Genomic DNA, 122,221 nt, shown 5'->3' with positions numbered 1-122,221 from the left:
ACCTCCGGAACAAATTAAGTACTTAACCCAAGGTATCACTGTATATAACATTAAAGTCTTATGTTGCATGTAACTGATCTGTAAAAAGGACTCTTGTAATATGAAAACAAAGACAATGTATGTGCTTTTGTAACCCAAGAAAATCTTTAATAAAAGCAATAAACAAAATCAAAAAGAAAGAAAGAAAAGAGCGGGCGGGAAACAGCAACATAGAGGATCTATAAACATTAAAGAAAATACAATACATTCATTCATCAGCTTTATTTGAGTGGCAGCTTAGAGGTTCAGGTGAGCAGGGGGGCCAATTTGAATAAAATATTGGGGGGCTGTTAAGTCCAAGCTGGCATAATGAATTGCATGATGCAGCACATGCAAACTATTTGAATGGCAATGTCCATCAACTTTGGGAGTTCTCGGCCCCCTCAAAGATTTTTTTTTTGGGGGGGGCAAAGGGACCTCGGCCCCTAGGAGTTGGCTCCTATGAAAGTGAGCCTGGAGCAAGGATGATAATGAATGAAGCGTAAACATTGGCAGCATTAAGATAAATTCAACAGTGTAAATAAGTTTTGATGGATGTAATAATGGAATACTGAATGGTTTGGTTTATATAAAATATGCAGGGATTTAGGTTATGCAAAATGAACCATGGAAAGGAGGAAGTCAAGGATATTTTAAGATTAGATGTGTTTGCGCGAGTGTGAACGTGAAGAGAAGGGAGCTGGCCCCCGTTTTAAGAAGGATTTCCTTTGTCTTTTTTCAGAAGCCCAAAGCCGGGCTGCCGGGGCTTCTCCTCTCCGCAGCCTGAGCGCCTTCTCGCGCCGCCTTAAAGTTGGAGGCAGCGGCCAGCTGACTTGGCCGGGGACTCCGCCCGCCCCCGCTCGGCTCGCGAATGGCAATTCTTCCCGGGCAGCCCGCCTGAGAAGGGGAGGAGAAAGACCTCAAAAGAAAAAGAGAGACACGGAGACGCAGTGCATGCGTGTGCGCGCGGCTCGCAAAGCGGAGATCTGCGCGCCACCGGAGGATCCCTGTGCGCTCCAAGACGGCGCTGCAACTGTAAGTAGGGCGACTTTGGAGAGGAAGGAGGCGCGCGGGGGCGCACGGGGCTTCCTTACTGAGGTTTGGGTTGGGTTGGGTTAGGGGTGGTTCGTTCGCAAGAAGCTGGGACGGGAAGGAAATAAGGAAGCGCATCGCCCGGTCCCTTAAAAATAACTTGAGAGGAAGGAATGCAAAAACGAAACACTAATTCTGCGAATTATTTTTGCAACAGCTGGTCAGATTGCGATTGGCACGGGCTAGAGGAGATGTTTGGGTCACCTGGGCAGTTGCAAACGGGATAGGCTCTCATGCCTTGGGTATTACGGAGCTTTGATTTGTTGTGCTTATTTGCGTGGGTCAAGGATGGGGGGTGGGGGGTGAGGTTGCATGTTATTTACCTCTCTAGGGACCAGAGAAAAGTAAGGAGCCTGTCATTATGGAGCTAATAATCATCGATTTGTAGAGTTGGGAGGGACCACGAAGTCATCTATTGCAACCTCCCTTTACTTCAGGAATCTTTTGCCCAACGTGGGGGTCGAACCCACGATCCTGAGTCTCATGCGCTAACCACTGAGCTATCCCAGGTGCACCCCAGCACGTGATGCTGTTCTCACGTGCTTTCGTGGGGATGGCGATCAAGCGCGCAAAGTATCCACAGCCTCCCTTTCTACGCGAGGGCAAGCCTCTGTAGGGTGGCCTCAGCTTCTCCGCCTGCAAAATGGGAAGAAGCGATTCGATTAAAAGCCGCCCTTAACTGATGAGAGGCAAGCGCACGCATGCCTTGGGCTGAAGCAACTGCTGAGCAGGGAGACTTCAGGCCAGGAGGCAAAAGGTTTCGCAACGGCCACGGAGATGTTTTAGAAAAGGAGCTGGCAGTTTCTTCATTCGCTCTGCGCAGCTTCCTAATGCAAAAGGAGGAGGGGGGGCGGGGGAAGCCAGGATTTTTGAGCGTGAAATTGAAAATATGCCTAGTGCGGAGAGAGCATTTCTGTCACTGAGACTGCAACTCGGCACACACCAAGAGGAAGTTAACCCCGAGGAATACGTGCTAATATTGTTTGATATCTGCATCTGCTTCCTCTAGCATCCACATAATTTGTATATTGCTTGCGTGTTCTTTCCCTCAGTTTATCTGGTGACCCTGATGTTCACATTCCAAGCGTGACTTCATTCTCCTTTGATAAAAAACAGCATGCAATCTAATATTAATATTTGCATTTCTAGGTGCTGCAGGAAAGACTCAGGAATAGTGTGCAAAAGAGTTTTAATGCCTGAGATCTCTGAGTGGAACGTAGATTTTCAAAAGTGTTTTCAGTGCAGGGCTAAACCCAAGCCAAGATGTGCAGCCTTATAACCTAAGGAGCCCTAGTCTCTGTGGCAGGCCCATCTGAAATAATTGTGCATTTTAAATTTATTTATTTTAATTTTGACTTTACTCCACCTGTCCTCCCTGACCTACGTTGTTCCTTCCTCCACCCACTTTTTTCCTCACAACAACCCTGTGAGGTAAGTTAGGCTGAGAGAAAAAGAGATTGGCTCAAGGTCACTCCAAGTGGGCTGTTTCATAGCTGAGTGAGGATTTGAAACCAGGCCTTCCTGATTCTAGTCAGACAGTCTAACCCAGGGATTGGGAGCAGGTAGATCTTCTGATCTTTAGGCATTTGGCAGTAGATCAGCAAGGGTTTCCCACTCCTATTAATTTAATACAGTGGTACCTTGGGTTACAGACTCTTCAGGTTACAGACGCTTCAGGTTACAGACTCTGCTAACCCAGAAATAGTACCTTGGGTTAAGAACTTTGATTCAGGATGAGAACAGAAATTGCACGGCGGCAGCAGAAGGCCCCATTAGCTAAAGTGGTACCTCAGGTTAAGAACGGACCTCCAGAACGAATTAAGTTCTTAACCCGAGGTACCACTGTAATACCAAGCGAAATGGCAAGTGAAAACAAAAACCTGTGACTTAGCCTTGTGCTAATTGCTTGTCAACCTTTCTGTACCTCTCCTTACTGCAATTTTATGAATGTAAGTTGGTTTGCATTTGACCAATTCTTTTGGCACTTCCACTGGCCTGTTGGGGAGTTTGGTTCTCAAATCCCTGATCTGTTGCAACTCTGTAGTCAATTCGTACTAATACACACAGGTTATTTTGCTGTATGCCTTCTGGCATGCGTAGGCAAACTCGGCCCTCCAGATGTTTTGAGACTACAATTCCCATCACCCCCGAACACTGGTCCTCTTAGCTATGGATGATGGGAGTTGTAGTCCCAAAACAGTTGGAGGGTCAAGTTTGCCTATGCCTGCCTTCTGGGATACAGTAGAGGAGTGGCTCCGCCCCCCCTTTTGCAGCTGGCTCTGATTGGTAGTTTAAGCAGAAATGCAAACATAGCCCGAAAACCTGCCCACCCTGCTCTAACCACAGCACCACATTGGCATAAGTAGCGCCTCTAAGCTAGTTGCACATTTAAAGGCACAGATGCTGCCAATTCATAGAGTGATGCTGGGATAATGAACAGATTCAACAACTGCATCCTTAACTCAGGGATGGGAAAAGACATCCTTGGACCACAGCTTCCATCATTCAAGACCATTGGCTGTGTTTGCTGGGGCCAGCTAAGAACATCTGGAGGGCCACAGGTTCGCTACTCCAGGGCTGCGGGTGGCGCTGTGGTCTAAACCACTGAGGCTCTTGGGTTTGTCGATCGGAAGGTCGGTGGTTTGAATCCCCGCGATGGAGTGAGCTCCCATTGCTCGGCCCTAGCTTCTGCCAACCTAGCAGTTTGAAAGCACACCAGTGCAAGTAGATAAATAGGTAGTGCTGTAGTGGGGAAGGTAAACGGCATTTCTGTGCGCTCTGGTTTCCGTCACGGTGTTCTGTTGTACCAGAAGCTGTTTAGTCCTGCTGGCCACATGACCCGGAAAGCTGTCTGTGGACAAACACTGGATCCCTCGGCCTGAAAGTGAGATGAGCGCCGCAACCCCATAGTCACCTTTGACTGGACTTAACCGTCCAGGAGTCCTTTACCCTTATCTTTTTTAAAAAGCTCCAGTTTACTTTTTCTGTTTTACACCGTTAATAAAACCTCTCTTTGGTGTGCTTGAGACTAACTTATAAATGAAAAGGAGAAGGCTGTGGTCTTTGGTAGTCTTGCTTCTTTACTTCTAACAGTTGTTGTTGGCATAGTATTAATGACATCCTGCAGATGCCCTGGGGCATTTTGTTCTCCTTTGATGTCATCGTCTGTCTCAAGAGACAATGCAGTGCACCTCTGGGAGTGAAGTCAAACCAAAGTGACCTCTCCAGGGCGCAAGCCTGGGCACTGTGTGTGGAGGTCCTGGGCTGCGCCCTCACTGATGTGGTTCAAAATAAAGCAAAGCAAGACATATGAACAGCAGCTAAATCAATTAGATCAGGCTTCCTCAACCTTGACCCTCCAGATGTTTTGGGCCTACAACTCCCATGATCCCTAGCTAGCAGGACCAGTGGTCAGGGATGCTGGGAATTGTAGTCTGAAAAAACGTCTGGAGGGCCGAGGTTGAGGAAGCCTGAATTAGAAGGTGTGGAAGGATATGAAAGACCTTGAAAGGATTTGAAAGACCTACACTGGCTCCCAGTACGTTTCCGAGCACAATTCAAAGTGTTGGTGCAGACCTTTAAAGCCCTAAACGGCCTCGGTCCAGTATACCTGAAGGAGCGTCTCCACCTCCATTGTTCTGTCCAGACACTGAGGTCCAGCGCCGAGGGTCTTCTGGCGGTTCCCTCACTGCGAGAAGCCAAGTTACAGGGAACCAGGCAGAGGGCCTTCTCGGTAGTGGCACCCGCCCTGTGTAACGCCCTCCCACCAGATGTCAAAGAGAAAAATAACTACCAAACTTTTAGAAGACATCTGAAGGCAGCCCTGTTTAGGGAAGCTTTTAATGTTTAATAGGTTATTGTATTTTAGTTGTTGGAAGCTGCTCAGAGTGGCTGGGGAAACCCAGCCAGATGGGCGGAGTATAAATAATAATTAATAATAATAATAATAATAATAATAATAATAATAATAATAATAATGTAGCACAACTAAGAGTAAAAAGGAACCCATGGAGGTGCGGGGAAGTCAAACAATGTAGAAGGATAATGAAGAATATTGTGACATGGATGTACTCATTTATTGTAAAAGCATAAAAAAGGGATATTTGGCACTAGTTTGGTTGCAGGAGTTGCCAGAAGTAGGCATACAAGGCGCTATCCAACTGTTTTAGGGACTCCACTCCAGATCTGCTAGCATTTTCTTCTCCCAAAGATACCCCACAAGGCAGCGGAGATTTAGGATTAGAGTTTTCCTTCTCCCAGATGGGCTACCTTCCAAGGTGGATAAGCCCCATCTGCCCCTCATTTCCCGCTACAACATGTGCTGAAACCACCTTCTTGACCGTTGGACCAACTCTTGGTCTCGTCCGCTCAGTCTGCTGCAGCCTGTCTTTGCACACAGGGGAAGTTCCTAACTCACCAAGAGCTTGAGACCCATTGGCTACCATCACCTGGTTTAGCCGACCAATCAAAGCCGTTCCAGGGATGTGGCCGCTGTCACATGCTGGCAGCTTCCAGGAGCCACAGGTGAGATCTGAGTGCATGGTGGGGACCAAAGGTGGTCAAAATCCCCCAATAGATGGACTACCCCACCCTTTGCACCCCATTTTGTTCTCCAAGTACAGACAAAAACTGCTTTATTTAAAGTAGTGCTGACAGCCACTAGCTTAGATTGTTATAAACAAAATATTGGGCAAGTTCATGTAAGACTTGGTCTGTCAAGAGGTATTAGTCATGGGGGCTAAAGAGAATTTGTGTTCAAAGCAGATTTTAGGGGCAAGTAACAGTTGAAGGTTGTTACCTTGATGCTTTGCTTGTGGCCGTCTTAGAGGTAAAACGGTGCTAGACTAGATTGACTGGTTCTGATTCAGCAGAGATCCTGTATGGCAGGTTGTCCGGACTTGTCTTGAACTTCTGAAACCTAACTGTTGTCCACTTCTGCCCTGAGAGTTGGTTTAGGGTGAGGGTGAATAAATTATTTTTAAAATGATTTTAAAAAAATTAAAAAAATCAGATTTTAAAAAATTTAAATCAGATTTTTTTTAACTTAAATTGGATTTTTAAAATAAAATGCTTTTGGAGGAAAAATCTGCCTAAATTTCGTTTTCTATTTAAATTACATTATAGTCCAGAGGCTATTCATCAGGAAATAAGTTTTTCATGTGTGCTAAAACTCAGTCTACATTTTTTGTTTTTGTTTAACCACATTAGTTAACAAACATGGATACGTATGCTAAAATGTTACTGTTTTAGTTAAATAAATTGTTTAAATTGTTCTTCAGGGAATGATCATTTTTCTCCTTCCAATAAGGTGCAGCAGAAAAGTTGTCCAAATATAAACAGTTAACTTATTAAACCCCACCATAATTTCATAATCATCTCTCTATGTATTTCTAAGAGTATAATCAAATCAGTAATTTTTGATATAACTGTAAAAACTACCCTGAAAATTTATTATTCCAGAAATGACACCTTCATCTGGTTGTAAATATTAAGATTATACCAGCAAGAAAGAGTCTTTCTGTAAAAAAATAACGATTTAAATCAAGTCTTACTGACTAGCGTTTTAAATCGTGTTTTAAATCAATTCGATTTAAATCAAATCCACCCTGTTTAGGGCACAGAATTCTTTTAAACAAGTGCAACCAAAACTGCATACCTGATAGACGAAGTGGCGGATCAAGTGAAATTGCTTTTGAGGCAGAATCGTGTATTGAATAGGTGAGGGTCCACTTGAGGAGATTACCTAGATCTCATTCTTAGATGGACTAGAGGCTTTTTCTGGAAGAATTCTTGGGACTGTGCATGGGGGTGTGGAAGCATATCCAGAACACTAAGTGGTTTAACAGCTATTCCCTCTTCCCATGGGATTGTGGGAATTGTAGTTCTGTGAAGGGGAGGTCCTGGGTACAAAAGCAGCATCTCATGTCTTCGTAGAAATCAGTGGGTGAGAGCCACAAATTGCTTAAACCTCTTCTTTGCTCCCCCAAGGAATCTTGTTTAAGTACTGTACATCATTGTGCTGGCATAGCTTTATTGCCTGGTACAAAATGCAGCCTTAGGACTATTATTTATATTTATTTAACGAGATCCGGAGGGTGGCAACGCGAGAACGGGGCCTTCTCTGCAGTGGCTCCCCGTCTGTGGAATGCTTTCCCCAGGGAAGTTTGCCTGACGCCTTCATTATACACCTTTAGGCGGCAGGCGAAAACTTTCCTTTTTAACCAGGCCTTTGGCTGATCTGATTTACATCCTATGCCCCTTTAAAATGTTTTTTTTTTTTGGGGGGGGTGCTATTGGGTTGTTGTTTTTATTTTATTAGGTATTTTGTGGTTTTATATCTTTATTTTATTCTGTGAACCACCCTGATACCTTTGGGTATAGGGTGGTATATAAATTCAATTAATAATAATAATAATAATAATAATAATAATAATAATAATAATAATAATTAATTACATTTATAGAATCATAGAATTGCAGAATTGCAAGGGCTCACAAGGGTCGACTAGTTCAACTCCCTGCAATGCAGGAATCTTTTGAACCCACAACTCTAATATCACATTTATCATCTTCTAATAATAATAATAAATTTTATTTATACCCCGCCCTCCCCAGCCAAGACTGGGCTCAGGGTGGCTAACAACCGATATAAAAACAAATTGATTGAAATTGTTGTTGTTGTTTAGTCGTTTAGTCGTGTCCGACTCTTCGTGACCCCATGGACCAGAGCACGCCAGGCACTCCTGTCTTCCACTGCCTCCCGCAGTTTGGTCAAACTCATGCTGGTAGCTTCGAGAACACTGTCCCACCATCTCGTCCTCTGTCGTCCCCTTCTCCTTGTGCCCTCCATATTTCCCAACATCAGGGTCTTTTCCAGGGAGTCTTCTCTTCTCATGAGGTGGCCAAAGTATTGGAGCCTCAGCTTCACGATCTGTCCTTCCAGTGAGCACTCAGGGCTGATTTCCTTCAGAATGGAGAGGTTTGATTTTCTTGCAGTCCATGGGACTCTCAAGAGTCTCCTCCAGCACCAGAATTCAGAAGCATCAATTCTTCGGCGATCAGCCTTCTTTATGGCCCAGCTCTCACTTCCATAGATCACTGCAGTGGTACCTCGGGTTACATCAAAACATTAAAATGCAGCCTCGTTTCAATGGAAACTCAAATCAAAACCTTTTTTGGGGATGAAAACATCAGGTCTTCACCAAGGCTAAGGATCTCACTAAGGATCTCAATGTGGTGTGGCGGTTGACAAGGTGCCCCATGATATTCTTGTAAAGAAGCTGGTAAAATGCGGTCTTGACTATGCTACCACTCAGTGGATTTGTAACTGGCTGACTGACCGAACCCAAAGGGTGCTCATCAATGGTTCCTCTTCATCCTGGAGAAGAGTGACTAGTGGGGTGCCACAGGGTTCTGTCTTGGGCCCGGTCTTATTCAACATCTTTATCAACGACTTGGATGATGGACTCAAGGGCATCCTGATCAAATTTGCAGATGACACCAAACTGGGAGGGGTGGCTAACACCCCAGAGGACAGGGTCACACTTCAAAACGACCTTGACAGATTAGAGAACTGGGCAAAAACAAACAAGATGAATTTTAACAGGGAGAAATGTAAAGTATTGCACTTGGGCAAAAAAAAAAATGAGTTGGCACAAATACAAGATGGGGGACACCTGGCTTGAGAGCAGTACATGTGAAAAGGATCTAGGAGTCTTGGTTGACCACAAACTTGACATGAGCCAACAGTGTGACGTGGCAGCTAAAAAAGCCAATGCAATTCTGGGCTGCATCAATAGGAGTATAGCATCTAGATCAAGGGAAGTAATAGTGCCACTGTATTCTGCTCTGGTCAGACCTCACCTGGAGTACTGTGTCCAGTTCTGGGCACCACAATTCAAGAAGGACACTGACAAACTGGAACGTGTCCAGAGGAGGGCAACCAAAATGGTCAAAGGCATGGAAATGATGCCTTATGAGGAACGGCTAAGGGAGCTGGGCATGTTTAGCCTGGAGAAGAGGAGGTTAAGGGGTGATATGATAGCCATGTTCAAATATATAAAAGGATGTCACATAGAGGAGGGAGAAAGGTTGTTTTCTGCTGCTCCAGAGAAGCGGACACGGAGCAATGGATCCAAACTACAAGAAAGAAGATTCCACCTAAACATTAGGAAGAACTTCCTGACAGTAAGAGCTGTTCGACAGTGGAATTTGCTGCCAAGGAGTGTGGTGGAGTCTCCTACTTTGGAGGTCTTTAAGCAGAGGCTTGACAACCATATGTCAGGAGTGCTCTGATGGTGTTTCCTGCTTGGCAGGGGGTTGGACTCGATGGCCCTTGTGGTCTCTTCCAACTCTATGATTCTATGATTCTATGGTTCTATGGTGTACAAGTTCATCTTCAGAACAGCTTTGTGAGGTAGGTTAGGCTAAGAGATGCTGACTGGCTCAAGGTCACCCAGTGGGTGGGGATTCAAAGACTGCTCTCCCAGGATTTTGCTCTCCCAGACTAAGTTGCACATGCTATGTTAGACCTGCAGTTTGCAGCCATGCCTGTTTTTTTTAAATTACTTTAATTAATTAGAGGAAGAGGAGGCGGGTTGTCATTGGACCACCACCAGCATGCAGGGGACAGAGGTGTAAGCCTCAAACCCGTTTGAGGGGGTGGAATTTTGTCCTGGATGTGTTGGAATGGGATAAACCACCTCTTCTGCCAGTCTCTATGGTCCCAATGATCGTTGGCTCCAGTGCCTGTAATTAAATAAAGTAAAACACAGATGTTTCTGCTTACTGCACAAATTAAAGTTAGCACCTCGTTTGGCCTTTAGCGTCAGCTGTTCAGCAATGTTCAATTTATGTGGGTCAGTAATAATCTTATCCCCCCTCCTGCCCCAACCCCATCTCATCTCTTTTGAGGACATCACAGCAGTTCAGCAGCGGAGTGGACTAGACAAAACAAAACATTATAATATTTAACATGCATTTCGCTTCATTCAATAAGATGGTCTTCATTAAAATTGACAGACTCAATGGGTCGGGGGTACTTTTTTTAAAAAAAGTCATCTACATTGTGTTGATCTGTAAAAAAGGAATATTGATAACTACATTTTTTAAAAAAGCTTCCTTTCAGTGGCCTGATTCAGCTCTTTCACCACTGACGTGAAACAGTTTATTGTGAAATATGAAGAGAAGCAGCAGGATGATTCGATGAAGAAAGAGTCTTACAAAATTTCCTGCTTCGTAAATTATTTGTGAGGGAGAGAAAGACAGCAGCTGCTGATGGCTTCTCAAAGATACCTTTGTAGTTTAAAGCAAGCTCACAAGTTAGGTGGGAATTATGTTCCTCAGATCACCCCTAAACATAGCTGTCAACGTTTTCCTTTTCTTAAGGGAAATTCCCTTATTCCGAATAGGATTCCTCGCAAGAAAAGGGAAAAGTTGGCAGCTACGCGCCTAAAGCCCAAATGGTGTATAGTAAAAACACATTGGATGCAGTGGGGTGTGGGATTACCGAAGTTTCTTTTCTTGGAAGCCTGCCCCTTTCTATTTATTTTCTTCTTCTTCTCCTTCTTCTCCTTCGCATATAAAGCTGAATGTGCACAAGTTAAAATCACAAAAGTTGCAAACTAAAGCAGTGCTTCTAAAAAAAATTGAACTGCCTCCACCAGGTTGCACTGCCTTCTGGAATTGCCTCCTAAGACTCTGATGAAATTGGGAGAGCACTACAGTCAAACCTCGGTTGTCAAACTTCATCCGTCCCGGAAGTCCATTTGGCTTCCAAAATGTTTGACAAACCGAGGCACAGCTTCTGATTGGCTGCAGGAGCTTCCTGCACTGAAGCGGAAGCTGCGTCCGGCACCCAAGCGGCTAGCAACGCTGCTGGTTGGGGTTTGACTGTACTTTACAGTGGTACCTCAGGTTACAGACACTTCAGGTTACATATGCTTCAGGTTACAGACTCCAGTAACCCAGAAATAGTACCTCGGGTTAAGAACTTTGCTTTGGGATGAGAACAGAAATTGCACAGCAGTGGCGTGGCGGCAGGGGGAGGCCCCATTAGCTAAAGTGATACCTCAGGTTAAGAACAGTTTCAGGTTAAGAACGGACCTCTGGAACGAATTAAGTTTTTAACCCGAGGTACCACTGTATTACAGAATCAAACTGCTTCAGCAGTCATTCCTCCTCTAGGAATTGCAGTTTTTGGTGTGTGTTGGGATCGCTAATACAGTGGTACCTCGGGTTAAGTACTTAATTCGTTCCGGAGCTCCATACTTAACCTGAAACTGTTCTTAACCTGAAGCACCACTTTAGCTAATGGGGCCTCCTACTGCCGCCGCACCGCCAGAGCACAATTTCTGTTCTCATCCTGAAGCAAAGTTCTTAACCTGAAGCACTATTTCTGGGTTAGCGGAGTCTGTAACCTGAAGCGTATATAACCCGAGGTACCACTGTACAGGCTTCCTCAACCTCGACCCTCCAGATGTTTTTGGCCTACAACTCCCATGATCCCTAGCTAGCAGGATCAATGGTCAGGGATGATGGGAATTGTAGTCTGGAGGGCCAGTTCTTTCTCCCAGAGGAATTGCCCCATAGTTTTAGAAACTAGGCATTAAAGAAGAGATGTCTTTTTTAAAAAATAAAATAAAATCTCCAACTCATGGAGTTCTTAAATTTCTAAAGAAATGTTGTACAGTGGTACCTCGGGTTAAGTACTTAATTTGTTCCGGAGGTCCGTACTTAACCTGAAACTGTTCTTAATCTGAAGCACCACTTTAGCTAATGGGGCCTCCCGCTGCTGCTGCGCCGTCGGAGCACGATTTCTGTTCTCATCCTGAAGCAAAGTTCTTAACCCGAGGTACTATTTCTGGGTTAGCGGAGTATGTAACCTGAAGTGTATATAACCCTGAAGCGTATGTAACCCGAGGTACCACTGTAAAAGGAAAAATAGCCCACCTATCATTCATCTCCTGTCATACTGCTGCCAGGTCAAAATAAAAAAATTCCTTCCAGTAGCACCTTAAAGACCAACTAAGTTAGTTCTTGGTATGAGCTTTCGTGTGCATGCACACTTCTTCAGATACACTGAAACAGAAGTTGCCAGATCCTTCTATATAGTGAAGGATCTGGCAACTTCTGTTTCAGTGTATCTGAAGAAGTGTGCATGCACACGAAAGCTCATATCACTATATAGAAGGATCTGGCAACTTCTGTTTCAGTGTATCTGAAGAAGTGTGCATGCACACGAAAGCTCATACCAAGAACTAACTTAGTTGGTCTTTAAGGTGCTACTGGAAGGAATTTTTTTATTTTGACTATGGCAGACCAACACGGCTACCTATCTACTACTGCTGCCAGGTGATTGACACGTGGACAGGACCACCTGCCTGTCAAAGATGGCCAGTGTGGGTAGCAGTAAAACCCTGCCCATCAGCCGATGGGTGAGAGACCAGTCCTGCTTTCTCCAGAAACAGAGTTTTGTGTGGGGAGCAAGTGTGCACAGCAGAACCAAGCAGGACTGAACCCTCTGACCCTCAGGTGATGTCATCTGGTTGATAGGTAGTTAAAAAAAATGGCTGCAAGGACCAAGCTGGAAACTTGGGCAGGCCAAGGTTAGCATGTGGACTGAGGATTCCTAGCCTTTGAAATGCATTCCACTTCATTCTGCAAATTCCTCTACATTTAAACGGCCAGACTAGATCCTTTTGGAGTACAGAACTTTGTTTTAGCTTTGCCTATGCTGTGCTAAAATTTTATTTAAAATGACTAGTATCGGTCTATGCCTGGCACAGATACTGAGTGCTTATTATCTAAAAAATAACACTTGAAAAAATTGAGTCTTTTATTTATCTCAGTCGCTATCAAAAGCAGAACATACCTGTCAGCCAGGTATGTGGTGCAATCCTTTACACGTTTACTCAGAAATAAGTCTTGCTGCGTACAGTGGTGCTTATTTCCAGGTAAGTGTGTATAAAATTCCAGCCTAAGAGTTTCTGGAAATGCCCTTGTCAATTGGCACTGTGCCACAAGGTACCCCTGGTAAGCAAAATAAATAAACTGTTGTGTTCATGTGATGCCAACCTCAGCTCTTACTATGTAAGGAAAAGGATAAGTACCAGTCTGTATTAAGGAGTAGCAGCTGATTTGATCTTTAGTAATAAACTGCGGAATGATCGCTTTGTAGTAGCCCTAGGTTACAACAACGTGTTTCAACAAAGCTGCCTCATCTTCCTTCACATATCTTATTATTACTCTTCTTTTATTATTTTCCTGCTCAATTGATTCTATTTTTATCCAGATGCGCTGTGCCAATAAGGAATGAAAAGCATCTGTTTAAGAGGCAGGGGTCTGGTATGCCAGTTCACTCGTGAAAGATCCTATTGAAAGCTTTATTTATTTTTAGACAATCGTAGAGGTAAAAATGTTCTATAAATACCAGGTACAAGATAATTCCCCATCTCCAGACTAAGATATAGTTGGTTCCCCTCTCTGTCCCTCTCTAGCTATTGTTGCACTCCAATGCCCATCATCCCTAGCTAGCAAGACCAGTGGTCAGGGATGATGAGAATTGTAGTTTGACAACAGCAGTTGGAGACCCAAGTTTGAGAAACGTGACTCTACAGCCATTTACAAACTCACAAAGTTACCATGCAGGTGAGAGTCCTAGCTCCATGCTGTTGCATCACCAGTTCAGACCCATTCCAACTCTTTGAAGGAGACTTATATGCAGAATTTATCATGCAAAAGGCTGGGATGGATGAATCCCTAGCCGGAATTAAAATTGCTGGAAGAAATATCAACAACCTCAGATATGCAGATGACACAACATTGGTGGCAGAAAGTGAGGAAGAATTAAAGAACCTCTTAATGAGAGTGAAAGAGGAGAGTGCAAAATATGGTTTGAAGCTCAACATCAAAAAAACGAAGATCATGGCCACTGGTCCCATCACCTCCTGGCAAATAGAAGGGGAAGAAATGGAGGCAGTGAGAGATTTTACTTTCTTGGGCTCCATGATCACTGCAGATGGTGACAGCCATGAAATTAAAAGACGCCTGCTTCTTAGGAGAAAAGCAATGACAAACCTAGACAGCATCCTACAAAGCAGAGACATCACCTTGCCAACAAAGGTCCGTATAGTTAAAGCTATGGTTTTCCCAGTAGTGATGTATGGAAGTGAGAGCTGGACCATAAAGAACGCTGATCGCCGAAGAATTGATGCTTTTGAATTATGGTGCTGGAGGAGACTCTTGAGAGTCCCATGGACTGCAAGAAGAGCAAACCTATCCATTCTTAAGGAAATCAGCCCGGAGTGCTCACTGGAAGGACAGATCATGAAGCTGAGGCTCCAATACTTTGGCCACCTCATGAGAAGAGAAGACTCCCTGGAAAAGACCCTGATGTTGGGAAAGATGGAGGGCACAAGGAGAAGGGGACGACAGGACGAGATGGTGGGACAGTGTTCTCGAAGCTACCAGCATGAGTTTGACCAAACTGCAGGAGGCAGTAGAAGACAGGAGTGCCTGGCATGCTCTGGTCCATGGGGTCATGAAGAGTCGGACACGACTAAACGACTAAACAACAACAACAACATGGGACGCGGAGAACTGTTTTTTATCCGTGGAGGCTACCCACACATTTTGGAAACTTGATACTTAATTTTTTAAAAGGTTCTAAAATGTGCACAGAATCAGCATGTTTAGAAAAGACACCCCAAGTCACACAGTTGCCTTTTGTGAATGGATAAGACAACTGCGCTGGGCCTTGGTGGGGCGGCAGAGCTAAATGCATCCTCGCTGCACCCCTTGCATAATAATTTTGCCGGAGAGTGAATGCCTGATGCAGCCAAATCTTGGGAGAGAAATGTGAGGTGCAAGTACTGTACAGAGTCCTCATTTCTCACAGGAAGTTGCCTCATACCAAGTTGGGTCATTTGGTCACTAGCTCCGTAACATGTGCACTATTTTAACAGCGACTCTCCCAAGATTTCGGATGAAGCTTTCCCCAGCCCTATTTGGTGATCTCAGGGGTTGAACTTGGAGTCTTTGGTGTTCAAACCGTGTGCTTTGCTCCTGTGCTGTATCTCTTCTCATTGGGGCCATGTTGACACAGTTAAGATAATTTCGTGGTGAATTCTACAGGTGAAACTCGAAAAATTAGAATACCGTGGAAAAGTTCATTTATTTCAGTAATTCAACTTAAAAGGTGAAACTAATATATGAGATAGACTCATGACATGCAAAGCGAGATATGTCAAGCCTTTATTTGTTATAATTGTGATGATCATGGAGTACAGCTAATGAAAACCCCAAATTAACAATCTCAGAAAATTAGAATATTAAATGAAATCAACACCAACACCAGCTGATGACATGGCTCCCCAAATCTCTTTTCTGATGAGAGCAGCTTTTGCATCTCATTTGGAAACCAAGGACCCAGAGTCTGGAGGAAGAATGGGGAGGCAAACAATGCCAGATGCTTGAAGTCCAGTGTGAGGTTTCCACAGTCTGTGTTGATTTGGGAAGCCATGTCATCAGCTGGTGTTGGTCCACTGTGCTTCATTAAGTCCAGGGTCAACGCAGCCATCTACCAGGAGATCTTGGAGCACTTCATGCTTCCTTCCGCAGACGAGCTTCATGGGGATGCTGACTTCATTTTACAGCAGGCCTTTGCTGATTTCATTTAATATTCTAATTTTCTGAGATTGTTAATTTGGGGTTTTCATCAGCTGTACTCCATGATCATCACAATTATAACAAATAAAGGCTTGACATATCTCGCCTTACATGTCATGAGTCTATCTCATATATTAGTTTCACCTTTTAAGTTGAATTACTGAAATAAATGAACTTTTCCACGATATTCTAATTTTTCGAGTTTCACCTGTATGTTACATTATGGAGAGCCTGAGAAACTCAAGTTCTAGACAGGCTGAAACTTTTTGACATAGTTCCACTTTCCTAACTGGTTTGGTTATGACGACTAGCTTTATGTTGGAGACTTCTCTTTTTCTGAAGCATTGATTAGCTGCAGTTTAAAGGCATCCGGATACAGGAGTATGAACATGAGGCTCATGCATGCTCAAGGTTTTGTTTGAATTGCTGTCTTCTGAGGCAGGGATGAGGAAATGCACACGTGAACCAGATCTGCCTCGCATTTTACGCTGGCTGCTTTGTTTCCCAAAACAACATTTTTTTTTCTATGGAGGAGATTCATTTGCCTCTTCACGGCAGGGGTAGCTAACCTTTTGCTCCCCAGATGTTGCTAGACTACAACTCCTATCATCCTTGACCATTGGGCATAATGGCTGGGGCTCATGGGAGTTGAAGTCCAGCAGTATATAGAGGGCCACAGGTTAGTCACCCCTGTTTCAAGCAGAAAAAGCTTATCGTACTTGTTTTGAAAACGTTGCACCCTTTGATACATTTTTTTAAATAATAATTTTTATTAAGCTTTCCATTTAACAATCCAATCATATCATATTGATTATTCCAAATTATACCAATACGTATCATAAAGTCCAAATATTTTGCCAAATTATAAATTTTTGTTGGGGGTTCCCATGCTTCGAGTTCAGTAGGGTCCGATCATCTCAAATTTCTGCTGCTTTTAGTGTTCGCCAGTCCCATCTTTCAATCTTCTTGTTACCCTTTTTCTTCTTAATAGCCTCTGAGCTGTTTCCACAGGCGAGTTAAAGTAAGCAATATTATGCTTCTGTGTGAACTTTGTAAGGCTCTCCTTTTTTTTTTTAAAGCTGGTAAGTCTTTTATTTGCAATAAATCCTCACACGCTGATCCAAAAGTCCTCCTTGAGTGGCAGACGCCATATTTCTCAGTTCTGATGAAATAAAATCTAGGCGTTTGCTCAGAGCCAGTGTGGTGTAGTGGTTAAGAGCGGTAGTCACGTAATCTGGGTAACCGGGTTCGCGTCTCCGCTCCTCCACATGCAGCTGCTGGGTGACCTTGGGCCAGTCACACTTCTTTGAAGTCTCTCAGCCCCACTCACCTCACAGAGTGTTTGTTGTGGGGGAGGAAGGGAAAGGAGATTGTTAGCCGCTTTGAGACTCCTGAAGGGGAGTGAAAGGCGGGATATCAAATCCAAACTCTTCTTCTTCTTCTTCTTAATTTTCCCAGACAAGCCTTTGATACATTTTAAGGTGCCAATACTCTTTGGTCCTTCTTTGTGAAGTTGGTTGCGTGTACAAAATATATTTAGGTGTTTTCAGAGAGATGGATCTTGCAAGAAAAGAGGAAACACAATTCGACATATCCCTCGGTGTGCTAGGGAATGGTATATTTGGCTTGGATTTGTGTTCAGATTTTAATTATGGGCTGATGCACAGATTTTATGGAGATAAACTTGGGTTTGCTACTTCAAGTGCTTGGATTTCTAACGACTTTTTATTGCTGCTGTTGAGTTATTTCTCGCTGCCGTTTTAACATTAGATTGTGTGGGATATTTTACAGGGTTTCATCTTCATTGCTAGCTGCCTTGAGCTCTCTGAAAGCAAGGCTGGGTTTAAGTGTTTTAAATAAGTATGTTGTTCTCTGACTTAGACCAGATCCATTGAAACCGGTGGTTTCAGTTGGTCATGATTAACTTTAATCCATTGGTTTATTTTGTGTATGACTTGGGTGGACTCTGCCCATAATATAAAAACATCTGCTCATCTGAGAGCTGTAGCTACTGCAAGGAGACTAATGTTACATTGTGCTCGTCTGTTTTTTCTTTTTGTTGGATATGTTAAGTTTAGCCCTTTGTTCTTTGTTTGCAAATATTTGCATCCATAGACAAAAGAAGTATATGGGACGCGGGTGGTGCTGTGGGTTAAACCACAGAGCCTAGGACTTGCTGATCAGAAGGTCGGCAGTTCGAATCCCTGTGACGGGGTGAGCTCCCGTTGCTCGGTCCCTGCTCCTGCCAACCTAGCAGTTCGAAAGCATGTCAAAGTTCAAGTAGATAAATAGGTACCGCTCCGGCGGGAAGGTAAACGGCATTTCCGTGCGCTGCTCTGATTCGCCAGAAGCAGCTTAGTCATGCTGGCCACATGACCCTGAAGCTGTACGCCGGCTCCCTTGGCCAATAAAGCGAGATGAGCGCTGCAACCCCAGAGTCGGCCACGACTGGACCTAATGGTCAGGGGTCCCTTTACCTTTACCTTACAAAAGAAGTAGCTCAAATGTATCACTGTAGCTCCATTTCCCAGAGCCAGAACTCTGGAGGTTTCGTCCAAGTTGTTGATTCCTTATGGAATCGGCAAAATAAATTACAGGTGGTGACCATTTTAGGCGTGTCCAATTGACGTGTGATCGCCAATGCGCGGGTCCTTTTGGACTTGGAAGAAGGCAGATCAGGGACGGAATGGGGTGGGGCAGAACAGAATAACAGGGTGTGGTTGGTCACTGCCTGTATTCAGACTATAAATATGGACACATTTATAGGCTGGCATGAAAAATGTACAATTTTTTTGGATTTTTTTAAAATAAATTTATTTATTTGGTTTTTCAGATTAAAATTTTACAGTCATATATCAAACATAGATCATAAAAACAAAATTCCAAGGAATCACCTGGACTTCCATCCTCCCCTTTGTTGGTCCTATTTATTACTCATTTCCTCCTGCATCTTTTATGATGATCCAAATCTTTTACATCTCCATTATATCTAAATTTCACTATTAAACTACAAGTGATATTCCAATCCTACTAACGAGTCACTAAAAAGAAATGAAACTGGTACAGCCAACACTGTGATATATCTTGCATTGAAGAGCACATGAGGGGGTTGTATAGGCCTATCTTTCACTACCACATGTGCCTCAGAAAAGCCCCACTGGCCAGCATATTCAAGGGCCATGTTCAGAGGCCCTATGCATATCCATTTGTGTGTGTGTAACACAGTTACTGAATGAGTGCCTGTGATGACTGTGGGGGTTGTGTGTACCTGTGAATAGCACTCAAGAGAGTTCTAGTTTGGCTTCCTCTCTGTGGCATGAGGGCAGCTGGGCCAGTCTCTAGCATACAATTTTATCGTAATCAGCACCACAAAACTGCACACTCCTTTCTCCATTATGGTATAGAATAATTTTACAGTGGTACCTTGGTTGTTGAACTGCTAGATAGGCGAAGCATAACATCTTGCAATCAGATGTAAGCTTTTTACCTGCTCAGGTTTAGTGCAGTTCTCGCTTTCATTTTTTCAAACATTTGCGCAATAACCTCAAATATTTATCAAATATCTACCTCAGAAATCAAATACCTTGTTTCATAAGTTGACTTCCCACCCTCATTTCCACAGTGTTTTTATCCAAACCTTTTCTAGTGCATTAAATCTTTATCTATTACAAAAAAATTATCTATTGCAATTATGTTGTCATTCTCCTTCTGCTGCTTTTATCTCAAATCCTGCCTGTGATTTCATCTGGCTGTAATATTTTTTAATTAGTTCATCATTTTGATCTCTTAATTTCAGGTTTGCCATTACTTTCAAAAGCCACTCTTCCTTTGTTGGAACCTACTCACCTTTATTTCTGTGCATATAATATTCTAGCAGTTAGGTTTAGTGCAGTTCTTTACCTATCTCTTATTGCATTTTAAGACATGCTTAATTATTCACATTTCAACATGGTGGTTGCCTAATTGGTTTCTTAGCCAACAAGTTAGGCAGGTCTTAGCTGAACCCAAATACCTTGAGCAGAACAAAATTTCAAGCTGCTCTGCATCTTAAAGCATCTGAAGAAACCTTCTCAGACATTCTTGTTTCCAGCACATATTTTTAGGTGGATAAACGAGGTGTATAAATGCCAGCAATCTCTATTTTCCAAGTTTTTCAAAAATTGGCAGGTATTGTGTGTTTAAACGTGCCAGGGATCTAAGTGTCTCTGTGTAAAAGGTGCATATTGAGTTGCATTGTAAGATTTTGCCTAGGGTGCCAAAATACTACCAGTTGCCCCTGGGAATTTAATAACAGGTCTGGGCCCATGCCAAGGGCTGGAATTTATTGCCCTGTGGCTCCTCAGTTCCTGTTGCTGCAGTCAGTAATAAACACTACATAGTGCTGATGGTAGAAGCAGCCAAGAGCAAGTTGAAGCCAGCACTGCCGTTTTTCTTGGGAGATTTTTGCAGCAGCAATAAGCCCTTGTTAGCTTCCTCTGTGGGTTAAACCACAGAGCCTAGGACTTGCTGATCAGAAGTTCGGCGGTTCGAATCCCCATGACGGGGTGAGCTCCCGTTGCTCAGTCTCTGATCCTGCCAACCTAGCAGTTCGAAAGCACCTCAAAGTGCAAGTCGATAAATAGGTACCGCTCCAGCAGGAAGGTAAACGGCGTTTCCGTGCGCTGCTCTGGTTCGCCAGAAGCGGCTTAGTCATGCTGGCCACATGACCCGGAAGCTGTACGCCGGCTCCCTTGGCTAATAGAGTGAGATGAGTGCCGCAACCCCAGAGTCGGTCACGACTGGACCTAATGGTCAGGGGTCCCTTTACCTTTACCTAGCTTCCTCTTCTAACTGAAGAATGAAAAAGTGAATGCTGGATTGCTCATCATTTGCCAGATTTAAAGGTGGCGGCCTTATTCTAGCTGTCTGTTATAACAACCCAGCCCCTTGTAAGCTGCAATAGCTGGGGCTCTTCTCATCCCAGAGCTATGTGTCATTCTTGGATTACACAATTTATGGACCATTTCCCTACAAAACGTAACCATGATTCAGCCTTGAGGTCAAAGCTTGTGTCTGTCAGGTAGGGTGGGGGAAGCCCCCCGTCACCATTTGTAGTAGATTTCCCTGCAGATGTGATTCCTAGCACGATGTGATTTTGGAAGAGGAGTCAGCAAGTCAGCCTTTTACAGGTTTTAAAAACAAGGCAGCAGATAAACTTCCACATGTTACTGATTTCTTCCGGTTCTCTTTTTGCGGGGGAGGAAAGCGAGAGGAATCAAGTTTTTACGTGTTTGGTGAAGTTAACTGTTGCGGACTTTGAGGAAACAGAATGCTGTCGTTTGTAGAGCAGAGAGGCAAAAGTGAAATTAGCATTAACAAAACGTTGGGCCAAAGCCTGAATTTTAGCGTTTTTGATTTGTCCTGTGTGATAAGAATTTTAAAGTCTTAGATATATAATAAATGTTCATAAATGTACCAACCAAGCACGTACATAGATCAGCACAGGAAGACCGACGTGAAACCATTTTTGATTCCCAAACTGACCAAATATTTTCTCTGCAAGGTCAAAGGAAAATGGAAAAGCCTCCCCATTGTCTTTTCCTTCACAAATCCTGCCGTAAGGGTATGTCTGTCTGTGTTTGAATAGGGTGAGCCTGTGACCTGGCTCAGGAACTAAGTATTTATCATTACAAAAGACTGGCCAGGCTCCCCAGGGTATCCAATCAAGTGAGCATTAACAGGTAACCTGTCAGACGAGATAAACAACAAACTCAGATTTCTGCTGTAGACCGCCTTTTCTGTGATGTAGGTATGATGTATCTGGGGGGTGGCGGTCTTTGGTTACACCCCTTCTATGATGTATGTATGATGTATGGAGGGGTGCTCTGGAGCTCCAGGGCAGGGAATTTAAAATGTCTATATAAGGCCTTGCGCACCGTTGTTTGAGGTCCTCCTCCTTTCCTGTGTGTGAGGGGAGCTCCCTGTTGCAACAGATCAATAAAGATCAGGCTTACTAGCTGCTTTGCTTCTCAATATTCTCCGGTTGGCCTCTGTTATTTTCTCCTAAGGGCTCTATACGGACTCTGTACAGGCTCTTGGATACCCCATAAGGGAAAAAGGGCAGATTGATTTTGTTTACAACACCTGTCCCGAGGATAAGCATGCAGATGTGATGATATGTGAACCTGGAAGAGAAAAAGGCCGAGACGCAAATCGCTGTGCAAGTTGCGTCCAAGTTGTGAAATGTTTTGCTCCCTCCCAACCCCCTTGAACTGCCAACTCCAGTGTTGTATCATAAACTGATTTTGGAAAGCCCTGAAATAGTTTCAAAACAGTTTGCCCTGTGGCTGTGGGGAGCTGCTGTCTTAGAATCATCGGATTTAAAGCCCTAATCCACCCAGAGGAAGCAATAATAGCAGTTGATTACGTTATATTCAACATCTTATTCAACATCTTTATCAACGACTTGGATGATGGACTCAAGGGCATCCTGATCAAATTTGCAGATGACACCAAACTGGGAGGGGTGGCTAACACCCCAGAGGACAGGATCACACTTCAAAACGACCTTGACAGATTAGAGAACTGGGCAAAAACAAACAAGATGAACTTTAACAGGGAGAAATGTAAAGTATTGCACTTGGGCAAAAATAATGAGAGACACAAATACAAGATAGGGGACACCTGGCTTGAGAGCAGTACATGTGAAAAGGATCTAGGAGTCTTGGTTGACCACAAACTTGACATGAGCCAACAGTGTGACGCGGCAGCTAAAAAAGCCAATGCAATTCTGGGCTGCATCAATAGGAGTATAGCATCTAGATCAAGGGAAGTAATAGTGCCACTGTATTCTGCTCTGGTCAGACCTCACCTGGAGTACTGTGTCCAGTTCTGGGCACCACAGTTCAAGAAGGACACTGACAAACTGGAACGTGTCCAGAGGAGGGCAACCAAAACGGTCAAAGGCCTGGAAACAATGCCTTATGAGGAACAGCTAAGGGAGCTGGGCATGTTTAGCCTGGAGAAGAGGAGGTTAAGGGGTGATATGATAGCCATGTTCAAATATATAAAAGGATGTCACATTGAGGAGGGAGAAAGGTTGTTTTCTGCTGCTCCAGAGAAGCGGACACGGAGCAATGGATCCAAACTACAAGAAAGAAGATTCCACCTAAACATTAGGAAGAACTTCCTGACAGTAAGAGCTGTTCGACAGTGGAATTTGCTGCCAAGGAGTGTGGTGGAGTCTCCTACTTTGGAGGTCTTTAAGCAGAGGCTTGACAACCATATGTCAGGAGTGCTCTGATGGTGTTTCCTGCTTGGCAGGGGGTTGGACTCGATGGCCCTTGTGGTCTCTTCCAACTCTACGATTCTATGATTCTATGATTCTATATGCATCATTTTGTTGTCCAGATTTAACATAGGTACCCCTCTCAAGTATCTTTGGGAAGACTTCATCTTTCTTTCTTTCTTTCTTTCTTTCTTTCTTTCTTTCTTTCTTTCTTTCTTTCTTTCTTTCTTTCTTTCTTTCTCTCTCTCTCTCTCTCTCTCTCTCTCTCTCTCTCTTCTCTTCTCTTCTCTTCTCTTCTCTTCTCTTCTCTTCTCAGAAGCGATGCTCTACTTTCCTGTAGGACTTTTGGATACTCTGGGCTTACAGGCATTTGTGAAGCAGTAAAGGTAAAGGGACCCCTGACCATTAGGTCCAGTCATGACCAACTCTGGGGTTGCGGCGCTCATCTCGCTTTATTGGCCGGCGTACAGCTTCCGGGTCATGTGGCCAGCATGACTAAGCTGCTTCTGGCGAACCAGAGCTGCGCATGGAAACACTGTTTACTTTCCCGCCGGAGCGGTACCTATTTATCTACTTGCACTTTGACGTGCTTTCGAACTGCTAGGTTGGCAGGAGCAGGGACCGAGCAACCGGAGCTCACCCCGTCGCAGGGATTCAAACCGCCGACCTTCTGGTAGCAGGACTTATATTGCTATTGGGAAGCAGTCGTAGGTCTTAAGAAGAGCTTTGCAGAATCACACCAAAGGGCCGCCCAGCGGTTCTCAGCCTGTGGGTCCCCAGATGATGTTGGACTACAACTCCCATCACCCCTGAGCTCTGGCCTTGCTAGCTAGGGATGATGGGAGTTGTAGTCCAACAACATCTGGGGACCCACAGGTTGAGAACCGCAATGTGCTGTTCTCACAGTGGCCAGCCAAATGATTTGTCTTAGCTTAACATGGGCCATTGTGGAAGGGATGGAAAGTATGCTTCCTAGTTAATTTAGAATTGTAGAGTTGGCAGTGATCCCAAGGGTCATCTAGACCAACCCCCTGGAATGCAGGAATCTCTGCTAAAGCATCCATAACAGATGGCCAAGAAACATATACCCAAATAACTTCTTGGGTATGGGGAACTAGGTGCACAGATCTTGGTTTCCTAGCTGGAATCACACACTGTTCCATTGCTGTAGTCAATAGGCTTGCTTATGTGTCATTTCTGTGTAGAAAAATGGAAGAAATGTTCTGAAAGCCAATTTGGACTGATCGCCACGCTACACCGGAAGGTGCAGAAACCTTTCCCAGCCTGGAGGTGGCATTCACTTCTGGCCAGCCTGCCAGGGACAGAGGCAGAATTAGTTGGAGCAATTTACACAAATCTCCCCTTTCATACACGAGGCTAGTTTTTGTGCACGCTCGCATGCCCTGCTCTATTATCGATGAAGCGGTTTGTACATTTTTTCAATTTATTTTAAAAATGTAACTTTAAGACGACATTCCTAAACGCTGGATTGAAGTGTTCTGGAGCTGAAATGAAGTGTTTGTGCAAAATAGATTAAACGCTGGCCAAGAAAGCTAAATCCCGATTGTAAAGCAGTTCATGAATTGTGTGAGCTGCTAGCTCCATCCAGTGGTCCAAACAAAATGGCTGCCACAGGTTGCCTGCCTGTACCCGTGCAATTCTAGTAGGTTTTCTGTCCAAATTGTGCAGAGATGCTTGCCATCCTTTCCTTCGCTCTTGGCGCTGTTACTTTGCCCTTCCTTACAAAAGCGATTCAAGGATTTCTTCACTGATTAGTTAGGTTAGTTTGTGCCCATTGCTGACTCCAAAGCATACATTACTTGGACCAAAAAACCCCCTACTGTTCCGATTCATTCAATCTTAAATTTGATGTATGGCATTGTGTGGTAATGCAGATTCTAAAATACAAAGAAATACAGTACATCCTATGCCCTTTTAAAATGTGTTTTTTTGGGGGTGGCGTGGTAGTGCTGTGGTCTAAACCACTGAGCCTAGGGCTTGCTGATCAGAAGCTCAGCAGTTCGAATCACCGCGACGGGGTGAGCTCCCGTTGCTCGGTCCCTGGTCTTGCCAACCCAGCAGTTCGAAAGCACGTCAAAGTGCAAGTAGATAAATAGGTACCGCTCCAGCAGGAAGGTAAACAGCGTTTCCGTGTGCTGCTCTGGTTCGCCAGAAGCGGCTTAGTCATGCTGGCCACATGACCCAGAAACTGTACATCGGCTCCCTCGGCCGATAAAGCGAGATGAGCGCCGCAACCCCAGAATCGTCTGCGACTGGACCTGTCAGGGGTCCCTTTACCTTTATTGGGTTGGAGTTTTTATTTTTATGATGTATTTTGTGGTTTTATATCTTGATTTTATTCTGTGAACCGCCCTGAGACCCCCTTGGGTATAGGGCATTATATAAATTCAATAAGTAAATAAAATAAATATTATCCAACCAGGAAGTGAAGACGTTCCAAGGACACGTTTCCAGCTAAGCAAAAAACACTTGGGGTGCGGAGCAGAGCTGGTGAGAGGATGTAGCTAGGGAGAGGGTGTGGCTTGGGGACAGTTTCAGGGGCCAGGTTGAGGGGTCTGGAGGGCCACCCCTGAGGTTTCCCATCACTGCCATAGAGTGGCCATATGCAAAGGGAGGCAGGGATTACATGCCTTCAGGAGCTCTGTAGAAAGAAAGAATTCTGGCAAGTTCTGCTTGTGTTCATGTGGAGGTTAGAAAAACTGCAGCAGCCAGAAATTCCCTGTCCGTTACTTACTTTCTTACTTACTTACATGCCTTTTTTCCACAGTTCAAACCATACTCAAGGCTGCTTGCAAGATGAAATGAATGCATAACCAAAGTACAGTGGTACCTCGGTTCTTGAACTCAATCCACTCTGAAAGTCCGTTCGACTTCCAAATTGTTCAAAAACCAAGGCACGGCTTCTGATTGGCTGATTGGCCCCAGAAACAATGCCGACAGCTGAAACGGATGTTTGGCTTCCGAAAAACGTTTGCGAACTGGGACACTTCTGGGTTTGCGGCATCTGGGAACCGATTTGTTCATCAGCTAAGCCGTTTGGGAACCAAGGTACCACTGTAGTCATAAACAATATGTAATAAACGAAAATCTGCCCTTATTCTCTTATGGGGGACACAAGAGCCCTTATAGAGTCTTTTGCAGGTTCTCCATCGGTCGGAGAAAGTAACAGAGAATATTGAGAAGCAAAGCAGCTAGTAAGCCTGATCTTTATTGAACTGTTGCAACAGGGTGCCCCCTTCACACGCAGGAGAGAGGAGGAGGACCCCAAACCAAGGTGTGCCCACCCTTATATAGACATTTTAAATTGTCCGCTCTGGAGTCCAAAACCACCCCCAGAAACATCATACATACATCACAGAAGGGGTGTAGCTCAAGACCACCCCCCAGACACAACATACCTACACCACAGAAAGGGCGGTCTACAACAGAAATCTGAGTGTGTTTACCTCCTGCCTGGCAGGTTACCTGTTAATGCTCACTTGACTGGATACCCTGGGGAGCCTGGCCAGTCTTCTGTAATGATAAATACTTAGTTCCTGAGCCAGGTCACAGGCTCACCCTATTCATACACAGACATACCCTTAAGACAGGATTTGTGAATGAAAAGACAATGGGGAGGCTTTTCCATTTTCCTTCAACCTTGCAGAGAAAACATTTGGTCAGTTTGGGAGTCAATGGTTTCAGGGCTGTTTTCCTGTGCTGCTTCAGACATGTGGTTTATATATTTATGTACGTGTTTGCTTGGTACATTTATGAACATTTATTATATATAAGAGCTTATTTTTTTTATTTCTTTTTTTTTAAATCATATTTATTAGAGTTTCCAAAAAGTACAGAGAAAAAAGAAAAAGAAAGATAATACAATACACTTAAAGCCTTACTTTCATTGCCAACTTTCTGGGACTCCCCCATCCCCCTCCCAGCTGTATTCCCCTTTCATTAATTTGGTTCTACAAGCTCTCATTCCCAGTTTAAAAACTTAATTTGTTTAACCCAATATTCAATTTTAATTTAAACAATCCCTCATTATTAACAGAAAGAAAAAAAAAGAAAAGATTTTCCCCCAAGGTCCGCCCCAATTTCCTTCCACGAATTCCCTTTTTTAATAAACACGTCCAGTCAAAATAAAATGATATACAAAAAGTTATATAAAGATATAAAAGATATAAGATATAAAAAGATTCAAAAGATAGTTACACAGCCTTTGGATTCCAGATCTCTCCCCCCCTTCCCTGGTTTGAATTCCCCATATCCCTCAGTCTATCTATTGTCAGCCTGGAAATCTCAAGTCCATAGCCAGATTTTTCCCCAGTTCCACCTTGCCGGTTTTTTTTTTAAATTTATTTATTTTAGATATTTAACTTCAAACATCCAGTCTAAAAGAGGCCCCAAAGGGCTTTTAATTTCCTTGGTCTTTGACGCTCCCCCATTGTTCTTTCCATGTCGTAATCAGTCCTTTGTTCTTTTTTCTCACTTTCTCAGGTTTTTTGTCCTGTTCCGCTGTCAAAACGTTCTAATTCAGAAATTTGGTGCCTCTACAGAGGTTATTGTTGTTCAGGAACAAAAACTTACGTCCAGTCCCTTCCTTTCTTCAATAGAGAATTCTATTGTCTCCTTTAATATAAACACCTCTGTAGACGAAATACTGTTTCAGTTTTGCAGCTTTCCCAGGAGATAACAAGTCCTGTGCAATTCCAGGAGTATTTTTCCACTTACGACCATTCTTGTAATATCCCGAAACCCCTCTAGGGGGATTGTAGTAACTTTGTTTCCTCTGATCCAAAAGTCAAATTGTTGTTCCTTATTTTCAACAGTTTATATCCAAATTGTAACAAATTATAACAAAATTAACCAGCAAAGTCCTCATGACAAAGTCCTCTTTATATTCTCCAACTTTGACAGCTACTTTGACAGCTGTCAAAGTCTCCGTCTCTTTCTCCACCAGGCTCTTCCCGTAGCGCCCCGGTTCCCGGGGGGGGGGGGGTTACATTTTCCTTCTCACCCTCCGCTCTTCTCCTCCAGCACAGTTCTTGTAGTTTCCCATCGTGGAATTTATACGATTCTCTCTCGACCTTAGTTGCCCAGTCCTTGTTTTAGAATGTATACAATAGGGGGGGGGGACTGACTTCCTTTTTGGATCACCCCCGCTCGTACCGAATCCGAAAAAAAATTCTTTTTTTCTCCTTTTAAACCCGGTTTCCGAATTACTCACGGGTTGTTGTTGATAGTCCGAATTTCCAATAGAAGAAGTCAGCGCTCTCCGTCGAATGGCATGCGGCTTCGCTCGGCAGGGAAAGCAGAGGACTCACAGCACCACGCCACTCCCCGGCACCCGATCCGTAGCCTTTAAAAAGGCTACTTCACGAGTCGGGAGGGCGCTAACGGTGCCAGCCGAGTCACCCATGTCCACGGACTCCGTGTCCGTGGTTTTTAAGGGTCCCCGCGTCGCCGGCGCGGTAGGACCCAGCCCCTGCCGAGCAGACTCCCTCCGGAGCTCGGAGGGAGTCCGCCATTCAGCGATGGCGCCAACCCAGAAGTCCTTAATTATTTTTTTTTTTAAGACAGGCTTTGTGACAGGATTTGTGAAGGAAAAGACAATGGGGAGGCTTTTCCATTTTCCTTCAACCTTGCAGAGAAATCATTTGGTCAGTTTGGGAGTCAAAATGGTTTCAGGGCTGTTTTCCTGTGCTGCTTCAGACATGTGGTTTATATATTTATGTACGTGTTTGCTTGGTACATTTATGAACATTTATTATATATAAGAGCTTAATTTTTTTATTTCAAATAAATGAAACATTAAACAAAAATACAAAACCAAACTGAACAATTGCCACATATATCACAACAAAATCTAAAATAAAGATACAACAAACCACCTGCAGCAACAACCCTCACCCACCAACAACTCCCCCCTCCCCATTGTGTCACTTTGCTTTGTCATTAGTGTCTCCCGGGAAGGGAGTTTAAGAAAGCAAAGAAGGACGTGGCTGGCATATCTAGTCAGGGAATCTATTTCATAGAGTGACCAAGGTTGGATAAATTTGGGGAAAGCACTTTAAAACCTTTAAAAGTACTTAATTGTGCAATACCCTATGCAGCAGAATGTGAGAAAGCTGGGTTTATTATCGAACCTCTTCAAGAGTTATCAGTTAGTCATTAGCTGTGGCTGCATGAGCCAGTCGGACTGGTTTGATTGCATTCCCAAAGGATGATGAAGACAAGTAGCCTTTAAGGATCATTGGAGTTCATTTTTAAAGAAGACTTTCAACAGGACTGGACAACTTCTGGCCCACCAAGCCAACTGCAGCCCACCAGTTGTATTTTGTGGTGTGTTAGGTGTTTGGTACTCCCATTTTGTTGGTCCAAGGTAAAGGAATAGGTATATCATGAGAATTCCTGGATGCCAAGATCCAGGGTTGATGCAAGCACTCTTTAGTGAGAGAATTTCAGCAGAGATTTAAAATCACAAGAGATACAGAAAAGTAAAGTGTGGAAATATAAGCTGTTAGACGTTTAAACTATACCATTCAGTGGTCCTTCCAAAATTTCCCAGTCCCCCAGCATACAAAAAGACCGTGTTTGGTGAGTTAAAAATGGTTTACTTACAAAGGTCTCCAAAGGTCAGTTTCATGTGCGACAGAAAAGTTGCGCAGCAGTAAAACTTAGGTTAGTTACAAAGTGGTGAAAGTTCCTAAATTTCTGGTATAGCAACTCAAGAGTGGCTTGTGGTTGCCATATGGTCTGAGCTGGAGCAACCAGCTCAAATCTCTTTATATGTTCAGCTTCTCAGGTAGATCGAGGGTGAACAAAGGCTTGATTATTTAGTCCCTCCCAAGGTGAGGGGAAGTGGACATTTCTAAGCCTGACAGTACATTTCTAAGCCTGACAGTACAGTTTACTCTATGGTATTAACCCCTCCATGCATTGGTTAGAGTTAAGCATGTTGATTATATGAAGCTGTTTATCCAACACATTTAACTGCTGAGGAGGTAAGCGTGGAAGGAGATATTCCCTAAGATAGTCAGAACCCAGGGAGATGAGAGCTTTAAGACTGAAAGCAGTACTTGGCCTGGAAACACTGGTAACCAGTGCTTATTTTTCAGAATACAGAAGATACGGGTACAATATGCTGACTCTAACCTGCCAATAGGCGAGGATTTTGTGCTAGCAGGACTTTCCCAACAATTTTCAAAGGCATTCTTATGTTGAGCACAGAGCTGTGCTGCAACCTAGAAAATTTGTTTGTTTGTTTATATTATTACATGTAAAGCTCACCTGTACTCCAATTTGCTAGGCTGAGGGGCAGTTACTGGCTCACCATCACTGTGTCTCTCTCTCCCCCCATGTAACTTTTTGTTTGTTTGTACAAATCAGTTTCATTTGTTGAGACATTAGGAAGAATAGGGGGAAAGAGGTGGGGGGGGGGAAGATGATTGGGGGGGTCGGGTGGTGATGTTTCTATTTTATTTAATATATGTGGGGTTTTGTGTCAGCGTTGCTTGTGCAAGTTCTCTGCTGTTCACTTGTGTTCCTTTGGTGGTGAGAGAGGTTGGGGTTGGTCTAGGGTGTGGCTGTTCATTTGTGGTTGGCTGTGGTGGTCTTTGTTTTCATGTCTGAGTGGGGTGGGCGGGTGTTTTGGATCAGGTTAGGCATATTGATTTGTTTGCTGTTGGTGGCTTTTTGTCATTGTCTTGTTGGGGCTGTGTATGTGATAAAGGGGAGCCATACCAGGGTGAAGGCATCTTCTTCTATTTGTCCCAGTGTCAGTTTCAGTTTACAGTGGTACCTCGGGTTAAGTAATTAATTCGTTCCAGAGATCTGTTCTTAACCTGAAATTGTTCTTAACCTGAAGCACCACTTTAGCTAATGGGGCCTCCTCCTGCTGCTGCGCCGCCGGAGCACGATTTCTGTTCTCATCCTGAAGCAAAGTTCTTAACCTGAAGCACTATTTCTGGGTTAGCGGAGTCTGTAACCTGAAGCGTATGTAACCTGAAGCATATGTAACCCGAGGTACCACTGTATTGGTTACCGTATTTTTCGCCCTATACGGCGCACTGGCCCATAGGGCGCACCTCGTTTTTTTGGGGGGGGGAATATATATATATATATATATATATATATATATATATATATACACACACACACACACACATATATATATATATTCCCCCCCAGCCACGGGGCTGGGGAGGGGGAAGCTCAAGCTTCCCCCGACCCCAGCCCCCAGAACAGGCTCCTATCCGCAAGTCTATCCCGCGGGCTCGCAAGGCTTGTGGACATCTGCGTGAAGCACGGGGCGCCCTCCAGAGCGCACCCCGTGCTTCGGGCTGCAGGCTGCTATCCGCAAGCCTTGCGAGCCCGGTGGAAACTCCTGCCGGGCTCGCAAGGCTTGTGGACATCTGCGCAAAGCACGGGGCGCCCTCCAGAGCGCGCCCCGTGCTTCGGGCTGCAGGCTGCTATCCGCAAGCCTTGCGAGCCTGCGGGAACTCCCGCCAGGTTCGCAAGGCTTGCGGATAGCTTCCTGAAGCCTGGAGAGCGAGAGGGGTCGGTGCCTCTCCAGGCTTCAGCGAAAGCCTGCATTCGCCCCATAGGATGCACACACATTTCCCCTTCATTTTTGGAGGGGAAAAAGTGCGTCCTATAGGGCGAAGAATACAGTAATTTTTTTAGTAAGGCTGTTTCCCATACTATTTGGTACAGCATGAACAATGTTGGCCGAGTTTCTGTTTACCTGAAGCAGCTGTAGCTGGCACAGGTAGCCCAGGCTATAATAGGAGCAGTGTGGAACCCAGCAGTTGAAGCCATCAACCTGAATTTTACAGGTGAGTGTAACCCCCACCCATTACCAGTCATATCGCCTGCCAACGGGTCTACTGAGTAAAGTTCAATCCAGATAAATCAAAACTGATAGGAAAGCACTCATTAGACCAGTTGGCTGGGGATATGTCTAGTCTGGGTGGAGTCACACGCCCTTGTATGGTTCACCCATATCCAGTTCCAAGATTTCAGCTTGTTCTTGAGAAGATGCCAGCAAATTGCAATAATACTTCATAATAAATGACTACTATAAAGGGCATAGCCTTTGTTACTTTCCTTTTCCATTTATTTAAGGAACAGACATTTAGAGCCACCTAATGGAAATGACACAAGCTTATTTTTTTAAAATTGTGGACTCTGACCAAAGGTATCACATCATACTTCAATAAAAGCAAATATACAACTTCAAAGTAATGCCATTGTTGAGTCACAATGAACGGAAGTTCTGAATGGTGCCTGACGTACAGAGCCCTTTCTTCCATTGTTGAGTTTTACTGCTATGAGAAAAGTATTTAACCTTCTTGTGGCTAATTATCGCTGACTTAACACCTTTGAACTGCAGAGTTTTACAACTTTTGTTTTCATTCTCATGGCAACCCTGTGAGATAAGTCACTGGGAGAGGTCAATCCTAGGTGGAAATTTGAACTTGGAGCCTGCACCACATACTATACTGTACAGCCCATTGGTTCTGCACAATTGAATAAAGTCATCCAGTGTCTGTTAATTGTCATTTAGTTTGGTCTCCCGAGGTGACAATGTAGAAGTGTGAAACATATGATTAGCCAGTTCTTTAAGAATCATAGAATCATAGAGTTGGAAGAGACCACAAGGGCCATCGAGTCCAACCCCCTGCCAAGCAGGAAACACCATCAGAGCACTCCTGACATATGGTTGTCAAGCCTCTGCTTAAAGACCTCCAAAGTAGGAGACTCCACCACACTCCTTGGCAGCAAATTCCACTGTCAAACAGCTCTTACTGTCAGGAAGTTCTTCCTAATGTTTCTTGTTGTTTGGATTCATTGCTCCGTGTCCGCTTCTCTGGAGCAGCAGAAAACAACCTTTCTCCCTCCTCTATATGACATCCTTTTATATATTTGAACATGGCTATCATATCACCCCTTAACCTCCTCTTCTCTAGACTAAACATGCCCAGCTCCCTTAGCCGTTCCTCATAAGGCATCGTTTCCAGGCCTTTGACCATTTTGGTTGCCCTCCTCTGGACACGTTCCAGTTTGTCAGTATCCTTCTTGAACTGTGGTGCCCAGAACTGGACACAGTACTCCAGGTGAGGTCTGACCAGAGCAGAATACAGTGGCACTATTATTTCCCTTGATCTAGATGCTATACTCCTATTGATGCAGCCCAGAATTGCATTGGCTTTTTTAGCTGCCGCGTCACACTGTTGGCTCATGTCAAGTTTGTGGTCAACCAAGACTCCTAGATCCTTTTCACATGTACTGCTCTCAAGCCAGGTGTCACCCATCGTATATTTGTGCCTCTCATTTTTTTTGCCCAAGTGCAAGAATTCATTGTGATTGTGTAGTTCTTTCAAAACACCCTTATAGGGGGTGGCATACAGGGGATGAATAGCTCAGTTGGTAGAGCGTGAGACTTTTAATCTCAAGGTTGTGGGTTCGAGCCCCATGTCGGGCAAAAGGTTCCAGCATTGCAGGGGGTTGGACTAGATAACCCTTATGGGCCATTCCAACTAAACAATTCTATGATTCTAGGGAGGTCTGTATACAGTGGTACCTCAGATTAAGAACTTAATTCGTTCCGGAGGTCCGTTCTTAACCTGAAACTGTTCTTAACCTGAGGTACTACTTTAGCTAATGGGGCCTCCCGCTGCCGCCGCGCCGCCAGAGCACGATTTCTGTTCTCATCCTGAAGCAAAGTTCTTAACCCGAGGTAATATTTCTGGGTTAGTGGAGTCTGTAACCTGAAGCGTATGTAACCTGAAGTGTATGTAACCTGAGATACCACTGTATTTTATACAGCTTGCCTAATGCTTTTTCTCAGCTTTATGAGTGAAACTATGGGAAACTTTTTTAGCATGTTGTAACAGCACAATCCTGGGCATGTTTACTTGGAGCGAAGTTCTTCAGTGTTCAGTGGCACTTGTGTATCAGCTGTAATTAAATATTGGTAGCGCTATCAGAATCTAGGTAAAATGACTGGGATGTGATATATGATATGATATGATATGTGGGGCACAGCACCTGGGAATGTGTGTAGAAATGGCATAATATAAATATAATGGTCTGTTTTGTATATCTCTTGATATTTCCTGAAATGTATGTTTGCACAATTTTGCATCTCGCCTTACTGCTTACATGGAAGATGTCTCCTTGTTTCCCCTTAATCTTTCCATTATTGTTTTGAGAGATGACTCTTCGCAACACCTCTGAACAAAGCATTTGCTGTTCAGACACCAGGAAGTAAAGCTGCATACATGGTGTACCACTACAATTTGGTTTTGCTATAACAATAAAAGTTTCAGAAGTATGGAAATACCAAAGCTACGTCAACAATTGGCATGGGGTTGTCCTAAGAACACAAGAAGATGCCCTCTGTGGGTTAGACTAGGGTTTTTGGAAAGGAAAATTTAGAACTGCCCAGTGGTTATAATTCATGTGCAAAGTGTGTGATGATACAACACCTACGGATTTTCCTTGTGTGCATATACGGTGGTACCTTGGTTCCTGAACGGCTTAGTTGTCAAACAAATCGGCTCCCGAATGCCGCAGACCCAGAAGTAAGTGTTCTGGTTTGAGAATGTTTTTCAGAAGCTGAACGTCCGACGCAGCTTTCGCTTGAGTGCAGGAAGCTCCTGCATCCAATCGGAAGCCGTGCCTTGGTTTTCGAACTGTTTCGGGAGTCGAACGGACTCCTGGAACAGATTAAGTTTGAGAACCAAGGTACCACTGTACATGCTATCTTGCTTAGAGTTGCATTCCATGATCATTTAGAAGCCTACAAAGAGTGGGAGGAAATCCTCAAAAATGGGTCTGTGTGTCTCTGTGGGCTCTAGAACAAGCCTGACTTTCGGTGGGTAAGAAGTGCTTCCAGATTCAATATAAAGAGGGATCTTGAGAGAGTCGAGAACTCATAATCCCTTAATGCCTCTTTGAGATCAATACATGGTGGACTTTTGTTGCAGTGATAAGTCTAGAGCTCCATTTTTATTTTTGAAGCTCAAATTCAATAATTTTATGCTGTGGTGATACTTTCAGACATAAATGTTTCATGTAGCTTTGCCCCTGAAAGATTCCTCTTAAAAATGCCATGTTGGAGATTTCTGACAATGCCGTCCTTATCATGACATCTCAGGAAAAGGCGGTCCGTGTTCTACAGTACAATTATTTGCTTCATATTATAAATATTGGTGAATGCTCTGTGGAGAATAGCAGTGGAGTCTGTGGGGAGTGGCTCTGGCAGGGAGAAGGAAATATGGATTTGCTTGTTTAGGGTCTTCTTCCACATTGTTCCCAACAGCTTTTTTGCATCACTTAATACAATATTTGCATGGCTTGAATTATGGAACTGTCCAAGTGTTCTTTTTGAACTGCTCATAAATATGGCCGGCACATCACCATAGTTGCTGACATCACCATATGATTTCAGGCTTCCTCAGCCTGAAAGCGAGCTGAGCACCACAACCCCATAGTTGCCTTTGACTGGACGTAACCGTCCAGGGGTCCTTTACCTTTACCTTTTACACATAGATCTGTCACTGCTGTTGGAGATACAGTAGTTGGCTACAGGCCCCACTGGACAATGAAAACCTTGCAATAGTTAGCTCAGTTAATTCTGAAAGACAAGTTAGGAATATTTTTAAATATATAAGCGAAATACTTGCAGGTATAGTGACTACCTTTGAAAAACGGACAGCTGTATTTTCTGCATTTTATTCAGAGTAAGCCCCAATCAAATACAGTGGTACCTCAGGTTAAGTACTTACCGTATTTTTCGCCCCATAAGACGCACTTTTTCCCCTCCAAAAATGAAGGGGAAATGTGCCTGCGTCTTATGGGGCGAATGCAGGCTTTCGCTGAAGCCTGGAGAGCGAGGGGGGTCGGTGCGCACCGACCCCTCTCGCTCTCCAGGCTTCAGGAAGCTCTGCGCAACCCTCGGGAGACCGGCTCCGAGGGTTGCGCAGAGCTGCCTGCGGTCCTGGGACCAGCGCAGCTCTGCCCGGCCACCGGGAGCCGGGGGAGAAGCTCCGCCCCGCTCCCGGTGGCCGTGCAGAGCTGCCTGCGGTCCTGGGACCAGCGCAGCTCTGCGCAGCCATCCGGAGCGGGGCGCTAAGCTCCACCCCGCTCCTGGTGGCCGTGCAGAGCTGCCTGCGGTCCTGGGACCAGCGCAGCTCTGCCCGGCCACCGGGAGCCGGGGGAGAAGCTCGGCCCCGCTCCCGGTGGCCGTGCAGAGCTGCCTGCGGTCCTGGGACCAGCGCAGCTCTGCGCCACCATCCCGAGCGGGGCGCTAAGTCCCGCCCCGCTCTGGATGGCGGCACAGAGCTGCCTGCCGTCCGGGACTGCAGGCAGGTCTACGCCGCCATCCCGAGCGGGGCGCTAAGTCCCGCCCCGCTCGGGATGGCGGCACAGAGCTGCCTGCCGTCTCGGGACTGCAGGCAGGTCTGCGCCGCCATCCGGAGCGGGGCGCCAAGTCCCGCCCCGCTCGGGATGGCGGCACAGAGCTGCCTGCCCTCCCGGGACTGGTGCACTTCTCCCCATCGCCAGCCCCACAAGCTCGGGGGACAGCGGGGAGGCAGAGCGTGCCTTCCCACTGTTCCCCGACCTGGTTCTTCCAGCCCCGCACCTGGGGGGGGGGGAAATAAATTTTTTTTTCTTTATTTCCCCCCCAAAAAACTAGGTGCGTCTTATGGGCCGGAGCGTCTTATGGGGCGCAAAATACGGTAATTCGTTCCGGAGGTCCGTTCTTAACCTGAAACTGTTCTTAACCTGAAGCACCACTTTAGCTAATGGGGCCTCCTGCTGCTGCCGCACCGCCGGAGCACGATTTCTGTTCTCATCCTGAAGCAAAGTTCTTAACCCAAGGTACTGTTTCTGGGTTAGCGGAGTCTGTAACCTGAAGCGTATGTAACCTGAAGCGTATGTAACTTGAGGTACCACTGTACACTAGGGCTTCCTTCCTTCCCGTTATGCCTGCTTAATTTTACATGTGGAACTCCATAAATTTGAGGCACTGGAAAGAAATGCTGGAAGGCTCTTTCCACCTTAGTTGAACTGAACTTTGCAAAGCCCCCTCTCAACGAAGAGAGAAAAATGAGGTGCTGGAACACAAACTTGTGGATCGAGGGCCCGACCCCGCGATGTGAAATAAATACACAAGGACACGTGTTATAAGGTTAATGGGCATGGAAAAGCCACAACTTTATTGATTACAGCAGTGAAAAGGTATTGACTTAGGCTTTGGATGACTATAGGTGGTGGGTTTATTCAACAGTAGGTGGAGCCTGTTGATGCTCATCCAACTATAGGCTCACCCCCTGATGTCACCGAGGGTCGTGCCATGGCCTCCCGCCAAGCAGGCATCGGACGGAATACACGACCGCCAGATTCCTTTAACGGAATAACCCACGGTAGATAGCATAGGCGATGGCCACACCTAGCCCTTGACACAGCACGACACATGAATCCAGTGCCTAACCTACCCACCAATACCACAAAAGTTGTGACGATTGCTACGAGGTAGGCGAAAAAACCAAAAAGGCCTAATGCCCAAATGGAAAAATTCCTACCAGGCCCCCCAGACAACCAGGGCGACCAACCTAAGGTCCATAGCAAGGCCAAAAACCTATACCCTGAGCTAAATGGGAGTGGAGGGTGGGTGACTCGCTGAGGGACAACGACGAATGAGAAGGAGGCGGAGCTGGCGCCACAGCATTAAGCTGTTACACACGCCCCCCGGAGGCACCTAGTTGGCTGCCTCCGGTGGGCGTGGGTGCCAGCCAGGTAGGGGGGAGGGGGCTAATGCCCCCTACCAGGGGCGGAGCTCGGTCTCCCGCCCACAACCACTCCCCTCTCTTCCAGGGAGGAGAGTCTCTGCCACCGGGACTTTTAAACTAGCAGCCTGAAAGATGGCAGGTTAAGGTTTGAGCCTGTTAGGCCAAACAATTGTTTTTGCTTGTCTTCCCTTAAAGCCAGCAGGAAGTTGGTTTGGCACAAGAGAGGGTTTGTTTTTGGTGGTGGCGCATTAGGGGCACGGTATTATGTCTGGAGATTGGCTGCAGAAATAAAAAGAGTTAAAACTTTTTTCTGGCTTTTTAAATTATACAGCCCTTAGAAGACTGTGTGAGTCCAGTGTGAAAAGAACATTACATCAGCAGCGGATAACATCATCCACCGCCTGTTTCAGGCAGTTACCGAAACCAAAATGTCTTCTACAGATCCTTTTCAGCAAATTATGGTGAGTTGATTAGACTTTCTATTTCCAGTGCTCAGGATAAACTGCGGCTAATAACAATGGCATTAACTACCACAAATTATTTTAACGAGGCTTGCAATTTCAGGGATTGTGTGTATAAGCATTATGCACTGTAAGTTTGGGCAAGCCAGGAAAAATGTGAAAAAAAACTTGACGTGAAAATATTTTAAGTGCACTGAGTAAGGAAAAAAATATTCCAGCTGGCTTCAATTCATGTATTTCTGAAGATAAGGGGATATAAACTCTGTAAAAAAACAACTGTAAACGCGAAAGCTGATATGTTTAGTAAGATAAATTCTGTACTAGCGTGTAACTAGGTAACTAAAACTTTAATTACAGATTAAGCTCATTAGTTGAGGGGCTGAAAATAAGCAAAGACTTCAGGATTCTGGTTTGCTGTTCGCTTTTCAAGAAGACAGTTCCCCCTCTGACAAATTACGGAAACTAGATGTGGAAGGCTTGTATTGAAAACTTGCGAATGACCTTCCTTCAAGCAAGAAGAACTAAAGGCAGAGAAAGTTAAAGGAGCTCAACCGCAAGAAATAGTTGATTTCAAGTTTTAGAGGTGTAAAATTTGTTGAATCGTTGAAGCCGTGGAAAAATACCTGTGCCTCAACCATGGGCGTAGCCAGGAGATTTGTTAGGGAGGGGGCAGGCCTTTTGCTAGCTATGTTTTTTATTAATTTAGGGTGGGGGCAATTGCCCCTGCCTTGCCCCCCCTTTGGCTATGCCCATGGCATCAACATGGGGGTGGGGGGGGGGAGGATGACATTTTGGGGAAAAACCAAAATATCCACTAAACTTACTTATGAACCCTGCACCATAGCTGTCAACTTGAAAATAAGGGACCAGCAGCCTCGAAAATAAGGGATCAGCAGCCAAAATAAGGGATTTTGCTTAGCTTATACAGAAATCTGGCACTGATGGAGCCAGGCTGCTTTTGCTGTGACTGTGTTTTGCAGGGGGTTGGACTAGATGATCCTAAGGGTCTACAACTCCCACCAAAGAAGAGGGGCAGACAAAACCAATGAACGACGTCGAGATGGCAAAGCTTACAGGCAGAATTAGAAACCAGGAAGAGGACCTCTTTCATAAAGAATGGGGAAAGTTTATAATTTAGTTGAAAAGCTATTGTAAAGAGTAACATACATTGGTAGGATTGACAGAAAACTTGTAGTAAAAATTTGAACTATGGATGGACAAATGGTTTATAAAAATAGAGTTATGAAAGGGATGCAGAGGGGGAAATCATTACATTAAGATGCTGCACTGGTTGGAGGGGATGCTAAGCAGCACGTCGGGGCTGCCGTCGTCCTGGCGCGAGGAGTTCCATCGGCCCTTCCCCACCCGAGAGAGGGGGGGAGGGAGAGAGACTCTCGCCCACGCCGCCCGTGAGCCCAGCATGAGGTGGTTGCGGCGCCGCGGCAGCCGCTGAAGCGCCGCCCTTCTGCGTCCCTCCCCATCCCCTCCTCTTCCTCCTCCCTCGGGCAGCCTCCTCAGCCGCTGCTGCCGCCTCCGGCTTCCCCTCACAGTGTGGCGGAGGTCTCACAAGAGAGGGGCTGCCTGCCCGCCCGCTGCCACCTGTCTCCTCATGACGCGCCCCTGAGGGGGAAAAGGGAGAGACGGAGATGCGGCAGCTCGTGCGCTCTCTCTCTCTCATGGCGCAGGACACCGAGCCGCTGCTTCCCTCCCGAGCCGGGCGAGCATGAAACCCGGGAAATTTAAGGGACATCATCAATAAGGGACAGCAGCGGGACATGGCACTGGGATAAGGGAGTTTCCCGCCAAATAAGGGAGGGTTGACCGCTATGCCCTGCACCCATTTTACTGTTTTAACTACTTAAGTGGGTTATTTTATTACTTGTTTGGAATATAAAATTGTACTGCTTGGTATACAGTGGTACCTCGGGTTAAGTACTTAATTCGTTCCAGAGGTCCGTTCTTAACTTGAAACTGTTCTTAACCTGAAGCACCACTTTGGCTAATGGGGCCTCCTGCTGCTGCTGTGCCGCCGGAGCACGAATTCTGTTCTTATCCTGAAGCAAAGTTCTTAACCTGAAGCACTATTTCTGGGTTAGCAGAGTCTGTAACCTGAAGCATATGTAACCCGAGGTACCACTGTACAGGCAAAATCGCACAAAGCCAGAACACCCCCACAATGACCACATCCAGTTCTGAGTGGGACTTGCTCCCCTCATGCAAGGTGGGTAGCTTTTTAAGCCCCCTTTGCCTTGCTTAGCGGCTCTGGGAAGGTCATGCGAGGCCTCTGGAGAACCTCTCACAAGATCTTACAAGATTGCAGAAATCTTGTGAAATCTTGCAGGAGGTTCTGCAGAGGCGTCACATTATATTCCCAGAGCCCTGTAAGCTAGACAGGGGCTTTAAAATGTTCTTTATGCAGCAAGAAAACACGTCAAAGAAAGAGCTTTTTTCCTGGAAAATGTCTCTTCCCCACCCCCTAATTTTTCTGGGGCCTTTACAACTCTATATCGTTCAGACGTCATTTTACAGACTTGATCAGGAAACACCGCTTAAGATTGTGAGGGATTCCAACTGAGTAAATTGGTCAAAAACCAGTCGGCATAATTAGAAACTTAGCGGACAAACCTTGAGTATCTAAGACTCTCCCTCTGTCCTTTACTCAATGGGCTGAACAAGAGTAGTGCAAATCAACTATCGCTTATGGATTATTAATTTTTAGTTAAGGCAAAATGGTTCAGTTTGAGTTCTGTTTGCTTCGGTTCAAATCATTATGGGCAAATACATTTTAATTTTTTTACTGTGAAAATTAGTAATTGCGCCCTTAAATTCAGGTGTACTTTTGCTGAAATTAACACGTGGGTTGTTATTCTCCCGAAAACTGTATGAAAATATTAGCTGTAGTATATCCAGATTCTCTGGAAATAGCTGGTAGCAGGAAAAGAAAGCAGCGTCTGTTCAGAGGTAGCTGCCAGATTATTCATCATAATGCTAAACTACTGGGGTGCTAAAAATACTTTTCTGGGCTTCCTTGAAGTGATCCTTTATCATCTCTGTGGCTTTGGGTTTCCCTCCACATACAGTCACATCCTTTTCAGTGAGTCTGCTGCAAAGAGGCTGTAAAAGCGCGTATTTCACCACTCTATGGCTTTACCAATGGCAGTCTAATGTGCGCATGTTTGTTTGTGAGGAATGAAGGGCGAACATGATCATATTAGGGGTTTATCCAGTTGCAGGTTGTCACGTAGTAGTAATCCTGCGCAATGGCTTGCATCTTTTCTGTAAGAGGATGAGGTTAGCTACTCCTGCCACCTCCTGGATGAAAAGTGTCACTTGGAATATTTGAATATCTGAAAGTTTTACAGTGTGCTCAAACACTTCCAACGACTTCCAGGTCCAGCACTGTCTACTGTGCTGCAGAAGCAGCTTATTGTTTTATTTTCTTTTTAAGTATTCTTTCAATCGAGTGGTAAATAAATGTTGTGAGATGAAACAAATAAGCAAATGACTGATGTCAGGTAGCCAGAGTCAGGATAAAGGGTAAAGTTAAAGGGACCCCTGACCATTAGGTCCAGTCGCAGGTGACTCTGGGGTTGCAGCGCTAATCTCGCTTTACTGGCCGAGGGAGCCGGCGTACAGCTTCCGGGTCATGTGGCAAGCATGACTAAGCTGCTTCTGGTGAACCACAGCAGTGCACGGAAACGCCGTTTACCTTCCCACCGGAGTGGTACCTATTTATCTACTTGCACTTTGATGTGCTTTCAGACTGCTAGGTTGGCAGGAGCAGGGACCGAGCAATGGGAGCTCACCCCGGCGTGGGGATTCAAACTGCCGACCTTCTATTGGCAAGCCCTAGGCTCTGTGGTTTAGACCACAGCGCCGCCCGCGTCAGAATACCAAACATATAATACAAAACAGCTGAAGCTTTACATGGTAACAATAACCAACTACTATGAAGTACAGTCCTGGTCACCACCGTCAAATAGCATTAAAAGGCAGAAATTTCAGTGAGTTCTGTTTTCGTTCTGGTCCCTCGCAGCTACTTAGGCCTGCATTTTGCTCCAAATAAAGCAAACCTCTGCAATTGTTTTAGAAATTGTCACACGTCTGATTTAGAGCTGGGGCATAAGAAGAATAGGAATCCTTTTTTTAAAAAACCAGCCATCTTATTATCTGCATGCAAAGGACTGATTTTACTACTACAGTTCATGTTTTGTTAGCCCCAAAATAGAAAACGAGCAAAGTCCCAACTAAAGAAGAACGGCAACTTAGATGGTTGGAATATGCACAGCTTGCGGACCTCACATATAGAATAAGAGAACAAGAAGAACATATGTTTAGAGAAGATTGGAAAAGGTTTATGGAATATATGGAGGAAAATTGTGTATATCTGAAAACGTGGGCAGCCTTAAGATGAATTCAACAGTGTAAATAAGTTTTGATGGATGTTATAATGGAATACTGAATGGTTTAGTTTATATAAAATATGCAGGGATTTATGTTGTGCAAAATGAACCATGGAAAGAGAGAAAGGGAAGTCGCTGATATTTTGAGGATGTTTAAGTGAATATTCTAAAATGTAAAACAGAAATTTAATAAAAATTATAACAAAAAAAGATGATTTTACCAATACCACCAATCCATCAGTTTAGCTGATAAATCAGCTCCTTTTGGCTCCTCCAAGCCTCAGCTGTCACCTATTAGCAACTGTTCCAATTGGCTGGAGTGAAGGGGAGAGAGAACTTTCGGGCCACTCAATTGGCTGCCTTGAGAGACCAGTTCTGATTGGCTCCCCTTCTCCCTGCCTGTTTCCATTCAAACTGCTCACTATTAAAAACAAATGTAAGAATTGGTTTGCTTGTCATCTTCTTCCTTCTCCAGACCTTTTCCCTTTTGTGTTTTGTCTTTTAGGATGTGAGCCTGCAGTCAGGGATGTCTTAACTGTTACTGTCTAAGGAACACTGGGAACCTTTTTGGTTCTAAAGCAAAGCTTTTAAAAGTTTTAAAATACATAAATAAATGTAACCACTCTTATGCAAATATTTTTTTTACAATGGTAGGTTTTCCTCATTCTTTCTGTGTATGCAGATGGGTGAGGCATAGTCTCCAAATCCATACACCGTATTTTTCGCTCTATAGGACACACCTGACCATAGGACGCACCTTGTTTTAGAGGGGGAGAACAAGGAAAAAAAAAAAATACGGAGCCCCTTCCATTTCTCCTCTCGCTTTGCTGAAGGGGCGCTGCACAGCTCTCCCTCTCTGCTGAAGCCAGGAGAGTCTTGCTCTCCCGGCTTCAGCAAAAGGAACCGAGCCTGGAGAGCAAGAGGGGTTGGTGCGCACCGACCCCACTCGCTCTCCCGGCTTCAGCGAAAGCAACGCGAAAGCAGCGAAAGGAGGGCTCCCTCTGTGCTTCAGAGGCTTCGCGTTGCTATCGCTGAAGCCAAGGAGCCTGCATTCTCTCCATAGGACGCACACACATTTCCCCTTCATTTTTGGAGGGGAAAAAGTGCGTCCTATAGAGCGAAAAATACGGTAGGTTAGTGTGAGTAGAGAACCAGGATGGTGTATGGGTAAATGAATGCAGGCTGGAAGAAAATGATGTTGTTTATGCACACTCAAACACTCCCTTTTCCTTTTGTGCAACAACTGCTATCTGGAAAGACTGGGGAGAAGCTATTTTCAGTTCCAGAGTAATGTTGAGGTCTCTGAGTTTATCCTCTCTGAGTTTAATTATGCAGTATAGCTGGAAGAAAATTGACAGTTACCATTCAGCAGAACCTGTATTTATCTAAATCTTATTTGCAACAGAAGCATAGGCCTGCAGGACACATGCCACCTTTTATGCTCACTGTAGGGGTAAATGGTTGCATTTTCCTCTGCCTAACCCTGGCATAAATATGTGTGTGTGTTGGGTGTTTGTGTGTGATAGGATTGTGCTCTAACTCTGTATTTTTTAAAAAAAAGTTTTTGAGTTCCTAAGACAATAAACAGGAGGAACAGAAGTAAATATTTATAGTAGACCAAAAGAATAAGCTTAAGATAAACAGGCTGAGAAAAAGGAAGCCTGTGCAGGAGGAAAAGTGATATGATTAAAATGAGAAGTAGAATGTTCATGGAAGGTTTGGATGACATATAAACATAGAAAGCTTATTCTGAGTGAGATGATTGATCCATGTTGCGTTCTTCTACTGAGCTATAGCCCTTCCTCTCATGAGTACACACCAGTCAGGAAGCTAGGCAAGAACTTTGAATCTTGAAGTCTTCCTGAAGTTTAGATTGAGTGATGATCTTCTATTGTTGTCAGTTGAGTGAAGTCTTGAGTACAAAAGACTTCATAGATGAACTTGACTTCTCCATTTGATGAGTGAATGTTTTCAGAAGCAGGGAGAAGTAGTCATCAGCGTCTCTTACACATTCCCATGTTTGGCCTCAACAGAATACATTCTGGATGATTTGTATTACCTTTGTACGGTACCTGAAGTATGCAATGTCTTTTCTTCATCAAATTTAATATATAAATGTCTCCTCTGGTAGTTCACACTGAATTCTGCCCATTATAGAAATGTTTATAGCTTCTGTTAGCTTGGTAATCTGACGTAGCAACACTTTCCAATGAGTTCCTTCTTTAGGATTTGAATGAGTGTTGTGATTTCTCACCCTATTAGCAGTTCTGTTGAGCTATAGTCAGCAGCTATTGATTGTATTGAGTTGTCACTTAAAATAGCAATATGTGGGCAATTGTCTCTGCCTTACAGTTTGTGCTTAGTGAGGGCTAGTAAGAATGGCTGAAATTCTACTGCCATAAGCTGGGTTGCATGGTTGGTCCAAGCTCTTCTGAAAAGCCGAAGTAATCAAATATATTCTTCAGTTGTGCAACAATGCTATGGCAGGTAATGTCAGGCAAGGGGAGTATCAGTACTTGAATAGTACGTAATCCACAAAAACCCAATAGTGCTGAGCTCCCAGGTGCTAGCCTTTTCCAAAATTTATTGGTAAGGTGCAGTGATGAATGGTTCCTTTTCTTCTGATGTGTCAGCAAAATGGTTTCTATCTTAATCATTGAAAAACAAGCAAACATCGGACCAAAGGCCCATCTACACAGGGTCAACCAGATCGCCTCTGTTATCTACTGTTTAACACTGTCACAGAACTCTCAGCAGTTAGTGAGACAGGACTTGCCCTCACAGAGGCCATTTTGGTTCTCCCTCAGCAAGACTTGTGCTTATATGTGCTTGGTAGTTCCACCTTCTACAATGCTTCCCACCAGTTCTTCCAGAACGGGCGTTAAGTTAACTGGCCTATAGTTTCCAGGATCCCCCCTACCCCGGATCCCTTTTTAATAATTGGTGTTACATTGGCTGCCTTTCCCTGACAAATGACTGAGTAGTTTCTCTAGGCTTTTGAGCAATTTGATAGAAGTACAGTGGTGCCTCGCAAAACGAAATTAATCCGTTCCGCGAGTGTCTTCGTCTAGCGGTTTTTTCGTCTTGCGAAGCAACCCTATTAGCGGCTTAGCGCTATTAGCGGTTTAGCGGCTATTAAAGGCTTAGCGGATTAGCGGCTAAAAGGCTATTAGCGGCTTAGCGTCTTAGAAAAACGGGGGGGGGGAGCGGAAAAAAATCTCAAGACTTGCAAGACATTTTCATCTTGCGAAGCAAGCCCATAGGGAACTTCGTCCTGCGAAGCAACTCAAAAACAGAAAACCCTTTCGTCTAGCGGGTTTTCCGTCTTGCGAGGCATTCGTCTTGCGGGGCACCACTGTAGGGCCCTCTCATAAACCACATTCTTCTTGGGAGTTGTGTCACAACAGTCTCGCCTTACAGCTGTGCTTTTGGCCCTCTGCTCTTCTCTCCTGTTGGTCTTCAATATAAGGATAATAATCATAATAATAATGGCCTACCTTGGAAATTAGTTATAAGGAATGTATGTGAAGTGTTCTGAATGGTCTATAAAGTGCTATTCGTGCATGCTAAGTAATTATTATACTTAATATATGCAAGTATATAACTACCATAAGTGTTTCTGAGGAGAGCCCAAAGAGAAGGGAGCACATAACCACCAGTGCCTGAAGGAGCCCATCGGTGGCCTGAGCAGACAGTTGGAGAAACCCCACCCGCCATTTTCCCCAGGGCCATTCAAGACCTGGGTGCCGTGAGGGAAAGCAGACGCCAGGGAGCTAGTGTCATAAGCCGCTGAAGGCTGTCTTGAGAAAAATCTGTACCTTTTTTTGCTTGTGTTAATGCTTCGCATTGTAAACTGCCCTTGTTTGCCTTTGGTGCAGAAAGGGAATATATAAGTGCTATTAATAACCAATTAATAAGTAATTGGGAGGGACGCGGGTGGCACTGTGGTCTAAACCCCCGCAACGGGTTTGAATCCCCGCAACGGGGTGAGCTCCTGTTGCTCAGTCCCTGCTCCTGCCAACCTAGCAGTTCGAAAGCACCTCAAAGTGCAAGTAGATAAATAGGTACCCCTCCGGCGGGAAGGTAAACGGCGTTTCTGTGTGCTGCTCTGGTTCGCCAGAAGCAGCTTAGTCATGCCAGCCACATGACCCGGAAGCTGTACGCCGGCTCCCTCGGCCAATAAAGTGAGATGAGTGCCGCAACCCCAGAGTCGGTCACGACTGGACCTAATGGTCAGGGGTCCCTTTACCTTTAATAAGTAATTATTTTATCCTTAGTTCTCTCTATCCCTGTGCAAAGAAGGAAACGTGCTTTTGTGAAGGGAGCTGTTGAAACAAAGCTTTCCCCCTTTCTTAAACGTCTCCTTAAGCTTCCTTGCTGCTCCCAAGGAAGTAGAAGGAAAATGCGGGTGCGGACATGATGCATTCAGTTTCAGCACCATGACTTAGCGTTCCTGTCACGGACACTGTGGGAACGGTCAGGGTGAAACCTGGGCTTTTCCAGTAGGCCTAGAAAGCTTTGGTTGGCTTTACTAGGGAACACTCTATCAATAGAGGTTTGGGAGGAATTATCCCTCCCTTCTTTGAAACTTTTTGTTTTGTTTTGCAACGCATATTGTTTAGACAGGCCTTTGAGGTATGAGTCTTCTCTTTTTAACCAAACAGTATTTATTGATCTGTTTAAAGATGTTTTCATGAATGAATGGTTTTCACTGTTATACTCACATGCTGTTTGTTTGTTTTGGGAAGTTTTTCTCCTGTACTTCCTCCCCAAGGATACATTTGAACAAAAGTGCTGATTATATAAAGGGAAGCAAGATCAGTGTGCCTTCCCTAAGGAAGCTTGCTGGCACCTTGTTAGCCATGCAGTACCAGCCGGTTAGAAGCAAAGGACCCTAACCCCACCAGATATTTTTCGCTTCTGTTGATGGCATGAAGGAAGAAGAAGAACAAACTTTCGCTCCATGAAACGGGAGTGGGGACCTTTTTCAGCCTTGAAGTTGTGTTCCCTCATGTTCCCACCTTGTTCTGGGTGGACTCTTGAGGGTCAGATACAAAGGCCTGGGGGCCTGTATTTGGCCTGAGGTCTCCCACCCCTGTTATAAAAGGTTCTCTGCCTACTTCCTGGAGTGGATCCTTATTTGCCACAGGCAACTAAGCTAGTTAGTAAACTAATATTCTGGCAATAATGTCAAGTTAACCCTGCCATTGTATTGTTAAAACCCAAGCCTTGTTTATGGTGTTTGAGGTGCGTCAGCTGGGCAGATACTGTCGGAAAACAGGAATTCCTAAGCAGCATTTCTTTTAAATTATTTGTTTTTTACCCTCATTATGTTTTCCTCTTATCAACCAGCTCCCCACCCCAATAAATCTGTTCCTGGACTAGCTGTTGAAAGGACAATAAAGTTGAGTGACCTGAGTACAGTGGTACCTCAGGTTAAGTACTTAATTCGTTCCGGAGGTCCGTACTTAACCTGAAACTGTTCTTAACCTGAAGCACCACTTTAGCTAATGGGGCCTCCTGCTGCCGCCTCGATGCCGGAGCACAATTTCTGTTCTTATCCTGAAGCAAAGTTCTTAACCTGAAGTAATATTTCTGGGTTAGTGGAGTCTGTAACCTGAAGCGTATGTAACCCGAGGTACCCCTGTACGTTGGGGACAGCTACTCCATAAATGTGTAGGGTCTCCCAATTGCAGACTCAGTATGGTCCTACACAGTGCCGGGTTTACGTATAAGCTAACAAGCTATAGCTTAGGGCCCCACTCTCTTGGGGCCCCAAAAAAAATTTAAAGAGGAAAAAAACTGGATGTACCTTTCCAAAATATAACATAAAAAACAAATAAAATAAAACCTATATACAGCAACAGTGTTTTGTGTTGTGTAGGCTCCTATGATGTAAGTAATGGGCCCCACCTGATAGCCTGCTCCCTAAAATATCACTTGTAATTATTTCACTATTAATAAACTTCTTAATTGTATTTCACTATTAATATACAGTACTTCTTAATTGTATTTCAGTTCAACAATTACTTTGATAAAATACATATTTTGTTATGTGCAAATGGCTTTAGATACCTATTAGGTACTGTCAGGGAACTGCCATCGGAAGGAAGGGAGGTGGAAGGGCTCACACAGGTTGGGAGAGACTCAGCAGCTGAAGAGGGAACCAGCAGGGGGAGAGGAGGTGAGCTGAGGGAAAGTGAGCAAGAGGGATGGCTCAGAGACACTTCCAGCGAAAACAGTGGGGAGGTTTCAGGACCTCCTGTAGGGATCCTCGCCGGAAACTGTCACGTAGAGAGTCCAGAAGACGTGTTTCCGTTAAGGAGCTTTTATGTTGGAAGCGATTCCGAAAGCAACCACTGTCGGAATCTGCTAGCGACTGACGGAGCCATGTTTAAGGGGCTCCGTTACAGACAGAGGTTTGCAAGCTTGATCAAACTCTGAGGGACTTGGATTTTACGCACAAGCAGCTCATCGTCCCATCACAGGTACATACCGTATTTTTCGCACCATAACACTCACTTTTTTCCTCCTAGAAAGTAAGGGGAACTGTCTGTGCGTGTTATAGAGGAAATGCCTACGGGTGGCATGCCTACGGATTTTCCTCCTCTAAAAACTACGTGCGTGTTATGGTCGGGTGCGTGTTATAGAGTGAAAAATACGGTAAATTACCATATACTGTAGCATATATTCAACACAAAACAGCGGCAATTTGTTGTTGACAAAGGACAGCTGGACATATAAAGGGCCCCATTACCTTCAGTAGCTTAATCAAACTTAAATCCGGCCCTGGTCCTACAAAATTGCAGAATATATCTTGCCAGGGTCCAAGGAGGAACCTGGGGCTATTAGAAAGGAACCTGGTTGTTAAAGAACGCCGATGGCACAATACTGAACTTCACCCTCAGCTAAAACTCATAGTTGGGCTGATACAAGAATGCAACTCACTGTGTCAAAAGCCACTGAGAGAGGAGACCTGGAAGAGGCAGCAGAAGTCAATTGCCCTTCCAGCCAATTTCCCTTCCAGCTGATGTCAAAAGCTGCCTTGATTGCGCAGCCAAACTGGAAGGTGATCTGGGGTAAAGCAGAGAGTCTGGCCTAACAGGTTAGGGCAAAACGTTGGGGTACTACATCACAGAACACAGTGTTACTGGTGGCGTCAATAAAGCTGCCTGTCTTGATAGGAAAGGACATTTGCATGGTCCTGGCAAGCTGTTGTGTGGCTTAGCATGGCGTTTGAGCCAGGCCAGTGTGGAAAGGATCCTGTGAAGTTAGAAAGTTGGAAAACAACTGCTCTAGTATATGTAAGTATCCTGAATGTAAACCCATTTCCACATGCACATAGGCATACGGTATGCCTTCTGCAATATAGTATTTAGGTATAATTGTACCTTTCCCGTAGGAGGGAATTACAAGCACAGGGTGAAGTTAAAGGCATCTATAAAACAACTTTTGGCTTCCTCAGCCCCTGCTGTGTTTTTTGATGACTAACGAAATGTCTGTGCAAGACCAGTGCTTGGAGGGGAGGAGTGTTGAATTCATTGACGCTAAAAATTAAAAACACAAAGGTGTGGTGGCGAGGGGAACGAGCAGTTGTGTAGGAGTAGTTCTAGTCGGTTACGCTCAATGTAGTCTCAATGTTCAGTAAAGCTGAAGACTTCTGATTCAGGATGCTGTGTCTTCCAGTGGGTGCTTCATTTGCTTTTGGGAAAACAAACTTGGGGAGTGTCTTAGACAAGTTGAAAATGGGTTGGAGAGGGTTGTTTGATTTATGCGCTCTGTGGCCTTTCGTTTCCTTCCTAACATCAGCTGTTGTTTTGGCACGCAGGTGGAACACCAGTATTCGCACATCTTTACCGTGACGATTAAGCAAGCCAAGAATGTCACCAAAGGGTCTTTTGGCGACATGCGTAAGTATCACTTCAGCTTTGTTCCTATCGCTCTGTGGGGTATTTTGGTGTGTGCATGCGCTCCAAGTTACACATGCTGGGTTCTTCCCGTATGAGAGGGGTCTAATCTTAAACTAGCTATTTTTATCTGGCTTTTAAATTGTAATCAGCCAGTTAGAATCAATGACTAAGGTAATGCGGGTTCCTTAAACAGCATTTTTGTTGACTGTATTATTTTTTTAAAAATGATAGGCTTACTTGTTATTTTACACTTCCCAGTACAGTGGTATCTCGGGTTAAGAACTTAATTCATTCTGGAGGCCTGTACTTAACTTGAAACTGTTCTTAACCTGAAGCACCACTTTAGCTAATGGGGCCTCCTGCTGCCGTTGCGCCGCCGCTGCACGATTTCTGTTCTCATCCTGAAGCAAAGTTCTTAACCCGAGGTACTATTTCTAGGTTAGCAGAGTCTGTAACCTGAAGCGTATGTAACCTGAAGCGTATGTAACCCGAGGTACCACTGTAGCAGCAAAGTCAATGAGTGTGTTTGCTGCCTTTACTCTTCTTAGACTGACTTAGAATTCAGCAATTCACTTACTGAAACTTGGAGGTTAGCTGCGGTCAAGAAAGGGGTGTGTGCAAAAGTTTTGCTGAGTCCTTATGGCAAAACAGAAAGTAAAGCCAAAAGTGTGCTTTTTGTTTGAAAGGCAATCTAGTATGAGCATTTAGAATAGGAGTGACCACTGCTCTTCCTCTCGGATGTTTCAGGCTACAATTCCCATCACCCCTGAGTATTGGCCATACTGGCTTGGACTGGTGACAGTTGTGGCCCACGACATCTGCTATATGCCCCCTTTAGAAATTAATGTGTGATCATTTAATGTATCAATGTGCTCTTTCCTATGCATTCTCAGCCTTGCTCAACAATACCAGGGGCTATTACAAAAGAAATAGAGAGATGCTGAAATTTTGAAATTTTGGCACATGTTGCTTAACTTTACTACAGTACTGATGAATTTTCAAATTAGTTGCATGCATAGGAAACGGGGTGGGTAGGCAGAGTTATATCCCATCCAGAACCCTGTGCGTGTTAGTTTCTGATCTATTTTTCCTTCCTTCCCTGCATATATGAATATATGTTTTTTTGGAATTGGCAGAGCCAGAGGTTTATGCAATACTTGTGGGTTTCGGTGGCAAATGCTGTCTCATATTCCTTCGAATGAAACTAATTGCTTGTGAGTGGTAACATATTCATATGGCACAAAGCACTGTGGGGTAGTCTCACGTGGTGAGAGAGTCTCTTGCCCCACAGATTGCACAGAGGGGCAAGTTTGTTTCTCATATTGGTAGCTGATAATCTCGGGACTTTATTGATGATTGTGAAGGAGGCCAGTGATACTGTTCCAAGGAAGTGTTGAGGGCAACCTTTGATGGCACATTTTGCAGAAAACCTTTCTGCAAAGAGAAAAAAGTAGTCATCTAAAATCCTTGACTGAGAGTTGCCATTGCGTCTTGGCTACCTGCTGAATTGAAGTTGCTGCTCACCTACAAATATTTGCAGATGTAATTGGAGTCTCAGCAACCTCAAAAGCTGGATTAGTAAATTTTGTGCAAGATGATAACTACGATGAAAAGTGATATCTTTATAAGTCCTGTAGGTACTTATAAAGGTAAGAAACTGGGGTGGGTATGTTTGATAGCTTCTCCCTGGCAACTCTTTTGCCTTGACTGGTTACTGGTATCACCTGCTGGTGATGGGATGTGGGTGGTGCTGTGGGTTAAACCACAGAGCCTATGACTTGCAGATTAGAAGGTTGGCAGTTCGAATCCCCGTGACAAGGTGAGCTCCCGTTGCTCTGTCCTAGCTCCTGCCAACCTAGCAGTTGGAAGGCACACCAGTGCAAGTAGATAAATAGGTACCGCTGTGGCGGGAAGGTAAATGGCATTTCTGTGAGCTCTGGTTTCTGACATGGTGTTCTGTTGCACCAGAAGCAGTTTAGTCGTGCTGGCCACATGACCAGCAAAGCTGTCTGTGGACAAACGCTGGCTCCTTCAGTCTGAAAGCAAGATGAGTGCTGCAACCCCATAGTTGTCTTTGACTGGACTTAACCGTCCAGGGTTCTTTTATCATTACCATTACCTATCACCTGCTGGAAGTGATGCAGGTGGTGCTGTGGTCTAAACCACAGAGCCTAGGGCTTGCCGATCGGAAGGTCGGCAGTTTGAATCCCCGTGACGGGGTGAGCTCCCGTTGTTTGGTCCCAGCTCCTGCCCACCTAACAGTTTGAAAGCACGTCAGTGCAAGTAGATAAATAGGTACCGCTCCGGCGGGAAGGTAAACAGTGTTTCCGTGTGCTGCTCTGGTTTTGTCATGCTGGCCATGTGACCCGGAAGCTGTCTGCAGACAAGCGCTGGTTCCCTCGGCCTATAGAGTGAGATGAGCGCCGCAACCCCAGAGTCGTCTGCGACTGGACCTAATGGTCAGGGGTACCTTTACTTTTACCTTTATCACCTGTTGGAAAACCCTGGGAAGAATAATAATAATAATAATAATTTTTTATTTATACCCCGCCCTCCCCAGCCAAGGCCGGGCTCAGAGCGGCTTACAAGCAATAATAAAAACAAGATGAGTGATTACAACTTAAAAACAAAAATAAAATACATTAAAATAATGGAACATTAAAATATTAAAATGGAGCCTCATTGCAGGAGAAGGAAAAGAAAAAAGAAAAAGGGGGGCGGAGGGAATCAAATTGGCTCCAATCCAAAGGCCAGGCGGAACAACTCTGTCTTACAGGCCCTGCGGAAAGAGATCAGATCCTGCAGGGCCCTGGTCTCATGAGACAGAGCGTTCCACCAAGTTGGGGCCAGTGCTGAAAAGGCCCTGGCTCTGGTTGAAGCCAATCTAACTTCCTTAGGGCCTGGGACCACTAGGGTGTTGTTATTTATGGACCTTGAGGCTCTCCATGGGGCATACCAGGCGAGGCGGTCCCGTAGGTACGAGGGTCCTAGGCCGTGAAGAAGGAGGTGGAGAATGCTGGAAACATTTGGCCTGTCTCAGGGCTCCTTGTTCTCTAGCCTTGTATACTACCAAGGCCTGTTGGACTGCCCTGACAGGGTGACCTCAGACTGTGGACATTTTTGGGTCACTGCTTTTGCCATTTTGGAGAAAATGGTTCACTCTTGAGTGGGAAACAGGAATGGCAGACTGTGTCAGGTGTGTATTTCCAACTCAGCGAGAGGGGGAGTCCTGAGGGGGCCGACACTTGGTTGAGATCATAGTTGTGGTTACACACTTGAATAACTGGAAAGCCATTAATTCCCCCGTTGCCTGGGGGATTCCAGCCATGTCAGAGTCCGGCCAGCCAATCCACTGGCCGGAGGGGCGTGGCCGGGACCATTTAAGCGGAGGCGCGAGTCGGAGGGCTTCCTCTTTGGCTCGCTTCCTTAATCACTCGCCCTCCCTCCCTATTTTGCAGGTTTAGGCACTGGCTTTGCTATGGACCTTGGTTGGTCGCCGTTGAGGGGCCTGGCAGGAATTTTTACACTTGGCAAATTGGCACTGGCCATTTGGTTTTCGCCTACCACGTAGCAATCCTCACAACTTTGTTAGGGGTGGGGGTGGGGAGGTGTGGCCATCACCTGCCCCTCCAAGCTTAAGGATATTCCGTTAAAGGAATCCGGGGGTGTTGATCATTTCCAAAGCCCGGGTTGGGGTCTAGGGCCATGACACGACCCCGACGGGAACACCAGGGGGAGCTTGAGTTGGTCTGCGTTGACAGGGCTCCCCCTTCCAGTTGTTTACCCTTACCAGACTTCCTGCGCATCGGTCAGGAGTCAGATATAGTTGGGTCCATTCAGTGCCTAAGCCAATACCACTCACATTCTGCAATCAATAAAGCTGTGGCCAAATATGCCCAGTAACATTAACCTAATATCCGTGTCTTTGTGTGCGTTATTTCTCAACGAGGGGGTGGCTTCGGGGTCTTGACACGCAACTCCTGCAGCCAAGCTGGTGCCAAACACGTTGCTCTATTTCACTCCTGGAGGCAACATTCCATTGTCTATCGAGACAGATGAATACCAACAACAACTACTGTTGTGAAATGGTCTGCCTGCTAAAATATGCATTGACATTCTACCAGCTTCTCAAATGAGCATTCCTTTGATCTCCTGACCTGAACCTCCTGCTTTAATTGCCATATTAGCAATTATGATTTTTGAGCTCTTTTGATAGGCTTGTTTTATTGGATGTTTAGCTTAATGTTTTGATGGACTTGTTTTATTGCGTATTTTAATTATGTGTGTGTGTGTGTGTGTGTGTGTGTGTGTGTGTGTATATATATATATATATATATATATATAGGTAATTGGTTTTATACTTCTAAATCACTTAGAAGACATGTTGGCAATTAAGTGGCATATTAATTAAATAACACCTGTTATTAAAAGGCCAGTGTGGCTGTGCCCTAAGGAAGGTTCTGGCTGGGAAAGAAAAGGCTGGAGCAGATCTGGAGCCAAGGGAGCCAGGTTTCTTCTTCCTCTGGCAGTGGAGATGCAGGGAGGTCCTCCATGTTGGGTTTCCCCAGCTTTCAGACGGCAGCTGTTATCTTTGCACAATTTTGCACATACATGCTGCCCCTGGAGTTGAACTCTTTCATAAGAGGTGACTGCACAGTAGGTGGCACTATGGTCTAAACCACTGAGCCTCTTGGGCTTGCTGATCAGAAGGTCGGCAGTTAGAATCCCTGCTATGTAGTGAGCTCCCGTTGCTCTGTCCCAGCTCCTGCCAACCTAGCAGTTTGAAAGCACGCCAGTGCAAGTAGATAAATAGGTACCACTGTGGCGGGAAGGTAAACGGCACTTCCATGTGCTCTGGTTTCCATCACGGTGTGTGTCCCGTTGTGCCAGAAGCGGTTCAGTCATGCTAGCCACATGACCCGGAAAGCTGTCTGTGGACAAATGCCGGCTCCCTCGGCCTGAAAGCGAGATGAGCGCCACAACCCCATATTCGCCTTTGACTGGACGTAACCGTCCAGGGGTCCTTTACCTTTACTGTACTTGTTTCACGTATTTTATTGATGTTATGTGCTACTGTAGGAGCAAGGTGAGGGCTCTGAGCAAGCAAAATATTTGACATTAAGTCTACTCTTTCCGTGCCAGCCTGCTCTGGCCCTTTCACTGGCAATGGTGATCAGTCAACACTGCATTCTGTGCTTCAAATCCTGTTAGAGCAAGGCCATTGTGGGAGGTGTATTGAAGATGCACCAATGTAAGGACTTCTGCCAAATTTTAGCTCTCCCTAGCCAGCACCTCTTGGGCACAGGGCTGTGTCCTTAACTCGATTTGTTGTCTTACGTGCAAAATAGCATCTGTTCAGCCCAGGGTTTCATATGTCTGTGCAGAACAAACACACAAACAGAAGTGCAGTTGGTGAAGAGTCTGTTGAGTGCAATTAGCTGTTTGATTTACCTCCATGTTTTTGAAGAGTCTGTTACTGATTCCTGCGTGTCTTTGTTTTATTTCAGTGGACACTCCTGACCCCTATGTGGAACTGTTCATCCCAACAGCCCCAGATAGCAGAAAGAGAACGACACACATCAACAACAATGTGAACCCCGAGTGGAATGAAACCTTTGAAATAATTTTAGACCCCAAGCAGGAAAATGTTTTGGAGGTACCAGCACACATTATATTGGCTCCGGGGGTCATATGTGCAGGGCTGCTTATATCTTTCGCTGGTTTGTTCCAAAGATATTTAAACTTACCTCAGGAAGACTGTAGTATTCAGAATAATTTATACAAGTTTGCATTCTTTTAAGTCTATCCATCTTTTTTTGCTGAATTTGCAAAATGGTGTCCGGAAGCATGGTTTGACAGAGGGAGGAAGAATGTAGCATTGGCAATGTGTTTGCAGAATCCTCAAGCTTCCAGTCCACAGTGTTCTAGGTATGAATTTCCTGAGTTTACAAGGACATTGCTACAGGCTGGGGAGTTCAGCAAAAAGTGAGCAAAAATATTACTAGACTAAGGCATTTCCTACAGAGACAGTACACCTGTTTGTAGTGTAGTGAGTGATGCTGTGGTCTAAAGCACAGAGCCTCTTGGGCTTGCTGATCAGAAGGTTGGCAGTTCAAATCCCTGCGGCTGGGTGAGCTCCCGTTGCTCTGTCCCAGCTCCTGCCAACTTAGTCCGGAAGCACACCAGTGCAAGTAGATAAATAGGTACCACTGTGGCGGGAAGGTAAACGGCACTTCCCTGTGCTCTGGTTTCCATCACGGTGTCCCGTTGCGCCAGAAGCAGTTCAGGCATGCTGGCCACATGACCCGGAAAGCTGTCTGTGGACAAACACCGGCTCCCTCGCCCTGAAAGCGAAATGAGCGCCGCAACCCCATAGTCGCTTTTGGCAGAACTTAACCACCCAGGAGTCCTTTACCTTTTTACATCAGGTTACAGGTGAGAGCTCACATAATGGAACTCTTCCCCCAAAAGATAGCTTTGTGTGGGAAATGGATATATCAAGCTATGCTTGAACTGTTCCCATTTACATTGAGTTTTCTATGGTCAGGGAGTTAATTTGTTTGGAGTAACATGTGAATCCCCACTGGCAGTCTGAAGTGATATAGCCCAGCCAGGAGTCGCCCACCTCGGTGAGATCTGTCTCACTCAGTATGAGAAGAGAGAGCAATCTGTGGGCTTCTTGAGAGGTTTGGAGAAGTGAAGGTCATCGACCTCGTTCCCCATTTGTAGAATGGCTTTAATGGCGGGGTAAATAAGATAAGGAAATTTTGTGAGGTAAAGCTTTTTTTTTATAATGCTTTTTATTGACATTTTCCAAAAAAGGCAAAAAAACCCAAAATAAAACACTCTTTACAATCATTCTTAATGTCATCTTATTTACATTGCGCTAAATGTAAAACTTCCTTCCTTTCCAGTCGCGGTTTTCTTGGTATGCATCTTCTCTTACAGTTTCTTCTATTTTTCTATACACCTCACAAGAATTATGTTAATCCTGCTATAGTTCTTAGATTTCTACAGTTAGTTTCTATATACGTTACAAATTTACTCCATTCTTCTACAAACTTTGACCCTTTTTGGTGTCGGGTCTTATATGTCATTTTCGCTAATTCCGTATATTCAAAAACTTTTTTCCTGCCATTCCATAACTGTTGGGATCTCTGATGACTTCCATTTTTGTGCTACAAGAATCCTAGCTGCCACCACGGCATATGGAAGTAGCTTGTGATCATCCTTTTTTATTTCATCCCCTATTATCCCTAATAAGAATGCCTCCAGTTTTTTTGGAAAGGTATACCTGAAAAGTTTCTTTAACTCATTATATGTGAGGCAAAGCTTTCATATCTCAACAGAACTGAGCCTTTGACTTTTTTAAAAAAATGCTGCAACTGGAACAAACAAAACGAGTAAAGAAATGAGCAACTCTGAGAACATAATTGAGTGTGGTTCTCTTCACTCAACACTGTGTAACCACATCCATTCACCACATTATCTAGGACATTATGAGTAGTAGCAAGGGGCCTGCAGAAGGTCTACTTGTGTGCTTCTGATAGAAGGAAATCCAATACTCTCATGCATGGTATATGTGTGCTGAGCTTAAATGAGTATATCTGTTCCAAACTGGGGCTTTCATTCCAGCAACATCCTCTTTTACTACTCTTTATGCTGTTCTTAGTACGCATTATGTGAACTTCCCTTATTCTCGGAGGCAGAAAAAAAATATACCGAAAGGAATTTTCTTAAGGGGCTAGCTAGTTCGCTCATTTCTGTTGCTATGACTATGGTGAACTGAAATAATTTCCCACTGGGCAGCTTTAAAAAGGAACATTTAGGAACCTTCTTTTATTGTAATAGATTTAATAATTTAAATTGACATGCTCAGCTGCTTATGGAAACACATGATGAAAAATCTGAAAGCTAACACTAAAGAACCAATAATGTTGTGTAGGCTGGATAAGAGTGTTTATCTGACAGTAATGCAGTGCCATTTGCAAAAATGCTTTCCCTCTACTATCTACTATCACATTTCTATAATCTACACATTATAAAATTTAGTTTGTAATTCGGTGCTTAGAAATGTATCATTGTGGAGGCCTACCCTTCTCTGCTTAAATTCTATTTTTCAAGCAAATTTGTTAACCAATGTTGTTAGTTTGACAACTGAAAGAATGACACCCATGAACTAGCTAGTGGTGGGGGAAATGCAAAGCTGGTGAAATTTGAAATAAGGATTCAAAAAGATGGAAACACTCCATTCTGAGCTGGGCCCAAACCCTTCTGAATTTGGTCTAGCTGGAAATGGGCTTTGCCAGCCATTCCTACTGGTCTCATTTTCTCCCCAGCCCTATTCCCAAGCAAATAAACCTGGCCTTTGAGAAGAAGAGGGGGAAATCTAACAGCTAGAAGAGCTTAAAACTGGCAGGCAAAACCTTGTCCACCACTCTGTAGTTGGAAATGATATTTCTGAGCATACTTACCAGAGTTCATGAAATTCAAAGATTCCTTTACCTCTTGAATTTAATTGCCATTTACTTTCTCCTGCCTCAGGTATATGGGGCCAGGCTGAAGTGGAGATTAAGTGTCCGCTTCAGCTGGTGTTAACTACAAAATAATAACACAAAAATTGCAAAATTATATGGTCGTCAGGGTAATGTATATGTCTGGCGTTTCCTTTTACATTCCCCTGCCTTTGGGGCCACTTACTGATGATCTCCATTCTACACTGTGAGAATGAGCAAAGGGGGGAAAAGTAAAGAAATGGCTATAGATCAACATCTTTATGATGTTGGAATGTCATATTCTGTGCAACTGTTGGCACACATCTGCGAGTTAATTATTTTAATAGCTGCAGCACCAAGTACAGTGGTACCTTGGTAGCTGAACGGCTTAGTTGTCAAACAAATTGGCTCCCAAACTCGGAAGTGAGTGTTCCAGTTTGCGAACGTTTTTTGGAAGCCGAACGTCGGACACGGCTTCCGATTGAGTGCAGGAAGCCTTGGTTTTCAAACCATTTCGGGAGTCGAATGGACTCCTGGAACGGATTAAATTTGAGAACCAAGGTACCACTGTAGTGAGTTGTATGCAGGAATGGACTATTACAGATAAGATTCACATATCACCTCAGAATAAAACACTGTTTCAAGGGAATCAATTCCCACAAGTCTCAATTCATACACTGAATACCCAACTGATTAAAAATCATATCATAATATTGCATTTTTGAACTGGCCCCCAGATGCCTGTCTTGATCTCAGAATACTTTCCATGCCTCATTCTAGTATGTGGCTGCTCTGACATTAGAATAGTATGTGTCTTTGGGCAAATTTTGCCCACTATTTCAAAATGTTTTTGTCTACTGATGGTGACTCTTCATTAAGCATATTTCTGCCAGGTTTTAATATTTTATTTTCCTCATTCATGCTCTGTTTGTTGTGTACTAATGTACACAAATGCTTGAATTTTCCTTTTTCCTGCTTAATTTCTGATTTTTTTCTACATTAGTATTTTTAAATAACCCATCATGGCTTAGGAACGAGGTGGGCAAATTTGCAGCTGTCCTAGACTCCTGGCAAGATATATTGAAAAATAGGTGGTTGGTGCATTATCAGAGTCTGCCCATTCATACTGAGGAACAGGAAGCTACCCTGAAACCAGATATCTATACTAGTGGTCTAGATAGAGAACGGGACCAAAAAATGTACATCAGAAATGGCAGTAGAGAAAGGCGATTGGATGACAAAAGAAGAAGAACATGCTTAGATATATCAAGTTTGGTCCCCCTGTGCAATTGCTTTGCCATATCTGACAAAGGTGTACTAATAATTGCTTGGCAAATATGTTGCCTTTAATGAATGTCATCATAAAGGCAAATAGGTGGTTTTTTAAAATTAAAAAAATAATGTTTATCTTTTGCAGGTCACTCTTATGGATGCAAATTATGTGATGGATGAGACAATTGGTACAGCAACGTTCCCCATATCTTCTTTGAAAGTGGGAGAGAAGAAAGAGGTCTCACTCATCATCAATAAAGTAGGTTTCAAAATGCCACTGGTAGAATATCCGTTCCATTGATGTCAGTGGCAAAGCTGGCATTGTGCAGTATTATGGAGGGCTAAGAGTGTCTCTAGTCATTAAAGTATTTCAAATCTGCTCCGCACCTGAAGGCCCCAGTGTGGAAGTCCATGAGCTTCAAAATCAAACTTTTGAGTAGGACTAACAGCAGCCTACTGTAAAATGAATTAAATGCAAAATGCAAGTTAAAAGACAGCAGTAGAACCCAAAACATATAAATACATTGATTCAATGAGTGTATAGAAGCAGTTCTTTTATATAATGTATCCCATGTAGCCATGTCAAACGGTGATATCCTTTTTTAATCATGGTGGAATTTAGTATGACGTGAAGGATGCTATAAAGCCAAGGCCCTTTCAAACAATAGTAACTTGGCTTACAAGGCTGTTGTGATTTACTTGTATAATGAGACAATGTTATTAACTGTGCTGATCACAGGAAAAGAGCATGATGTGCATTTAAAAAATGATTAAAACTAGATCCTTATTGCCGTTGGATTAGCTTGGTAATGCTTTCCCAGGAGAGAAAGAGCTTGGGGAAATGGCAAGGCAATTGCAACACTTTTTACACTATTAGTAATATTACCATTTTCCTTGGTGAAGACTTTATTTCCCACCCATCTGTGTGTGTGTGTGTGTGTATATGTGTGTGTGTGTGTGTGTGTGTGTGTGTGTATATATATATATATATATATATATATATATATATATATAAACATTAAAACGTCAGTCATTGAAAAAAATCCCTAAACAGGGCTGCCTTCAGATGTCTTCTAAACGTCAGATAGTTGTTAATTTCTTTGACAACTGATTGGGGGGGGGTGACAACCACAGGGCGGGTGCCGCTACCAAGAAGGCCCTCTGCCCGTTTCCCTGTAACCTCACTTCTCGCAGTGCGGGAACCCCCAGAAGGCCCTCGGCACTTGACCTCAGTGTTTGGGCTGAATGATGGGGGTGGAGACGCTCCCTCAGGTATACTGGGCCGAGGCCATTTAGGGCTTCAAATGTCAGCACCAACACTTTGAATTGTGCTCGGAAACGTACTCAGAGCCAGTGAAGATCCTTTATATATATAGTCCCGGTGGCCACTTCCAGTCACCAGTCTAGCTGCCACATTCTGGATTAGTTGTATTTTCCAAGTCATCTTCAATGGTAGCCCCACATAGAGCGCATTGCAGTAGTCCAAGCGGGAGATATCTAGAGCATGCACCACTCCTGCGAGACAGTCTGCGGGCAGGTAGGGTCTCAGCCTGTGTACCAGACGGAGCTGGTAGGCAGCTGCCCTGGACACAGAATTGACCTGCGCCTCCATGGACAGCTGTGAGTCCAAAATGGCTCCTAGGCTGTGCACCTGGTCCTTCAGGGGCACAATTGCCCCATTCAGGACCAGGGAATCCCCCATAGCCCCCTGCCCCCTGTCCCCCCAAAACAGTACTTCTGTCTTATCAGGATTCAGCCTCAGTCTGTTAGCCGCCATCCTAATAACCACCACTGAGAAGGTTGATATGGGGGAAGGCACACTTCTAAAATGTCCGTGGAAGAGAGAAGGGCGATATTTATTTTTATGATCGGCACTATCAATATATATGGTGCTTTCAGGAGCTGGGCAGACCAAAAGAAGAAAAAAGACTTTATTTTTGCCACCCAGGGAGAAACAATTGACCTGGAGCCAGGCTGCTTGTTTGGCTCACCACTTGGCAAAGAGAGCTGGAGGGGAATCTAAGTTAAGCACACAGGAAGGGAGGATCTGTCGGCTGGCTTTTCATTTGTGGTTTGCCTCTAATTATGTCTCCTTAGTGCTAAATATTTTTAAGGAGTTGGGAGCAGGTGGAGCTGGGGAAAATTATCCACAAAGGGAAGAGGGCTGTGGACGAAGTCGGTCCAAGACACTTGGCTGCCCGAGGCGGAAGAAGTCAACCTTTTCTTCTGTAAACTGCCTAGGGGGTGTCTTGTTTAAAGGCACCAAACAAGCAATGACCCAACAAAAGCAGAGAAGGTGGTCCAAGTTAAGGTGGTGCTGTATTTACAGTAGTAAATGGATACAGTGGTGCCTTGGTTCTCAAACGCTTTGGTACAGTGGTGCCCCGCAAGATGAATGCCTCACAAGACGGAAAACTCGCTAGACGAAAGAGTTTTCCGTTTTGGAGGTGCTTCGCAAAACGAATTTCCTATGGGCTTGCTTCGCAAGACGAAAATGTCTTGCGAGTTCCTGCTGGTTTTTTCCCTTCCCCCCCCTTTTTCTAAGCCGCTAAGCCGCTTATCAGCTGATCTGATCAGCAGATAAGCCTCTAAAAGCCGCTAAAAAGCCGCTAATAGTGCTAATCCGCTAATCCTTCAATGGGCTTGCTTCGCAAGACGAAAAAACCGCTAGACGAAGAGAATCACAGAACGGATTCTTTTCGTCTTGCGAGGCACCACTGTCTTCCAAACAGCTTGGAACCCAAACACTGCAAACCCGGAAGTGTTCTGGTTTGCGAACTTTTTCAGGAGCTGAACGTGCTCCGTTTTGAGTGTCACGCTTCCGATTTGAGTGCCACACGTCCGTTTTGAGTGTTACGCTGAGGTTTGTCTGTTTTTGCAATTCATTTTGCATTTTTGTTTTCGCGGCTCTTTTTGTTTTGTTTTTGTGACTGTGTGGAACCCAGTTCAGCTACTGGTGGATTGATTATGCGACTGCAGTACACTGTTTATTGCTTTCGTTTTATGGACCGATGGTCTCGTTAGATAGTAAAATTCATGTTAAATTGCTGTTTTAGGGGTTGTTTTTAAAAGTCAGGAACGGATTAATCCGTTTTGCATTCCTTTATATGGGAAAGCGCACCTTGGTTTTGGAACACTTTGGTTTTGGAACGGACTTCCGGAACAGATTACATTTGAGAACCAAGGTACCACTGGATAGTGAAAGTAAGGTGAATTGAGGGTATTTTGCAGCAGCTTAGGATTAAAGCAGTGTCCTGAAAGTTGTAAGGCCGCTACACCAGGTGATGGTTTCAGGAACAGGTGACAGGAAAGGTTAGCAGTACAAAGCCACCAGGGCGGGAAAGATGAAGAGCAGTAGGGAGTTCAGTGCTGTACACGCACACCAATGGAAGCGTGACATGCACTGCCACCCCTTTTCTCTAGCCACTCCTGCATTGTCATTATTATTATTATTATTATTATTATTATTATTATTATTATTATTAATTATTATTATTTTTTATTATTATTATTATTATTATTATTATTATTATTATTATTATTATTATTTATTATTATTATTTATACTCCTCTCATCTGCTGGGGTTTTCCCAGCCACTCTGGGTGGCTTTCAACAGAATATTAATAACATGACAAAACATCAAACCTTAAAAACTTCCCTAAACAGGACTGCCTTCAGATGCCTTCTAAAAGTCAGATAGTTGTTTATTTACTTGGCATCTGATGGGAGGGCGTTCCACAGGGCAGGTGCCACTACTGAGAAGGCCCTCTGCCTGGTTCCCTGTAACTTCGCTTCTCGCAGTGCGGGAACTGCCAGAAGGCCCTTGGAGCTGGACCTCAGTGTCCAGGCTGAACGATGGGGGTGAAGTAACCTACAAGCTTTGGTCTGTTTCTTTAAACTTGCTGGAATTCTGTCTAGCCATTGTGAGAAACAGGACCTTTGGGTCTGATCCTATGAGGGTTTTATTTTTAATCTTACTTAGTAGCCCTCTTAAGTTCTGTACTTTCTGAAAGTTTCTGCCATTCCATAGCTTAATTAATTGCATCGTTGAGTAAACTACATTTTTTTGTTGTGGGTTATCATTTAACTGCAAAGAAAAACCATGAGCATTCCACACAAGAATCTGATCCTATTGTAACTTGTCTTGTTTAGGTCATTACCGTTACTTTGGAGGTATCTCTTGAAGTTTGGTAAGTCATCTTGATGCAACAAAAACATAAATTTAGAGATTTCAGAAGCAGTGTGGTTTTGAGAGTAGGTTTTGGTTGTTGTTGCCTTGCTATGTTTTGTAAATTTAAGTGTGAAGCTGTAAAATTAACTGTGTAGAGCTGTTAGAATAACTTAGCATTGAAAATATCAGGTAGGAAGTTCGTATTATCCAGCAAGCCCCATTAATCTTCAGGGGAGGCATTTGAACATGTGCTTAATTATCCCACTTATTTAAACTGGTGGGATTCAAATGTACCATACTAGATTCTAAGCAATATTTGCAATATTCTAAAAATGTTGCAGATTTTGGGTACCTAAAACTAGAAAGCCTGGAAATCTGCTAGACTATAACCTTTCTGCAGAACACAGAATATGACTTCTAACGTACAGTTCAAGTTTAAAGGGCAAATGTCTAGTTTTCATGGCGGTTGCTGTTTTTTCTTCTTTTAAAACACAGAGGGAACAATTAAACACAGTTAAATGCGCTTGGCCCATTGATTTTAATAGGATTAAAGATGGTTAACTGTCTTTGTGTTGGGAAAATAAAGTCTAAATGAAGTCTCTTGGTGGTCGCAGAGTAGAGTATCAGCAACTATCAGCCACTCCCATATAAAAATTTACAACAGCACTGACATATAATTGCCATTAGTTATCATAGTCAGTTCCACATTGCAAGTGTCATTACAACCCTGCCAATGATTTTAACTGTTTACAGTGGGTTTTTTTAAAAATAAATTAAGAATTTTACTCCGATCTTTAAAAAATCCTTGATCTTCCTGGTTTCTGATCTTCCCCGCCAGTTTCACCATCTCTGCATATTCCATCAGTTTTGTCTGCCATTCTTCTTTTATTGTTACTTCTCCTTCTTTCCTTCTCTGGGCTAGTAGCATTCTCACTGCTGTTGTTGCATACATAAAAAGTATTTTATCCTCTTTTGGTAACTCTTCAGCTGTTAATACCTCACAAAAGGGCTTCTGGTTTCTTAACAAATGTATTCTTAAACATTTTCTTTAATTCATTATATATAATTTCCCAGAAAGCCTTTACCTGTATACATGTCCACCGCATATGATAAAAACAAATTTGAACTTGTTTTATACATTTTTGCAATTTTACTTGGTGTTATACAGGCATAGGCAAACTCCAGCCCTACAGATATTTGGGACTACAATTCCCATCATCCCTAGCTAACAGGACCAGTGGTCAAGGATGATGGGAATTGTAGTCCCAAACATCTGGAGGGCTGGAGTTTGCCGATGCCTGGTGTTAAATATCATTGGTACATCATTTTCATATAATTTCATGCTGTAAAACTTCTCTGTTTTTTGCCCGCCAGCTCATCAACAGACCTTCGTTTCAGCATGGCACTGTGTGATGAGGAAAAGTCTTTCCGAGAGCAGCGGAAAACTAAAGTAATGCACCATCTGAACAATTTCCTGGGGACAGACCTCACCTCTACCCGTGATGTAAGTTTGGAAGGCTCATGTCAGTAGCTAAGATGGCTGTTGCTGTCAGAATATCAGTAGTGAGTTTTTTTAATGCAAAAACTCATAAAACAACAAAGTTCCGCAACGAAGTTACTGAACAGGTGTGTCTATAGTCCAGACTGTTAAAATACCACAGCAGCATATCTGGTGCTGAGCATATTTACTCAGTTGGCTTTGTTAATGCTTGACTTTGAGATTTATTCTGTTTCTGCTATCTATAGTCTTGCAGTTTCTTGTTTTAAAGTTCAACACACTCATTTTCTAGCCTCTGCTGGCAAAATCTGGATGCTAGGATTTGTTTTCTGGAAGTTGTCGCATGTTTGGGACTTTATTTTAATCTTAATTTTAAACAATTAGACCAGTCTCTCTCTCCCTCCCACCCTCATTTTTATTTTTCCTTTAGGCTTAGGAGAGTGGGAATCTTAGTTTAGATGGTATGATATCTAATGTAGCATTAGACTCTTTTGTATAAACCTGAAAAAGTGACTGTGGACCACCAAAAAGGGCAGAACGACTGTGGGAGTTGAGGAGAAAGCAGTATCTAAATAGGATCAGATTGTTCAATTGAGTCAGAAGCAAAACTGCTGTCAGAGGTGTACCAGTCGAATAATGTTGGCAGCTTGTTTTAATTCTAAGGTAAAGGTAAAGGGACCCCTGACCATTAGGTCCAGTCGTGACCGACTCTGGGGTTGTGGTGCTCATCTCGCTTTATTGGCCGAGGGAGCCGGCGTACAGCTTCTGGGTCATGTGGCCAGCATGACTAAGCCGCTTCTGGCAAACCAGAGCAGTGCACAGAAACGCCGTTTACCTTCCCGCCAGAGCGGTACCTATTTATCTACTTGCACTTTGACGTGCTTTTGAACTGCTAGGTTGGCAGGAGCAGGGACCGAGCAACGGGAGCTCACCCCGTCGCGGGGATTCAAACCGCCGACCTTCTGATCAGCGAGTCCTAGGCTCTGTGGTTTAACCCACAGCGCCACCCGCGTCCCTATGTTTTAATTCTGCAGCACCATAAATGTATAATTTGATTTACAAAGTAACATAAAGAGGGGTTTGCTATGTATTTCCACTCTAAGGAGCTTACATTGTAAATTTTGACAGCAGGGAGGGCAACAGAAAATGGAAGGGTGAGGCATGGATAGAAAAGAAGAATGGAAGAGAATGTTTTTATTTGAAGCTGAGGAATATAGTTCTCACTGACCCACAGTCTTTCTCAGAGGTGATTTTATTGCCTCTAGGTGATCCAGAAACTATCTAGGTCTGTAGGAACAAAAGAATTTCAGTAGTCATAATATTTCAGTGTTATGTTGTAAATAAAATTTCCAATAAAAATTCATTAAAAAAAATTCAGTAGACAGATAAACTAAGCCACACACATTGAATGTTTAAAAACCCATCTTTATTGTATGCTTATCCAGGTACCGGTGATTGCAATATTGGGATCTGGTGGTGGATTCCGTGCCACAGTGGGGTTTGCTGGGGTGATGAAAGCATTGTATGAATCTGGAATTCTGGACTGTGCAACATATATCGCTGGCTTATCTGGATCCACATGGTATGTTTCCCCACTGAACTGTCCTCATCTCAACTTTCTTATATAATAATAACTTCCTTCAAATCTCATTCTTTCTATGTAGGTCAATGTATGAAAAGTTGAAATGGTTTTGAATAGGAACATCCTGAGTTCCTTATCTGCAGATCCTGTTAACCAGGTTGCAGGAATGGAAACCAATGCAGAAGCAAATTCCTTTTCAGTTAATAGTTGACGGAGCGTCTGGCTTGTGCCTCTAGGCCAGTGATGGCCAAACGTGGCCCTCCAGCTGTTTTGGGACTACAGTTCCCATCATCCCTGACCACTGGTCCTGTTAGCTAGGGATGGTGGGAGTTGTAGTCCAAAAACAGCTGGAGGGCCACGTTTGGCCATCACTGCTCTAGGCTCTTCTGGTGCTTTGATTCTGTGATTTTAAAATACTTTCTGAATGAATGAAATTTTAAAAAGGGATTTTTTTAATGGGTTTGTGGCAGTCATCTCGCTTTTCAGGCTGATGGAGCTGGCGTTTGTCCGCAGACAGCTTCCCAGGTCATGTGGCCAGCATGACTAAACCATTACTGGCGCAGTCCGCAATGGGTGCCAGAGGACACGGAAACGCCATTTACTTTCCCACTGCAGTGGTACCTATTTATCTACTTGCCCTGGCGTGCTTTCAAACTGCTAGGTTGGCAGGAGCTCGGACAGAGCAACGAGAGCTCCCCCCTTTGCATGGATTCAAACTGCCGACCTTCTGATCGGCAAGCCCAAGAGGCTCAGTGGTTTAGACCACAGCACCAGCGGCGTCCCTACATGAATGAAATATTGCAGCGTAGGAAATTTTGTAATTGCATCTTCAGATGAAACAGAACCCCCCCCCCCAATAAGTTTGCTCCTGATTCATATATTTTACAGTATATCGTTTCTCTTGCCATCTTAAATCATCCGGAGGGTGGAGTTAATCAATATTTTTATCCGGAGGGTGGAGTTAATCAATATTCAATATTTTTACCTTGGTTCTGAAACATCTTCAGCTGCTGGTGGAAATGATTTCAGATGTTCACTCTAAACTTGGTTGTGGCCATTTGCAGGTATATGTCAAGCTTGTACTCTCACCCAGATTTTCCAGTAAAAGGACCAAAGGAAATAAATGAGGAGCTGAAGAACTGTGTCAGTCACAACCCATTAAAACTGCTCACTCCTCAGAAAGTAAAGCGATATATTGAAGCATTATGGAAAAAGAAGAGGTCTGGGCAGCCTGTTACATTTACAGATATCTTTGGAATGTTGATTGGAGAAACTCTCATCCAAAATGTAAGTTTGCAAATAAAACTTGGAGGCAGGCGCAGGTTTTACTGTAGCACGGTCAAAAATCTTTTGGGCCGATCAGTTTACTTTTTGCTTTTCAAATCAGTACATCTATCTGTGGTTTTGTATGTGTGATGTTGAGTTTTGTATTATGAGCTTATTTCTCTCTCAAACCTTCAAAAGAATTCACAAAGTCCACATATTTATTTATCAAGACTCTCCCACAGTTTTTTTTTTACGCTGTGTAATAATGTATGGTATAAAATTCTGTTATGTTGCAGTTCTAAAACAACATTTGTTTATGATGCAAACATTTCTGTGTAGATGGAAAAAGGTGCCCCAGCAGCTCAAGTCTGCTTTGTGCAAAATCTTTTCGCTCTTTGACACTGCTGAAATATTTCAAAATTTGCCTTGGTCTTGAAGTTTTGTTTATGGAATGTTCTATGACGATCTGGTGCATAATTGGTGCTTTAATGCGCTCTATGTGGGGCTACCTTTGAAGGTGACCCGGAAACTGCAATTAATCCAGAATGTGGCAGCTAGACTGGTGAATGGGAGTGACCGCTGGGACCACATAACACCGGTCCTGAGAGATCTGCATTGGCTCCCAGTACATTTCGAGCACAATTCAAAGTGTTGGTGATGACCTTTAAAGCCCTAAACGGCCTCGGTCCTGTATACCTGAAGGAGCATCTCCACCCCCATCGTTCAGCCCAGACACTGAGGTCCAGCGCTGAGGGCTTCTGGCGGTTCCCTTGTTGCGAGAAGTGAGGTTACAGGGAACCAGACAGAGGGCATTCTCGGTAGTTGCACCCGCCCTGTGGAACGCCCTCCCTTCATGTGAAGGAAATAAGCAGTTATCTTCTTTTTAAAAGACATCTGAAGGCAGCCCTGTTTAGGGAAGTTTTTAATATTTAATGCTGTATTGTTTTTAACACTTGATTGGAAGCTGCCCAGAGTGGCTGGGGAAAGTCAGCCAGATGGGCAGGGTATAAATAATAAATTATTATTATAAATTATTATTTAATGCAGATATAGGATACCTGTGGCCTTCTAGATGACGTTCAGCTCCAATTCCCATCATTCTCAAGTTTTAGTTGCCATCATTCTTAATCCAGTAACATCTGGAGACCACAGGTTCTCCATTCCTGTTTTAATTACTGTCTTGTTATTTTAATTAATTAAAACGTTAATTAAAATGAGCACTAGCAATTAATCAGCACAATAGTTAATTAAAAAGCCAATTGAAAGTATCTATTTCCTGTTGGACTGAATTGCACATATGCTGTTTTGTAGTTTTATTGCTGCTTTAATCTTTGTATATTGTTCAATAATTGATTCTGGGCAAGGCTTTTGAGAATAGGGTGGGCTTGCTTGGCTTATTATTATTAATCAAATCTCTATAGCGCTCTTCATCTGAAAATCACAGGGTGGTTTGCAATCTAAAAACACAAAAAATCATACCACAGTAACAAACAAAAACAATCTCCACCCCCAGTGTAGAAGGCAATATAGTTAGCCTGGGGGAAAGGGAATTTTTTTGCATGGTGCTAAGGGACGCGATTAGCGCTGTGGGTTAAACCACAGAGCCTAGGACTTGCCGATCAGAAGGTCGGCCGTCCGAATCCCCGTGACGGGGTGAGCTCCCATTGTTCGGTCCCTGCTCCTGCCAACCTAGCAGTTTGAAAGCACGTCAAAGTGCAAGTAGATAAATAGGTACCGCTCCGGCGGGAAGGTAAACGGTGTTTCCGTGCGCTGCTCTGGTTCGCCAGAAGTGGTTTAGTCATGCTGGCCACATGACCCGGAAGCTGTACACCGGCTCCCTCGGCCAATAAAGCAAGATGAGCGCCGCAACCTCAGAGTTGGTCACGACTGGACCTTTACCCTTTACCTTTACTATGTAATGAAGGTGCAAGGTGAGCCTCTTGGGACAAGGCCCATTCTTGTGTCGCCACCCTCCAGAACCTTCGTGGAGAAGGCACACGAAGAAGGGACTGAGATGACTACTACAGTGTCCCTATTGGTTCATATGGGGAGAGACAGTTTTTGAGGTATTGCAGTCCTGAGTCATTTAAGATTTTACAGGTCTTAAACCACCACTTTGAATTGGGTTCAGAAACTAATTGGCAGACAGTTTAATTGAGCCAGGATTGACACTATATGCTTAGCAACCTGGTCGCTGAATTCTGCACCGGCTGAAGTTTCCAAACCATCTTCAGAGGCAGCCCGACATACAATGGTTTGCACTAATCAAACTTAAGAAGATGGGGTATAAATAATAAATTATTATTATTATTATTAGTTTTCTGTGAGTAGTTCTGTTGTCCTCTGCCTTCTTGAACGATTTCACAAAAGCGACTAGATTCTAGCTGGATTGCTAGCTCTATTCTTTAAATTATTTCTGCTCTCTTTTTTCCCTGTAGAGAATGAACAACACTTTGTCTGATATGAAAGAGAAAATCAGCAAAGCACAGTCTGCTTTGCCGCTCTTTACATGCCTCCACGTTAAACCTGATGTATCAGAACTGATGTTTGCAGGTAGTCAAATCACATCATTATATATATGTGTATCTGAATATAGGCCAGATAGAAGGATCAAAACAGCCTTATTTAAGCCACTTCAACTTGATTATTTGTTTCTGCATGTGTCATTTGGCATATCTGATTTAAGCACGTCTGTGGCATTGGCTACTTTTGCCTTCTGGCCCCTCTCATTTTTTTGCCACTGTCCCTGCCAGATCCTGGCATGCGTCTCCCAAAAAGAAGGTTCCCTTCCCCTGAACTTAAATAATCCTCTCTGTCCCACTTAGACTAAAAGGTGTGTTTTGAAGAGAAATAATTAGTTCTCCTTTCATGAGCTGATCTGTGAATTCTTAGGATTAACCTTGCATTCCTTCTTGGTACTTTTGCTATTCTGTTTAAAAGAACGTTGCTTAGAAAAGCAACGGATAAAGGTATTTGCCAGCTGAGAAGAGTTTTCACAATTTTGGTTGAGTTCCCATTATCCATAATATTTTTATTCTGAGAGGGCGCTGATCACACCTACGACTGCTTGTAATTACAATGACTCAGACATAATTTAGACCTATTTCTGGAAAGCTGTTGTGAAATTTCAGAGTTTAAAATGGAAACACATGAACTGTATAGGCTGGAACAAAATAGAGTCTACCGTGGCACCTGTTGCAGCAATGGGTTTTGTGGGGACTTGTTCACAGACCTATTTTCACCTATTAATCTGTAAATATCTTCCCCCCACCCCAATTTCACTCACACTCTGTGTGGGTGTCATGTATAATTTGCTGAAGGGCATACCATAATAACACAGTAAAGTTCCTGGAAGAACACAGAAAAAGATGAAAAGGGAGGTGCAAGGAGGTGCAAAATTAGCTGAGGAAAATAGCAGTGTCTGCTTGCCTTAGTGCAAGCAAGAATCTGGCTGAATATAGAGGTTGGCATGCAGTTCGAAAGCACGCCAGTGCAAGTAGATAAATAAGTACCACTGTGGTGGGAAGGTAAACAGCACTTCCATGCGCTCTGGCTTCAGTCATGGTGTCCCCTTGCGCCAGAAGCGGTTTAGTCCTGCTGGCCACATGACCCAGAAAGCTGTCTGTGGACAAACGCCGGCTCCCTCGGCCTGAAGCAAGATGAGCGCCACAACCCCATAGTCACCTTTGACTGGACTTAACCATGCAGGGGTCCTTTACCCTATTCCCTCTTTTTTTCACTTTACCACATGGGCTAGTAGTTGTTGGCATATATGAAGTTTGGCAAGGAAAGACAGCAGATGGAAGTCAAGATTTTGTTGAGCTTTGAGAATCTTTTGCATACCTCTTCTGTTCCTGTGCTGTATAAAAGCTCTCCTTCTCCTCCTCCTCCTCCTCCTCCTCCTCCTCCTCCTCCTCCTCCTCCTCCTCCTCCTCCTTCTTTTTGTTAACCAGTGCCCTTTTTATATTTTTCTTTACAGATTGGGTGGAATTCAGTCCCTACGAAATCGGGATGGCTAAATATGGTACCTTTATGACTCCTAATTTGTTCGGCAGCAAATTTTTTATGGGAACGGTAGTGGATAAATATAAAGAAAACCCTTTGCATTTCTTAATGGGTAAGTAATTGAGTGGATATGTGAGCATTGCCAGAAAGTGAGCAATACCTAAGCATCTACCAATATCTTAACAACAACAAGAGGCGGGCAGGTGGTGGTTATTATGATGGCAGTTAACAGATTGAGGTTAAATCCTGACAAGACAGAAGTACTATTTTGGGGGGACGGGGGGGCGGGTGTGGAGGACTCCCAGGTCCTGAATGGGGCAACTGTGCCCCTGAAGGACCAGGTGTGCAGCCTGGGAGTCATTTTGGACTGACAGCTGTCCATGGAGGCGCATGTCAGTTCTGTGTCCAGGGCAGCTGTCTACCAGCTCCGTCTGGTACACAGGCTGAGACCCTACCTGCCCACAGCCTGCCTCACCAGAGTGGTGCATGCTGTAGTTATCCCCTGCTTGGATTACTACAATGCGCTCTACGTGGGGGTACCTTTGAAGGTGACTCGGAAACTACAACTAATCCAGAATGTGGCAGCTAGACTGGTGACTGGAAGTGGCCTCCGCGACTATATAACACCAGTCCTAAAGGATCTTCACTGGATCCCAGTACATTTCTGAGCACAATTCAAAGTGTTGGTGCTGGCCTTTGAAGCCCTAAACGGCCTCGGCCCAGTATACCTGAAGGAGCGTCTCCACCCCCATTGTTCAGCCCAGACACTGAGGTCCAGCGCCGAGGGCCTTCTGGTGGTTCCCTCACTGCGAAAAGCCAAGTTGCAGGGAACCAGGCAGAGGGCCTTCTTGGTAGTGGCACCTGCCCTGTGGAACGCCCTCCCACCAGGTGTCAAAGAGAGGAACAACTACCAGACTTTTAGAAGACATCTGAAGGCAGCCCTGTTTAGGGAAGCTTTTAAGGATTAATAGATTATTGTATTTTAATATTCTGTTGAAAGCCGCCCAGAGTGGCTGGGGAAACCCAGCCAGATGGGCGGGGTATAAATAAATAATAATAATTATTATTATTAAACAACAACAACATTGTTATATTTCATTTTTTTCAGGTGTCTGGGGAAGTGCATTTGCTATATTATTCAACAGAGTCCTTGGAGTTTCTAATTCTCAAAATAAAGGGCCTACAATGGAAGAAGAACTAGGTAATGTTACAACAATAAATTTACAAAGATATTAAACAATAGGTCCAGGACAGAACCCCACAGCACCCCATTTGCGTGTTCAGAACCAGAAACCTCCTCCCAAAATAAATTCACACTTGATTCAAATTTTGGTTTTGGTTTTTTGGCAGAATTTAGGCCACAACATTATTGATTACAGAAAGTGACTGGTTGCATAGGCTCTGGTTTGACTAGCTCCCTGCCATGCAGGTAGCGCTGACCCAGGGTTCCAGCATAGGTCAGCCAAGGGTGAACACCTGGATAAGCTGAAAGCCGGGAACGGGCTAACTCCGCCACGCAAATGTCCCCCTGGACTCAGGCACGGGCACAACCCCCTCTCAGGGGTTGACCAAACCATCAAGTCCCTGGATTCCTTTAACGGAATACCCTTCACATAGGGATGGCGAGAGCGTTCCCCCACCCCTATCACCTGAGCCAGAGCCTATCTGCAACCTTACAAGTTGTGACGATTTGCTACGCGGCAGGTGAAATCCAAATGGCAACAGCCAATCAGCCAAGTGGGGGAAATTCCCGCTGTGCGCCTGTCCCAACGACAGACAACACACGACGGCATAGCAAGGTCAAGCGCAAAGCCCTAAAAGTAGGGAGAGGTGGGCGGGTGTTCCGAATGCACGCGCCGAAAAAGGAAGCTCTGGGTCACGTGCATGGGCATAAATAGGTCCCTCAAACCGTTTGGACTGCGTCCCATTGGCCAGATTGTACCCAGCTACAAGGGACCTACCAATCAGTTGTTGTGGCTGACCAATCGTACCCACCCACAACACAGGGGGTTGGTTTCCAGGTCTCACCGCAATACGTGCCCTCTTTAAGGGAGGACCCGATTTGCCACTTTTTTCCAGGATGACCTGGGACCATTCATAAGCGCTCTTTTGGTTTGGTCAATCAACCAGCTACAAATCCACCTCACGTTACCTCATTCAGCCCACATTTTACTAACTTCTCTGCAGTAATATCATGGGGGACTTTGTCAGAAGCCATACTGAAATCATTATTCACTAAATCCATAACTTTCCCCTGATCTTCCAAGTTTGTAATTCTGTCATCTCCTTTAAATGTCTGTTGCTTTTCTTTAGGTATTAGCTTTTAGAATGGCTTGAGTAGTGTGAGTAACTGTGAAGCTGGGAAGATTACATGAAAATATGTAAATCTGTCATTGATGCTGATCTACACAGATGTAAATGGCATGAGGGCGTGACTCATAAAAGTCATTGTAATCAAATATACTTGTAAGGAACCTATCTGTTTTTTGGGTGCAGATCTAGTTGAGTTAAACATTCCTTTGTGAATTAATAGAACCATTTAATATTCAGCCTACCGAGTCTGAGACTGTTTCATAAGGATCTTTTGAGATAATGTAGGAAGAGTTTCTGAGACAAGCTGAGATTTTTCTAGGGTCAGTAAAAAGCAACGGTCTGTTTCAGACATTCGCTCTTGGTTTCAGAATGAATGTTTTTGGAGTTGGGAATGAGAGTAAGGGCCACACACGCCTTACTTAACTCTTAAACCACCATGTTGTATTTGTATTACAGTGGTACCTCGGGTTACATATGCTTCAGGTTACAGACGCTTCAGGTTACAGTCTCCGCTAACCCAGAAATAGTACCTCGGGTTAAGAACTTTGCTTCAGGATGAGAACAGAAATCAACGTGGCGGCGGCACAGCAGCAGCGGGAGGCCCCATTAGCTAAAGTGGTGCTTCAGGTTAAGAACAGTTTCAGGTTAAGAACGGACCTCTGGAACGAATTAAGTACTTAACCTGAGGTATCACTGTAGTCTGGAAAGCCAACATGTTGTACATTAGGCTGGCGACTGTCATATAATGCAAGTTAGCCGTGTTTCTCTGCTCAAGCTTAAATTAGTGTTCTTCTCTGCTTGTATGTTTTGAATTTGGTAGTGTGGGAAGAAAAACGGAGGCCTCGTCAGTTGGTCAGGAAAAAAAGTAGTTTTGAAACATATTAATCTCTTGTTTAACTTCCTTCAAAAGACAGTGCTCTGTATTGTAGTTTTAACCCTAGAGATCTCCAAGTGTCCTTTAGCTTGGCAATCTGTTGGTTTTATGGATGTGGAAAATCCTTTTGTCATAAAGTTAGCTTCAGATCGTTTATTGTTTTATTCCAGCGTTACTCTCTCCTTCCAAGAACTTGTGCAGCTCCTTTGATTGCCATTTTACCAACCCAGCCATTTAAGGCACCAAAATCTTCCTTTGTTTATTTCCACAGAAAATATCAGGATGCGGCACCTAGTGAGCAACGATTCAGACAGCGATGATGAGTCACAGGGACCAAAAGGTAAGAAAGGTCACCAGATGTGATACTTCATACAACTATTTTTACTGGCGTGTCCCAATAAAGCAAGACATCATGAAAAGGAGAAAATTCAGGTGGTATTTAGGACCTGAGAAAGGAATAGTCGGCTTTTTGATGAACTATTTCCTGGTGCTTCATAAAGTTAGGGAAGGTGGAGGTGGTTGGGTGGTGTCTGTGTGTGTGTTAAGATGAAATGTGAGACCTTTTTTGATAGCAGAGCAGAACACAGTGGCACCTTGGTTCTCAAACTTAATCTGTTCCGGAAGTCCATTCCAGAACCAAAGTGTTCCAGAACCAAGGTTCGCTTTCCTACAGAAAGTAACGCAAAACGGATTAATCCGTTCCGGACTTGTAAAAACAACCTCTGAAACATCAATTTAACATGAATTTTATTATCTAACGAGACCATTGTTCCGATCCATATAATGAAAGCAATAAACAATGTACTGCAGTCACACAGTCAGTCAATCAGTAGCTGAACTGGGTTCCACACAGTCACAAAAACAAAACAAGAAACGCAAAATAAATAGCAAAAACAGACAGACCCTCAGCGTAACACTCAAAACGGAAGTGTGGCACTCAATCAGAAGCATAACACTCAAAATGGAGCACGTTTGGCTTCCCAAAAAAAGCTCGCAAACTGGAACACTTACCGTATTTTTCGCCCCGTAGGGCACACCACCCCATAGGGCACACCTTGTGGTGTTTTTTTGGGGGGGGGGATAATGAGGGGGGGGGGAATCCCCCCCGCGAAGCTCGGGAATGCAGGCAGCTCTGCGCAACCCTTGGGAGACCAGCACGACTTCACACCGGCGAAGTTGCGCTGGTCTCCCAAGGGTTGCGCAGAGCTTCCTGAAGCCTGGAGAGCAAGAGGGGTCGGTGCGCACCCACCCCTCTCGCTCTCCAGGCTTCAACGAAAGCCTGCATTCGCCCCATAGGACGCACACACATTTTCCCTTCATTTTTGGAGGGGGAAAATTGCGTCCTATAGGGCGAAAAATACGGTACTTCCGGGTTTGCAGTGTTTCAGTTCCAAGGTGGTTGAGTTCCAAGGCGTCTGAGAATTATGGAGCTGTTCTTCTGTGGAGGAGACCTGACCTCTGCCCCATTTCCTGGGGTTTCAGGGGTGCAGTAACTATTGACCAGCCAAGGCGCTCCATGTTCCTAAGCCAGTCCATTGCCGTGTGAAGCCTGGAGCTTGTGTGGCCAAAATAGGTCTCCTCACTTTCCATCTTGCAGGACTTTGGATGCAGCAGTGACTCCAACTAATTTTTGAAATAGTCGAAATAGTCGAAGTCACTTTGTGAATCACATGTTCTTGTTGACGAACCAGGCTGTGGTTCATTAGAAACGTCTGGGGTATTTATGAAACCTGGAATGAGAGTTCTCTTTACGGTCAAAGGAGAGCCCACCCTTCTGAACAATGTTGGGCAGGGACAGTATGGCTCTGAGCATGTTATGCCTTCCAGGGGAACATTAAGACTTGCGTGTGCCTCTCTCAATTACATCAGTAACAAAAAAGCTCAGCTTGGGCAGATAAGATCTGCCTTTTGGCCAGACAGTTTCCCTTTCTACTTTTCCACATGCAAATCAGTTCCATTTTCTCACATCTACTCTGGTCATGGAAGATTTTTCCTTATGGCATATCAGTAAAGTGAGGAAAAGGAGTCTTCCTTCCTTTTAAGATAGAAGCAGATTAGTATGTCCTTTTTTTATTTGTTACACAAGAAAATATTTAATGAAAACATTTTTTTTTAAAAAAATGTAGTACTTATTGCTAGAAGCCCTTTGGGTTTGTTTGTTTTATTGTTTGCTTGCTTTCTTGTTTGTTAAGGTATGTATTTGTATTTTGCCGCAGCGAGGGGCTTTTCAGAGTGACTCACAATAGAAAATAATAAATGATTAATCAAAACAATCGATCAGTACCTTTATTGGCAAATAACAGCCAGGAAGGGAAAGGTTTTCATTAGGAAATTGTCACAGCCCCGCTATCATGGCATATGTTCCAAATTGGGACCTCACAGCTGTTTTCTTGTCAGAATAAAAGTGGCCAGTTTAAGTAAACGCCTTGCTTATCACAGCACATAATTTAACATATAGCAAATATTTTTTTAAAAACTAGAAATAGTAGCATCAGATTTCAGCCCAAATACTTTGCAACCTTAAAAATTATTGTGGGTGTTTTTCAGAAATTACAGGTGGAGTCCTAGGCATACTTACCTGGGAGTAACTTCTGTTTAACTTGATGTGACTTTCTTCTAAGTAAACATATATAGGATTGAGATTAAAGGTAAAGGTAAAGAGACCCCTGACCATTAGGTCCAGTCATGGCCGACTCTGGGGTTGTGGCGCTCATCTCGCTTTATTGGCCGAGGGAGCCGGCGTACAGCTTCCAGGTTATGTGGCTAGCATGACTAAGCCGCTTCTGGCGAACCAGAGCAGCACACGGAAATGCCGTTTACCTTCCCGCCAGAGCAGTACCTTTTTTTTTACCTGCACTTTGACGTGCTTTTGAGGATTGAGATTAGGGGTCCATAATTTTTGGCTGCCCTTGAGATAGGCCAAAGACTGGTCATACAGACTCTTCCACTCCCCTTGGAGTCGTTTTTCTGTTTCAGATTGCCCACACAGCCTCTTTCAACTCTCAGGATGCCAGATACATCTCTGCTGCAATTCTGTGGCAGGGAAGGAACACCGGAGAGAGGGGGGCACTTTGAGCTGGAAAATGTCCAGAGTTAAAACGGTTCCATGCCTCACCTGCGATTTCTTTGCTTAAAATCACAGCCTCGTGGCACTTCTTTCTTTAACAAGTGAAAGTCTGCCAAAGCATCACTACCTGAGTTTGTGTGTCATGTGCTGTGTGCCCTTCAGGCATTGCCAGAGCCCAAATGCTTCTCTATTTAACTTTCTGTGGGAGAGGTAGTTTTATTAAAACATTAATTCAAGCACAGTTGTCTTGGCATGTTACATTACATGCTGAAGTTACTGTGTGTGTGTGTGTGTGTGTAGACACACACACACACACACGAGTGCTTTTTATGAGGGGGCACAGGGGTACGCATACTAAAAAAATGTTTAGGGGTACTCTCATTTTGACTCAAGAAAATCACCATTTTACAGAGTACCCCTAAACATTTTTTTAAAGAAAAAAGCACTGTGTCTGTCTGTCTGTCTATCTATCTATCCGTGGTTCATTTTACTTACAGTGGTGCCTCGCAAGACGAAAAGAATCCGTTCTGTGATTCTCTTCGTCTAGCGGTTTTTCGTCTTGCGAAGCAAGCCCATTGAAGGATTAGCGGATTAGCGCTATTAGCAGCTTTTAGCCGCTTATCAGCTTATCGGATCAGCTGATAAGCGGCTTAGCAGCTTAGAAAAAGGTGGGGAGGAAAAAAAAAACCAGCAGGAACTCACAAGACATTGTTGTCTTGCGACGCAAGCCCATAGGAAATTCGTTTTGCCAAGCACCTCCAAAACGGAAAACTCTTTCGTCTAGCGAGTTTTCCGTCTTGTGAGGCATTCGTCTTGCGGGGCACCACTGTATCTTAAATCGCTGCATATTTTACAGAAACTATACCATTCAGTATTCAATTATTACATCCATCATAACTTATTTACACTGTTGAATTTATCTTAATGTTGCCAGCGTTTTCAGCTATACACAGTTATTTCCCATATATTCAATAAACATTTTCTCTAAATGTTTGTTCTTCTTGTTCTCTTATTCCATATGTTAACTCTGCAAACTGCACATATTCTGTCAGCTTAAGTTGTCCTTCTTCTTTGGTTTGGACCTTGCTTGTTTTCCATTTTGGGTCCAACAAAACACTGGCTGCAGTAGTGGCATACATAAATAACATTTTGACACCTGGGAATTTCAGTCTGAATTATCCCCAACAGAAAGGCCTTTGGGGTGTTTTTTTTTTGGGGGGGGGAAGTACTTTTAAACATCCCCCCCAATTTATTATGAATCATTTCCCAATACCCTTTTACAAGTCCACAACATGTGAAAGAACGTTCCCTTAAACTCTTTGCATCTCCAGCACTTATCTGATTCAGTCTTCTACAAGCCTACTTGGAGTTAAATACCATCTGTAAATTGTTTTCAAGTAGTTCTCCTTCAAAGAATGACACGCTGTGAACTTCAAATAACTTTTCCAGAGTTCCCCCCATATGCTGAAGTTCTTTCTGCTCCTACTCGGTCTACAGGCTCAGAAAATCCTGATGCGGAGAAAGAACGTGAACAGAGCAACCAGGAGAGCTGGGTTCAGCGGATGTTTATGGCTCTGGTGGGCGACAGCGCTCTTTTCACCACCCGGGAAGGACGTGCAGGCAAAGTACACAACTTCATGCTGGGCCTCAATCTCAATACTTGCTACCCGTATTCTCCTTTGGCCAGCTACGGTGCTCAAGAATCTGTGGACGACGATGAAATGGATACGGCTGTCGCAGGTAAGTGCATACACTTTCATCTATTCTTCCTCTCTCGTGAAAGCCTCCAAGTATGTGAATGGCAAATGTGAAACCTGGTGTGGGACTTGCTTCCCAATAGCTAAAGGTAAAGGACCCCTGGACGGTTAAGCCCAGTCAAAGGTGACTATGGGGTTGCGGCGCTCATCTCACTTTCAGGCCAAGGGAGCCGGCGTTTGTTCACAGACAGCTTTCTAGGTCATGTGGCCAGCAGGACTAAACCACTTCTGGTGCAACGAAACACCGTGACAGAAACCAAAGTGCACGGAAATGCCGTTTACCTTCCCGCCACAGTGGTACCTATTTATCTACTTGCACTGGTGTGCTTTCGAACTGCTAGGTTGGCAGGAGCTGGGACAGAGCAATGGGAGCTCACCCTGTCATGGGGGTTCAAACCACCAGCCTTCTGATTGGCAAGCCCAAGAGGCTCAGTGGTTTAGACCACAGCACCACCCACATCCCTGGAAAGGCCTTGGAAAGGCCTTCTGCATGGGCCGGTAGGCAAGCCAATGTGTGTGGTGGAGGAGCAGCAGCATTCTGCTTTGCCATCCTGGCTGGCTGACTATTCTGTGCTGCATACAGAGATAGGGAGCCACTGTCTCATCTCATACCGTGGATGCAACAAGGTGAATTTCCTGTGTGTTTGGGTGTGTGTGCAAGAGAGAGATTGATGTTTTGTCTAGGCCTTGGACCTGCCCATTTTGGGCCATGTCTCCACTCACCAACAGAATGCAACCCTGAACAGTTTTCCTGTGACAATGCAGCCCTTTGGGTGGGGATATTCCCCACCCTGGTCTAGGGATGTAATTCTCACTTCAGCTGGTGCAACTCCCAAGCAACCCCCTGCAATTGGAGAAAGAGTGCCTGGCTTTTCTATCAATAGCTATTATCCATTGTAAATACATGGAGCCAGTGTGGTGTAGTGGTTAAGAGCAGTAGACTCGTAATATGGTGAACCGGGTTCGCTTCCCTGCTCCTCCAGATGTAGCTGCTGGGTGACCTTGGGTGAGTCACACTTCTCTGAAGTCTCTCAGTCCCACTCACCTCCCAGAGTGTTTGTTGTGGGGGAGGAAGGGAAAGGAGAATGTTAGCCGCTTGGAGACTCCTTCGGGTAGTGACAAAGCGGGATATTAAATCCAAACTCCTCCTCTTCTTCACAGGGAATATGCCTAATTGAGACATGAGATAGTGGCCACTGCTTCTGGGCTCCACAGATGCATGTGGCTGGTCCCTGTTGGCAATAATGGAATTTTTTTTTACCAATTAGTCAAAAAATATTGCTCTCTTTTAAATGGTTCGGAGTCCATTTTCAGTGAATATACTAACTGCCCTGAGGTCACTGGAAATAGAACTAGACATTCTGTGGCACAGTGTTTACTAGTTTTCACCGCTAAGACTTACCACATTAAGATAATTGAAGTCTGAATGGGGAACTAAGCCATTTAGGTGCATAACTTAGGAAGTTTGTAGTCACGGATCTCCATATTACTTCACTCATGCTTAGAGCTACATCACTGCAGAGTATGTCAAAATAACAACAATTATGCTTTGTTTTAAAAGTCATTAGGTAAGATGGAATTTCCCTCCATCGTGCAATTGTGCTCAGATTTTGCAATAGTGCAACCTTTTATATCTCTGTTCAGTGGGACATTCGCCCAAGTGAGCCTAAACATTCAAATAACTCAGGAACATGCAGAAAAGCACATGCTTCTCTTAAGTGGCTGTCTCATCATTTCCATCTGTGCTCTGCTAAATATTTTTTTAAACTTATTATAGATGTTTATAACTATCTAATCCTAATATTTGAAGAAAGAGTAAAAGTGGACATCCATCTTAAACAGTAGAATGCTGAAAAATAGTAGGGAAAATATACTGGATGGCAGCTTTAGGCTTTGAGTAGATCTTTACACAATTTTCTAACTACACACATGAGGTCAGTATGTGCTTTTGGGTGGCCTGTTGACTGTGGCCTGGTTCAGAAGATCTTTCAAGGCTCTATAAACCTATTAGAAATGAAAACGTGATGGTCTTTTTCAGACAATTACCCAAAGCTTCATAAACCATATTTGGTTGAATAACCCCCCATAGAGGGTTTTTCAATATTTGCTTAGCATTAGAAGATAGCTCAAACCATGCATTTAATATAGTTAAATTAATTTAAATTAGCATTTCAAATATTTTGAGATGTGAGATATATAGATGAGAATTCTGTTTTGAATTGTGTTTGTCAACAAATGGCATCGTTTGTCTCATTCTGCCCAGATCCTGATGAGTTTGACAGGATAATGGAGCCATTGGATGTAAAGAGCAAAAAGATTCACATTGTGGATAGCGGGCTTACATTTAATCTGCCATACCCAATTATCTTAAGACCACAACGAGGAGTTGACCTTATCATCTCATTTGATTTTTCGGCACGTCCCAGTGATTCTAGCCCTCCTTTCAAGGTGAGAAATCCAGGATATTGCAGTTCATACAAAGGAAGTGCTAAATAAGATTTCTTTTTTCCTCACACAAATGATGATAGGTTGTTTTACATGAAGTCCTTGTGCAAGTGGAACAACTTATGCTCACCCAATGGAATTTTCTCTCCCTCTACTCCCCCTCCCGCCTTCCGCCCCCCACCAACTGCACACATCCAAATATGCTCTACAGCATGGGTAGGCAAACTAAAGCCCGGGGGCTGGATCTGGCCCAATCACCTTCTAAATCCTGTCCATGGATGGTCCAGGAATCAGTGTGTTTTAACATGAGTAGAATGTGCCCTTTTATTTCAAATGCATGCCTGGGTTATTTGTGGGGCCTGCCTAGTGTTTTTACACGAGTAGAATGTGTGCTTTTATTTAAAATGCATCTCTGAGTTATTTGTGGGGCATAGGAATTTGTTCACCCCCCCAAATAATCTGGCCCCCCTACAAGGTCTGAGGGACAGTGGACCGGCCCCCTGCTGAAAAAGTTTGCTGACCCCTGCTCTACAGATTAGGGAGGAGCTGAGGGAAGAGCAGTCCTGTTGCACAATTAGAAGTCATCTCCCCTCTTGTGCAAAGGCATATAGAATCATAGAAGGGACCACGAGGGTCATCTAGTCCAACCCCCTGCAATGCAGAAACCTTTTGCCTAACCAGGGGCTCAAACCCACGAACCTGAGATTGAGAGTCTTATGCTCTAGCAATATCCTTGGACTCAACCCAATATGTGAACTTGGAGATGCCATTTTTGGTGTCAGTTCAACAGCGCCATGAGTCTGCCAGGCAAACATGGGAACTGGTCCATTATCTTGCTGCCAGCATGATTACATGCTATTCTTGTATAAATATCAATGGCAACTCTAAATTTGTGTGCATTTGATGCATGCAGAACCACGCACACATGTGTCATGCTTGGCACTGGAAGGGAGCAGAACAGGCTGAAGGAGCGTTTCCACCCCCATCATTCTGCCCGGACGCTGAGGTCCAGTGCCGAGGGCCTTCTGGCGGTTCCTTCACTGCGAGAAGCAAAGCTACAGGGGAACCAGGCAGAAGGCCTTCTCAGTAGTGGCACCCGCCCTGTGGAACGCCCTCCCATCATATGTCAAAGAGATAAATAACTACCTGACATTTAGAAAACATCTGAAGGCATCCCTGTTCAGGGAAGTTGTTCAGGGAAGTTGTGACAAATGTGTGACATTTTGATGTATTTTTAATCTTTGTTGGAAGCCGCCCAGAGTGGCTGGGGAAACCCAGCCAGACAGGTGGGGTACAAATAATAAATTATTATTCTTATTATGCACGCTCCACCGATGTGCAGTGACCTGGAACATAACCCTCCGCCTAAATGGAGGTTTGCCTGTATTCTCTTTCCATTATTTATAACTAAGGTGTCCACATATAATGTCATTTCTGCCCGTCGCAGCTTTCCTTTTCTCATGGCTTTTTTTTTTGCTTTCTTCCTAGGAAATTTTACTTGCTGAAAAATGGGCGAAAATGAACAACCTTCCTTTCCCCAAAATAGACCCAAATGTTTTTGATCGCGAAGGTTTAAAGGAGTGCTACGTCTTCAAACCCAAGAATCCTTCTTCTGACATAGACTGCCCAACAATAATCCACTTTGTTTTAGCCAATATAAATTTTAGAGAATACAAAGCGCCAGGTCAGTAGGCTAAAACGACAACACAAAATTAAAGATACGGTTATAGTACAGTTTAATCTTTCTCTCTGTGTGTCTTTTCTCTTAATTATGTGCATAGTTTTTTTATCACCTCTTTATCATCACCATCAGCAACATCATTATTTCTCATTTTCCCCAGACTGGGACTCAAGGTGGCTTATTAACTTACTTTTACTAAGTAGATATTAAACTGTGGTATATCAACTGAACAGTTTGCCCTTTAAAATGCCTACTTTTGTTGTGGTCTACTTAACAGGTGTTCCAAGGGAAACTCAAGAAGAGAAAGATTTTGCTGAGTTTGATATTTTTGATGATCCTGATACACCGTACTCCACCTTCAACTTCCAGTACCCAAATGAGGCCTTCTGCAGACTGCACGATCTAATGGAGTTTAATACCCTGAACAACTTAAATGTATGTTTAATGCACAATTTGCTTCAATTCAAAGATTCTTCGGTTGCTCTGTGGAAGTGAAGTGGTGGTTCTTAATGGCTTTTCCACCCTCTGCGTGCAGATTTTTATGGGTGTGGTGCCACAACCCTCTGATTTCTGTTTATTCTTAAGAGGGCTGCTTATCGCTTTCAAGAGCTGTTTCTTTATTATTATTTGTATTTCACAAAGAAAACACGGCCAATTAATGTGATACAAAGGAATTGCTTTAAAGGAGAGCCAGAATACTTTTAAGAGCGGGGTTATGCCTTAGCTGTGTTCATAGGGTTCCTGCAATTTGCTCTGTACACCCGGGTATGTTCTGCAGGCAGATTTGGGTCTAAAGACTCAAATGACGGGTTTCTATTTGGCATCGCCGCGTAAAGTACCTCATGTGATTTTTTTTTTTTTTTTTTTGCCAAATTTGGTTTGAAAGGCTAACAGTCATTCCTTCTCACAGTAAAATGTGTGATCTGATGGAGTATGGCAGCACAATGGAACTGTTGCGTGGACAGGCGGAGTCCCCAGATCGCGAGCGGGCCCCCCGTCATGTGGAATAACGACTCAAGACAACATGCTATGGGATTAAATTGGCCACAACTTTATTAAATTTCAAATGTGGGTAGACCTTGGCTCAGGCATTGGGCGTTCTCCCTCCCCAGTCCCCAGCCGGGGACCTAGGGAGCATCAGGGTTATCCAGTGTGTGTGTGTGGGGGATGGGCCGGCTCTGGAGAACACATGTTCAAGCAGAGATAGCCGCCCCTGTTATGCCGCTGCCGCAGGGGAAAGCAATGATGACCTCTCGGCATACGGTCAAAGCCTCCCTTCAGAAACCCCTTTAACGGGGAACCCTGGTATCGCAGCCGCAAAGAAGAAGATGGACTAAAGGATTCTGCCCAAGGCCTGATACCGCCAAAGTTGTGATGTTTTGCTACGGGAAAGGCGAAACCTGCCAATGCAGGGAAATTCCTTTCCGGCCCTTTAACAGCGACCTTAACGTAGCAGCGCCCGCATACCTGTGAAGAAAAGTTAACCTGCAAAACCTATGAAGAAAAGTTAACCTGCAAAAGAAGACATTAACTGAGGGTGGGTAGGGTGGGAGAAGCTCTGGAGCCAAGTGAGGATTCCCAGGTAAGATCCTCCCTCTATTGTGTGGGCAGGTAATCCCTCCCCTACCTGGCCTGGTCTCCTTGGCAACGCTTCCCCCAGGTGGGATTGGACAACTGACTGAGGTAGGCGGAGACCTCCAGGTATCACACCTGAGGGAAGGCAAAGCCAAGCCTATGCTGTTGGGGCCGCTCCAGATCTAGGGCTGTGCGCGTCCACGCAAAGGGCACCCCCCGTTTTAAGCGGGGAGCGGTCATTGTGAAAGAAAAGGGGTTTTTCTGATCATATGGAAGAAGCTCTGCCCTACGAAAAGGTGTCGAGAGACAAAACTAAATTAGAATCTGAGGACTGTACATACTTCCTACTTTTGTGATACCATGAAGCTCTCTTGGCAGAAAGTGGAGGCACTGTGTGTTGGGCGGTTTGTTACGCTGATGGGAAATACGTTTGCTGCAGTCCTAATTAATCCCGCACAGTGTAGCAATCACACTATAGATCCTGTGATCCTAAGATGAAGGACAGCAATACAAAATTACTAAAGAATGTAGATAAATAAAAATAAATAGAGCTTCCCATCAGCCGTGGGGTAGGAAAAAAATTTAAGCACTCCTTAATAATATTTAAGTATAATATCACAACTTAGATGATTGCTGTACTTCTGGTATTACGTTAAAGACTGAATGGTTATTACTATGCAGAAGACTAGAGTTTAATATTAGATGTATGGGGGTTTTTTTGTTTTGTTTTTGCTAACAACTTAATTAAATGAAAGTATTAGTGTTTTTTTCTGCTGTAGATGCCCAAATGGACAGTTAGAATGTGATCAAAATATGCCACCTACTGGCTAAATTTCATTCTGTATTTCTTCTGTGAAAATACAAATAAGGATCAAAATTGCTTGGTTGCATTAAGAGATCCATTCCAAGTTTAAATGGATAAAATTTTCATCAGAAACATCAACATAGTTTGTCTATGCTGATGCACATATTTTTTTTCCTATTGTATACAATCAGGTATACAATCTACCTGTATGTAGGTATGCATGCTCACGTGTGTGTGTGTGTGTGTGTGTGTGTGTGTGTGTGTGTGTAAATTGCTATCCTGAGAATACATATTTCCAGTGGTGAAACCCTTACAGTTACATAGGGTCGGCTTACTTTCAGAACCTAATTACTAGTGAGTCTTGTGCAGCTGCTGTCTGGAGAATAAATCTCTCCCATGAGTTCACCAGCTCTGCTGCAGGATGATAATTTCAGGCTAATAATAATAATTTTATTATTTATATGCCACCCATCTGACTGGGTTTCCCCAGCCACTCTGGGTGGCTTCTAGCATATACAGAAACATGATAAAATATCAAACATTAAAAACTGAAGGGTTGCCTTCAGATGTCTTCTAAAAGTCAGATAGTTGTTTATTTCCTTGACATCTGATGGGCGGGTGTCACTACTGAGAAGGCCCTCTGCCTGGTTTCCTGTAACTTCACTTCTCGCATTGAGGAAACCACCAGAAGGTCCTCATAGCTGGACCTCAGTGTCTAAGCTGAATGATGCGGGTGGAGACGCTCCTTCAGGTATACAGAACGAGGCTGTTTAGGGCTTTAAAGGTCATCACCAACACTTTGAATTGTGCTTGGAAACGTACTGGAAGCCTATGCAGGTCTTTCACGATTGTTGGGATACTGCCAGGGAGACAAAGTCCATCATGGCCCCAAGCCGTCTGCCGGACAGTCCATCGATCTCCCATAGGCACGCAGTATCAGCGATTAGCGACATGAGTTTCTAGAAAATAGCCCAACATCTAGAGCCCATGCACACTCTTATCAGCAGATAATTGACAGCAGAAGTCGCACTCAGGAGAGCATTATTTACAAGTTTTATTCTGCGTTGATCAGAACAAAGAAAGACATGACTGCCTGCGTCAGTGTCTCCAGCACAGAGAGAGAAACGAAAGCAATAGATAACATAAACATCCTGTGAACAGGAAATACGCAGGCTGTGACACAAACATCCTGCTCCCTTTTAAGGTGGAACGGAAATATCCTAACATGTTATATGGTCCTGGCACCGCTCCCAGTCACCAGTTTAGAGAAGACTTGCTTTAAAACATTTAAACAGTTTTCATGGATACAAATGTACCGAAGGCATGCAAATCCACCTGCCATTTGAAGAAAGTGGAGGGAATGCATTTTTATTACCTGGTTTTCCAGGTTATGCAAAGAAGACAAATAGCATCTGCATCTGATGACATTTGGTTGTTAGTTGGTTTCTTCTGCGGCATGTTTACATGCTTTGAAAAATCATCCGCGTAAACAAGCACTTCACATCCACTTAGCATGCGGTGACTTGCGGAAGAAGTGGCTACTAATGAGTTCAATGTTGTTTTGCTTCTGTTTTGCAGATAGTCAAGCAAGCAATAGCGGACAGTATTGAGTACAGAAGACAGAACCCGTCGCGCTGCTCTGTGTCCCTCAGCAGCGTCGAGGCAAGGAGATACTTCAACAAGACACAAAGCAACAACCATACATAGGGATAACACATCGCAGGCTGTTATCCAGAGCAGAGTCTTCCTGGATTGGTCGGACAGACATCATGATGACGAAAATTGCTTCTGGTATAAACAGTGCAGAAACACAATGTGGGCGTTTTATAGACTTTAAAATGGCACTGAGTTCTCTTACGGTCATGACAATATCCTAAGCCACCTGTCAAGGTAGCTCATGTTACTACACAAATGTGCAGCAATAAGCGCTAGAAAATTTTGATACCATTGTCTGACGATGAGTTCATGCTAATGTGCTCTGTGTACAAAACGCCAGTTCACTCGTACATTAGCACCAGTGGGAATATAATTGGCTTCTTTAAAATGTTACTGTTTATTTTTTATTACATATACAGTGGTGCCTCGCAAGACAAAAAGAATCCGTTCTGTGATTCTCTTCGTATAGTGGTTTTTTTCGTCTTGCGAAGCAAGCCCATTGAAGGATTAGCGGATTAGCGCTATTAGAGGCTATTAGTGGCTTATCTGCTGATCGGATCAGCTGATAAGCAGCTTAGCGGCTTAGAAAAAGGGGGGAGGGAAAAAAACCTAGCAGGAACTTGCAAGACATTGTCATCTTGCGAAGCAAGCCCATAGGAGATTCGTTTTGCGAAGCACCTCCAAAACGGAAAACTCTTTCGTCTAGCGGGTTTTCCGTCTTACGAGGCATTTGTCTTGCAGGGCACCACTGTACTTATATATAGATATTGATATGGCTGAATATTGTTTCTTGTTTCTCTTTAACTTGGTTGGTAAATGGGCTAGACTTTTTCTTTTCTTTTTTAAAGCAAGGTTGAAAATTCTGGGATGGGGTCTGAAATGTCACTCAGATGGGGGCACAGAAAGCACTTTATCTACAACCCTTTCACTTGTCTTCTGCGGTAATATTGTAGCGTGCGAAAGAGCAACGAAAAGAAAATCTCCATAAAGTGATTTCTTCCTACTTGCTAACTGCCTCAATTTGCTACATGAAACCATTTCGTGCATCCTTCCTTCATGGGATTAGAACAGGCATGGGCAAACTCGCCCTCCAGATGTTTTGGGACTACAGCTCCCATCATCCCTAGCTAACAGGACCAGTGGTCAGGGATGATGGGAATTTTAGTCGCAAAACATCTGGAGGGCCGAGTTTGCCTATGCCTGGATTAGAACCACATGTGGGGAAAACCAGGGCCCAGATGACTGGCCCCACTCCATCGCATTGGACCCCTGTCACCCCTGTAACTGTCCACAAGTTTTAGGGGATAGTCTGCAGTGGGGAGCTTGTTCCATTCATGCTGGCTCCTAACATAATTTTGAACTTTGGTCACATAGGGTTCTAAATCTTAGAGGGATCATACACATGTGGAGTAGGCTGGCCACTTCAGACCTTCTCCTCAATGTGTGGACAGGGTGGGGGAATGCAGATGGGGCCAGTAACCATGACCCCCATTCCTTCCCTCACACTGTGGGGCATAACATCTGAATGGTGCTATAGTCTTCCCCCCTTCTATCATACTGGACGCGGGTGGCGCTGTGGTCTATACCACTGAGCCTCTTGGGCTTGCCGATCAGGAGGTCGGCGGTTCGAATCCCTGTGACGGGGTGAGCCCCCATTGTTCTGTCCCAGCTCCTGCCAACCTAGCAGTTCGAAAGCACACTGACGCAAGTAGATAAATAGGTACCACCACGGCAGGAAGGTAAACTGTGTTTCCGTGCACTCTGGTTTCCGTTGTACCAGAAGTGGTTTAGTCCTGCTGGCCACATGACCCAGAAAGCTGTCTGTGGACAAACGCCGGCTCCCTCGGCCTGAAAGTGAGATGAGCGCTGCAACCCCATAGTCGCCTTTGACAGGACTTAACCGTCCAGGGGTCCTTTATGCTACCATTTCTATGTAGCCCCATGCCACTGTTGGAATATGCAAGTCTTTTATTTGTATCTGATTGGTTGAATGTTTAGGTTGTTCTAAGGCTGTGTGTGTAAGGCACTGCTCATGCATACCTGGAATGAGACACTTGCTGCTAAAAGCTTCTCTCTTTCTTCACTACTTGAAGCTTTGAAGAGTTAACTACATAGTTCTGCCATTAGCACCTGGGGTGTCGTGAGGCAATGTGATGCTAGTATTTGCCTGGAGCTGGATGATACACATTGTGATTTAAGGACCCGAACCCCGCTTGGGAATAAAGACATGTGGACACAGTATATTAGGTTAATGGGCTAGAAAAAGGCCACAACTTTATCGATTACAGCATGTGAGAAGGTATTGGCTTAGGCACTGGACCACAGAAAATTTGACTCCACCCACTCGGAGAGGGGTGAGTCTGATGAGGGGTTAACCACCAGTAGGGGGAGCCTGTTGATGCAGGAGCGCAATGGCGGGGAGAGCTGGCACGACCGCATTTGAGCGGCTAAACAACGCCCCTGCGGTGTCACCCGATTGGGTGCCCAACCGGGAGGCGTGGCGCGCCAGCAATGGTGACAGAGCAGGGGGCAGGAATCGGCTCCTGCTCACAACCCCTCCCCTCCGGAAGGAGGAGAGGCTTTCTGGAAGGGCCACAGAGCCCTTTGGCAGGCTGAAGACGTTTTCAGTATCAACGGCAGGTAATACATTGGGCAGCAATAAGGTTATACTGCAAGCAAAAGAGATGTTCCTTCCTGGTTACTTACAAAGCCTTGTTTCAAACCTCGGAAAACAAAGAAACAGTGCCTTTGAGAAAAGGACTAAGGGCTAATTAAAGTGTCATAATTTAGAACTTTGTTTTCAAGATAGGTTGAAATATGGTGGACCAGTTCTCTGCAGTTGACCACGAGTCCTCTTCACCAGAGAGCTCACAGTGATCTATGAGCAAAATGATCTTGCTGATTTACTCTTCGCAGTGGACTGACATTCCCATAACTACTGTAAATAAGGTTTTTCATTATGCTTTTGTTGGATATTTTATGTCTAGCTGCCTCCTTTGTTTTCCCACAAAAATGCATAATGTAGTATCCATAAGCATCAATCACTAGCACTGCACCCCAGTTCTGCAAAACAAGGGTGAATTCATATACACCTTTCCCCCCACTTGATGATTGTACAGTGGTACCTTGGGTTAAGTACTTAATTCGTTCCAGAGGTCTGTTCTTAACCTGAAACTGTTCTTAACCTGAAGCACCACTTTAGCTAATGGGGCCTCCTGTTGCTGCCGTGCCGCCGGAGCATGAGTTCTGTTTTCATCCTGAAGCAAAGTTCTTAACCCGAGGTAATATTTCTGGGTTAGTGGAGTCTGTAACCTGAAGCGTATGTAACCCGAGGTAACACTGTAGTTATTTCACGCAAGCCCGATTGTTGGCGATAAATCAACACATTCAAGAAATTCTGTCAGTAAAGGTAAATTTTACCCATGATGACTTTACCACCATATCCATAGCTTCTTAATTGTTTGTCTGAATTCAACCGTGGTCTTTTGTGTTAATTTGCTTTTACTGTCAGAATTTCAGCTAATGGCTAATGATTCTGGTTCATCTCCCAAGGTGCCACTGGGCTGTTAAATCTCAGCCAAACAATGTTATTGTGTCATAAGCTTTCATGGCCAGAGCACACTTTTTGCATAGGTAGCCGGAGTTCGGAGAGGTGGCACTTTATCGAAGCCAAAAGGCCAAGCAATCAAAGAGACAAAAGGCTTGTCATCGAGCGGAACATATTTGAATTGCTCTGTCGTGTTCCTTGTTTTTATTTATTTATTTAAGACTGTAAGCTGCTTTGTGGAAGTCAGAATCAAATGAATCCAGAATCCAGTCCAAATGAATGCAAGATCCAAACGTCTGGGTGGTCTTCCATTGAGACCCCCCAAACCAAGTCCCTCACCAGCAACTCTGCTCTGCATTCTCTTTGAGTGCTTTTCCCTACCTGGAATTTAACTTTCAACCGTGATAATGGCTACTGTTAGTTTGTGAGAGCCCTTTGGTAGCAACTACCTGCTAATTTCAAGCATTGATCCTGAAAAACAAATGACTTAAGCCTTCCATGGTGAGAAGTCTAATATAACCCCTTTCTATGATTTAGAAGAAGAAGAAGCGTTTGGATTTGATATCCCACTTTATCACTACCCAAAGGAGTCTCAAAGCGGCTAACAATCTCCTTTCCCTTCCTCCCCCACAACAAACACTCTGTGAGGTGAGTGGGGCTGAGAGACTTCAAGAAGTGTGACTAGCCCAAGGTCACCCAGCAGCTGCAGGTGGAGGAGCGGGGACGTGAACCCGGTTCCCCAGATTACGAGTCTACTGCTCTTAACCACTACACCACACTGGCTCTTTAGTTGGGGATGGATGCGTTCTGATCTGGCAGGTGTACCGGATAGCTCAGTTGGTAGAGCATGAGACTCTTAATCTCAGGGACGTGGGTTTGAGCCCGACATTGGGTGAAAGATTCCTGCATTGCAGGGAGCTGGGCTAAATGACCCTCCTGGTCCCTTCCAACTCTACGATCCTTTTGAGAATCGTTTTGATAGCCAAACTTTCTGTGCTCAGGTGCCATATTGGGATTTCTTCTTGCATCTGCTGGGTCAGAAATTTTGAAGCATCTAGTCTCTTGAATTCTCAACTCTGGTCTGAACTTTCTAATTGCTTTCCTTGTTTCTGTCAAAACTATAAATAACAATCATTGCTATAATGAGTTAAAGCAGTTTTCACAGTGGATTAGTAGGAGCTAAACTAAATTTGTATATGATTCTGTTTGCAGTAATTTTTTTCAACAGCTTTTCGTTTATCAGAGAGATCACTCTGGTCCAATGGTGGCTGCATCTATAATAAACAATTCCATTTTTCAATTGTCTACAATATGTGAAACCTACAAGTGAGAACCTGGTAGAGCTGCTTTCTTTCTTAATAGCTACTTCACAACCCACCTTCAAATGTTTGTATAATACTAAGGGATTACTAAAACTCCTATCCTTGATTAATCAAGTTTTATGTTAGTTTTAATTAGTACTTGTTTAAAACTGCGAGAGTAAAATAAGCACAATGTATTTTACAGTTGTATTTTAAAAGTATTTACAGTGAAACAGAAAGAAGCCGGTACTATATTTTTAGATATATCTTTTTAAACATTTTGTTCATAAATACGATAGCACTGGCTTATTCGGTTTTATACAGAAAGCAGTTTTGTATGCGTCTTTTCTGATACTTGGAGAATCTCCTCTGGATCTGTGTTGTAATATGAAAATATTTGTTATTGTCTTGTTACTGGGTACTTAAAACAATAAAATATGAACTTCAATATATTACTTTCATTTCTCTCAAATTTGTGGTTTGTTTCGCCCGTGGTCTGCAAATCAAGAGATGGCTTTGGCTATGTCTGTCTTGCTCTCTTCTCATCTCCCCAGAGGCATTGCCTCACTGCCTTTCCTTCTGGTGGCTTTATATTACACGTGAGCTGATGCAAACTAAACTAGGTTCCCTTGTGACTATGGGCTCAACCACATTTCCACTTGCCCCACTGCTTTCCCCCAGAGAAAACCTGCTCTTTACCTCTGAATCAGACCCTTTCTTGCAGAGGTTCACAATAGTGGAGTTGCACATGTCTTGTTCCCAAAACTGCAAGAGGAGGCTGTGGAGGTATGTCTGACATTGAATTCTACTCAGTATTGATCCAGAGTAGATTCCAACGTAGAGTTAGCAGAGTAACAACTTAAACACATTGCAGGATTCCCAAAATATAGACCAAAGGCAATTATATTCCATATCCAGCAGAGCTTTACTGCTACTGAAGGCAAATGAGCATCATGGTCACAAATCCAATACATCCAGGATTGGCCCTGTCCTTAAGAAATCCAGTTGCAGCTGACTTAACTTAAACTTACAATAACTTATAAGAAGACTAAACCTTAACAATAAGCGTACTGTATACAGAACACCACACCAGAAGGAAAAGAGATAAAGTGAAAGCCAGGCTCCTTCTGACATTATTCGCCAGTATGACCTTGACAGAAAAGATGACAGAACCAGTTTAAGCCAGCTGTACTTGGCTTCTCTGAATGAATAACCCAAACGTCATGAACCTTCTGCTTGTTTCTTTCACACAGAGAAGCTTCCAGATCCCTCTTGAATTTATTAGAATAGGAAAGATCTCTACACATCAGATCAATACTTTCTGCACTAATAAATGCAAACTGACAACGTTATGAGGCAGGAGTTGAGGCTGACTTTCAGCACTTCTGTTGGGATTCCATCCTGTCCTGGGGTTTTCTCACATGCCTGCAAGTTGATGCCATTCTTCGACTCAAGGGAAGAAGGCACTTTCAGCTCTTCCAAGACAGGCAGTCTGGAGGCTGTCAAGTGCTGTGTTTTCCCTTGAGTACAGTTCTTGATAGTGTTCATTGGGTGAATACGTAGCTAATAAATTTTTACCAGTTGATCTAATTATTTAGTCATTAAAAATGCTATTAATCTACACAGTATTTATATATATATATATATATATATATATATATATATATATATATATATATATATGCAGGTTTTGGTGTCTTCGGGTGTCTTCCCGTGTAAGAGTTGGGGTGTCTAGGCGACGTTTCGACGAGGTCTCACTCGTCATCTTCAGGCTGGTGCTTTTGGCTTCTTGTTACTAGAACAGAGCAGGATCTCAGTGTTTGAGTTCCTATAAATACTGTTGAGGGGGTGTGGTGTATAGCCTCCAACGTTCTGGGCAGAGAGGAAGTTCCCAGGTTAATGTGCCTTTTCTTCTTTTGTTCATTAATTACTTGAGGGATATCTTGAGTGATTACTTGAGTGATATTCTGAGTACCACTTAGGAGGGTCATTAGGTGTGGATTAGTTGCTAAAGCTTTCGTGTCTTGACCTCTTGAGCTTGTGAAGAGTTTTTCTGAGAAGATGGCTGTACTGCACTTAGTTGTGCTCTGGCTTGGCTTCGTGTATAGGGGCGAGCTGTGGTTTTGTGCCCTGTGCCAGCCAGATCTGTGTAGGGATTGCAGGGGGGTGCAGCATCCGGAGGTGCCACTATGGTTTGGCTACTGGATGGTGTCTGTAATTTATCTGTGGAGAGGGTCTGGGTTTGGGTCTGGTGTGGTTGATTGGAGATGGCGTTCTGTGTGCCTCTGGTTCTGGTGTCGGTTTTTGTGGGGAGGGCTAATTTCCAGATGTCTGGCAGGCGGGACGTGTCGTCACGCTTGTTCATGTTGTGAGGGTGTTTCTCTATCTCGATGGCTTCCATGATTATTCTCTTGTGGTGATGTTCCATGTTAAAGAGCAATTTGGAATCTGCAAAATTAATTTCGTGTCCTGTTTCTTTCATGTGTTGGTAAAGAGAGGAAGTTTTTTCTTCTTTTTTGACGGCATTCTTGTGTTCTGCGATACGTGCATTTATTCGTCTGTTTGTTTGTCCAATGTACGTGGCTGGGCAGACTTTGCAGGGTATTTCATAAACCCAGACCCTCTCCACAGATAAATTACAGACACCATCCAGTAGCCAAACCATAGTGGCACCTCCGGATGCTGCACCCCCCTGCAATCCCTACACAGATCTGGCTGGCACAGGGCACAAAACCACAGCTCGCCCCTATACACGAAGCCAAGCCAGAGCACAACTAAGTGCAGTACAGCCATCTTCTCAGAAAAACTCTTCACAAGCTCAAGAGGTCAAGACACGAAAGCTTTAGCAACTAATCCACACCTAATGACCCTCCTAAGTGGTACTCAGAATATCACTCAAGTAATCACTCAAGATATCCCTCAAGTAATTAATGAACAAAAGAAGAAAAGGCACATTAACCTGGGAACTTCCTCTCTGCCCAGAACGTTGGAGGCTATACACCACACCCCCTCAACAGTATTTATAGGAACTCAAACACTGAGATCCTGCTCTGTTCTAGTAACAAGAAGCCGAAAGCACCAGCCTGAAGATGACGAGTGAGACCTCGTCGAAACGTCGCCTAGACACCCCAACTCTTACACGGGAAGACACCCGAAGACACCAAAACCTGCATTCCTGTACCCGTGAAAATCTACGAAAGCATATATATATATATATATATATAGGTTTTGGTGTCTTCGGGTGTCTTCCCGTGTAAGAGTTGGGGTGTCTAGGCGACGTTTCGACGAGGTCTCACTCGTCATCTTCAGGCTGGTGCTTTCGGCTTCTTGTTACTAGAACAGAGCAGGATCTCAGTGTTTGAGTTCCTATAAATACTGTTGAGGGGGTGTGGTATATAGCCTCCAACGTTCTGGGCAGATAGGAAGTTCCTAGGTTAATGTGCCTTTTCTTCTTTTGTTCATTAATTACTTGAGGGATATCTTGAGTGATTACTTGAGTGATATTCTGAGTACCACTTAGGAGGGTCATTAGGTGTGGATTAGTTGCTAAAGCTTTCGTGTCTTGACCTCTTGACCTTGTGAAGAGTTTTTCTGAGAAGATGGCTGTACTGCACTTAGTTGTGCTCTACCCGTGAAAATCTACGAAAGCATATATATATATATATATATATATATATATATATATATAGCAATTGTACATCACGGTTAACAGATGGATACGGCAGCATAAATGTCAAATTCCATAGGCAGTGCTTGGTGGCTGTTGGTTCATTCCTGGAAAAGAGAGTTTTAGATCTGACCTGGGTTACGTAAACAAGTTTCCCCTCTTGCTTACTCACGGTAGACGCAAGTAGACATTTCCTAAAGCTCTTAAATGTCATTCCTTGCACTTTATAGTTTTATTTGTTACGTTGCATAATAGCCAGATCTCTTTATCTGTTGATTCAGCAGGTAGAATTTAGGCCTTTCTCACGCTAGGGAGTAGGAAAGACCATAAATCATAGAAGTTGCATCGAACATTAGAAAACGAAGTGTAACTATGTGACTGATTCACTGTTGGAGTTTGGAAAATGACGTTGAATGTTGTGGCGTGCATTCCAGATGAGGCTAAAGTGAGGCAACTCAGAGAACACAGTTCTAGCCTTGGTTCACTTCCAATTTTGCTGTGGCATGTAAGGTCTCACCGCATCTGACTGCTCCTGGGCATCTGGGAAATACCACTGGAGTTCCCACTTGCCTCTTTGACATGGGGCACCAAACCTTTTGGACCTGTGGGCTTAGTTGCAAACTGAAGAAACCCTTATGAATGCTCATTCTCTGCGCCAGCAACTAGGCTTGGAAAAAAGAGTTTTCTATGAGTCGTCAGTTGGAGCATGGGCCAGATGTGCCTGAAGAGTGCAACTGGAGAGGCAAGCAATCTTCCTTCCCTAGCTGTAATTTTTAGAAGGATCAATCCTGCCCCTGCAAGAATTATAAAAAGAATTTTATTATTTACCCTATTTTCCGCTCTATAAGACACACCCAACCATAAGACGCACCTAGTTTTAGAGGAGGAAAACAAGAAACAAGAAAGCAATGCAAAGCCTCTTGGGCAAAGAGGGAGGAGCACTCCCACTGCGCTCAAGAGGCTTTGCATGGCTATCCCTAAAGCCAGAAGAGCAAGAGGGATCGTTGTGCACTGATCCCTCTTGCTCTTCTGGCTTCAGCAATAGCTGCGCAGCCTGCATTCGCTCCATAAGACGCACAGACATTTCCCCTTTTTAGGAGGGAAAAAGTGTGTCTTATAGAGCGAAAAATACGGTATATGTCACCCATCTGACCGGGTTTCCCCAGCAGCTCTGGGCAGCTCCCTACAAAATATTAAAAACACAATAAAACATCAGACATTAAAACCTTCCCTATACATGGCTGCTGTCAGATGCCTTCTAAAAGTCAGGTAGTTGTTTATTTTCTTGACATCTGATGGGAGGGCACCACTACCAAGAAGGCCCTGTGGCTGGTTTCCTGTAGCTTCACTAATGACAGAGATGGAACCGCCAGAAGGCCCTCAGAGCTGACTTGGAAAAAGTTCCAGCTAGGGTGGAGTACAAGATATGGCTACTTGCCAGAGTGGTTTTAACAGGGGTGCTGTGGTGACATTCTGAGAGGGTTTCTTGCACTTTGTCTCCAACTGGGACTTTCTTAGTTTTGGTTCTTTGTCCCTGCGCATTCCTGGACTCTCTCCAGCTAAGTGATCTGGGGTCAGATATTGAGACACTAATTCATCTGTACCTTTGGCTTGACTTTATTTCCAGTTGTCAGGACTGCAGCAGGGAGAGAACGAGCCACCCCACAAGGTCAGAGATTGTTTAGGCTTCCCTCCGGCTGTTATTTATGTATCCCCCCCTCCAAATGTTGCATCGAGGTTGGTTTTCTGATATGTAAAGCGCATAATGAGTTGTCATGAAGCCTTGTCACTTTGCCTCAATGTGAGGCACCGTATATCTCTCTAAATAATCCCCAAATAGGTTAAGTTCACTGCATGTTCGGTGTTAAAGGAAAAGATTAGGAAAATGATGTCTAGATGGTACTTAACTCCTGTAAAATTAGCAAAGATTTATCACAATAGTGATAACCTATGTTAGAAATGTAAAGAAAAAGAAGGTACCTTTTATCATATGTGGTGGACCAGCCCCAAGGTGAAAGACTTCTGGGAGAAGATTTATAATGAATTGGGGAAAAATGTTGAAATATACATTTATTAAGAAACCAGAGGCCTTTCTTCTTGAAATAATAGGTCCGGAATTGCCCAAGAAAGATGTTAGATTGTTTTTGTAAGCCACAACTGCTGCAAGAATTTTGTTAGCCAAGAATTGGAAAACACAAGAAGTGCCAACAGTGGAGGAATGGCAGATGAAGATGATGGACTTTGGGGAGCTAGCTGACCTGACCGGAAGAGTCCGTGACCAGAAGGAGGAGGAGTACCAGGAAGAATGGATGGAATTTAAAGAATATTTAGTTAAATATGTTAAGATAATTTAAATAGAAATACCAGATTGGCTTAGGATTTAAATATGTGATTTTATATAATAATATGTTTAAAGTTGATATGAAAAGTAAGAAAGAAGTTAATTGACTAAGTAAATTTTATGAGAAATTAGTCTAGGAAAACTGTTACAATGATATACATTGAAATTCAGCCAGGGGGATTTGAGGAAGTCACCAAACAATGTTAATAATAGTGGAACAATTACAGTTAGGATTTATGTGTGTGTGTTTGTTTATAAATTTGAAAAATCAATATTTTTTGGGGGGGGAATAAATAAATAATCCCCAAGTATATTTGTTCCGTTTGCTCCTTTGAAAAATGTTTGAATACTAACACTCCGGTGAGCAGGCTTCTTCTTGAATCTACTTCGTTTTTTAGTTTTGACTTGAACCCCAACCCAAGCCAGGAGTGAAAATGAAAGATCAGAATGCCCTTGTTGAGCACATTCTAAGTCCACCAATTTGTTTCTGGAACCAGAACTGAACAGAGCTCACCCTCCTTTCTCGTCAAAGTCTACTCCTGGCTGGCTTCATTTCAGCAGCCTAACTGAAGTGGGGGAAGCTGCTCTATGGTTGCTATTGTAAAACAAACAGGGAGCTAGAAACCCTTTCAAAAGTACTGTAAATCCTCTCAAGAACTAACAGTAGTTTCCCATCTACTGTATGTGTGGCCCACTCATGAATTAAAGAGAGAGAAAAGAGCAGCTGTTGGCTATGTTTGCAGACCCAGAATCAGTTTGGATGTATAAAACTGGAAAGGATGCAGGAAGTATAGTGGAAATTTGCCCAAGTTGCATCGCCCTGATTTCACCTGCTTCACTCAGTATCATAGCTGTCAACCATCCCTTATTTGGCGGGAAAGTCCCTTATCCCAGCGCTGTGTCCTGCTGCTGTCCCTTATTGATGATGTCCCTTAAATTTCCCAGGTTTCAAAGGAAGCAGCTCCTCTCCCTCCCTCCCTGCCAGCCAGGGAGGAGGGAGGCTCCAACTGCGTTGCTTGGCTGCGTTGCTCACCCAATAAGGAGTCTAAGAACGACGGGGGGGTGGAGCTTGCATGCCTTGTGCTGATCAAATCGGCCGCGTTGCCTGGGGACTCGCCTTTGCTCAGCGCTTCCCAGCGGAGAGGTGACGGTGGTTTCCCTTGCTGCATCCCCTTTGCCGGGTTGCTGCGCTGTGGGAACCACCGCTTGAGGCTTCGTTTGGCTGCTGGCTGGGCTTTCTGTCTTTGGCTTGGAGGGGCTCAGAAGTTGAACATACCTGTGCTTGGAAAATCCCTTATTTTGGCTGCTGATCCCTTATTTTCGAGGCTGCTGGTCCCTTATTTTCAAATCTGTAAGTTGACAACTATGCTCAGTATCATTTGCTTTGCAGTGGTGCACCTGTAGGGCTTCTCCAGGTGAAAAGAATTCCAAATCTCTGATCCAGCCCACAGAAAACTATCAGATTTGACACAGAAACAACAGAAATAAGTCTGTAGATGCTGCTAGCTATGATCATGGTTTTCAGATGGCCCAAGAAGAAGGGACAATAAAATCAGAGGAATCATCTACCTACCTGAAATGAGTTGGTCGGACTAATTCTGGGCTATAATAGCATGTGTGAGGCTGGGCAAAAAGAACATACAAGGAGCACTGCTGGATCAGACCCAAGGTCCCTGTAGCCCACCCAATGCCTTTTTCTCCCAGAAGTCAACCTGTTGTCTCTCAGATGCCCACAGAAGAAAGTGGCTGTTGGTGAGTGTTGAACCAATGGACTTCTGAGCTACCAGTCTTAGCTATTACAATTTGTGAGTTCATGTACCCAAAGAACTGGTAATGACTCAACACCAAGGCTTTGACGCCCCATAGAAAGTGAAGAACACTTCCTAAGATGTTGCAGTCCTTATAAACAAAGCTGTGGGAGAGGAAGAGTGGGTAGCACATGTTGCAATTTCCCTAGAGGGGGGGGGACCCTTAATAAATATCATGTTCATCAGCTAACCCTTGTGCGTCATAATCCCGTCCTTACAATGACATGCTTAGAATTTGCGGGACGAAATCAAAGAACTAGATTAGTCTAGCCTCAGGTCATGTGACCTCAGTGTTTGTCACCATGGTGAGCAAGTCTGGATTTAAGTGCTTTGTATTAAGTTGCGTGCATGAGAGCTGTTGACAAGAGCTTTAAAACAGAACAGGAACCTGATGTGAGAAACCACAGGACAAGAATAAGCCAGCCCCCCCCCCCATGGCCTTAGTAAAGTAATTGGAATATTTACATTTAAGTTGCGTGGTAGCAGGGGCTGTGTGACATCTGTTCAGCATCAACAGTCAGTCCGCAGGCTTGGAAGACTCTGCCCAATGTATCCCAGTGTTCTCGGTTTCTATTCCATTAGTTGTGGAACAGCCTGGCTGTGGGAAGTGGGGGTTGAAAATAAGGGGGGAGGGGGGAAAAATGGCGAACCTCGGGGGGGGGGGGAAGCAACCAGTAACCCCAAATTGCAAGGCAGAAACATTTACTATGCTGTTGTAGTGATTCTGCTCTGACAAAGGTTTTCCAGGTCTCAGAGTCTGTAATTCAAGTTTCAGGAGATTAGACGGTAATTTTGTACCCACATATCTAAGGTGAAGGGATGTGGGTGGCGCTGTGGGTTAAACCACAGAGCCTAGGGCTTGCCACTGTAATGCAGAACTTAACAGTTAGGGAAGAGTCATGGAAACGGAATAAGTTGCCATGTGAATGCACTTACCAATTTTAAACTTGAATGTTTCTGACATTTCTGACAGTGGAAGCTAATCAAAATCACAATGGTAGAGTTGGAAGTCAAGCCCACTGCAGTGCAGGAATCCTGCCCACAGCCATCCCTGGTTGGTCTTTTGCCATCAACCTTCTGGTTAACAGCCAGTTGCACCAACCCATTGCACCACCTGAGGACTAATATGCACTGCCCTTGGTCTCTGGAATAAGGTAGCATTTCTTCAGTTGATTGAAGAACCGTTATCATTACCTTGAACAACGCTGGTTCCTTGAGAGACCTTAAAAGATAACAGCTGATTGTGCATAATTTTATAGTGGCTTAAAAAATCCCCTCTCCCCTTCTGTCCCCCAACAATCTTAGCTCAGCATCATTCTCAACAATAATTGCTGTTTCTGACAGAAAAATGTCAACTTTCCTGTCTCTTAAAGGCAGGCGTCCTGTTGCCTTCATCCTGGGAGGAGGACCTACTGAATTCAGTGGGATTTATTTGCAAATAAACTTGTGCAGGATTGTGCTGTTCGCCAGCTTTCTGCTAGACCCTTCAGAAGACCCGACTTGCTTCTCCAAATCAGGACTGTGAGCTTTGCAGCCAATTAGGTGGAACTTTTTTTTGCCGTTTCCCCAATTACAGAAGTCTTTCTCTTCCCCAGAGCAAAGGTCCGTGTGGCAATTTCACAGAACAGACAGTTTTGACAAAACAGATAAGCAAATCATTCCTCGCTGGCTATCAGCAGGCAAGCAAAGACAGCTCAGCAAACCCTTCAGGTAAGGGAGAGGGGTTGAGGAGAAGCTGTTTCAGTTGTGATACAATCCAACATGGAATATGCTATAAAAAGAAGGTGTAGCCATTCGCTGCTGAGGAATAATTAGCTAAAGTTGGTAAAACTCTTCGGATTCTCTAAAATTTTCTACACACACAAACACTGATACATGTAAGTGTTGTTCAGAAATGCAAAAGGTAACAGAGAAGATAAACGCAACTGTACAGAATATTCTTAAATTTGCAGAGGAATATAGCCATGGCACTGTGGGTTAAACCACAGAGCCTAGGACTTGCTGATCAGAAGGTCAGTGGTTCGAATCCCCGTGACGGGGTGAACTCCCGTTGCTCAGTCCCTGCTCCTGCCAACCTAGCAGTTCGAAAGCACGTCAAGTTCAAGTAGATAAATAGGTCTGGCGGGAAGGTAAACGGCATTTCCGTGCACTGCTCTGGTTTGCCAGAAGTGGCTTAGTCATGCTGGCCACATGACCCGGAAGCTGTACGCCGGCTCCCTCGGCCAATAAAGCAAGATGAGTGCTGCAACCCCAAAGTCGGTCACAACTGGACCTAATGGTCAGGGGTCCTTTACTAATAGCCTTTTGAATTATTTACCCAATAAATAGAATCTAAGGAAGGGACAATATGAATGGACTCTCCATGCCTTTACGATGGCAAAAAGACAGGTATTGATGAACTGGAAAAATTAAAATGCAGCACTCTTCCCCGATTGGATTGAAAATATGTACAAACTCGCTACACATGAACAAGTTCATGGGTAGGCAAACTAAAGCCCAGGGGCCAGATCTGGCCCAATCGCCTTCTAAATCCGACCTGCGGACGGTCCAGGAATCAGCGTGTTTTTACATGAGTAGAATGTGTGCTTTTATTTAAAATGCATCTCTGGTTGGTTATTTATGAGGCATAGGAATTCGTTCACCCCCCCAAAAAAAAATATAGTCTGGCCCCCACAAGGTCTGAGGGACAGTGGACCAGCCCCCTGCTGAAAAAGTTTGCTGACCCCTGATACAAGTTGCATAGAAAACATAAACTTGCCATGGACGAATTCAATGATATTTGGAATTTGTTTTTATAAACACCATATTAGGTTACGGTCTGATTAACTACAATAACATTTTTTTTGGTAACGTATACAATTTTTGGGGGTTCTGTTTTGTTTTCTACATGGGTACTATTTTCTTTTCTTCTCCTTTGTCTTATCTTACTCTGTGCACTTGTAATTATGTAAAGAATATAAAATAAAAAAGCGTTCTTCAGAAATGACGACTGTAAATGCATGCATCAGTCTTGCTTCTTCATTAGCTACTATAATAATGCAAAATGCAAAGTGTGAAGCGGTTGTGAGAAGATCAAGCAATTCATAATGATAGCTGGAGGTGACTTCAGACATCAAGGTTTGTTCTAATAGGCCAGGAAGAGAGACATCATAAGTGGCTTCTAACTCTGACGCCCCAAGAACTTTCTTTCGAAGCTGCATAATTCAGCTTGGCTGTAAAATGTCACACTGAATTTATTTTCCTCTTTGCTGCATATTGTGCTAGATCGGAATTATCGCTGCCAAATAGATCAATCTAACCTTCAAAGTTTTAGAATTGCTATCGTGTTAAATTTAGCAGAGCAGTTTATGACTAGTTTGTGAAAAGATCACCCTTCTCACTAGGCCGAAGGACCAGATTAGAACATGTGTGATTTACTAGCTTCTTCTGGCGTTCCTCAAGAAGCAGGCCAAGAACAGATGTTGTTGTTGGGGGAAAGGGCAAATGTTTTCAGGATCCTGGGGGATCAAGAGGTGGGCATCTGGATGAATGATTACTTGTGACAAAGGGAGATGGAAATATGGTAGTATGCTAATGGTGCAACTGAGACCTTGAATGGGAGTTTCTCATAGGAGGCTCTTGTGTAGGAATTCCCATCCAAGGCAGTTCCCAGGCCAGGTGTCAGTGTCCAATGGAGGAAAAGACAGAGGGGTGTGTGCAGCTCAACCTCATGATGGAAAGACACTGACAGGGATCAGTGTAATGGTCAGGTGTGGCATGTGAAATGGCTTGCGATGACTTGCCTCCAGGTAGGCTATGTCAAGAGCTCGTCCTACACTCAGATAGAACCCTGGTAGAGACACATGCCCGACTGGCATGTTCTCTCCCTCCTGGTCGATCGTTCGGGAGCTTCATAAGCTTTCTTCAGCCTGAACATCACAGCGACTGATGCCAACAGACATCGGCACACTTAGGGATCGGCAGAGTCTTCACAGCTTGCGTAACAGACCTCAGCAACTCAGCATTGTGGCTAATCTACTTTATTTACATATAAACACACACGGAACACTGCAATATGGCTCCCTCTCTCTAATCCGCTAATCCGTCAATGGGCTTGCTTCGCAAGACGAAAAAACCGCTAGACGAAGAGAATCACAGAACGGATTCTTTTCGTCTTGCGAGGCACCACTGTAACACAAACATCCTGTCTCCATCACTTCCCACTTTGTGGAGTCAAAATATACCATGTCATGTGATAGACAACAATCCCATGACTGCAATCATGGAGCCAGGAATTCTAACAGGCTAAAGGGAAAGGAAGGGAGATCCACATCCAGCTTTGTTTAGTGGACTGAAACCCAGCCAGATGGGTGGGGTATAAATAATAAATCATTATTATTGTTGTTATTATTATTTAGAAAACCTTGTGCTGCGTGTAACAGAAGACCAGTTATGGGACTCTGTGATAGGCTACTTCAGGAAGCAAACTTGCAGTGTGGCATGTGTGAAGGGGAAATCTTAGAATCCACCCCTACAACATCTGCAGGAGACAAGGGCTCTTCATGGATACTGTTCTGACATGGGGTTGAAAGCCTCCTTGTACACTAATAGAAATAGCAAACTGTTTACTAACTTTGGTGCAAATCAAGGCACATGGGAGACTTATAAGGCAGACTTCCAGTGACTGGCTGCCAATCTCTGGTCCCACACTCTGAAAATTCCTCTTCTAGCTCTCACGAGGCTTTGAAATAAACAACAGCAGAGCTGAATATTTGCAGGAAACTTCATATCCCTCAGCTGGTCCAAATCTCGATACAATGTCCTCTCTAATTTTGCACACATCACAAGTGATGCTCTCAAGGGAGCCTAGCTGAATGAAATAGCTAGCTGAGCCAGTCCAGCAGCAAAACGCCTGGAGGAAATTGCTGCAGGAGACAAAAGATGGCCATTCACATTTATTGTTGGCAGACACTAACATTTGGTGAAGATGCGCGGAGGACAAGATCATAATGAAGTGAGACAAAGTAATCTAGGAGATGTCTAGATTGGGAGAAGATATAAACTTGTAAAGTCTATTGAACTCTTTTTTAAAAAGTGGATATTTGCAAACTGAAAGGCTTGTTTTCTTTAGGAAGTAAACATTTTGGGCAAGGTTTTCCTGTTGACAAATCTAATTATAACATAGTCAGAACTAAATCAATGTTCTTCACCATCCCTTCCTCCTTCTAAACACAGCTATGACGTTGGTGTCTTGCAGTAATTTCCCTATGGGTCGGGAATCTTTTCTGCATTATCTGCAGAGTTTTGCTAACTTTATGAGGTTGCTGAGGGGTATTCCCCCCTTCTTTTGCACTTAAAAAGTGTTGCGGTTGTCTGCGGCAGCACTGTGACTCTCTGTAGCATTTTCTAGAATGTCCGAAGAAAGGACACTATATCATGACTTTGCCTACCCTCCTGAAAGCACGGTAGCTGAAAATCCTTCCCTCGTGTGTGTGTGTGTGTGTGTGTGTGTGTGTGTGTGTGTGTGTAGTGAGTTGAATTATGGTGCTGGAGGAGACTCTTGAGAGTCTCACGGACTGCAAGAAGATCAAACTTATCCATTCTTAAGGAAATCAGCCCTAAGTGCTCATTGGAAGGACAGATCGTGAAGCTGAGGCTCTAATACTTTGGCCACCTCATGAGAAGAGAAGACTCCCTGGAAAAGACCCTGATGTTGGGAAAGATGGAGGGTGCAAGGAGAAGGGGACGACAGAGGATGAGATGGTTGGACAGTGTTCTCGAAGCTACCAGCATGAATTTGACCAAACTGCGGGAGGCAGTGGAAGACAGGAGTGCCTGGCGTGCTCTGGTCCATGGGGTCACGAAGAGTCGGACACAACTAAACAACAACAGGGAGCAGTCTTGAAAATGGAAGAGGGTTGTTTCCCAATTCCTGATTTCAACTACCAATATTGCAGGAACAAGGTGGCATGAATAAAATTACCTGTTCTGGTCCAGCTTCTCATCTGAGCAATGCCAGTCAGGGGTGCATGCCTGCCTGCCCATCCTGATACAAGGAACTCTTCTCCCATTTTTAGGGAACTGTTGATAATTCTGTTTGTGCGTTGGCTCACATGTGAAGTGGGTAAGGTGGTCTTCACTGTTACCTGGTGCATACAGAGTCTGTGCTGAGCAGAATACCCAGTTCTACCACAGCACTGCACCAAATTTGTTAGAAGTGGGCAAACTCTCTCTTGGGAAAGAATATCTCAGACTCCCAAAAGTCCCTATTTGCGTGTCGAGGTCCCCAAGTCACCCTTAAAGGTAAAGGTAAAGGGACCCCTGACCATCAGGTCCAGTCATGACCGAACCTGGGGTTGCGGCGCTCATATCGCTTTATTGGCCGAGGGAGCCGGCGTACAGCTTCCAGGTCATGTGGCCAGCATGACTAAGCCGCTTCTGGAGAACCAGAGCAGCACACGGAAACGCCATTTACCTTCCCGCCGGAGCGGTACCTATTTATCTACTTGCACTTTGACGTGCTTTCGAACTGCTAGGTTGGCAGGAGCAGGGACCGAACAATGGGAGCTCACCCCGTCGTGGGGATTCGGACGGCCGACCTTCTGATCGGCAAGTCCAATTCACACAGATTTTTTTGTTTAAGGTTTTTGGCATAATTTTGGCCACAACTTTATTAAAATACAAAATGTGAGTGGTTGCTTAGGCATTGGTTGCGACTATCTGTCCCTGCCCAGGAACAGAACTGACATCTGCCAGCCTCCGAAAGTCAGAAAGGGAAAACATTTTGGGGAGAGAGATGGAGCTGGGTACCATGCCTCACCTCTCCCCAAATGCTCCCAGGGGCTCTTGCGTGGCCCTAGCCCCTTGACAGGGGTTCAGACAAGAGCATGGTGAGCCCCTGGATTCCTTTAACAGAATACACTTGCAGCAGCAGCATTGGAGGGGCAGGCACAGCCAATCCATGCCCCTCCACCAACCAATTCAATAAAACCAATGCCTAACTGTAAGTGACAATTTGCAGTAGGCAAAAACCAAATGGCAGCAGCCAATCAGCCAAATGGACAAAATTCCTACCAGGCCCCTGCCCCAAAAGCAGACGACCCCATGACAGGCATAGCATAGAATAACCCTAAATATAGGGAGGGTGAGGAGGTGATGCACACTGCACACAGGGAATGTAAAGCTTCTAGGCTGTGAATCAAAATTAGCAACGTTAAAGTCTCCCCAGCAACATAGAGGAGCCCAATCACATTCGTGGCCATCCAAACTTACCCGCCCAGCAACAGAGGAATGACTTGTTAGACCCCACTGCAACCTATGCTCACCATGAAGGAGAACACGCCTTCCCAGGGACAGTCCTGGATTTACGGAAGCTGTCCTGGTTTCTGATTTGATCCTAGAATGTCCCGCTTTTCCTTAGGACATCTCCCTATTTTCGTTGGAGAAATGTTCCTGGGTACGATATCTGCCCTTATTGACCCGCTCATGGAAGATTGCCCAATAAGGTTCCAAGTGGCACTAGGCTTCAGGCCCAAGGTCAGCAAGATGCCCACCACTTTGCATTCCCTCACAGTGCTCCGGAACAACATGAGTAGTGCCTTAGTCACACAGCCTTGGAACAACTTCAACATTCAGCCAATCAGATACAAACAAAAGACTTGAATATTCCAACAGTGGCATATGGGAATTTTTCAAGAAAAATATTTTTCTGCCGTTGAAGTTGTCGAGGGCTGATTTCTATTCCTTTGATAAAATGCCTTCTGTATCGACCGCCAAACCTTTCAGGGGAGCATTTGCAACCGTTTGGCACCATTTTTGAGTGAATTGGCGAAAGTCAGATTTTTGATGAAATTGTGACCCCGGGGCTTAGGGATTTTTTCAAAAAAATCATTTTCTGCCGGTGAAGTTGTTGAGGGCTGATTACTTTTCCTGTAATACAAAGACTTCTGCTTCCACCGAAAAACCTTTCAGGGGAGCATTTGCAACCGTTTGGCACCATTTTTGAGTGAATTGCCGAAAGTCAGATTTTTGATGAAATTGAGACCCCGGGGATTAGGGATTTTTTCAAAAGAATCTTTTTCTGCTGGTTAAGTTTTCGAGGGCTGATTTCTATTTGTTTGATAAAATGCCTTCTGTTTCGCCCGCCAAACCTTTCAGGGGAGCATTTGCAACTTTTTCAGGTGGTTCGCAATCTATCGGAACCACCTGTACCACCGGGGCCTGGTAGGGACCCCAAGATCTCCTGCTATGCTTTTGCAAAGTTTTTTGCAGATAAAATCGCTCAGATTCAGAAGGAGGTAGTCTCCACCATGAGAGCAGGGCCAGGGCGGGAGAGTGCTAGAGTTCTGTCTGGTCCTGTTACATGGGATCAATTCCAATCTGTTACCTCCGAGGATGTGGACAAGCTGCTTGGACGAGTGAAACCAACCACTTGTCTCCTTGATCCTTGCCCATCCTGGCTTATAAAAGCTAGCCGGAAAGGACTGGGCGATGGGCTTCGTGGGGTGGTGAATGCTTCCCTCTGTGAGGGAGCCTTCCCAGACCTGCTGAAAGAGGCGGTCATTAAACCGCTTCTTACAAAAACATCTTTAGACCTGGCCAATTTGGCCAACTATCTCCCAGTCTCAAATCTTCCATTCTTGGGCAAGGTGATTGAGCGGGTGGTTGCTGAACAACTCCAGGCACGCCTGGAGGAAACGGACCATTTGGATCCCTTCCAATCGGGATTCAGGCTTCACCATGGAACTGAAACTGCCTTGGTCGCGCTGGTTGATGATCTCCGGCGGGCTAGGGACAAAGGTGAGAGCTGTTTTCTACTTCTGCTGGATCTCTCAGCGGCCTTTGACACCATCGACCATAACATCCTTCTGGACCGTCTAGAGGGGCTGGGAGCTGGGGGCACTGTCATACAGTGGTTCCGCTCCTTCCTCCTGGGCCGTGTCCAGAAAGTGGTGGTGGGGGATGAGTGTTCAGACCCCTGGGCTCTCACTTGTGGGGTGCCTCAGGGTTCTGTCCTCTCCCCCATGCTTTTTAATATCTATATGAAGCCGCTGGGAGAGATCATCAGGGGGTTTGGACTGGGTGTTCATCAGTATGCAGATGACACCCAGCTCTACCTATCCTTTAAATCAGAACCAGTGAAGGCGGTCAAGGTCCTGTGTGAGTGCCTGGAGGTGGTTGGAGGATGGATGGCGGCTAACAGATTGAGGTTGAATCCTGAGAAGACAGAAGTACTGTTTTTGGGGGACAGGGAGCGGGTTGGTGTGGGGGATTCCCTGGTCTTGAATGGGGTAACGGTACCCCTGAAGGACCAGGTGTGCAGCCTGGGAGTCATTTTGGACTCACAGCTGTCCATGGAGGCGCAGGTTAACTCTGTGTCCAGGGCAGCTGTCTACCAGCTCCACCTGGTACGCAGGCTGAGACCCTACCTGCCAGCAGACTGTCTCACCAGAGTGGTGCATGCTCTAGTTATCTCACGCTTGGACTACTGCAATGCGCTCTACGTGGGGCTACCTTTGAAGGTGACCCGGAAACTGCAAATAATCCAGAATGCGGCAGCTAGACTGGTGACTGGGAGTGGCCGCCAGGACCACATAACACCGGTTCTGAGAGATCTGCATTGGCTCCCAGTACGTTTCCGAGCACGATTCAAAGTGTTGGTGCTGACCTTTAAAGCCCTAAACGGCCTCGGTCCTGTATACCTGAAGGAGCGTCTCCACCCCCATCATTCAGCCCAGACACTGAGATCCAGCGCTGAGGGCCTTCTGGCGGTTCCCTCATTGCGAGAAGTGAGGCTACAGGGAACCAGACAGAGGGCAATCTCGGTAGTGGCGCCTGCCCTGTGGAACACCCTCCCATCAGATGTCAAAGAGATAAATAATTACCTGACATTCAGAAGACATCTTAAGGGAGCCCTGTTCAGGGAAGTTTTTAATATGTAACGCTGTACTGTTTTTAACACTGATTGGGAGCCGCCCAGAGTGGCTGGGGAAACTCAGCCAGATGGGCGGGGTATAAATAATAAATTATTATTATTATTATTATTATTATTATTATTATTATTATTATTATTATTATTATTATTATTATTATTATTATTATTGAGTGAATTGGAGAACGTCAGATTTTTGATGAAATTGAGACCCCGGGGCTTAGGGATTTCTTCATAAAAGTCTTTTTCTGCCGGTTAAGTTGTCGAGAGCTTATTTCTTGTCCTGTGATAAAAAGCCTTCTGCTTTGACTGCCAAACCTCTCAGGGGAGCATTTGCAACCGTTTGGCACCATTTTTGAGTGAATTGCCAAAAGTCAGATTTTTGATGAAATTGTGACCCCGGGGGTTAGGGATTTTTTCAAAAGAATCTTTTTCTGCCGGTTAAGTTTTCAAGGGCTGATTTCTATTCGTTTGATAAAATGCCTTCTGTTTCACCCGCCAACCTTTCAGGGGAGCATTTGCAATCGTTTGGCACTATTTTTGAGTGAATTGCCAAAAGTCAGATTTTTTATGAAATTATGACCCCGGGGTTTAGGGATTTTTTCAAAACAATCTTTTTCTGCCTGTTAAGTTGTTGAGGGCTGATTCCTTTTCCTGTGATAAAAAGACTTCTGTTTCCACCGAAAAACCTCTCAGGGGAGCATTTCCAACCGTTTGCCACCATTTTTGAGTGAATTGCCGAAAGTCAGATTTTTGATGAAATTGTGAACCCGGGGCTTAAGGATGTTTTCAAAAAAATCTTTTTATGCCGGTTAGGTTGTCGAGGGCTGATTTCTTTTCCTGTGATAAAAAGCCTTCTCTTTCGACGGCCAAAGCTCTCAGGGGAGCATTTGCAATCGTTTGGCACCATTTTTGAGTGAATTGCCCAAAGTCAGATTTTCTATGAAATTGTTACCCCTGGGCTTAGGGTTTTTTTTTCAAAAAAATCATTTTCTGCCGGTTAAGTTGTTGAGGGCTGATTCCTTTTCCTGTGATAAAAAGACTTCTGTTTCCGCCGAAAAACCTCTCCGGGAGCATTTCCAACCGTTTGGCACCATTTTTGAGTGAATTGCCGAAAGTCAGATTTTCTATGAAATTGTGACCCCGGGGGCTTAGGGATTTTTTCAAAAAAATCTTTTTCTGCTGGTTAAGTTGTCGAGGGCTGATTTCTTCTCCTGTGATAAAAAGCCTTCTCCTTCGACCGCCAAAACTCTCAGGGGAGCATTTGCAACCATTTGGCACCATCTTTGAGTGAATTGCCGAAAGTCAGATTTTTAATGAAATTGTGACCCCGGGGCTTAGGGATTTTTTCAAAAAAATCATTTTCTGCCGGTGACGTTGTCGTGGGCTTTTCCTGTGATAAAAAGCCTTCTGTTTCGAGCGCCAAAACTCTCAGGGGAGCATTTGCAACCATTTGGCACCATTTCTGAGTGAATTGCCGAAAGTCAGATTTTTGATGAAATTGTGACCCCGGGGCTTAGGGATTTTTTCAAAAAAATATTTTTCTGCCGGTTAAGTTGTTGAGGGATTGATTCCTTTTCGTGTAATAAAAAGACTTCTGCTTCCACCGAAAAACCTTTCAGGGGAGCATTTGCAACTATTTGGCACCATTTTTGAGTGAATTGCCGAAAATCAGATTTTTTATGAAATCGTGACCGCGGGGCATAGGGATTTTTTTAAAAGAATCTTTTTCTGCCGGTTAAGTTTTCAAGGGCTGATTTCTATTCGTTTGATAAAATGCCTTCTGTTTCACCCGCCAACCTTTCAGGGGAGCATTTGCAATCGTTTGGCACTATTTTTGAGTGAATTGCCAAAAGTCAGATTTTTTATGAAATTATGACCCCGGGGTTTAGGGATTTTTTCAAAACAATCTTTTTCTGCCTGTTAAGTTGTTGAGGGCTGATTCCTTTTCCTGTGATAAAAAGACTTCTGTTTCCACCGAAAAACCTCTCAGGGGAGCATTTCCAACCGTTTGCCACCATTTTTGAGTGAATTGCCGAAAGTCAGATTTTTGATGAAATTGTGAACCCGGGGCTTAAGGATGTTTTCAAAAAAATCTTTTTATGCCGGTTAGGTTGTCGAGGGCTGATTTCTTTTCCTGTGATAAAAAGCCTTCTCTTTCGACGGCCAAAGCTCTCAGGGGAGCATTTGCAATCGTTTGGCACCATTTTTGAGTGAATTGCCCAAAGTCAGATTTTCTATGAAATTGTTACCCCTGGGCTTAGGGTTTTTTTTTCAAAAAAATCATTTTCTGCCGGTTAAGTTGTTGAGGGCTGATTCCTTTTCCTGTGATAAAAAGACTTCTGTTTCCGCCGAAAAACCTCTCCGGGAGCATTTCCAACCGTTTGGCACCATTTTTGAGTGAATTGCCGAAAGTCAGATTTTCTATGAAATTGTGACCCCGGGGGCTTAGGGATTTTTTCAAAAAAATCTTTTTCTGCTGGTTAAGTTGTCGAGGGCTGATTTCTTCTCCTGTGATAAAAAGCCTTCTCCTTCGACCGCCAAAACTCTCAGGGGAGCATTTGCAACCATTTGGCACCATCTTTGAGTGAATTGCCGAAAGTCAGATTTTTAATGAAATTGTGACCCCGGGGCTTAGGGATTTTTTCAAAAAAATCATTTTCTGCCGGTGAAGTTGTCGTGGGCTTTTCCTGTGATAAAAAGCCTTCTGTTTCGAGCGCCAAAACTCTCAGGGGAGCATTTGAACCATTTGGCACCATTTCTGAGTGAATTGCCGAAAGTCAGATTTTTGATGAAATTGTGACCCCGGGGCTTAGGGATTTTTTCAAAAAAATATTTTTCTGCCGGTTAAGTTGTTGAGGGATTGATTCCTTTTCGTGTAATAAAAAGACTTCTGCTTCCACCGAAAAACCTTTCAGGGGAGCATTTGCAACTATTTGGCACCATTTTTGAGTGAATTGCCGAAAATCAGATTTTTGATGAAATCGTGACCGCGGGGCATAGGGATTTTTTTAAAAAAATCTTTTTCTGCCGGTTAAGTTGTCGCGGGCTGATTCCCTTTCCTGTAATAAAAAAGACTTCTGCTTCCACCGAAAAACCTTTCAGGGGAGCATTTGCAACCATTTGGCACCATTTTTGAGTGAATTGCCGAAAGTCAGATTTTCTATGAAATTGTGACCCCGGGGCTTAGGGATTTTTTCAAAAAATATTTTTCTGCCGGTTAAGTTGTCGAGGGCTGATTTCTTTTCCTGTAATAAAAAGCCTTCTCTTTCGACCGCCAAAACTCTCAGGGGAGCATTTGCAACCGTTTGGCACCATTTTTGAGTGAATTGCCGAACGTCAGATTTTCTATGAAATTGTGACCCCGGGGGCTTAGGGATTTTTTCAAAAAAATCTTTTCCTGCTGGTTAAGTTGTCGAGGGCTGATTTCTTCTCCTGTGATAAAAAGCCTTCTCCTTCGACCGCCAAAACTCTCAGGGGAGCATTTGCAACCATTTGGCACCATTTTTGAGTGAATTGCCGAAAGTCAGATTTTTAATGAAATTGTGACCCCGGGGCTTAGGGAATTTTTTTAAAAAATCATTTTCTGCCGGTGAAGTTGTCGCGGGCTGATTCCTTTTCCTGTAATAAAATGACTTCTGCTTCCACCGAAAAACCTTTCAGGGGAGCGTTTGCAACCGTTTGGCACCATTTTTGAGTGAATTTCCGAAAGTCAGATTTTATATGAAATTGTGACCCCTGGGCTTAGGGATTTTTTCAAAAAAATATTTTTCTGCCTGTTAAGTTGTCGAGGGCTGATTTCTTTTCCTGTAATAAAAAGCCTTCTCTTTCGACCGCCAAAACTCTCAGGGGAGCATTTGCAACTATTTGGCACCATTTCTGAGTGAATTGCCGAAAGTCAGATTTTTGATGAAATTGTGACCCCGGGGCTGAGGGATTTTTTCAAAAAATATTTTTCTGCCGGTTAAGTTGTCGAGGGCTGATTTCTTTTCCTGTAATAAAAAGCCTTCTCTTTCGACCGCCAAAACTCTCAGGGGAGCATTTGCAACCATTTGGCACCATTTTTGAGTGAATTGCCGAACGTCAGATTTTCTATGAAATTGTGACCCCGGGGCTTAGAGATTTTTTAAAAAAAATATTTTTCTGCCGGTTAAGGTGTTGAGGGCTGATTCCTTTTCCTGTGATAAAAAGACTACTGTTTCCACCGAAAAACCTTTCAGGGGAGCGTTTGCAACCTTTTGGCACCATTTTTGAGTGAATAGCCGAAAGTCAGATTTTTGATGAAATCGTGACCCCGGGGCTTAGGGATTTTTTCAAAAAATATTTTTCTGCCGGTTAAGTTGTCGAGGGCTGATTTCTTTTCCTGTAATAAAAAGCCTTCTCTTTCGACCGCCAAAACTCTCAGGGGAGCATTTGCAACCGTTTGGCACCATTTTTGAGTGAATTGCCGAACGTCAGATTTTCTATGAAATTGTGACCCCGGGGCTTAGAGATTTTTTCAAAAAAAATATTTTTCTGCCGGTTAAGTTGTCGAGGGCTGATTTCTTTTCCTGTAATAAAAAGCCTTCTCTTTCGACCACCAAAACTCTCAGGGGAGCATTTGCAACCGTTTGGCACCATTTTTGAGTGAATTGCCGAAAGTCAGATTTTTGATGAAATCGTGACCCCGGGGCTTAGGGATTTTTTTTAAAAAATATTTTTCTGCCGGTTAAGGTGTTGAGGGCTGATTCCTTTTCCTGTGATAAAAAGACTACTGTTTCCACCGAAAAACCTTTCAGGGGAGCGTTTGCAACCTTTTGGCACCATTTTTGAGTGAATAGCCGAAAGTCAGATTTTCTATGAAATTGTGACCCCGGGGCTGAGGGATTTTTTCAAAAAAATATTTTTCTGTCGGTTAAGTTGTTGAGGGCTGATTCCTTTTCCTGTAATAAAAAGACTTCTGCTTCCACTGAAAAAGCTTTCAGGGGAGCATTTGCAACCGTTTGGCACCATTTTTGAGTGAATTGCCGAAAGTCAGATTTTTGATGAAATTGTGATCCCGGGGGCATAGGAATTTTTTCAAAAAAATCATTTTCTGCCGGTTAAGTTGTTGAGGGCTGATTCCTTTTCCTGTAATAAAAAGCCTTCACTTTCGACCGCCAAAACTCTCATGGGAGCATTTGCAAACAGTTGGCACCATTTTTGAGTGAATTGCCGAAAGTCAGAATTTTGCTGAAATTGTGACCGCGCGGCTTAGGGATTTTTTCAAAAAAAAGTTGTTCAGACCTTGCGGGCTAATTCTGTTTCAATGATAAAAACCCATCTGTTTCCACTGAAAAACCTTAAGGGGATCGTTTGCAACAGTTTGGCAAGATTTTTGAGTGAATTCCAGAACGTCAGATTTTTGCTGAAATTGTGACCGCGCGGCTTAGGGATTTTTTAAAAAAAAAGTTGTTCAGACCTTGCGGGCTAATTCTGTTTCTATGATAAAAACCCATCTCTTTCCACCGAAAAACCTTAAGGGGATCGTTTGCAACAGTTTGGCAAGATTTTTGAGTGAATTGCCGAAAGTCAGATTTTTGATGAAATTGTGACCGCCCGGCTTAGGGATTTTTTAAAAAAAAAGTTGTTCAGACCTTGCGGGCTAATTCTGTTTCTATGATAAAAACCCATCTCTTTCCACCGAAAAACCTTTCAGGGGATCAAATGCAACAGTTTGGCACCGTTTTTGAGTGAATTGCAGAACGTCAGATTTTTGCTGAAATTGTGACCGCGCGGCTTAGGGATTTTTTAAAAAAAAGTTTTTCAGACCTTGCGTGAAAATTCTTTTTCAATGATAAAAACCCATCTCTTTCCACCGAAAAACCTTTCAGGGGATCGTTTGCAACAGTTTGGCACCGTTTTTGAGTGAATTCCAGAACGTCAGATTTTTGCTGAAATTGTGACCGCGCGGCTTAGGGATTTTTTTTTAAAAAAGTTGTTCAGACCTTGCGGGCTAATTCTGTTTCAATGATAAAAACCCATCTCTTTCCACTGAAAAACCTTTCAGGGGATCGTTTGCAATAGTTTGGCACCATTTTTGAGTGAATTCTCGAACGACAGATTTTTGCAGAAATTGTGACCGCGCGGCTTAGGGATTTTTTCAAAAAAAAGTTGTTCAGTCCTTGCGGGCTAATTCTGTTTCAATGATAAAAACCCATCTCTTTCCACCGAAAAACCTTTCAGGGGATCGTTTGCAACAGTTTGGCACCATTTTTGAGTGAATTCCAGAACGTCAGATTTTTGCTGAAATTGTGACCGCGCGGCTTAGGGATTTTTTCAAAAAAAAGTTGTTCAGACCTTGCGGGCTAATTATGTTTCAATTATAAAAACCCATCTGTTTCCACCGAAAAACCTTAAGGGCATCGTTTGCAACAGTTTGGCAAGATTTTTGAGTGAATTCCAGAACGTCAGATTTTTGCTGAAATTGTGACCGCGCGGCTTAGGGATTTTTTCAAAAAAAAGTTGTTCAGACCTTGAGGGCTAATTCTCTTTCTATGAAAAAAATCCATCTCTTTCCACCGAAAAACCTTTCAGGGGATCAAATGCAACAGTTTGGCCCCGTTTTTGAGTGAATTCCAGAACGTCAGAATTTTGCTGAAATTGTGACCGCGCGGCTTAGGGATTTTTTTCAAAAAAAAGTTGTTCAGACCTTGCGGGCTAATTCTGTTTCTATGATAAAAACCCATCTCTTTCCACCGAAAAACCTTAAGGGGATCGTTTGCAACAGTTTGGCAAGATTTTTGAGTGAATTGCCGAAAGTCAGATTTTTGATGAAATTGTGACCGCCCGGCTTAGGGATTTTTTTTAAAAAAAGTTGTTCAGACCTTGCGGGCTAATTCTGTTTCTATGATAAAAACCCATCTCTTTCCACCGAAAAACCTTTCAGGGGATCAAATGCAACAGTTTGGCACCGTTTTTGAGTGAATTGCAGAACGTCAGATTTTTGCTGAAATTGTGACCGCGCGGCTTAGGGATTTTTTAAAAAAAAGTTTTTCAGACCTTGCGTGAAAATTATTTTTCAATGATAAAAACCCATCTCTTTCCACCGAAAAACCTTTCAGGGTATCGTTTGCAACAGTTTGGCACCGTTTTTGAGTGAATTCCAGAACGTCAGATTTTTGCTGAAATTGTGACCGCGCGGCTTAGGGATTTTTTTAAAAAAAAGTTGTTCAGACCTTGCGGGCTAATTCTGTTTCAATGATAAAAACCCATCTCTTTCAACTGAAAAACCTTTCAGGGGATCGTTTGCAATAGTTTGGCACCATTTTTGAGTGAATTCTCGAACGACAGATTTTTGCAGAAATTGTGACCGCGCGGCTTAGGGATTTTTTCAAAAAAAAGTTGTTCAGACCTTGCGTAAAAATTCTTTTTCAATGATAAAAACCCATCTCTTTCCACCGAAAAACCTTTCAGGGGATCGTTTGCAACAGTGTGGTACCGTTTTTGAGTGAATTCCAGAACGTCAGATTTTTGCTGAAATTGTGACCGCGCGGCTTAGGGATTTTTTCAAAAAAAAGTTGTTCAGACCTTGCGGGCTAATTATGTTTCAATTACAAAAACCCATCTGTTTCCACTGAAAAACCTTAAGGGCATCGTTTGCAACAGTTTGGCAAGATTTTTGAGTGAATTCCAGAACGTCAGATTTTTGCTGAAATTGTGACCGCGCGGCTTAGGGATTTTTTCAAAAAAAAGTTGTTCAGACCTTGCGGGCTAATTCTCTTTCTATGATAAAAATCCATCTCTTTCCACCGAAAAACCTTTCAGGGGATCAAATGCAACAGTTTGGCCCCGTTTTTGAGTGAATTGCAGAACGTCAGATTTTTGCTTAAATTGTGACCGCGCGGCTTAGGGATTTTTTAAAAAAAAGTTTTTCAGACCTTGCGTGAAAATTATTTTTCAATGATAAAACCCATCTCTTTCCACCAAAAAACCTTTCAGGGGATCGTTTGCAACAGTTTGGCACCGTTTTTGAGCGAATTCCAGAACGTCAGATTTTTGCTGAAATTGTGACCGCGCGGCTTAAGGAATTTTTTCAAAAAAAAGTTGTTCAGACCTTGCGGGCTAATTCTGTTTCAATGATAAAAACCCATCTGTTTCCACTGAAAAACCTTTCAGGGGATCATTTGCAATAGTTTGGCACCATTTTTGAGTGAATTCCCGAACGTCAGAATTTTGCTGAAATTGTGACCCCGCGGCTTAGGGATTTTTTCAAAAAAAAGTTGTTCAGACCTTGCGGGCTAATTCTGTTTCAATGATAAAAACCCATCTCTTTCCATCGAAAAACCTTTCAGGGGATCGTTTGCATCAGTTTGGCACCATTTTTGAGTGAATTCCAGAACATCAGATTTTTGCTGAAATTGTGACCGCGCGGCTTAGGGAATTTTTCAAAAAAAAGTTGTTCAGACCTTGCGGGCTAATTCTGTTTCTATGATAAAAAACCCATCTCTTTCCACCGAAAAACCTTTCAGGGGATCAAATGCAACAGTTTGGCACCGTTTTTGAGTGAATTCCAGAACGTCAGATTTTTGCTGAAATTGTGACCGCGCGGCTTAGGGATTTTTTTAAAAAAAGTTTTTCAGACCTTGCGTGAAAATTATTTTTCAATGATAAAAACCCATCTCTTTCCACCAAAAAACCTTTCAGGGGATCGTTTGCAACAGTTTGGCACCGTTTTTGAGTGAATTCCAGAACGTCAGATTTTTGCTGAAATTGTGACCGCGCGGCTTAAGGAATTTTTTCAAAAAAAAGTTGTTCAGACCTTGCGGGCTAATTCTGTTTCAATGATAAAAACCCATCTCTTTCCACTGAAAAACCTTTCAGGGGATCATTTGCAATAGTTTGGCACCATTTTTGAGTGAATTCCCGAACGTCAGAATTTTGCTGAAATTGTGACCGCGCGGCTTAGGGATTTTTTCAAAAAAAAGTTGTTCAGACCTTGCGGGCTAATTCTGTTTCAATGATAAAAACCCATCTGTTTCCACTGAAAAACCTTAAGGGCATCGTTTGCAACAGTTTGGCAAGATTTTTGAGTGAATTCCAGAACGTCAGATTTTTGCTGAAATTGTGACCGCGCGGCTTAGGGATTTTTTCAAAAAAAAGTTGTTCAGACCTTGCGGGCTAATTCTGTTTCAATGATAAAAACCCATCTGTTTCCACTGAAAAATCTTTCAGGGGATCGTTTGCAACCGTTTGGCACCATTTTTGAGTGAATTCCAGAACGTCAGATTTTTGCTGAAATTGTGACCGCGCAGCTTAGGGATTTTTTCAAAAAAAAGTTGTTCAGACCTTGCGGGCTAATTCTGTTTCAATGATAAAAACCCATCTCTTTCCACCGAAAAACCTTTCAGGGGATCGTTTGCAACAGTTTGGCACCATTTTTGAGTGAATTCCAGAACGTCAGACTTTTGCTGAAATTGTGACCGCGCGGCTTAGGTATTTTTTCAAAAAAAAGTTGTTCAGACCTTGCGGGCTAATTCTGTTTCAATGATAAAAACACATCTGTTTCACTGAAAAACCTTTCAGGGGATCGTTTGCAACAGTTTGGTAATATTTTTGAGTGAATTCCAGAACATCAGATTTTTGCTGAAATTGTGACCGCGCGGCTTAGGGATTTTTTAAAAAAAAGTTTTTCAGACCTTGTGTGAAAATTCTTTTTCAATGATAAAAACCCATCTCTTTCCACCAAAAAACCTTTCAGGGGATCGTTTGCAACAGTTTGGCACCGTTTTTGAGTGAATTCCAGAACGTCAGATTTTTGCTGAAATTGTGACCGCGCGGCTTAAGGAATTTTTTTTAAAAAAAGTTGTTCAGACCTTGCGGGCTAATTCTGTTTCAATGATAAAAACCCATCTCTTTCCACTGAAAAACCATTCAGGGGATCGTTTGCAATACTTTAGCACCATTTTTGAGTGAATTCCAGAACGTCAGATTTTTGCTGAAATTGTGACCGCGCGGCTTAGGGTTTTTTTTAAAAAAAAGTTGTTCAGACCTTGCGGGCTAATTCTGTTTCAATGATAAAAACCCATCTGTTTCCACTGAATAACCTTTCAGGGGATCGTTTGCAACAGTTTGGCACCATTTTTGAGTGAATTCCAGAACGTCAGATTTTTGCTGAAATTGTGACCGCGCGGCTTAGGGATTTTTTCAAAAAAAAGTTGTTCAGACCTTGCGGGCTAATTCTGTTTCAATGATAAAAACCCATCTGTTTCCACTGAAAAACCTTAAGGGCATCGTTTGCAACAGTTTGGCAAGATTTTTGAGTGAATTCCAGAACGTCAGATTTTTGCTGAAATTGTGACCGCGCGGCTTAGGGATTTTTTCAAAAAAAAGTTGTTCAGACCTTGCGGGCTAATTATGTTTCAATTACAAAAACCCATCTGTTTCCACTGAAAAACCTTAAGGGCATCGTTTGCAACAGTTTGGCAAGATTTTTGAGTGAATTCCAGAACGTCAGATTTTTGCTGAAATTGTGACCGCGCGGCTTAGGGATTTTTTCAAAAAAAAGTTGTTCAGACCTTGCGGGCTAATTCTCTTTCTAT

General features: G+C 43.9%; 1 protein-coding gene across 1 annotated transcript; it reads left to right on the top strand.

The window, feature by feature from the left end:
- Nucleotides 1-933: 933 nt before the first annotated feature.
- On the top strand, nucleotides 934-91,296 carry PLA2G4A (phospholipase A2 group IVA). The gene is made up of 19 exons (XM_081194385.1): nucleotides 934-1,053; nucleotides 38,183-38,312; nucleotides 50,544-50,625; nucleotides 56,133-56,281; nucleotides 60,538-60,651; nucleotides 64,546-64,583; nucleotides 65,939-66,068; nucleotides 67,508-67,644; nucleotides 68,709-68,931; nucleotides 71,349-71,463; nucleotides 72,890-73,027; nucleotides 74,024-74,116; nucleotides 76,374-76,442; nucleotides 80,667-80,909; nucleotides 83,190-83,374; nucleotides 84,860-85,055; nucleotides 85,330-85,487; nucleotides 89,011-89,509; nucleotides 89,853-91,296. Exons 2-18 carry the CDS (start codon nucleotides 38,280-38,282, stop codon nucleotides 89,137-89,139), a joined length of 2,232 nt encoding a protein of 743 aa, XP_081050511.1. The 5' UTR covers nucleotides 934-1,053; nucleotides 38,183-38,279; the 3' UTR covers nucleotides 89,140-89,509; nucleotides 89,853-91,296.
- The last annotated feature ends 30,925 nt before the right edge of the window (nucleotides 91,297-122,221 follow it).

This window comes from Podarcis bocagei (assembly GCF_964188305.1).
Source record: "Podarcis bocagei genome assembly, chromosome: 5".
NCBI classification, from domain to species: Eukaryota; Metazoa; Chordata; class Lepidosauria; order Squamata; family Lacertidae; genus Podarcis; species Podarcis bocagei.
The sequence above is the reverse complement of the archived record's forward strand: the minus strand, read 5'-3'. Positions and strand labels throughout refer to the sequence as shown.

What these genes read in the sequence shown, in the direction of transcription:
- PLA2G4A (XM_081194385.1), top strand. Translation starts at nt 38,280, where the DNA reads ATGTCTTCTACAGATCCTTTTCAGCAAATTATG. An exon ending in TGAGTCACAGGGACCAAAAG is followed by an intron (nt 76,443 to 80,666) that starts GTAAGAAAGGTC and finishes CTCGGTCTACAG; the next exon opens with GCTCAGAAAATCCTGATGCG. An exon ending in TAGAGAATACAAAGCGCCAG is followed by an intron (nt 85,056 to 85,329) that starts GTCAGTAGGCTA and finishes TCTACTTAACAG; the next exon opens with GTGTTCCAAGGGAAACTCAA.